This window comes from Siphateles boraxobius, unplaced genomic scaffold, assembly GCF_051911475.1.
Source record: "Siphateles boraxobius isolate OS27281-9 unplaced genomic scaffold, OSU_SipBor_1 9, whole genome shotgun sequence".
NCBI lineage: Eukaryota > Metazoa > Chordata > Actinopteri > Cypriniformes > Leuciscidae > Siphateles > Siphateles boraxobius.
The window spans coordinates 3,709,697-3,853,875 of NW_027509219.1; the positions used below are offsets into that span (position 1 = coordinate 3,709,697).

The 144,179-nt window shown below is 40.9% G+C and overlaps 3 protein-coding genes and 1 long non-coding RNA gene across 6 annotated transcripts; 3 read left to right on the forward strand and 1 right to left on the reverse strand.

Annotated features, from left to right (window-relative positions):
• Positions 1-19,238: 19,238 nt before the first annotated feature.
• Positions 19,239-27,951, reverse strand: kiaa2013 (KIAA2013 ortholog). Its single transcript, XM_077223814.1, has 3 exons — positions 26,443-27,951; positions 23,871-24,724; positions 19,239-21,253 (listed from the first exon to the last, which is right to left on the reverse strand). Exons 1-3 carry the CDS (start codon positions 27,428-27,430, stop codon positions 21,236-21,238), a joined length of 1,860 nt encoding a protein of 619 aa, XP_077079929.1. The 5' UTR covers positions 27,431-27,951; the 3' UTR covers positions 19,239-21,235.
• Positions 27,952-28,102: 151 nt separating this feature from the next.
• plod1a (procollagen-lysine, 2-oxoglutarate 5-dioxygenase 1a) lies at positions 28,103-46,014 on the forward strand. Of its 2 annotated transcripts, XM_077223792.1 has the most exons (20): positions 28,103-28,366; positions 28,856-29,076; positions 29,764-29,855; positions 30,694-30,827; positions 30,940-31,103; positions 32,770-32,882; positions 33,079-33,142; positions 35,607-35,704; positions 35,792-35,893; positions 37,373-37,504; positions 38,791-38,912; positions 39,069-39,173; positions 39,369-39,494; positions 39,727-39,868; positions 39,990-40,103; positions 40,228-40,293; positions 41,164-41,268; positions 41,361-41,507; positions 42,288-42,413; positions 45,357-46,014. In XM_077223792.1, exons 2-20 carry the CDS (start codon positions 28,992-28,994, stop codon positions 45,510-45,512), a joined length of 2,193 nt encoding a protein of 730 aa, XP_077079907.1. In that variant the 5' UTR covers positions 28,103-28,366; positions 28,856-28,991; the 3' UTR covers positions 45,513-46,014. The 2 variants fall into 2 exon arrangements, with proteins under 2 accessions (XP_077079907.1, XP_077079906.1); XM_077223791.1 differs by lacking the exon at positions 28,103-28,366 and having other exon boundaries at positions 28,808-29,076.
• Positions 46,015-46,499: 485 nt separating this feature from the next.
• mfn2 (mitofusin 2) lies at positions 46,500-81,622 on the forward strand. Of its 2 annotated transcripts, none has more exons than XM_077223790.1 (18): positions 46,500-46,920; positions 51,028-51,206; positions 55,894-56,029; positions 59,257-59,419; positions 65,492-65,616; positions 65,945-66,053; positions 68,949-69,056; positions 69,310-69,463; positions 70,165-70,232; positions 70,322-70,443; positions 72,458-72,584; positions 73,095-73,199; positions 74,180-74,282; positions 74,369-74,589; positions 76,754-76,909; positions 77,617-77,813; positions 78,970-79,104; positions 80,320-81,622. In XM_077223790.1, the coding sequence occupies exons 2-18, from the start codon at positions 51,032-51,034 to the stop codon at positions 80,387-80,389; spliced, it is 2,274 nt and encodes a 757-aa protein (XP_077079905.1). In that variant the 5' UTR covers positions 46,500-46,920; positions 51,028-51,031; the 3' UTR covers positions 80,390-81,622. The 2 variants fall into 2 exon arrangements, with proteins under 2 accessions (XP_077079905.1, XP_077079904.1); XM_077223789.1 differs by lacking the exon at positions 46,500-46,920 and adding an exon at positions 47,345-47,988.
• Positions 81,623-86,743: 5,121 nt separating this feature from the next.
• Positions 86,744-117,388, forward strand: LOC143732591 (uncharacterized). Its single transcript, XR_013201139.1, has 3 exons — positions 86,744-86,845; positions 94,110-94,158; positions 117,078-117,388. It is a non-coding gene; the product is annotated as an uncharacterized LOC143732591 (long non-coding RNA).
• Positions 117,389-144,179: the final 26,791 nt, after the last annotated feature.

Sequence of the window (144,179 nt, forward strand, 5' to 3'; positions counted from 1 at the left end):
AGTTTTTGTCATACTTTAGTCATCTGAATTGTTTTAGTGTTAGTCTAGTTTTAGTCGACGAAATACAATAAGATTTTAGTTGACTAAATCTACTGTAGATTTAGTCGACTAAAATCGTATTATATTTCGTCGACTAAAACTAGACTAACACTAAAACAATTCAGATGACTAAAATATAATGGGTTTAGTTCAATTGTAATGCATTAATTTAGAATTTCTCTAAAATTTCCAAACCCGCATACTTCCGGAGAAAACATCTATTAACCTGTTAATATTAATGATTTTAAAGTTTGAACATGCAATACAGATACAGATTTAAGTAACTACTGTGACTTAAAAAATAAAGTAGAACCTAAAATTTTCCTAAATAAGAACAGTCTTCTTTTCAATTAATGATATGCATTCTTTAAAACTACTTACATACAACATTCTTTATTATTTCAAGCACAAGACATATTGAATATGAATTAAATCCAATAAATCCTTATTAAAGCTATTAACGAGCAGTGAATGCTTTTCTCTTTTTCTTTTGTTGTTGTTTTTTAGCAATTATCTTCACACCATTGATACTTAACTGATTAGTATATAGGGAGAAGAGGGCATTATCATCTGCTAATTAAGAGCATTTTAGCTCTTTCTCCAAGAGTCTAATGCCACAAAATGTATCCCTTGTAAAATGTAAGTTTAAGTTTAAAGCCATGTGCACATGTGTTACAGTGCACGTACATTGGAATTCTTGTGTGTTTCTCAAAATCAGCTTTTGTGAAAATTTTAAAGAAAAGTAGGAGCAGCAAACATTTTCAAAAGTGCAAAAAAGAGACACTGCAAATAGACTTACTATAAAATAGATTAACATTATAAAAGGTAGTAAAGTAAATAAATAATATTGCACGTTGTAGACTATAAGTCATATTGCACATGTTGGTCGACAGAAGTGCTTGCTCTCAACAAGGCCTCTGTAGACATGGATGAGGGGCTGATATTGAAGTCTGACCTTCTTCAGCAGTCTGATGAAATGCAGCCTCTGCTAAGCTCTTTTCACTGTTACTACAGTGTTTTTAGCCCAGCTTAGGTGCTCTGAAATGTGAAGGCCAAAGAACTTATAGTTGAGAGTGCACTCTTCCTAAGTGCCACCCTGTCATTCACTGATCTTCTCAAGCCATAGGCAAACTGAAGAGGGTCCACTGTGTCTAGAACCACAGTGTTTATGTGTTGTAGGACCAGCTTCATCAGCTAGTTCCTCAACTGTGATCCAAGATGCTTACTGGACAACCTCAAGTCAAGTCACATTTATATAGTGCATTATACAATACAGATTGTTTCAAAGCAGCTTTACAGAGATAACAGGAAAATAATGCAAAAAAAAAAGTTTGTTTCCAAAAGAAAAATAGCGTCACAGTCCAGCTTAAGTAAGTTCAGTGATGTTTCAATTTTGTTTTAAAAAAGTTATTAATTTAGTTCATTTATATATATATATAATGATTTCCATTACACAAGAGTAGATGTTAAAACTTCATGCTGATTTGTACTCGGCTTTCGCCAAGATAATCACCAACTAAGACGTAGCTTTACAGTAACCTATGCTTCTCCATCCATTTACGCTTCTTTCCATCTGGTGACGTGAATTTTCTGTCTGGTGTTAATACAGTGTATAGCGCGTCAGCACACACAACGGCTGCAACCACAGTGCGGTCCCCCCATAACAACCCTCTGGATTGAGCGGAGTAGGGAACATCTCTAGGGTCTTCAAGTGGGCACCTTCCGTCCTCAGCGTTTCGTCGACTAGCCCACGACACCTCAAGAGGGCTCGACAGTGACTCTGGCGTCCCAGAGTCACCCCCCTCCGTCCCCCACTCAACTCAGCCCAGGTTACTGACCTCTACTTCCCTCTTGCTGCTGAGACCTAACCACAATCTCACAATCTCTCCGCAACCCAACCATACGCGCCAACCCGTTTGACTAAGGCTGTCGAGCCCCACTGGTGCGTTAATATGCAGTTTCAGTGGCAACAGTTCCGTATGGCATACCACCTACCACAAAACACAATATCTGCCCAACCACCCGTCATTCACGCAATATACACAGGAACGTAATGACTGTAAATACTATACAACCTATACAAATAAACCAACAGTTGCTGCTGAGACCTAACCACAATCTTACAATCTCTCCGCAACCCAACCATACGCGCCAACCCGTTTGACTAAGGCTGTCGAGCCCCACTGGTGCGTTAATATGCAGTTTCAGTGGCAACGGTTCCGTATGGCATACCACCTACCGCAAAACACAATATCTGCCCAACCACCCGTCATTCACGCAATATACACAGGAACGTAATGACTGTAAATACTATACAACCTATACAAATAAACCAACAGACCTTTCAAGTTTTCAAGAATTCTACGAAACCGTAGCATGGCGGCCTGTACACAGCCAGCTAGAATCTTTCCGTCTCTACCACAGCCAGTTGCTGCTCCTTTCTGCTGCTTCAGATAAGTTCTTTACTGTACGACGCAACTCTTGGCCACTGAATCCGACGTCTCTGAGGAACCGGGTTGTAGAGTGTGCCACAAAACCACGACAACCCACTTCCACTGGATAAACCTGGACTCTCCATCCTCGCTGTTCTGCTTCAGTGGCCAGATGAGCATACCGCAGTTTCTTCCTCTCATATGCCTCATCTACCGCATCCTCCCATGGCACTGTTAACTCTATCAGTTGAACAATGCGTGCTGATCCAGACCACAAAACAATATCTGGTCGTAGGTTAGTGGTGGCAATCTCAGGTGGAAAAATAGACCAGCATCTTCCAGTCCCTAGCAGCTTCCAGTTGTCCTGGGCGAGAATTGGTGTTAGCACCTTTTCTTGGTGGTTGCTCGCCTGGGCGGAGGAATATTGTCTTCTGCGTGTAATGTTTTGCTAGAACAGGCGGCAATTTATTGGTCATACTACGCTTGCCTTCCAATGCTAAAGCCAAACATCGCAATACTTGGTCATGGCGCCAAGTAAACCGACCCTGGCTAAGAGCCACCTTACATCCTGTCAAAATGTGCCTTAATGTGGCAGGTGATGAACACAAAGGACAAGATGGATCCTCTCCTACCCAGAGGTTTAGGTTCTGCGGTGATGGGAGGACATCATATGTTGACCTAATAAGGAAACTGATCCTACTCTCTTCCATTGACCAAAGGTCTTGCCAGCCCATTTTGCGTTGTTCCACACTCTCCCATCTCATCCACTCTCCCTGCTTGGCCTGGGAAATGGCCTTTATACATCTCATCCTCTCCTCCTGCTTTCGCACCTCGTTGACTACCAGCTTCCTCCTTTGGGCTGGGCCTGCCTTGTACCATTTAGGAGGAGCTAAACTGAGCCCAAAACCCCCTCTTCCATGCTGTACCTGTCCCACGATATCCCCAATTTGAAGGTCAGCCTTTGCCTCTACTACAGATTTCTTTGCTGACCACTTTCTACCAGTTTTTACCACAGGGGCTGTCTCCCTTACACATTTGTCGCGTGACTCTGCTAAAGTCATTTCCAGTCTGACCTTGGCACACTTAAACTCCTCGGTTAAAGCAGAGACTGGCAGCTGCAATACTCCTTTACTATAAAGTCCCACTCTGCTGAGGCAGCGTGGAACTCCCAACCATTTCCTGATGTATGAACTTATTAACGCTTCCAGCTTATCCACTGTTGTCAAAGAAACCTCATACACAGTCAGTGGCCACAGCAACCTTGGCAGTAGACCAAACTGAAAGCACCAGAGTTTCAGTTTGCCTGGTAGAGCACAGCTGTTTATGCTCTTCAACCCTTCCACTGCTTGTCGTCTAACTTCTCCCACTCGAACTGTGTCCTTTAGATCCCCATGGTACCATCTCCCTAGACTCTTCACTGGCTTCTGAGAAACTGTTGGTATTGCCTCACCATTAATGAAGAATGTTTTATCTACTACCTTGCCTTTAATTATGGAGATGCTCCTTGATTTAGAGGGCTTAAATTGCATTCGTGCCCATTCAATATTATCTGTTAACTTCCCCAATAACCGATTAGTGCAGGCTACCGTTGTAGTCATGGTTGTCATGTCATCCATGTATGCTCTGATTGGTGGTAGTCGCATCCCAGAAGCCAAGCGCTCTCCTCCTACTACCCATTTTGATGCCCTAATGATTACTTCCATTGCCATGGTAAAAGCCAGTGGAGAAATGGTGCATCCTGCCATTATTCCAACCTCTAAGCATTGCCATGTAGTGCTGAATTCTGGAGTTGAGAAACTAAATAGCAAATCTCCAAAATAGGCTTTCACTAAATTTGTTATCGACATCGGTACCCTGAAAAAATCAAATGATGCCCAAAGAAGCTCATGTGGCACTGAACCATATACATTAGCCAAATCCAGGAATGTCACGTGGAGCTCCTTCCTCTCCTTTTTAGCTGATTGAATATATATATATATATATATATTAGCTTGACGTCGTCATACTCAGATTCTAGTCAGAATGGGAGTCTGATACTGCTCCATTGGGCTTTGATTATTGGGCGTGTTTCAACCGAACTGGGAAAGAAAATGCCTCTGCACTCAATTGGATCGACAAATGCCTTGATCACGGTTCTCTGTTCCTCTTTTAAAATGAATGTGCTGTCTACATCTTCAATAACAGACGTGATGGCTGAATCTACACATCTAAATTCTCCAACGGAAGCCATTCTTTGTTGTAAAAGAATTCAACCCAAGTGCTCTTTGGTGATGTGGATGGTTACGTTACTGTTGATCATCTGTCCATCATCATATAAAGCCCGCCCTGACAATTTGATTGGTCCGAACATCTCTGGTTCTGGCATACTTGCTTCTCAACGGATCAAGTCCAGACTGAACTTCCTGACCTCAAATGTTGTGGGCGGGGCTAAGTTCGGCTTGCATACAGGCTATATATATATAGCTGCTCTGGAGAAAACCGTGATGTCATCATCTAGCTCAGTTCAGTTCTTTTATAATAGTGTCAATGCAGGCAGATCAATATTAATGTTGAATATTAAATTAAATGTTAATTTTAATGTCCCAAACTAAGCAAGCTTCAACAGCTTCTACGCTACGCCAGATTTGACCAACACAACAGAGACACCCCCTTAAAGGCTAAGCAAAAGAAAAACAGAAAATTACTCACTGCTCTTGATTGAATTAACTTTAGTAGCTTTAATAATAATACATTTCTTACTTGAATGCTGCTGTTAAGTTCTCTGGTGAGGAGATAAAGATGGTCGACTGTGTACAGCTCACTGCTAATGCTAATATGCTAATAGGGCAGAGTCCGTCAGCAGTCGTGGTGGGGCCTAAGCGCATGTGACGTCAAAATTGCTATAATCTGCAATTCTAATACACTGCTTATGATTTTGGGAATTAAAAAAAAAGAGGAGTGGGTGGATTTTTAACATTATAGGGTGGTTGTGTACACACACTGCCAACACACATTTATATTCAAACAAAAGTAAATTTTGCATAATAGGTCCCCTTTAAATTTTTAAGAAAAATCAACTTAGCTATACAAGTCATTTCAACTTAAATTACATTAAACTGACTTTAATAAATTAGCTGAATATTGTATAACTTGAAAATTTAAAAGAACGTTTGTTTTTGTTAGAAATAACATATGTTGAATTTATTGATTATTTAGTGAGGTAGTGTTGAATTTCAGTGGCCGAAAAAGGGACAGCAAGCTTTAAAAGTTGAGAGATGGAACGTCGGTTACGTATGTAACCCTCGGAGTCTGCGATGGTCCAGCAATAGTGGCGACGGGACCACGTCTCTGTTTCCTCCTTCAGGGAACAAGGGTTACATAGATAACGGAGACGTTCCCTTTCAGTCGCTCACGTTCGATGTAGTCGATGTGTCGACTGATCCCCCTGCATTATTGAGGCGGAGATGGAACAAGGCTTAGGCCAGGGAAGTCACTGCTGTTCCACAAGAGCCACTCAGATTTGGATAACACTGGGAGAGCGTACCCTTTCGATGGAAGGAGGGACGCTACGGAAGCCACATCCAGCCCGCAGGGAGGTAACATGTGGAGATACACACATGGACTGGGTAGATTACCGGACAGTACAACATATGGAATGTCACTGGGGTGGCTCCAGCCTATAACAGGGGGGAGACTTAACCAGCCAGCGACAGCAGGACAAGGGAAGACATGGGCTCGCCGCAGGGAGCTGTACCGTGGAAGCGCTTGCAGGCTCACCACCTGGTCCCGTAGGAGAGGTAGGAACCTTGGGCACATATCCAGGTCGGGGTCTCAGATTTCATGAGTTTTGCCGGCCCGAATTCCAGGCACGATTCGTTGACCGAAAATGCGTGCAAGTCCCTACCCTCTAGATAGAGACCAAGCAAGCAGGAGAACTGTTTCTCTAAAATTAGGATTTTTAACACTGCCTGCAGGGCTCAATGGGAGGTCTCTGCAGTGCAGTAGCACCAGAGATAAGTCCCAAGAGGGTAAAGAGGGGAGGTTCCTTGCTCCTCTCAGGAACCTGACAGTCAAGTCGTGCTTCCCACGGATTTGTATCATTGCATGTAACACTGCATCATAATGTGCGTCAATACAGAGGCAACAACATTTTGAGGTGGACCTCACTCCAACCCATAAGCAGGAAAGTAGCACTGAAGTGGTCGAACACCTTCGGGATCTCCTCACAGAGAGAAGACTCAATTCAACGAACAGGTTCTACTAAGGGGGAGCGTGCCTAATTTTAAGAGGGTGCTCTCGCAGAAGTGATGGACTCTACAGCATAAAAATTCTTGCGGTAGTAACAAGAACCTCGGCGTCCCGTTCTTTTTAGAACCAGACCTGGAACTCTCCAAGGTCTAAACGCGGGTGCCATCATGCCCCATCCCTGAGAATATACTCAGAGGAAGGAGTCAGGAAGGGCTGTTGAGAGAAGAGGTCTGGTTGGGCCAATAAGGGGAAACTAGCAAGACCTGCTGCATCTCCTCCCTGACTTTAGCACAATTGTGTGCAAGAAGGCTCACTGGGGAACGCATTTCTGCGGGGGCCCCAGGGCCAGCTGTGGCCAGAGTTTTTTCTGTGTCGAGGGATGTCCACACGGAGAAAAGAACAACTGGCAGAGGGACGAGTCCGGAGGGGCACCCAGACCTTCGTTACTGCATGCCCTTTGTACGTGGCCGGCCCACAGCCGGTATTGATGGACACTCCTTCTAGGGACCGTTGGCCCGGAGAAACAAAAAGTCTGTTACGGACTGAGGGTTTGGCAGCAGGCCAGGGTGTTTTCACAAGGAGCGTGCCACTCTGCCACGGCCACCTCGGGACTCGGCCGTGAAGTCAGTGCTAAAGTGGTATACATATGGAGGAAGCCAAGCAGCTGCGTTTACCATATGCCCCTGGAGCCTCTGAAGAGTTTCAGTGGGACCCTTTCTCACTTCTATTCAGCACTAACTGTAATGGGGCTCTACTGGTTACAAAAATTAGTCACCAATATGGGTGTCTAGTCAGGACACGGAAGGCAGGAATACATGTTGAATGGTTTAATATATACACTTTCGGAATACAGATGCACAGGCACTATTCGGTATATACTTTACAGTGTAGGTGTGGTTCTAAAGAAAAGGAAATAAACATTGACGTTAACTAACATAACACAATTGAGGCTAATACCCTCCCTAGTCATTTAAATAAACAGTGCTAAACATGTCCTGAAATGTGAACTACAATAAGAATGCCATACAAGCTACAGATACAACAGAGATAAAGGCTGTCACTAACTGTAAGCTCGACCATAAATAACTAATATTAACTTGTCTATATAATATAATTGTAACTTACTTGTGGTCACTGACGCACACGAACACAACCAGACGCTTAACTTAGAAACTGAAACTAAACTGAATGCCGTTCTCTGCAAGCCAGGGCATGTCGCAACATGTCAGAAAAGGGGCGTGGTCTGAAAGAAACACTCGCTGTACATGCTCTGTCCAGGTTCACATCACTTGGTCCTTTTGCACAGCCGCCCCATAATTCACGGTGTGAATTATCTCCTGGAAAGGCTCAACTATCCACAGGAGCTGTTGTCGGGAGCATTATCCGGGATGGCCGGCAGCTCAATGAGCTTGGCCACCGGTCTGGTGAAGGTTCTCTCTTCCACCTGCACCTCAGCAGTCCTCACTTTACCATCGACACTCCTAATGGTCTTCGTGACTCTTCCCACGGGCCACAATGCACGAGATAACCTTTTGTCCTTTACCCATTTCTGCCTTGACTGCAAGAAAGGTAAGTAGCTCCGTATGAAATGGGTCCAAAACTGGTCAGCTAACACCTGACTGTGTCGCCATCTTCTCCGATTGAGAATCTCAGACTCAAGGTACACCACTTGAGGAAGCGAAGAGTCAGGACGCCCCATGAGGAGGTAGTTGGGAGTTACGGGATCTGCATCGGCTACATCTGTCGACACGTAGCCCAGTGGCTTGGAGTTGAGGATTCCTTCTACCTCAATCAGAACTGTCTGCAAGACTTCTTCGGTCACTGTCTGTGCTCCCAGAGTGACATAGAGTGCAGCCTTAATGGATCTGACTTCCCGCTCCCAGGTTCCACCAAAGTGAGGTGCATTTGGTGGATTGAACTGGAAACGTATCTGGTGCTTAGCCAACTTGGTTTGCAGCTCTTCGCACATGGCCTCAAAACTTGCTTTGAGCTTGTGCGCCCCTCCGCGGAAGTTGGTCCCACAGTCAGAGAGAAGCTCGAAGGGAGTTCCCCGTCTAGCCACGAACCTTCTGAGTGACATGAGGAACGAGTCGGTATCCATGTTGGGCAGCACATCTAGGTGAATGCACCTGGTGGTCATACACTTAAAAACAATTCCCCATCTCTTTTCCGTACTCCGACCTCGCTTGACCTGGAACGGGCCAAAGCAATCTACTCCTGTTGAATAAAATGGAGGCTTCAGGAGGCGGAGACGACAAGGGGGCAGATCTGCCATTTTAGGAATAGCAGGCTTTGCTCTCCATTTCTGGCACTCCACGCAGGATCTCTGATGACGACGCACAGCTTCGCGGCCTTGGAGGATCCAAAACTTGCGTCGGAGCTCTGCAAAGACCCTCTCCGATCCAGAATGGAGTAACTTGTTGTCATACTGTCGTATGATAAGTTTAGTAATATGGTGCTTAGGTTCTAGCACAATTGGGTGTATGACATCTTCTTCCAGACTAGTAGAACGGCGCAACCTACCACCTACTCGGATAAGGCCCCTAGAGACGTCATACTCTGGAGCAAGTGACAAGAGCCGACTGCTAGATGGAAGTGCTTTCCCTGCTTTTAGGCACTTAACTTCGTCTGGAAAGCTATCATATTGTGCTCTCTGAAGGATTCGGAGTTCTGCTTCTCCGTAGTCATCTGCACTGAGGGCGCTCGTCTGGAAGGCCGCCCCATGCAGTGACCTACTTGTTGCCTCAAGGAGATCTTCAAAGGTAGAGTGGTCTTCAGCGGCTGGGATCTCTGGGGCAGTAATGGCTGACATGAATCCACAGAACGCAGACCTCTTCATCTCTGTTTCATCTGGGACCTCCACGAATGAATTTGTAGCTGGCCAACTCTCACGTGGTAGCCGGAGGAAGGCAGGACCTTGGCTGAACTGGTTTGGCTTGGCTAGGTTGGATAGTGTCATCCCTCTTGTGATAGGATCTGCAGGGTTATTCTGTGTGTCCACATACCTCCATGACCGGTGATCCGTCAGCTCCTGAATCTCAGATACACGAGTCCCTACAAACACCTTGTATCTGCAGGACTCTGACTGTATCCAGGTAAGTACTGTGGTGGAGTCAGACCACAGCACTATGTTCCCCAACTGAAGGGTTAGCTCTCTCTGGATCATCTGGGCAAGCTGAGCTCCGGTAAGTGCGGCACAGAGCTCAAGCCGCGGCATTGACTGTTCTTTCTTCGGTGCCACTCTTGAGCGTGCCAGCACAAAGGCTACATGGACTTGGCCATAAGGATCCTCACCACCTAGGTAAGCAACTGACCCATAGGCGGACTCTGATGCATCACAAAAGACGTGAAGCTCGAGGTTGATGACACTTACATCCACGTCCAGTGGGAAGTAGCTCCGAGAGAGACTGACCGTAGGGAGCTGAGGGAGCTCTTCTTCCCATGTAGTCCAGGCTTGCAGGAGGTCGACAGGTAAGTTTGGGTCGTCCCAATCGCGGTCTTTAGCCCATAGTCTCTGGACTAAAACTTTGGTCCTTGTGGTGAAGGGCAGGATATAACCTAGGGGATCATACTGGCTTGCTAGTATCTTATAGATATTTCGCATGGTTGTCTTGCTTGGGGCAACCGGGCGATGCCTGTAATGGAGTGTGTCCTCCATGAAGTGCCAACTGAGGCCTAGCGTCATCTCTTGAGCTTCACCATGCGTCTGAGAAATCCATCTTTCACTGTTGTCAGACTTGGCCTCCTTAGGCAGGTTGCAAATCACCTCTGGCTGGTTACTGGCCCACTGGCGAATATCGAAGCCACCTGAAGCTAGAAGGGTTCTAAGTCTCGTCACAAGGTTACTGGCTTCTACTACGGTGGGTAGACTCTGCAGGCAGTTATCGACGTAGAAGCACTTTCCTATACTGTGGCGGACATTTTCCCCTGGTTGACTTGACTCAGTGACGTGTTTCTGGAGAGCAAAGATCGCGCAGCAGGGACTGCACGTCGTCCCGAACGGTAGGACCTCCCACTGGTAGACTGATGGTTGTTCGTCCGTCTTTAGATCCCTCCAAAGGAACCTCAGCAAGGGCTTGTCTCTATCCAGCAGGCGGACCTGGTGAAACATCCCTTTAATGTCTCCACTTACTGCAACTCGATGCTCTCTGAAGCGTAAGAGGACTCCAAGAAGTGAGGGTCCTAAGGCTGGACCAGGAAGCAGGTAGTTATTTAGACTTTGTCTGCCAAGCTGGAAGCTGCAGTTGAAAACAATCCGTTCCTTGCCATTGTGCCTGACCATGTGGTGGGGCAGAAACCAAGACTCCTCTGATGAGTCCGCCTCGCAGGAGTCAATCTTGGTGGCGTACCCAGCAATCTCCAGTTTCTTGATCTCCTCCTGGTAGGTAGATGCACGCAGTAGGTCTTGTACTAACCTCTTCTCTGTGTTTCGCAGGTTCTTCATCACAACTTCCTTTGAAACTTGCAGCTTGGGCATGTTTGGAACTCGTAGAAGGGGTGTAGCGTACCGATGCACTCCGTTTACTTCTACACGGATGGTCTCGGCCTCTAATAGGTCCACTGAGTACTTGTCCTGTCTGGATCTGGTCACCAACCTCTCACTTTTGAAAGGCAGTGTATCTAACTGCCACAACCGTTCAACTTGACTGAACAGCTCAACAGAAGGGGAGGAAACTGTAGTGAACAAACACTGTGTGGAGGGAAGCTGTTGTTGCAGGTATTTTGCTGGGCCTTGGAGTGTCCAACCGAGCTTAGTCTTGACTGCTGCAGGACCACCAGGGGGACCCAGATGCACTGGCTCAATCGGAACGATCAGATCAGCATTATCCGATCCAATCAGGAGGGTTGGCTGAGCTCCATCGATGGGTGGGATTGCCAGACCTTGTAGATGCGGATATCTTTTCTGGAGTTGGGTAACTGGGTAGCTGTACTGAGAGAGGCCGAGGTGTTCACCTGTGAATGCGCCTTGAATGGAGAAGCTCTTTGTTGGTTGGGAAGCTGGAGTGATTGTAAAGGACACACGTGAGCCTGACAGTATCTTGATGTCTTGGCGGATAGTACGGAGTGTGAGGTCTTCTGCCTGACCCTGTACTCCCAGGCGACGTGCTGCAGATGAAAGCAGGATGGTTCTCTCAGACCCATCATCCAATACTGCATAAGTGTCGAGCACTTTATCCTGGTATTGCAAATTGACTCTAACAATCTTTAGAAGCACCTGGCTATATCTATTTGGCAGATCCAGGTAATGAGTCTCTGCTGTCGACATGATGGTTGGCTCGTTCTCACTCCTCTGGTTGACCTCATGTAGAACAGAAAGGTGCTTAGACTTACAAAGGCGACACGGTTTCTTGAGGTCACAGGCAGAGGCTAGGTGAGAACGTCCGCATCTCCAGCACCTTCTCTTGACTTTAATCCAGTCCACCATCTCTGCTTTGGTAAGCTTAGCAAAACTCTCACATTGGCTGAGGTAGTGTTCTGCCTCGCAGTAAGGGCAGTATATCTTACCCTTCACTTGGGTTCGGATAGAATGAGCCGCTTGGGAGGGCGTGTCGGCTGGATGGATACTGGAACTGCCTGTCCCATGCATAACAGTAGTGATCTTAACCTTGGACTTCTGCTGCTTGAATTCTCTCCTGTCCCTATCACTGTGAGCTTGAAGTGAGGGCTCAATGTCCAGGCATCTGACTTCTGCCTTCAGCCACTCTGAAAAGTCAGTAAGCGTTAGCTTCAATTTATCAGGGTCCTTCCTATACTGTTGACGACGAAATCGCTCTTGCTGGTGCTTGGGAAGCCTGCTTAGAAGGCGCTTCACATTTGAGCCGCAGTGGAGTTCTTCATGGCCTTCACCTCTGAGAGCTTTCAGCATCCCGACAAGCGACTGCACTCTGATGGAGAACTCATCGAGAGCCCTATCATCTCGGATGATGGGTAGGCGTTCCATATCCTCTATCTCCTTCAGCACAAACTGATATGGACGTCCATAGCGTTCATCCAGTGCTTTCAGAGCTTCAAAGTAGGGCATATTAGACTCTGCATGAGCTAGCACAAGGCGATGTACTTGTGGCACCTTGACATGCTTCAGCAATATGGCATACTTGTAATGCTCGGACTGAGAAGGATGAAGGAGTATGCTAAGGGAAAGGCGTAGCTCCACATATTGAGCTCTATCTTCCTTGGTGAAGTCAGGAAATGTTGGGCCTTCTATATTAGGGGGTGCATGCTGATACCCGGTGGAGGGATAATGGCTCAACATGGCTGGGTTCCCCTGGTAGAAAGGTTGGGGTACATAAGGTGGCTGATGTATTGACCGGTGCACAGGTAGGGGCATCATCTGATCGACAGCTGGATTTACATGTAGCGATCTGGGAGGAGCCACATGTGGGAGATAGAGATGAGGCTCAGGTGGCACCAGATGTGGATTTCCCAACTGAGGCTCTCTACTTTCCTCATGCTGGTTGCCAGTTGCAACTGTGCTGGACTTACAATTACTTGATATAGGGTAGGATGTGATTGAGTTATATAATGAGGCATTTCTTAAAAAGTCTGCTGTAGGCCCTGGGGTGACCCTTTGGGATGGCTGGGCTGAAGGTGAGCTGGTGGATAATGTTCAGTATCCTGCTTGATAGCCTGAACGTCATAGCGTGGATCGAGCGTGTGCTTAGGGGGTTGAATGACTTGGCTAAGAGGCGGAGGAAGTGTCATTTGTTCTAGCTGATGGGTAAGGTCTGCAGTTACGCTTGGCTGATCCTCAGTTCTGTGACGGTGAGGAGCAACGGCTGGGGAAGGCTGTGGTTCACCTCCTCTGTCTGGGTAGAGTTGGCGTACTGGGGTCTGATGCCGTGATGACCTCCTTGACCACTGAGCTGAGGTCTGAGGGGAATGGTGCTGCAGGAAAAACTCCAAAAGCTCTGTTTGTTTCTTGGCCGTTTCACTCTGTTGCCGCGCTGTCTCCAAAGCCTGATGAACAATGGCTTCATTTGCTTTCTGCATTGAAGATATGCTTCTAGCAGGATTGAGTAACTCCCTCTCCTCTTCGTGCCTGTGCATCTGCGCTAAGCTATGTTGGTCTGTATATTCGACTAAGAAATCATCCAGATATCTTGGGCGTTGCACTGAGCGTTTGGGGCGCACAGGTGAAACAGGGAGGCTGATTCCTTCTTTACTGGTTGCCATATCGTTGACTCTATCCGGCTCGAAGGACCATAAATTGTAATGGGGCTCTACTGGTTACAAAAATTAGTCACCAATATGGGTGTCTAGTCAGGACACGGAAGGCAGGAATACATGTTGAATGGTTTAATATATACACTTTCGGAATACAGATGCACAGGCACTATTCAGTATATACTTTACAGTGTAGGTGTGGTTCTAAAGAAAAGGAAATAAACATTGACGTTAACTAACATAACACAATTGAGGCTAATACTCTCCCTAGTCATTTAAATAAACAGTGCTAAACATGTCCTGAAATGTGAACTACAATAAGAATGCCATACAAGCTACAGATACAACAGAGATAAAGGCTGTCACTAACTGTAAGCTCGACCATAAATAACTAATATTAACTTGTCTATATAATATAATTGTAACTTACTTGTGGTCACTGACGCACACGAACACAACCAGACGCTTAACTTAGAAACTGAAACTAAACTGAATGCCGTTCTCTGCAAGCCAGGGCATGTCGCAACATGTCAGAAAAGGGGCGTGGTCTGAAAGAAACACTCGCTGTACATGCTCTGTCCAGGTTCACATCACTTGGTCCTTTTGCACACTAACCATCCACACACTCTTTTTCAGAGATGCGGTGGACTGAATCCATCTCCAAACTAGAAAAGAGATCTTCAGCCCGTGGACGAGTTTACTCTTTCCCAGTTGACCTGAGGAACCAACTGGCTATGAGCACTTGAAGGGTAGGACTTTGTACTGATACTTCATTCCTTTCGAAAGCATGAACACAGGATGGCCTGTGGTGCGGAGGGATAGAGATCTGAAGTACATGTCTCTCAGGTCGAACGCTGCAGACCAATCTTGGGGATGGAGCATTTGGAAATGCATCTCTGTGTAGCAAATTGAACGGAGGCTTTCGATAAAGGGCCCGTCTCAATTAACACAGGACCAAAATGGTCATGACCCACCTCTCTAGGGTACAATGAAGTACGGGCTTATAAAAGCCGGCCTTCATATCGGCTGGAGGGAGAGGCTACATCACGCCCTTCACCAGTCGGATTGCGACGTGTGCACACAAGACAGGAGCATTGGTCAAAACCAAGATGTGATGAATATCACTTTGCTTGGGCTGAAGCCGAGCAAAAATGAATCACAAGCCGAGTCTGATGGTACAAGTTGGGGCCAGCTGGACCGGTTGGGAGGCATTTTAGGCTTCCACGAACCGGGCCAGGAACCTGTAGCGAATTAGCTCTATGAAATATGAATAACCAATCATAACTTGTTATAATTGATTATGAATATTTGTGTCAGTTAATCGGGTTAACTTGATGTAGCTACATTAACATTACAACCAGTTACTCAGTTCATCCTGTGAGTCCTCAATATTGGTTATTAATTAATTAATAGAAATGTACATTTCCGGGGCATGGGAAATGTCTTTCTTACCAAGTAATACTAAGAGCAATATATGATTAGTGACTCCGGATATGAGCTTGAGGCACGGACAACTTTACGTGTGATATGAATAAGACTTTATTAACTAGACTAAACATTTAAACTACTCTAACATGCACATACATACATGCATACAGTTTACCAATGGAAAGAGAGCTGAAGAAGAATACAATAAAGCAAGAAGTTATAGCATTTGTTTGAAATTCAGCAGATCAACAAACCATCAGTTTAGTTCTAACACGTCCTTTAAAAGGTGTAAGGATACTTAATGTATCAAATAATGAGACTAAGTTTGATACTTGCATGTCTTGCCCATTTGAATTAAACTGTCCGAATGCAATTTGTTGAGGATCCAGTTGATCTTTGCTGATGTTGTTTAGATGAGAGAGAACCAGTTGAAGTCAGAGGATCTTTGGTGAATGGAAAGACAAGGCCCCAGCCTGGCACAAGCTTGGGGTCCTTAGAAAACTTCTAGTTTAGCATCATCTTCACATCAAGACTTCTCAGGGAGGACCAAGAGAAAGAGAGAGCTAAGAAAAGCTCAGAGAGTCAAGTGGGTCCAGAGGGTCAAGAGAGTCAAGAGATGCAATATAAACCCTGAGAAAGGTCCCACCTCTCAGGGTTGGCTCGGCCAATAATAAAGGTGGAAGTTCCAGGCGGGAGAATTTGGTTTATGGCTCTTTGTTTCAAGGGTGCACATTTGCATGTGCACGCTGGAGGGGTGGTAGCCGATAAAGAAATTATGAAAGATTCTTGTAATAATAATATGTTGTTGTTATCGACATATCATGTACACAGTTATTTCGATCTTCAAAGTACCAAGTTATAGAGACCAAATATGCCACACATATAATTTTGGTAAACCATAGTATGCAAAGTCTGAAACATTAACACATTAGAGTTTACAAGAGAAAAACAACATAAAAGGAAAATCATGAGATGGGAAAATTAGATACATGTTTATACATTCCTCAAGTGGTTATATATATATAGCATATATAGGATTAGCAGGGTTTATTTCCCCTTCTCAGATGAGTCACAGCCCTCTGCACATTCCTTTTTTGGGGTCGTAAAATCTTATCAGTGTAACAGGACACTGAGTTCTGCCACTGGTGTTAGTTTCATTGTGATGTTAGTTTCGGGGGAAACATAGACCTTTGCTGGGAGAGTGAGTTTGCCAGACTATTCATTAAATATAACAAATAATTTGTGTGTGTGTGATTGGTCCAGACGCTACAAGCCTGGGAACCACAGACGTACCTGGGGTTGGGCAGCGAGGTGGAAGACAGGGACCCGGCTTGGAAGGATCGAAGGCGGCCTGAAGCGGGGTCTTAGTGTGGTGCACAACACTTAACTGTCTCCAATTGACGGCAGGGAGTGCATGAGAAGGCGTGACCGGGTCCACGACCTAGTAAGCTCTCCATACACTTGGAAAGAAAGGCACTAGGGCGGCGGGCTGAGAACCAACGCGTCCCGCCCAAGAGAAACCAATCATCCAACCGAGACTGAGCGGGACACGGCGGAGGATTCCATTCGAGCCTGACAGCCTCGGCGGCCCTTTTCAGCATAGCTGACTGTGGCGAGCAGGACGAGGTCGAGGGGCGTGAGAGAACGGCGCGAGGCCGGTGGCGTGATTGATAATGAGCGAAACCTGCGCGACGCACCGGTCTCGTATCTCTCACTGTCATTTTTTTAACGGCTACAGAAAATGAATCTAAATCCAAAATGGACAGACGTCAATTGAGCGGTTTTGCAAAAAGAAAGTTAAAGGAAGACAAGGACGCTAGACGTTTAGCTACAATTCAAAATGTTCCAGGGATTGAAAGTTTTTTTGTGAGAACATCACTAGTATTTGTGAGAACATCACGGGAATTGCGATCACTAGCAGCGCTGAGTCTGACGAAGCCGGAGCTGACTGTGGAGACAGTAACACTACCATCTCAGATGGTACCGCTGGCGCTAACGCCGAAAGCGGGGGAGATGCTGCAGCCCTTACTGCTAACGTTAGCCGGGGCGTCGGCGATGACCGGCAGGCGAATGAGGATATTCTTCTTCGGGGAGACAGGAGCGAGGAAGACGCGGGTGAGGAAGAGGACATTAATGAAGGTAAATATTAGGGGTGGAACGGTACATTTATTCGTAATGAACCGAAACGGTACGGGGTTCAGGGTTCGGTGCACGAATTTACACGGAGAATGCACGGTATAAAAATAAAAATAAATAAAATTGTTACTAGTAACAATTCAATTAGAGAGCTCTGTAATTAAAAATGAAGTGAAAATGATAATTAAAACTAGTAACTAGGGCCTTTTGAGGTATAGTGCCCAGGGGCACCACACTGTCTTAATACAGCGAGGCCCTCGCACCGTTCTCTCACTTCCCTTGGCCTCGTCCTGCTCGCCACACTGACATTTCTGGATCTGGCTCTGGCAACAATACACTCCCTGAGGGAGATAACGCAGCCGAGTCATCATCTCCAGAGACCAGCTCACCCTTCCGATGCTGCAATAGGCATCCTGTCCTCTGGAGGGGCCCCGAATGAAACGGCTGGTCGGTCTATTACAGAGGGACCAGCACGCTCAACGGGGGACTCCATGCTGTGGTGTGATGGAGTTGTTAGGAGCCCACAGGGAATGGACAACGGGCGGGTATTCTATCACTATCCTCCGATCACCAATCCCACCCGGCACCCTAGGGTGGGGCATGGTAATGGGGATTCCACCTTTGCGGACAAAGTCTCGATCTCAACACTGAGACAGTCATATTTCTGCAATGGAAACATGATCCAGGCACAAAAGCTGCTTCAGCGTGCTGTAAGCCCAAACACGTGATGAAACAATTTTGACCATCAGAGGGGGACAGGGAACGACCGCATCCAGAAATGCACAGGTGGATTGACACCTTGAAAAAGACGCAAACGCACCCATGTTGCTCTTTCAGGAAATGAAAAACTCTCACCCATGCCGGAGAACACAGGGGAATGATCGCGGCAACACTGACAGTGATGGCGCAGCCTGTACCAGTGAAGCACTCACTTTCTTCGCCCTCAACCGGCCGTCAGATAACACAGACACAGAATTGTGATGCTGTTAAAACAGCAGTTGAGAGCTCAGAAATCTCGCAACTACCGCTGCACTCGCGCTGTAGAACCAGCAGCACCGGGAGAGACTTCCAGAAGAAGTTGCCGACACACTCGCTGGTTGTAATATAACACTCTTCAGACATCGATATGAAGACCGATCGGCTTAGAAGCGAAAGACAACTGATGCTTGCATCCATTTCCGTATTTATATCTGTGCTGCGGGGCAGAGTGCGAGATGCAGATCTCGCACGCCAATGTGCATTGGCTCATTTTAACATTACTCAAAGATGACAAGCTCCCTAAGCGTGATCCCAATCAGTTGACACGACTGAAAGGGAACACACATAAAGCATACTTAGCTACTTCATTATAAAATGTATGCTTATTTGCAATAATTATATTAACAGCAATATTAAGAAACTTCTCTTGTAAGAACAGCTAATGGGCTGAAGGACATCATGCTCCATTGTTAAGTAACATTACAGACGATAATGAAGAAATTACATTGTCTTTCATTCCTCCATTCACCAAGTGCGTTCAAAACGGCTAAATTATGACACACAAGTCCTCACTTCAAAGGCTCTGCCCTTTGGAATGAGTAGGCATAGGGATGCTCACTTCCGATTGGAATTTGCCCTGACATAAAATGTTGAACTGTATAGGCTACTACTATACAATAAATACACTTTTTTTAAATGGATCCTCCTTTTTTTCAGTGCAGTTACAACACTGATGCAGCAAATATTATTTACTTAGTACCAACACAAGGATTAAGTAAATGTATTAAGGGAGTGAACACAATAAAAATGAATTTAAGACAAAATGCAAAAGAATTGTTGCATTAGCACATTTTAATGAAGTAAATTGAAGAGCAATAAAAATCACGTTGAGTGAATGCCATTTGTTTGACATCTGAATCAATATAAACAGTTTATTGCAACATGATCATATCATTTTTTTTATGAATGCATTTAATTTAGCTTAGACTTACGCAATATAATCATTGTCTCAAACATAAATACAGCAGTCAACATTTGAAGTGGATCATTGTATATTAAGTCCATTGTATTGTTTTCGTTTTTTCAGGCACATCAACGTAGCACAAATAAAATAATGAAATTTTTCATACCTGCAGTTAAAAAAAAAAAAACCCTGTTATCCACTAAATGAAGATGCAGCCTATTGTCTCGGTTTGTTGTGCAATTAAACTCTATGCAGCCTGCGACTTGGTGGGCAAGCCCATGGTTTATTTTTTCATAAACATTATTAGCAGAATGATGGTGAATTCAAACATCACCAATAAGCACCATTGTGTCTCTAGAGACTGTCTAAAAGGTGTTACTTAAGTTACAATAAAGTTACTTAAGATAAAAGCATCCGCTGAATGACAAACTAAGAAAATTCCACATTTATTTTCTTTTTAACATATCCACAGGCTTAAGTCATGTTGATTGCACACAACAATCAGAGATATACTAATATTATCTGCATGTAATTTGAGCACAATGGTGGTTGCCTGAAACTGTCATTACCTGTTTACATACAAAGTTGCAAATTTATCTTGTGCACAAAATTGGAATATCGCATAAAACATTTGTGAATAATGCACCATTTCCATCTGTTCAAGAGAACAAAGTCATTATTACCTTCTGGAAAATTAGAGCAAAATATTTGTAATAAAAATGTAAGTTGCTGCAATAAACGTCCCCGCCCCCCATCCCATCCCTCTGTAAATGTGCTTCCATCATAGTTTATGTGCATGTCTTCTTATGTAAAGAAAATGTCAAATGTATCTGCCTCAATGAAGCGCATTCATTTTTAAGGCAAATTTTTCTTTGCATTTCCATCCAGTGGTTTTTTTATGTGATTTCCCAAAATGCACATATAACATAGCTATTGTTCAAAGACTTGCTTTTTCCCTTCCATATTCATTGTCATTAAATCAGTGATGCTCAGAGAAAATCTTTTAAATAAACAAGCAACATTCCCTCTTCCCGGCTATTTTAGCAAGGATCAGTATTTCTACTATAACCAGACAGATTAATTTGCCAAATTTAGCATTTTTTAAATGCTTAATGTGAATGATTCATCCATGTATATCAGACTTCTCCAATAATTTTGTCCACTTAAATCTCACCCCTCCACAATCAACAGCAATCTCACATTATTTTTAAAGGGTTAGTTCACCCAAAAATTGTAATTCTGTCATCATTTACTCACCCTCAATTCGTTCCAAACCTCTTTCTTCTGCTGAACACAAAAGAAATTTTGGGGTAATATGGGTAACCAAACAGTTGATTCAGACATTCTTCGAAATATCTTCTTTTGTGTTCAAATACCTATAAGTGCAACGTCCACATCTTAAAATCCAATCAACAATCATTTTATTTTTCGATAACCTGTTTCACGTCACATAGGGATGGTCGTAAATAATGGATGAATGGATCTGTTGCTGCTTCCATTTCATCACGATTAAAGAATATATTTTAGCTGAATTCACAAAAAAAATCAAAGCAGGTTTGAACACGCTTAGGAGTTGCATATTTGATTTTGTTTTCCATTAAGATTTTATTATTGTGCTTGTAAGCTAAAAGAATGAATACAAGGCTTGTTGGGATCCTTCATAATTCATGATATTTTATCATTATGACTAAGCACCTCTAAATAGTCTTCATTATTTAACCATAACAACTTATATAATTCTCAATAAAAAATCAGCTAATGATCATTATTAAATTCACACAGCAAAATGGAAAAACATATCTTATATACACTGCTACATCCTGAGAGGACATCCAGAGTTTAATGTTTCTGCACACTGGATTAGGCTTCAGACAGTAACATCATCCTGTTGAAATAAATAAAGTGTAAATATGCATGTTTAAGGTTGGGAAATACATTTGATGTGATGTGAACACAATTTGAGTTTCTAAACATTTGTAGATTTCAAAAACCATAAACTGTACCAATGTTATGTGATGTGTTATGTTAGGTTTTATTATTATTGATTTTTTTCATGGCACTTAACACTCGTATTTTACACCTGTTGAAGTTTCTCCATCCAATGGATCTATTGTCTCATTGGCCCCTGATAGCTGATAGAGTCTATGCTAATTATAAAATGCAGACAAATAAACAGAATGCAGGCATTATTATTGACAGCATCAGTGTCAGATGTGTAACAAATTTTTTTCTCTGTGAAAAATGATTTGATTCATCCAAGTTGACTTTTCAAACCCCAATCAAGTAATTTTGTCCCCATGTATTGTCAGGAACTAATACACAACTGAACAAAACTACACTGTATCTTCAGTATGTTACACATACTAGAAGACACATTTTAAGGCAACTCAGACGAGGCACTCATTTTACATTAGTGATGAGTAACTACTAAACAAGTTTCACTGTATGGCCCCAGATTATGTAAAACTTTAAAATAAATGTGAATGAATGTCACAACGAAAGAGGGTTGTCTAACTCTTGATTGTTCATTTAATCAAAACAACAGAATTCAAACAAATGCAACACTGCAAAAAAACAAAACAAAAAAAAAAAGGGAAAAAAAAGATCACTTTTGTTGAAAAATGCTTTGAGACCCACACGGCAAACAATGCAGAACATTAACAATAACAATCAAATAATAAATGGACAAAACAAAAGAGATTTTTCTGTGAGCTATTGTAACGTACGTATTAATAACTGTTGGCAGAGATCTAACGGAGTATGCGGCTCAATATCAGTGCATATGAACTTCAGACCATGTGAAACTGAATTTGCCTACTTAAACATTTACAAGAATAATACATGTTTAATATTAAGCAAGTAGTGCTTTTTAAATTTTCCCATCTCACTGTGTTCTAAACAGTGAACCAACATATATTCAGTGACATATATGTCAGTCAGTCACACACACTTACCATATGTCCTTATATAGATTCCTGCCAATAATTTTCATTTATCACAAAAAATTAAGTCTTTTTTTTAGTAATTCCCATTACTGTAAATTGATTATTTTTAGATTCTCCAAAAACAAACAAACAAACAAACACTTAGTAGAGTGCAACAATCAGGTTCTGGAAGTAAAAACTCCATTCTTTTCTCCATAAGAAAAAAATATTTGTAACAATAACTGACACCTACTGTGAGTTACAAGGATGTTAATTGACAGTATATGCTTTTGTTGAAGACATTTGTGCACATTTCTTCTTTTTTTTTTAATAATAATTGTGATTAACAGCTGAATTTGTGTGAAAAAAATAATTTTTCACTTGGTCATATATATAAATAAATAACATTTTTTTTTTTCTATTTCTCCAGTTTTTCATTTGATTATGTAATTCACAATGCGTCATGGGATTGTCCTTGGTTCATGGCTTTAAAAATATTTTGCATGGGAAAAATGAATGGAAAAATTTCCGAAACACCACTGAAAAAATGGGCGGGCTTAATGCAGTCTATGATTTTCATATAAGGCGTCATTTTTAGACAAATTTCTTCTTTTTTTTTTTTTACTTTGGTGTGAAATGACCTGGTGTTCTTGACAGGTTTTTGAGATTTAGCCAACTTTATGTTAACAGCTATCAAGTAGTTGGCCCTAAATATTGACAATTTTCTGGGATAATGGATGGATGTGATCAATGAAAAAAATTGATGCATTTGGTTAAGTTTTCTAAAGTAGCAACAGCTTCACATACCAACAACTAGATATTGAAATGTTTAAAATGCACTTTCATTTAGATGAAACATGAGACCCATACTTAAGATGGTAAACAGACAAAAAAAGAAATTTGATTTTAAAGAAAACCCCTTAAACCAGCTTGGAAGAAGAAAGACTTGAAGGCACCAGTGAAAAGTTTACTCACAAATTTAAGATGAAATAAAATTCAAAACCTCACCTGCTATCCAATAAAAAAAATAATTAAATACTCTAAACTGATTTTTTTTTAGCTGTAAAACTACATATAAAAGATGGGAAAGTCTGCTGAAAATCAAGAGATAAATTACATTCAAAAATTGTTCTTCAAATGGTTATTCTGCAAAGCGGAATAGCATTCCATATGTATATTAGAAAAAATAAATATCTTCATTTTTTTCTTTCTTTGACACAAATCAGTTCCAATTGTGTCAGACCGAATGAGGAAAAAACAAAGCTCATCAAATAGTGTCTTTAGAGCACTGGTGCTTTCAGCTCATCAAAAAGTTCATAGAGAGAGAGAGAACACCCAAGCTGAAGATTGCAGGCAACTATTTCCAGCACACCCGACCCTCCAATTACAGCAGATTGAAAGTTTGATGGGTTACCCAAACCAATTATTGTCACTTAGTTTCCAGAGGTAAAAATATCTTGCAAGGCAGAATTTGAGAGTTGCACAAAATGAGAGCAAGAGGAAAAAGGGAGAAGAGATTCACACACACCACAGTTACAAACCCCCAAAAATGGCTTGTCTTCATGTCGCAGTCTATACCTTACTCCTGAAGAGTGGCTTGGCTCCAGGCCCACAGTACTCATTGTAGATGAGTTTGAAGAGGAAGAGGTGGAAAAGCGTGATGAGAGATGCCACACTGAACCAGAAGAGGAAGGGCAGGCCAGGGTACTGTTTGGCCATGTGGTCCTCGTGAGCCAAGATGGCCTTGACGTGCATCGTGTGCCTCAGGTCTTGCAGGTGAGTGAGATCGGTGGAGATGTACAGTAGAGGCGTGATGGGCTGGGTGACCATCACAGGAAACATGTGACCTCGCAGCTCTGAGGTCAGTTCCACAGGCTCGTTCATGCAGCCGGCCTCGCAGGCGTACAGCTTCACAGGTTTCTCCTGAGGCTTGACGGACACATGCAGGAAGGGTTTGCCTTCGACGTCCTGCAATACGGCCAGGTTGATGAGGTCTTTATTGTAATGGATACCCCTCAAAGAGTAGCTGTTGTGAAGAACATCAGGGTCTGCCTGGAACTGAAGGTGGTTTTCGGTGAACTGCAGACCTCCAAAACTAAGGACCATGCCTTGCATCATACCATGAGTGCCTGCTGCAACAAGTACCTTACATCCTCTTTTCTGGAAAGTCAAGTTCCAGAGATTCACAAGCTGCAGGATCTGAGCTACGTTTGTCAGACGCTCTGGCCACAGGTTCTCAGCATGCATGGTGGCGTGGCCGCTGAAGCAGTGGTCAGCGTAATTCAGACTGGACTCCAGTCGTTCATGCTCTTCTGCTGTGAGACTCTGATCTAGTAGGGGCGCTGTGGAGGTGGACAGAATGTAGTATAGGGTGTTGTTGACTGTACGACTGGATGGAGTATGGGCATCTGTGATCTTTCTGATTTCCACACCTGTAAAGAAGAAAAAGACTATGAAAGATTTCATTTTAGCTTCTTAAAGCAAGTGAACACATGAATAGAAACCCTAAATGGGTCATCATTTACTTATGTATTTAGGCATATATTTTTTTCTATTTTGCAACATTTTTAGAATTAAACCGTAAAATTTTTGCTGCTCTGCCTTTATAATGTCTATGCTCAGGTCTTCTTCACATGTTAAAAATGGGTAACAGCATTTGGACTGCAGGTTTGCTTTTGGGCCTTATATTTGCATTGTCCCAAGCAACTTGTATATATGTAACTGAATAAATTAACAAAAATATGAAATCAAGAAACTGTTCTCTCTGGGTTTTTTGTAATGAAAAAATAGTGAACCAAATGAAAAAAAGAACGCACTTCTCTTTGCTTTTACACTGTCGCTGGCCTTGTAAATTGACTTAAAGGCACCAATGAAACATTTACACACACATTTCAGATTAAATCCAAATCCTCACTGACTATCCCTTCACAAAAACTGAATAAATTAAATACTTTTTGAGCTGCAAAAGAATGTACATAATATACAAGATATGAATGTCTGGTTTATTAACAAATGGTCTTCAAATGGTTACTAACGGAACAGCATTTTCCCCAATTTATCTTTTATAATTTGTGCTGTCTCTCGAATGCGCACGCACTCTGTCTGTAGATTGTCACGTGGAACAAAACGATACCAAACCAGAAAGCAAGCTGACGGAAGACAGCAGCATAACGCAACTTCATCCAGACGGTTTTCTTTTTTTTGGCAAATTTTCTGTAAAAAGCAGTCCAAACACTATTATCGCCATTTCATCTTGTCCGTCATCCACCATGTTTGTTTACACTAAAGTCACGTTTGACTGCGAGAGAGAGAAACCAGACAGTTGATTACCACATTGACTTCCATAGTAGGAAAAACAAATACAATGGAAGTCAATGGAGTATGTTATTCTTCAAAATATCTTCTTTTGTGTTCAGCAGAAGAAAGACATTCATACAGGTTTGAAACAACTTGAGGGTGAGTAAATGATGAGAGAATTTTCATTTTTAAGTGAACTATTCCAGAAATTATTCAGGGAAAACGGCTTCTCAAACAAGAAAAAAATAGGGCGGGACATGATTTGGTCAATCTGGAATTGATTGGATGATTGTGGTTTGCCAATTGCTGTGATCTCATCTATTGTCATATATATAATTATGTGCATGGATAAATCATTTATACTAAATATGAATTGTCAATTTTGATGTCATGGTAACTTTAAGCTCAACAAATCACACATGCATCTCATTCCTCAAAATATAATCTAAACAGCAGCATTTACTGTCAAAGGCAGATCTAAAACCAGGTCGCTTGCCACAGCGGCTGGTAGATAAGGCCAATTTACACGACACTCAATGCTCGTATTTGGCTAGTGGTGGTTTCCAGTTTTCAAAATGAACTTGAGTTTACTTTTTTTATTTAGAAGGTTTTGAGTTTTTTTCATAGCATGTTAAACACTTTGGAAAAAGATCAAGTAAATATTGATTTGTCATAAAATGACTCCATAAGGATTTATTAATTGAGAACTGTTTGTAAATGAGAAGTGGTTCTCAAACCATTTACCTGGATAAGTAAAGGTTAAATAGAAATAAAAGCGAACCTGAAATGTATATACTCATATTATTTACAATTAATAATAATTATGTCAGTAGACTGTGCTCGGTCAACTTGCCAGATATGAAGAGATCGGCCCATGCTTGCTGATGATCCTGCATTAATTCTTCCACATTAGCTCGGAGGACATCCGCCATCTCTCTTTTGACTCCTTCTCTGAGCATGCTGAGAGTCTCGTCCAGTTTCCCACTCTCGGTGGGCTCTGAAGTGTGAATCACACTCACCAGGTTTTCTGAGTATTCAGATTTGGGAGGAACCTGGATCTTGGTGCTCAGTCTCTTTGTGGCCACCACCACTAACACAGTGTCCTTCTTTTCCGTGAGCACCCTACCAGAGGACAGCATGAATTCTTTCTCCTCCATCTTCTCAACGGTGCTCCTGAATGAAAGAGACTCCATGACCACATCAATCGAAACCACATGGTCTGTTGGGTTTGACACGTGAATCCTCTGAAGATAAACATTGTGTCGGCTGCGATGCGCAACAAATTCCTCGCGTAACACTACACAGTCTTGAGAAGACTGAGAATTAGCTGTCAGGAAGCACCGGGAGGACAGCACAGAGCCTTTTCTGTACCACAGCATCATTCCCCGAGCTTCAGAGCGCGTTCCCGGCACCTGCAACCGCACTATCGGGCTGTAGTCTGTTTGGTGAACCGGTGCAGACCCAGGCTGTGAAGATGAAGCTACCCAGAGTTTGTTAGAGTCCACATCCACCAGAAAATGTCCATTACCGACCACAACTGGAACTGATTCTTTGTTTTGTGGGGTAAGAACCACTCCCTCCCCTCTGTCAACAAGTGACACCCACCTGTGAAGATCAGTCTGCAAACACACCCCCGCAGCTCCCCCAGGCTCCCTAGACATGTTTAGGAACTTCAGGAGCCCATCTGAGCTCAAGTACCAGTAGAAGATGAGGAAGAGCAGTAATCCAACCAAAACACGGCGGGCCCAGCTGCTCGAAAGCAAACCAGGCAGCCCCTTTAATCTCTGCTGAAGCCACATGATCTGCCTTTTGCTCCAAATGCTTTTTGACGGTTTAAACATAAACTACTGCTGTTGTCTTCAGTTGAGGGTGATATATATGCTATATAGGGCATCAGTGACTTCCTGACAGCAGTAAAAGCTGGGAGTGGCGAACAGCTTTAACAGGCATAGTAGCTATCAAGCTTAACTTGAAGAACAAAACGCGCGAAAAAAAAGTAGGCTATTAGGTTAATTTCTTCGGCCACAGAGTGCTGAAAATCCCCAGTTCCTCGTAAAATAAATGCAAAACCAACTCCAGACAATTGTCAAACGAGCCACTTCTGTCTGCAGAGTTTATATTAATTTCAGTTGCTGTTATTGGGCTAGTCAGTTTACCAATCAACGCAATTCTGCTCACCCATTTCGCGTACACTCTTCAAGATTTATTTTGTCGCGTCGAAGCAATGTTTGCCGCACGTACTTATGTGTGCCTGCCAGAGTTTATGTCGTCGTTGTTTGTTTGCCTTATCATGTTGTTGAGTGTACATGTCATCTGACATCTCTGTTTGTGGAAGGAGACCAGGCTGCCGTAAAAATACCGGAAGTGTCGCAGTCCAAGACCTGTCGTAGTTCAAGCTGGAGTGGTGCTTCAAATCGCTGTTCTACAATCAGCCGTTGTGAGCCTGTGTTACGTCATTGCAACTTAGCAGTGGAAGACGGAACTGATCCTGGACCAGTACATAATACTGACCTGGAAACTTCTAAACGGCTTTTGGGCACTAGTGATGACTGCTGCCTTTCCTGTTTTTTGAGTTAATGGATGTGAATGTTAAAAGATGACATTTTGCAATAAATATCGAGAAGCTTAGTGTTTTTTTTTTAATGTGAACAAAACCTAATAAACATGCTGCAAGATTTTAGATACCTTTATAGGGGTGTATTCAATAATATCTAAAAATAATTTCTGAATTTTAATAATAGGATTTGTATATTTAGATCTTTCCTGAACCACTAAAGGTATGGATTTATTGCATTTGTTTAATTATTTTTTTTGTAATGTATTTTATCTCTCGAGCTAGGTCTATTATAATATTTTGAAATACTGTACATTTTGTGACAAATTAACATCAAGTTTACTATAGAGAAAGGAGTTCAGTATATAACACTTAATATATTCAAATAATTTCTCAATTGTAATAATATGATTCTTATAATAAGATCTTTCCTGAACCACTAAAGGTTTATGGATTTATTGCTGTTTATATTTTATTTTATATTTGTAATGCATTTTTATCTCTGTGGCTTCATCTATTTTTATATTTTGAATTACTCTACATTTTAGTGATTCGAGTAGAAGAGAAATTTCAACTGGAAGGTAATACGTATAGCTATCCTTAAATGTCAGGTCAGGGAAAGTTGTCACATTTTGGGGGGGCAAGTTGTCAAGTGTTTAAATTTACGAATTGTTGTAACTGTCTGAGCTTTTTCTTCCTCTGCTCTGTTCAGGGATCGAGGGGTGGAGAAAGACAGAAGTGGGCAGACTGTGTGTTTGTACGGGAATATAACTAACTTTCTCTCGAGGAAAGGCCTTATTCCATCATTCGCCGTTACTGTAGACGTTTGAAGAATAACGGATCTGAACATGAGAGAAGTTCTGCTGTTTCTCGTGTGTTTGTTTGCGTCCCTTTCTCCGCTTCACTGCAGTCAGCAGGGCTTGATCCCCGGGGGTAAGGCTATATGATTTCAGCTTATCGCCGTCTTAGATAAACCACACCGCTTCTGTAGCTACATGATAATGTAAATCACTACTAACAATTTCACCATGATTCATTGTAAGGGTTCGTTGCAAACCTGACTTGCTAGGTAAAGTTAGCCAGGCGTTACGGACTCACGCCGCTGACGTGGACCCTTCGTGCAGATATCAGTGAAGAGATCAGTGAGTTTATAAGGATAAATTACAACAAAATTACACTAAAACGCTGCATACAGTTTACTTCATGTCTCAAACTGTAACGTTAGTTGTTCGCAATATGAGCAACAACAATGCGCAATGTGAGTGCAAAGGACATTTATTACATTGTACCTACGCGTAGTTTTCTTGTAACAGATTTATTGTCTAGGTAAACAGGCATGCTTTTAGATTGCATTGCAACAGGAAAAAAAACCACACACACATTAGCCTACATATGATTAATAAAAAACGTATTCGTATAAAGAAATGTTACTTTTGCGGCAGAACTGGCTTTCTTGCGGCTGGTTTAAATACTGGATACCTATGTTAATATTCCAGCTGTGCATGGAGTTCCTCACAGGAGACGTGGGAACCCCATTAGGATGTGCTCTTCCAGCACGTAGGCAGCTGTGGAGAAGTTTGACGGAGTTATCCACTCTGATTTGTGTTTCCTCTGTCTCAGGAGATCTTCTAGTGCTGACTGTAGCCACGCAGGAGACTGACGGCTTCAGACGCTTTTTGAGATCCGCAAAACAATTCAATTACTCCATCAAGGTAAGGAACCTTTTTTCCCAAAAGTTTCCCTTTGAAAAAGTAATGAACATATTGCAATGTTCAGCTAAACATTGAGCATGCTATTAAAGTGGAAAGTGGAAAGTTGTTTTTTAAGCGAATAAGTCTCTGCTTAACTTTATTGTACATCCAAGTTGTAATCCAAGGAAACGTATTTATAGGATTACATATTGCAATATATATTGCATTATGGCATTATTTTCAGGACAATCACATTTTCTTTCAAAGTGCTAATGATCATAAATAATTAAATAAATAATTATTTAATACAATGGCATATGCCTATAGTTCAAAAGTTTAGGTTTAGTTTTCTTAATACAAAATGTTATTTTTCATGATTCCGGGGTGAAATATGAGCCTGACATTTTTGTTAGATGGACCCTGTATAACACAGTTTAGTCAAAAGAAGCTTGTTTCCACCACTGAATAAATAATTATTGTGACTTTTTATCTCACAATTCTGACTTTTTCTCTAGGAATTGCGTGATATAAACTCTCAATTGCAAGTTACAAAGTCAAAATTGCGAGATAGTGCAAGTTTTTCTCTCGCAACTCTGACTTTTTTTTTTGCTCAGAATTGTGAAAGTGACGCGAAGGCCCAGTATGGCAACTAGGTTTAGATACTGTTTTCACTTCATATACTCTCTAACCATTTGGCCAGAACTGACCTGTGATATAAACTTGCAATTCTGACATTTTTTCTCTCAGAATTGTTAGATATAAACTCCCAATTATATTTTATTTTTATTCAGTGGCGGAAAACAAGTTTCCATAATAGTCTCCAGACAGATGCCTGACATTCTTTTGCCCTTTTTTGTAGGTTCTCGGAAGGGGTGAAACATGGAAAGGTGGAGATTACATGTCACCTCCAGGTGGAGGGCAGAAAGTGCGCCTGCTGAAGTCTGCTCTGGAGGAGATACACGAGGAGAACAAAGTCATTCTTTTTGTGGACAGGTAGTTATGTCCATTATATTTGGAGCATGTTGATATGCATTGTAGCCTACTCTTTCAAAGATCATTGTTGATCATTGACAGTAACAATTATTTACTCTCTGGCTTTCCACAGCTATGATGTAATCTTTTCTTCTGGTCCAAAAGAGCTGCTGAAAAAGTTTCAGCAGGCCAAACACAAAGTTGTGTTTTCTGCCGAGACTCTCATCTGGCCAGATCGTCACCTGGAAGACAAACATCCTCATGTCAGGGAAGGGAAGAGGTTCCTTGGAGCAGGAGGCATGTTTTTCTCTTTTTTCGATTATCGTTGTAGAGCCTTAGACATAATGAATGCCCTGTTAGCTTAATTTTGTATAGTTTTAGATCCAAAATGAATTTGGATGCAAAAAAAGTTATTGTTCAAGTCCTCCTGGGAAGTTTGTATTAACGAGTTGGAAATGCGTAATTACAACATCAGATGTGTTCAAATCACTTTAGTTGAAATAAGATGTCAACTTCTTTTTCTATAAAAGAGCAATATTATTTTACTCTACTAATCAAGAATGCACATTAGGTGTGTTTTTGCTTTTTTAATGTTTTTATGTAGGTACTGCAACCTTAATTGTTATATATATTCTATTGAATTTGTAAATTAAACTTAACTAGTTTTATTATGTATATATATACACAGCCTGGCCAAAAAAAGTTGTGGTTTGGCATAAGAGTCTATGATTGGAGCATTATTGCAGTGATTATTATGTTTCTAGCATGTTATATGTTTGGCAACAGTTCTTCTAACCCTAATTGATTGAGTGTGTAGCTTTTCATTTCTTAAACAACCATGTAGGAAGAAACATAATGGTCATATTCCAGGATAACAATGTCAAGATTCATCAGGCTCAGATTGTGAAAGAATGGTTGTGAGGATCATGAAGAATCATTTTCACACATGAATCTTCTCCTCTGAGTCCAGATCTTAAATTCATTGAAAGTGTTTGGGATGTGCTGGAGGAGACTTTACAGAGAGCTGGACTCTTGCATTGTCAATACAAGATCTGGACCAAAACTTGATGCACCTCTTGATGGAAATAACATCATAACACTCATAATTTTTGGGGTCAAGATTTTGTGTATATATATATATATGTATAAATTTACAATCAATACAGACACTACATTCATTGCATCCACCATGTTTTCTAACTGACAAACAAGACAGAAAGAGTATGATCTTTCCAACATATTTCAACACACCATATATTTGTCCACAAAGTGAAAGGAGTAAATTAAGAAATGAAATTTATTTAAATACAAAGAGGCTCTTTTTAGGACCATTATGATTGTATTTTTGTGTCCATTAACCACCCATCATTCTCATTACTGTAAAGCTGCAAAAAAATCAATTCCCTGTCAAGATACTATTAAAATTGTTAAATTAAATTACAACTATAATGTATGTACAATTGTACTTTACAGTTCTGATTACAGTAAGAAGAATGACTTTTGGTCAGAATACTGTACGGTGCATCTAACAATGTTTACCAATTCATCACGCATTAGCTAATACCAAACACACCACTAACAAAAATGTATTTAAATCTTATAATTCAGTGGTTGAATATAATTGCCATTAGCTCATTTGTAGAGAGTTTCATTTAGTAAGAATTGCTTATTAAGAAGTTTGAGGCTTCTTCCTTTTTTTAATGTCCTTTTTCAGTCTCTGAGGAATGTTTCACAAACATTCGAATTTATATGGTGATGTCAGAGATTAACAGCTGTGGAATTTAATCAGGACATCTGTATCGTCATCTGTGGCCTCTCTGAAAATTCACTCACTTCTATATTTGCATAATAGTTAAAAGATCAGTTTAAATCATCCAGTTTCACATCTAAACCAGATAATAACAAGTTTCGTGTCTATTTATAGGCATTTCTCATTCTAATGCTGGGTGTTTTCTTTCTCTAGGCTTCATTGGCTATGCACCCAACCTTAAAGAGATGCTTTCTGACTGGTCAGGAGCTGATAGTGACAGTGACCAGCTCTTTTTCACCAAGATATATATCAACCCAGAGAAAAGAGTGAGTGTTTTGGTATAGTTTATATTTTAAGTGGTGGCAACCATGGTGTGGTTTCATACAACTTTATTGCTCTGTTTCAGGATGTTTTGCCTCGTTTACAGAAAGCACATTCAAGTTCACAGTTTTCAGTAATGGCACATATTAAATGTGTGTACGCTGCGTTTTGAGATTTTCTTCTCTGTCATTTCCTCTTTAGAAGTCCATAAATATAACTGTGGACAACAAGTGCAGATTGTTCCAGAATCTTCATGGAGCTCTTGGTAAGTGTATCATTTTGTGTTCTTACAGCCTGCTTTGGAAACATCACCGTTATAAGATTTTAATTGGAGAGGAGTTCCAACATGAACTCTGTTGAGACTTTAAAGATGCTTCTGCAAAATTCTCACTAGCATCAGCTCTCTGAAGGAGAACATCCTGTTTTATACTCTCCAAAAGTGCTGCGTCAGTAGAGTTCTTGCTCTCTGATACCTGCTGGGAAGTTTCCTCTTTCTGTAACCTCTCATTTTAATGAGGAATCGCTAATGAAATGCTTTGCTGAGGGTCTCAAATGCTGATTGGTTTCATGTGAACTAAAGCTCTTGTGTTTGAGTTTTAAGCTGTTTTCTGCTCGGCTGGCAGCTGTAGTTTTGACTCACTGCCAGATTTTGGGAGGAGAGCGAGTTTCCCAGTTGCCTGTAATGGCATTTGTGGCTGGAATGCTAGAGCTAACGGTTAGATGTGCTTGTGGACACGTACACCATCTCAGCAGGATGTTACAACCCAGGTGTGCGACACTGTAGCTACTGTATATTTGGGCTTAAAGAATACACAGTACATTTTGTCTGGGAAAAGGCTGTTATAGCACCATAAATATTTAGGTATGCTTTCATTTGTGTGAGATTAATAACCATAAAGTAACCATAATTTAATTACCATAATTAAATTTTCATTTTGAAATTCATAACAAATTTATATATGTTTGATTCAGGTCTGGGAAAATTAACTTTTTTTCTGGTTCCAAAGTGTATTTTGATAGAATTGTGCATTGTAGTGCTACCTTCAGTTTATTTAAACCACCTTGAAGGGATAGTTCACCCAAAAATAAAAATTCTGTCATTAACTACTCACCCTCATTTCGTTCCAAACTCGTAAGAATTTCATTCATCTTCGGAACACAAATGAAGATCTTTTTGATTAAATCTGAGAGCTTTCTGTCCCTTCATTGAAAGAACTACCACTTTGATGCTTCAAAACGTTCATAAAGAGATCGTAAAACTAATCCGTATGAATCGAGCGGTTTAGTAAAAATTTTCTGAAGAGACACGATGATGAGCAGATTTAATTTAGACTTTTAGTTACAGACATTGATCAGCGAACATAAACAGATGCTCAATCAAACCTGCTTAACGCACGAGAACAAACCTCTTGCTGAAGCTCAAACGTGCTGCGTAACACGAGAATGAACCTCATTGGTTCTTGCAGAAGCTCAAACGTGCTGCATAGTCAAGTCAAGTCACCTTTATTTATATAGCGCTTTTTACAATACAGATTGTTTCAAAGCAGGTTTACTTTATTTTAACAGTAAAATAATGTTGTAATAATATTGTTAAATATAAAATTAAATGTCCCCAACTAAGCAAGCCAAAAGCCAATGGCATCAAAGGCGAAGAAAGGCGAAAAAGGCGACACGAGGGGCATAAGAGGCGTAACACGAGATTGAACTTCATTGGCGCCTGCACGTCAAGCAAAAATGCTTGAGCTTTTGTTTATTATAACTGATGAATTGATGAATGTTTCTATGGGAATAAAAGCCTAAATTCTTGAGGAAATCTGTTCATCATATTAAGCGATCGAATCTCTTTAGAAAATTTGGACTAAACGGCTCAATTCATATGGATTCGTTTTACAATCTCTTCATGAACTTTTTGAATCTCAAAGTGGTAGTTGCTTTCAATGGAGGGACAGAAATCACTGAGATTTCATCAAAAAGATCTTCATTTGTGTTCCAAAAATGAACAAAAGTCTTACGGGTTGGGGTGAACTAACCCTTTAATGCCTGTCCCCGAATACCAGTATCATTTTTTAATCAATCTAAGAGTATGTTATGATCTATAGTGTTGAACACAACACTAAGATCAAGTAAAACTAGTATTGAGATTCAGCCTTTGTCAGAAGCTAGAAGTAAGTCATTTGTAAGTCATTTTACCGAGTGCAGTTTCTGTATTATGATAGGGAATCCTGATTGAAATTTTTTATAGATAACATTTTTGGAAAGAAAGAACACAATTGAGTGGACAGACACGTTTTCTAGAATTTATATAAATATTGATGTAGTGAATTTTAGTAATAAAACTTTTGGAATTAAAAAAGAAGAACATTAAGAAACTATAAAGAAAGGAAACATTAAATTGTGAATTTTGCTATGAATCGCTCATTCATCCTAATGGTGATATCAGGTCCATTGGAATTCATGTGAACAGTGAAAAGTTCAATGTTTAAGCTTCAAAAGGCTGTTTCAAAAGCCTTTTTACTCTTTCAACATCAGAGTATCCATTACAGATACCCAAGAGAGATTCATCCAAACATTTGTGGAGGAAATCCATTATAAATAGGCCAGTGGATAATTATGACTATTTAACTACAGTGATTCAAACAGAATTCATACTTTAATAGATAACTGTAGAACTACATGATTATATAAAATATTAATATCTTTGAATAATTCTTTTTTTATTGCATGAACAGATGAAGTTGTGCTGAAGTTTGAAGATGGACGTGTGCGAGCCAGAAATGTACTATATGACACGCTACCCGTTATTATCCATGGCAATGGACCCACCAAAGTAAATCAGTTTTCTGTCATGATCCAAATAACTAAGCTATCTGTCTTCTTTGGTTTAATCATTTTTATTACATGCGGTTTCTTTCAGCTTCAGATAAACTACCTAGGGAACTATATCCCAAATCTGTGGACATTTGAAACTGGCTGCACAAATTGTAATGAGGATCTGCGTCCGCTTTCTGGACTCCAGGTGGGTCTTAAATTTACTACTATTACCACAGTTTCCCATTTGTGTTTTTTTTAAAATTATTATTATAAAAATAATCCTGAATCTTAATCTTAAGGCTAATTAGAGTGGTGCAGGTATGACGTTAGAACCCCGAAGACTAATTTGCCGCTGGTTCCTTCGAGATTTTCCTATACGGTTTTAAAATGGGGTTTTCCGATTTATGTGTAAAGCCTGTAGTAAACATAACTCGACTATACTTTGACGTTTTGTTCTTGTTGCATTCATTAAGGTATTGCTGTTTTTAGACTGTTTTATTAAATGATTTTAAGTCCACTTTTACAGATCCCCACTTGACATGAAGGTAAAGAAAAAGATATTGTGGTGAGCCGCAAATTAAAGGGATAGTTCACCCAAAAAATGAAAATTACCCCATGATTTACTCACCCTCAAGCCATCCTAGCTGTATGACATTCTTCTTTCAGACGAATACAATCGGAGTTCTATTAAAAAATGTCCTGGCTCTTCAAAGCTTTATAATGGCAGTGAATGGCCGGTTTCTGTTTTTCGAAGTCCATAAAGTGCATCCATCCATGATGAAAGTGCTCCACACGGCTCTGGGGCTTTCTGAAGTGAAGCGATCCGTTCGTGTAAGAAAAAGATTTACATTTAAAACTTTATTCACAAAAATAACTAGCTTCCGGCAGACGGCCTATGCAAGTCGGACTAGGCAAGGCAAGTTTATTTATATAGCACATTTCATACACATGGTAATTCAAAGTGCTTTACATAGAAGAAATTAAAATAGTCATTTTTACATTTACATTTAGCTGACGCTTTTATCCAAAGCGACTTACAATTGCTATGTATGTCAGAGGTCGCACGCCTCTGGAGCAATTAGGGGTTAAGTGTCTTGCTCAGGGACACATTGGTGTCTCACAGTGGATTCAAACCCGGGTCTCTCACACCAAAGGCATGTGTCTTATCCACTGCGCCATCACCACCCCTAAAAGAAATAAGTCAAAAGAAATAAGAATAATTAAAAATAAAAAATAAAATACAGTACAAATAGTGGGATGAACAGTGGCACAGTGCTCATTCATTAAATTTTTCTTACACGATCATGTCGCTTTGCTTCAAACGGCCTTTTTTATGGAGAACTTTTATCATGGATAGATGCATTTTTACGGATTTAACAGAATTATGCCATTAACTGGCATTATAAAGCTTGGAAAAGCCAGGACATTTTTTTTTGTATAACTCCGATTGTATTCGTCTGAAAGAAGAATGTCATATACACCTAGGATGAGTTGAGGTTGAGAACTGGTGTTACCATCTTTAGTCACATTAAGTGTTATTGTTGATATTGATATTTACACTATAAGCATTCATAGACTCTTCTGTAGAGTTAAAACATATGCAATTCAGTTTAAAAGAAGCTTTAGCTGAATAATTGTTTGGTGTATTAATTATTTGCCTGTTTGTTTTATTTTTCGTCTGCAGGAGAGTGAATATCCTGTAGTGGTCATTGGGGTCTTCATCCAGCAGCCCACCCCCTTCCTCACTGTGTTCTTTGAGCGCTTACTTACTCTCAAATACCCTAAAAAACGGCTCAGATTATTCATTTATAATCAGGTAAAATATTATGTGCAGATTTATAACACCTGTATGCACTTTTTTAACAGTTAACATGAAACAATAATGAACTAATAACTAACAACTTTTATTAATACATTTTTAAAATGAAATGTTGTAATTGTTAACATTAGTTAGTGAACTAATATTAATAAATGTTTTATTAATGCTTTAAAAATTGTATTGCTCATTGATAGTTCATGTTATCTAATGTTTACAAATATTACCAGCTGAGCTTTTGAAATCTGACAGTCTTTATTGGAATCTATCTTACGAGACATAATGTGCTAATTCTATATAAAATATACAATTTAAATACCAGCTTGCTAGCAATAACATCATTTTCTACAGTGCACAGCGGATTAGTTCCTGCTGTATCAGTAGCCAATGAGCTTGCATGCTCAAACATTTGCTGTAGCAGTGTATAAACCCACTTTTAGAAACACTCCATCTTCCCCAGCTCCACCTGTATAGATCTGCTGTGAGTAAAGGCCCCGATATACTCACGGGGAAGATCCTTTTTGTTCTTCGCTTAGGGGTAAAATGAAGTTTGAAATACGTGAGCAGCGATATACTGTTATCAAACATCTGACGCCGGCCACAGAGCTGAGAGCATCGTTTAGATGAATATGTAAATATGTGCTGCACGCTTTCCTCTCAATAACAAAATAAACACACAACAACATTGAGAAAACAGCAAGCATTTTCTTATAAAGCATAAGAAAAGCATCTGATCATAGGAAACGTGGATATGTTTGCACGAGCTCTGCACGTTTATATAGCACTTATACAATAGATATCTTAAAATCAAGCAGCTTTACCGTATTTAACATGAAATACAGTGTCAGTGTCTCGTTTCATCTGAAGCACAACTTAATTTTATACTATACAGCAGCTCTCTAGTGTATTCATGTTTTCACTCGTGGACGTTTGACCTCGACGGACAGGAGAAATGAAGAGGGGAAAAAAGATTTCCACGTGAAAGACCAAACATATAACATTGTTATATCTATTATGATGCCAAACACTTTGAGAGTAGTCTTGACAGAACTAAGAGTTACGTGAAACAGAACATGTGAATAAGATCAGTGTCGGGAAACTGATATTCCTGTCCTGTCCTGTTTAATACAGTGTGCCTGTTGAGTATCATAATCACGGCAGGTTTTTTTACTTTATTTGTTAATTAATCGGATTGCCTACGTTGACGTTCATTTTTGTAATTGCTCTTTTTTTAAATTCAGTACATAATAATGAGGGACAATACTTCTGAATAATTTCTTTTGCAGGAATCACACCACGAACAACAGGTGCGTACATTTCTAGAGCATCACGAGTCTGAATACCAGGGTGTGAAGCTGATTGGACCAGAGGAGGATATAGATCCTGTGACCTCACGTAATATTGGCTTGTAAGTGTGCTTTTTAAATTCAGTATTTATCTTTTACAGAGTACATTTAAATATGGTGCGCCTAAACACCACATGGGAACCTGGGAAACAGTTGTACAAATAGCTCCTCTATGCTTTAACTATCCCATTCATTCCTTTTTTATGTTTTTGTTGCAGCGATATGTGTCGAGACGACATTGACTGTGAATACTTCTTCAGCATAGAAGTGGATGTGGTTTTAAAGAATGAAGACACACTTAGAATCCTAATTGAGCTCAACAAGTAAGGGAATAATAAGACGTCTAGAATTGAATGTACTTGACAAATGAAAATGATCAATTTAAAAGTAATGTGTTTCTTTACTCGTTACCTGAAAAAAGTAATCTGATTATGTAACTCACGTTACTTGTAATGCATTACTCTCACTGTCTAATGTATTACTCATTAAAATGCTTAGTATTTTTATGAACCTCACAGGCCTTTCATTGCACCAATGTTGACCAAACCTGGGCGACTGTGGACAAACTTCTGGGGTGCGCTCAGTGCGGACGGGTACTACGCCAGGTCAGAGGATTACGTGGACATCGTTCAAGGAAACCGCGTGTAAGTTGATTTTTAGTTTGTTCTGTTATTTTAAACAGTCATGTGATATCATAGAAAATCCACAGGAATGTATGTATATGTGCATGTTTTTTATCTCAGCTATTTAATTTGAGTTATCATTTTCTTTAGTATTCTTTAGCATGATGATGCTCTAAAAATATGAAGAAGTCTTTGAAATTCATCAAACCAGGATAAATGGCAAATATGTGATCATTCTCTGGTGCCTCCACAGGGGTTTGTGGAATGTGCCGTATATCTCTAACATATTCCTGGTAAAAGCGGATGCATTGAGGACTGACCTCAAAGCTCCTGACCTGTTTGAATCCGCAACGCTTGATCCAGATATGGCCTTCTGCGCCAATGTTCGGAACAAGGTCAGACATGAAACTCAAAAATATATTGCACAAATCACCATAAGAAATCACTTAGTGACAAATGTAACAAACTACTAATTACTTTGCTGCCACTTTGCTGATATTTTTTTTTCATTCCTAGGGCATCTTCATGTTTATAACAAATATGCAGACTTACGGTCGAGTTTTATCAACTGAAAATTACCAGACAAATCATTTGCACAATGATCTCTGGCAGATCTTTGAAAATCCTGTGGTAAGATAAAATATAATTTCAGACAATATTTGATCAAGTATTATACAAGATATTCTTGCTCTATTGTTAATTTATTTACTCTTTGTTTTTCATTAATGTTCCTAATTCTTTTTCCGTGGAATAGGAATGGGAGGAAAGATACATTCATGAGAATTATTCAAAAATTTTGAGAGATGGGCTTATTGAAACGGTGAGTACTTACACAAAGCATACAATAATAGCAGCATTTTCTGAAGATTTTAACATTAAATACTGTATAGGATTATTATCCTGTCCATGAGAAGGTATAAAATGACTGTTCAAAAGTTTGGGATAAGTAAGATTTTCAACATTGATAATAATAAGAAATGTTTTTTGAGCAGCAAATTGGCATATTATACTGATTTCTGAAGGATCATGTGACACTGAAGACTGGAGTAATGATGCTGAAATTTCAGCTTTGATCACAGGAATAAATTAATATATTTGAAAATATATTAAAACAGAAAACAGGTATCTTAAATAGTAAAAAAATTTCACAATATTACTGTATTTCTGATCAAATAAATGGCGAACATCAGAGACTAAAAAAAAAAACATTTAAAAATCTTTCTGACCCCAAACTTTTGAACGGTAGTGTCTATTTTGGTAACTTTTATTTCGATGGTCCACTTTATACATTCTACTAACTATAAGTAACTTTGCAACTACATGTCAACTAACTCTCATTATAGTATTAGTAGACTGTCTGCTTAATCTCTGCTAACACTTTATTTTGATCCTCAACAACAGACATTCTAGTAACTTCGCAACTACATGTCAACTTATTCAAAGCCTGACCCTACCAGTCTACTAATACAATGACTGGTAGTTGACATGTAGTTGCGAAGTTACTTATAGTTAATAGTATGTCTAAAGTGGACCATCAAAATAAAATGTAACCTATATTATTAGGAGTTAGGGGTTTGTTAAAATCACCAAGGAGCAATAGTAATTGTGATGGCAAGCACCGCAAATGATTTTCAGTCTTTTGTAAAGTCATTATAATTTAAACTTTGCATATTTGTAATTCTCTGTGTAGCCGTGCCCTGATGTGTACTGGTTCCCTGTTTTCTCCGACGTGGCCTGCAATCATTTTGTTGAAGAGATGGAACATTTTGGCCAATGGTCAGGAGGTGCAAATGTGGTATGTTGTTGTTTTTCTCTGTTTCATCCACATGCTATTTTGCCTTACCATAGTATTTCTTTGAGCAAACAGGTTTTTTTTTTTACTTTTAGGACACTAGAATCCAAGGTGGATATGAAAATGTCCCCACTATTGATATCCACATGAATCAAGTGGGCTACGATAAAGATTGGCAGAAGTTCCTTTTGGATTATATTGCACCGGTCACCGAGAAAATGTTTCCAGGGTACTACACAAGGGTAAGCCTTTCTTTGTTGTCCTGACATTGAAAAACGAATTATTATATTTGTATTCAAGTAGTAGACTAGTGGGCAAAAGTTTTAAATAATTAAGATTTTTTTTTCATGTATTTAAGCAAGGACACAATAAATTGACTGTTAAGACATTTATAGTGTTAAAAAAAATATATATTTAAAAATTTGTCCTTTTTAACTTTCTATCCATCAAATCATCCAAGATTCAACAAACATATTAAGTAGCAAAATCTGTTTTTAACATTGATAATAAAAAGAATTTTGTTAATAATTGAGCACCAATAATAATTGATGATAACTGAACATCAAATCAGTATAGTAGAATGATTTCTGAAGGATCGTGTGAGACTGAAGATGGAGCTTTGCCATCAGAGGGAATTAATTATATTTTAAAATATAATAAAATAAAAAACAGTTATTTTAAATTGTAACAATATTTAATTTTTACAATATATTACAAATAAATACAGCCTTGGTGAGCATAAGAGATCTTTATTATTAACTTTGAACAGTTGTGTAAATATTAGACATTCCTCAGTATTCAGTTGGGTGATGTACCTTAAAGTCAGTATGAAGCGGTGTTCACAATCTATTTTATTGCCATACATGCGACATATTTCTGGCGAAACAAAGATCTTTGAGAACTCAGGATATAATGAGTTCCAGAATGGAGGTCTTTCTATGTTTTGCTTTGGTCCAGCTGATCCTCTACACGTGAAAGCTGCATGATGACTCTGCATCTGTCTGTGTGATTGTCTCCTGCAGGCTCAGTTTGATCTGGCATTTGTAGTTAGATATAAGCCTGATGAACAACCTTCATTAAGACCACATCATGACGCTTCCACTTTCACCATCAATATAGCTCTCAATCAAGTGGGGATTGATTATCAGGTGAGTAAACTATGAGCTATAATGTTTGGCGGTGCTGTACACAGTTTTCTTTTTGTTAACCCTCTGGTGTTGCACGTGTGGCGGTCAAAAATGACGATTTTTTATTTTATTTCATTAATATCAATGTTACATATTTTAGTTAAATAATAGTTTTTGTTTAATATTTTAGTGGATTTGATGGTACTAAATTATATTTATCGAATAGTTATGATCTATTTATTACCTGTTAATTACTTTTTGAGCATAGACCGTCATAGATGTCATAAATCATGAACGATTTGGAGCACAGACTAAATTGTGGTCTCACTTGGCAGGTTATTGCTGTTTAAAATATAACTTTAATTATATAACTTAATTAATTATTTAGTTACAACTAAATGGTCAAAAAGTGAAACTATTACTATTTTAATATTTTATACAAAATATATATCTTCCAAAAAATTTTTTACTCTAAAACTGACATAAACAAGTTGTGTTCCAAATTTGAGGTTGATATCATAAACAATTTGCTTTCAGTAAGATTTTGTTTGCGCGTAGTACCAAAAGTTTCACCTAGATGAAATTTGCTTCCCATTTGTTTCCAATGCAGTAATTTTAACCGCAAGCAGTAAGTATGACTATATTGTCAGGACCATTGAACCTATTCAAATCATGTCCATGATTTTTTTGTGTGTTAACATAGCAGGTCCCAAAACCTTGAAAAAAAACAAAAACGTAAATTTACCGAACAGCACTAGAGGGTTAAATACTTGGTTTTTTACACAATTGTGTCGTTTATATTGACCAAGTGCTTTTTTTTATATTGGTCTTATTGAAAATCATGGTTTCCGATCTACATCTACATCAATTATTTGTATTCTACACAACCAATTTCAATTTCTCTCCTAAACTTGATTTCCTTGCTTTCAATGAATTAATTCTCTAAAATTTTGACATAACTGAAACTGTAGTTCCCAGCATACTTTGCATGGGACTTAAGACAACTCTTAAATATGATCTTTCTGACATGACATGAACGTAATATGAATTTAACTGTTTGGCTGATGATGTTTAATGTCCTCGACAACCTCCCATTTAGCCACTTGTTAGCAACCACCTTTTACAAGACAAGTAAAAGCTTAAAAAAATCACAAGAGGGTATTACTGATGTTTTATATTGTACAATAGAACGTGTGAATATATTGAGCTTGTGTTCACCACAGATCTTATTTCAAGCATTTAACTAAATAACAAAAAATCTTTATTAACAGTAAAAACAGATTTTTTTTTACTTCAGGACGATGGAACTGGAAAAGCTAAAATGCTAACTTGTTTCCGCGTTTTTTGGACTACAAAAATACATCATCCCTGCACCGCTCTGTATAGTAGCTGGCTAATATGATCTTATAATTCAGTGATGTGGAAAACACACACACACACACACACACACACACACACACACACACACACACACACACACACACACACACACACACACACACACACACACACACACACACACACACACACACACACACACACACACCATAGACGTAATGGTTTTTATACCGTACAAACTGTATATTCTATCCCCCTACACTAACCCTACACCTAACCCTACCCATCACAAACTTTCTGCATTAAAAAAAAGGGGAAAAAAGCCACAACATTAGCCCTATTCGCACGGGATAAGTATTACCTGGTGACCTCTAGTCATTTGTAATAATTGCAGAGTTTGTCTGAGATCTTAATCCGGTGCGAATCGGCCATGTCTGTAATTTGTAAAGTAAAAATTCCCCCGCAAATTACCTACTATATTTCTCCGAACACCGAGTTCCTGTGATAATATTAGTCCCGTACCAATCGCCATCTCTGTGATTTGGCCGGATCGTATATAATTTTCTTTCAAGGTTTTTGTTTCATGTGCGCCTTTTTATCCATCTTTCGCGAAAAATGGAGGCTCTGTTGGAGTGTTTTGATAGTATTTTGGGTGCTGGGTCATATCGCTATACACAACTACACAATTTGCAGAAAGAGAAAGCTGAAAATCATCAGAAGAGCAAAAACAAAATGAATGATTAGATGGAGATGAATGACATGTATAGCAGCATGCGCTAAGGAACTTTATTCTGTTTATGTCATAATATATCATACAGCTAGACCTATAACGAAAAGACATTTCCAAGCAACAGCCTATTGACATCATATCCGGGAGATAAGTCCGTAGATTTGAGTAAAATCACAGGCTTCGGTTATCCCGTGCGAATTCGCCACATGAAATTCAGATGTGGGTGGGGTAATTTCTAAATCACACGAGGTCCCCAGATAATACTAATCCTGTGCGAATAGGGCTTTAGTATGAGTTATAAGCTGGGGGCATAGGGACCAAAAAATATGCCCCACAAGCACAAGGATTAAGGAATATTTATTCCCTATAACTAAAATTTCTGACATTTTGTCCCAATAATTTAAACATAATTCGAGAAAAACTAATAAAGCTGGCTGTAACAAATGAAACAAATGAAATTTAAAACATTTCTTTTTAAATTTGGTCCAATGTTTAATTTTTTCAGTGTAGTTTTGTATACAGAATATAAACGTACAGTACTATAAACGTAGGGTTTCATATCTTAAATTTAAGGTATGCCAACTGTTGGTTTGTAACATGTTCATGTTGTAACACAGCAGCATGTCTTGACCTGCAGCTCTCCCGAAAGCTTGAGATGTGGAGACAGGCAGAAACTTGCTCAGATATCTAAGTGTTGGAACACAGATGAGTCTCTGGCATGGGATAGGCTTTCATTCTATTTTTTTGGGATGTAAATTATTATAGGATTATCCGTCTTGTTTCTATCCTTTTTTCGTGTTTGTAAAGTGAAATTGTTAACTTTTGTTTCTGCTATTTTGAAGCAGTTTGATAGAGCAAGAGCACATTGTATTAACAATCGATGACTTCCTGTTCAGGGTGGCGGCTGTCGGTTCTTGAGGTACAACTGCTCTGTTACAGCTCCCAGGAAAGGCTGGGCACTCATGCACCCTGGACGCCTCACTCACTACCACGAGGGTCTGCCCACCTTAGAGGGGGTCAGATACATCTCTGTCTCATTTGTGGATCCTTGAAGTTCTTTTTATTGGAAACTTGAATTTGCTTTGATTTCAGAAGACTCTTGAGTACATAGTGCTACTCGAGTCTAGAAGAATGATCAACAAGAACATTTTGACACAGTGCCTTACATTGTGAATATGTCAATGTATATATATTTTCCACATTTTTTGTTACATAAAGGCATCTTTTGATAATGATCGATGAATGTTGAGAGCAGTTTCACATCACTATGCAATATGTCATGTATATGCAATGGCATTTTACTGATTTATTTATTGTCATTTATCGAAGGGTTTATTCCATATAGATGATATGGATTTCAATAATGTATCTGTCCTTGCTTTGACATTCACAAAGTTGTTTTCATTATTGATGCCCTTCAAGCAATTGGTGAGCTGTTTGAAAATAATCCGACATATGGTTTGTTTTCTGCTTAATGTTGCTTGTTCTTGTCTTGTTTATGAATCAGTCATGCCATGAATTTTGGAAGAAAACAATAAAAAAGAGAAAATTCCATAATGGTTAATGGTACAAATATGCCCACCCCCTATGAAAATTATGTCATCATTTATTTCATGCTCTGTCATGCTCTTCTCTCACTGCTCAAGGAACACTCATCTGAAAATAAGAAACTATTATTTTTTATTATTAGCTTTAGTATCAAAAATTGAATCCTTCCCACATAACCTACATTTTCCAAAATTTTTTTTAAGTAAACACTGAGTTCACTGTCTTGGGCACTTCTAGAAAATGCGTTTACCCTAGTCACGTGAGACCGGTGAATTTACACTTCGCTGGTGAGGATGGACCAATCACAGATTTGATGACTGGATTAAAAAAACAATGAATACATTAATATTAAAGTATTTTAAGTGGATTTGTGTCTGTATGTCATGTACAAAACATTTCAGTGAATAAAATCGGAATGTGCCTCCATGAAGGATTGGCTTTTATGTACCGCTGAGCGCCCCCGTGCGGAAGGAAAATAATTTTGTCAAATGAAAACCGTCGCACGTACATGACGTAAGAAAACCAACGTTAGAAGCTAATTGCTAAGATAATGGCGACCAAGTCATAGCAGAGCTGTTGGTTAGATGAGGAATACATTATTAAAACACATATTTACCTTTAACGTCAAGCTAAAACACATCATGTTGATGTCAAATAAGTTATATACATCAGCTTTTTTGTCAAGATAGTTATTAAGCAGCGTTGATTTGGTGGTCAATAGTCTGATGAGCCGTGAACATTTATTTCGTTTATTACGGATCTTGTTTCAGTTTCGTTCAGTCTGTAGTGTATCAACAGCAGTCTTTAGGAAAACACTTCCAGTAGAGGGTTTTTTAGATTATCAAGAGGACATCGCTGGATCAACATGCTAGAGGACTGTTGACTAAAGATATAATCACTTCGCCCTTGCTGGTAAGCATATTTGATTAGAAAATAATACATTTGATTATAATATATACAATAGTTAATATGCAACGTTTGGTATTGCATGTCAGGTTTATAATTTCACCATGTCTCCTTCAGTTTCTCAGGAATATTATAACGTTTTAGACACACACACACACACATATATATATATATATATATATATATATATATATATATTAGAAGTAGAATTAATATAGACAAATATCACAGAAAAATTCACATGTCTGTAATATGACAGCCACACAGTCTGCATAGTATGGCATTAAACAGCAAAGAAAAGTCAAAGAGGAGGCGGACCGACCCGCCCTTTCTCAACCAATAGGAATCGTTCCCCCTGTCAATCATTTTGCACTTTCCGAATTGCTCACATAGGATTGGCTGACTTATCTGTGGGGGCGGGGTTTTGTACTGAGGGGTTTGCGTTTGATGCAATGAGTCAGTGGTTAAAGTTGAAATCGCTATATTTTATTATACTATACTAATACTAATATATATTAAAGTATAATATAGTTTATTATATATTTCCGCTATATTTTACACATGCAGGCTTGTTGAATCCATGCAAAATTAAATCACGTGATTATTGCGGCTCTTGTTTGGTCTGGTGGAGGAGTGGATTGGAGTCGGGAGCTAACGTTACCGCTGCTGTATTTTCACATTGAGCTCGTGAAAGTACTCTTCATTGGAACTATGACTAGAATATCAGTCTGTCTGAACCTGTTAAAGCTGAACTGAAGACACAGAAGCTGCTGCGGGTATTTGTTTCGGGATATTTCACGTGCTTTAGACTCACTTAACCCGTGCTGATTCAGTCTCGTGGGGCAGTGGATTGGAGTCGCGCGCTGCTGTCAGTGACATTGGTCTCGTGAAAGTCGTGACTCTGATATCATTTTATGTTATGGTTTCTAAAAGGATCATTACATTTATCAAGACTCCTATTTGGGTTTAAACGAACAGCGCAGGTGATCGGTCACTGCAAGAGCAAATGCTGGGGAGCTGATACAGCTTATTTGATCGCCACTGTTTTATATAAACTCTTACACGCACAGTCAGGTAAGACTGTGTTGTTATATTAGCATTAACTTGTGTTTTTATTCTTGTTTTAGCAATTGTGGCCTGGTGAAATGTGTACGTTTTCTAAATATGTTTACAACGTTCAGCTGAACAAATCTCTCAATCAGTTCATCATTACCAACAGTATATCCAAATTATGTTAGAAATTTGGACATTGTGTAAATGAATAGATAGTGTTTGAACGTTTGAGAATTTCAATGTGAGTGTGCACTTGTAAGAACGATTGCACAATATAAAGGGAGTGTATATGGGAGTTTCCTCTGCTAATCAAGATCTTGATAAAGGACATATTTGTGTGAGTTATAGTGTTTTGGCAGATACTGTTGTTGCCATAGTTCAATTATTTATAAGGAATAACCCTTGTTTAATAAGGTGTGCTGGCCTAGTTTTAATTCAAGAAAATCCTCATTTGCATATTGCACAGTTTTAATTTTTAGGTAGTTGGCATGATATTACAAACAATGTATTTTAGAATGACATGCCATACTTATTTTAAAACAACTTATTTTTATACATCCATTGCAGATCCCATATTACTTGAGAGACATGAAATATGTCACTGTTAAAAAATGTCTTTCACACTGCTGTACTGTTTATATTTATATGTAAACAGTCTTAATAGAATATAGTGATTTTGTTTTTAATATTCCGAAGCAACATAACCAACCTTGTATTTTTTTGGACTGCACAAATAAGATGCTGGTAGTTAGATCAGGTAAAGTCAACTTCTGATGTCTGGTTACCTTATTGTAAGTGCAGACAGCTGCTTTTACTGACGTTGCATTGGACTTCTTCGTCTGTTCATTGAAGGTGACTTTCCAGAGCACACGAATGCTCCATGTTGCACGTATTTGCCAACTGCAGGTCCAGACTCTTTAATACGACACGCTCAGTTGTTCAGAAGGACCCTGGCATTATCAGCACTGCATGTTCATAGTGTACAGCTGAGGCTATGCTCAGGAACTGATGGCCAAATGTGGCTTGTTTTGAGGAAGTAATGTGGTCTCAATGGCTTAAGATTTTGCTGAATACAAGAAGACCTAACTCATTTTTTTGTATGTTTTTAAAAAATATTTATATAAGTATTACAGTAATTTTGCCTCTGGCCTATCTCTTAAATAAATAAAAAACTGCAATTTGTTGCATTTGATGATTAATGACCCTGAATGAAGTTTTACTGTGATGCTGTATGAGCTCCTTCTGCATCCTTGAATAAAGAGAGAATAACATTTGTAGACTTATATATTGCGGCGGATTGGGCGATATGACAATATTATTGTATATCGACGATGTCTCACAAGTATCACAATGTTGATTTTAACACAGTCAGTGGTCCAGATGATCTTTTGCAATATCAGGGAAAAAAGACAAACAACTTTCACATAGCCCTGTAGTTACTATACACATTTTTATTCACGAGCAATAGCATGAATTAAATCTTTTTTTTTATAGTTGGTAGGGTTGAGAATAGAAAATAGATTCCAATTCTGGAATTGGATACTTAACGTCAGGAATACTTGTAATAAAATAAAAATTTTGATTTTGATTATCGATTCCTGTGTGCGCATTTTAATGTGATTTTAAACCATTCTTCAAGCGCAAGAAGACTCTAAAGAGAACTCAATTCTGTACTTCAGCACTGTTTTCTGTGCTGCAAGTACAGAGAGCCACAGAGTACAGAGAAATCCCATAAACACAGTTGGTGTTGTATTAAGTGAACGTAAACAGTTGAGAAAGAAAATGCATGTAACAGTAACCTATATTGGGTCCGAGCATTAATAGCAGCTAATATTCCCGTTGCCACCTGTCATTAATGTTAATCTAAGAACAAAAGAAAAAAACCTCATTGATCTTGACTGAATTTCTTTTGTAATTAATAGCCTAATCTATATTATATTTGCCTGTTGTTCAGAGTTTATCCTTATTTTCTTAATTGTCAAATATTGTTTTTTGATTACACACATCTTGATTTGATGTTTTTTTTATTCCTAATTTAACAGTGCTATTCATTTTAATGCCATTTATTTTGTTCTGCAGATGTAGACAAAATAAATGGAACTGTATCCTATAGAAATTTGGAATAGGCAGTGATTTCTCCAATTTTAAAAATAATATGATCAAGTAGGCCTATTCTTTTATTTTGATCTGCAGTCTAATAAAAGTTAAACAGAATAAAATGTTAGCTGCCTATTTAACAGCCTATTTTGTAGCAAACAGATGACGAAATGATGGTGCTTTCAATATCTCATTCACGCACGTTCCCAGTTTCCAATGTTGGTTGCTTCATTATAGCGTGTTGGGAGCGTTATACTTTTGTTGTAGTCTAAAAAAATAAAGATAAATTGTTGCCAAATTGAACAGGTTTACGGTGAATGTCTGCAGTTTTGTCTCCGGCAGGGTGGGGCTCAGGTAGAAGATGTAATTTGATATCCGATATTTTTTAAGGTGATTATCGATAGGATATTTTTTTACATCACTGATCAAAGTACAAACAAACTCATCTAGAAACTGTAAAGCACATTTAGAACAGCTTGTGCATAATGTGGTGTTGACACTCTGCTCTAAATTGGGCGACACAGCATTTCCCATCAACACATAGGTCTTCAACAATAGCTCTGAGCAATGTGGTTAGACAAAAACATAGCTAAATGTTTTTTTCTCTGTGTTGTTCTCAGGGAGTGTTGTGTTTGCATGTGACAGAGTGTATCCAAGTGTTTGTATTGCGTATTTTATGTGTTCATTTGCAAAACGTGTCTTGTGGGTGTATAATCCCTTTGTTTCACCTCTTTACAAGATTAAATGGTCAGAATGTGTGAACATTAAATCCTTCATCCCTTAATAAGGAATAGGAACAACATTATATATGTTCAATGTTTCATTATTAAAGAGTTTAATGTCTTAATGCCACCAGAAAGTATCTAGATAGTTTTAAAGCAAAGACCCAGAACCCCTCATCATTGTGACTGCTTTTTCATTTGTTTTTCTAAAAAAAATGTAATTTATCTCTGTCTTTTCTAGTGAGATGTCTTTGGTTTTCCCACGACCCAATACCAGTGTGATCGGCAAGAAGGACAAGCGACTCATGGCTGAGGTGAACGCCTCCCCGCTCAAACACTTCGTCACCGCCAAGAAGAAGATCAACGGCATCTTTGAACAGCTGGGGGCTTACATCAAAGAAAGCTCAGCCTTTCTGGAAGGTGTCTGCTTTCATTTCCCTTGGCACACTGTTGCATGCTGTACATCTGTCTGATAAGAGAAACAGGTTTCATTCTGACTTGCATGCCTTAGATAAAAAAACAATGACAGGTTACGTAACAAAATGGGAGACGCCTGAAGGCTCAGGGAAAAAAATAGCTTAGTCACAACGTGTCATGTCTGTAAGACTTTCTTCTATGAACACCTCAGGTTATCTTCTTACAAAGAATGACCTTAAAGTAACTTCTTACAAATCTACCCTGGCAGTTGTTTCAGTAGTCTGCCAAGCTTTTTACTGGAAGGATTTTAGAGGATTTTATATTAGGTTTATTTAAGGTCAGTCATATTTTAGCCAAAATTGGCAAAGCTTAAATGGATTGCATACATTGTTAAATAGATTTGGACATGCAAGTAAAAAGGTATCTGTCCTACAGAGTTTTTGTACTTCACTACTATAAAGTAATTAAATTCAAATGAAAGGAAGAAACGTTTGTAATTCCCTGCTTAATGGAATAACTCATGGAATATTGTTAAATTCGCAGAATATTGTGTGACCAGATCAGCTGACAAATGGCTTAAATCTATGGGATCATGTACCTCTCTCATTCATCACAAATCCAAATGTTTCCATGGTTGCAATGTAACATTAAATTGCTTACCTATTATTTATTTTGTTTACAAAGTTTTGAGCCGAAATATTTATGTAAATTAGCATTCACATACAAAAAAAAATTTTTGCCGGTGGGGCTGAAAACCAGATCTACCCGCTAACTACAACATTTGTGTGCTGCTTGTTGAGGAGAAGTTTCTATTGTTTTTCTTACAAAAAAAATTAAACTGGATTTTTTTTTATTGGTTTACATTGAAGGAGGGACCCGGGCTGGATTCACGATAATCTCCTTAACCTCTTATTCTTTAAAAGTAAAGGTCTTTCTTGGAACTGATAGGAAAACGTAAGATTTAACCTGAACGTTTAGATAACTAAAGTTATAATCATTTTAGCTTTTAACATCATCAGTGATAAAAGGAAAAAAAAGCCTTAAAGCCTTTAAAGCAGGCAAAGTTATATATTAAGTTACATGTTTAAATATACAGACAGTAGAATGGAACAACATACTGTATAGAAAACTTAGCTGAAACAAATAATGCACTGCTGTGCAGAAGAGGCCGTAAAAGCCTTTCTCGTAGTAAGAATGGCAGGGTTAAAGCCTTTCTCTCAGATCAACCTTTCCTTCTTATACCCTGAGCAAAGCATTGTTAAACATGAGTGTAATGCCAACACCGAAACCAACTGACAGGAAACTAAAAGATTAGGCAAATGGGTGGTGATCAAGAGGGGGAGAAGTACATTAACATATTCTCCTCAATGCTTGTTTAAGCAATAGTACCTTATTGTACATTAGGATACTTTAATATCTCTAAGTTCACCACTATTCAGTTCAGTTTGTAAGCTGTCAGATGAGACTAAACATAACATACAGAAGTTACATGTTAGAACACACTAGTAGATAAATAGTCTGTAGTGGAAAGTAGGCTTGGGCGGTATCCAAATTTTGATACCGTCAAACCTCCTCCCTGTTTTACCGGGGTATACGGTATTACCGTGACTAATTAAAAATTATGACATAAGGCTCAGACAGCGTCACCAAACTGTTGGCTTGTGTCTACACCGTTCAGAAACTGAATACCAGATCGGGCATAAAAAAAAAAAAAAAATCAAGGCCAACCCGTGCACGTTGTGTCTGATCCCGGCTGACGGCATTAAATGTAATATGAGCCGTAGCCCTATTTAGACTCGACTATTTTTAATACGTGGGCCGTTATAATATGGTGGCGCCAAATAATTGTTTAACCCAGGTGCTGAGGGGGTGGTAGATATAAATACTATTTATAAATGAGCAAAAATGGGACAATTAATAATATTTAATTATTTTAATTATGACAATTGTATTCATTTTATTAATTCATTTAAATTAAATTAACAAGCAACAGGCAAGAAGTGCATTTGTAAATCCGGTGACACGCGTCCATTGATTTTTATTAATACAACTTTTCTGTCAGTGCTGCAAAGATTAAGTTGACGATCGCCATCTCCTAGTGGACGCGCATATATAGAGAGAAATGCAAATCATGGATTACACAATCAGAAGGTATAGGCTAGCCTTTTTCTTTTCGTTTTGAATTGTTTCGTTTATAGAAATTGACGATTGATATCTCCGTAGTGAACGCGCGTATAGAGAGAAATGCACATCCTGGATTAATCAGAGAATATGCTGCCTATATTTCTTTTCCTTTTGAATTGTTTCGTTTAAAGAAATTGACGAATCGCCATCTCCATAGTGAAAGATAGAGAGAAGTGCACATCATGGATTACATAATCAGAGAGTAGGCTAGCCGATTTCTTTTCGTTTGGAATAGTTTCGTTTAATTTGATGATTGCCATTTCCGTATAGAACGCGCATAGAGAGAAATGCACATCATGGATTAAATAATCAGCGAGTGGCCTATTTCTTTTCGTTTTGAATTGTTTCGTTTAATGAAATTTCAAGCTTTATTTAGATATCTGTCATGTCTGTGAGACATACACTGAGTTTCGGTTAATTTATGATGAGATTTTAATGCAAGTGTCCGCGGCGCGCCAGCGCACGATCATGTCATGATTATGTTGTCTGCTATTCTTATTTATTATTGGTTGATAAAAAAAATATATTAAAATTAGGATACAATTTATACAAAACGAAATTCACTTTAAAGAAAGGCCTTTTACAAAATGAAACTTAATTAAGTGGTCAATGTCTGACTACCGATGCATCCCATCTTACTCGTGCTGTTCAGTTTTCACTATCAACGTAAAAAAAACAACATTATAATATTTTAACAAATATAAACGAATGCGCTTATTTAATGAACTCGGGGCAAAATGCATCCTCGCAGCAGTGAGTGGGTGGTTGTTTCAGAGATGCGACATTGGGTTAGAGGTGTTTCCATCTCTCGCGGTCACCTTTTTTATTGCAACATTTACAAATTGCCTAGTCAGTATTTACCGCCTCTCCCTTCTCTCTCTCTCTCTCTCTCTCTCCTTCACACTGTCACTTGATGACAACTACATAAGCATTTTTAGGCATTGAATAAATTATATTTATTTATTATATATAAGTGCCGGTAATGACGGTATTGAAACTGATACCGTTGCTATTTTAAGACCCCGCGGTATACGATATTACCGAAATACCGCCCAACCCTAGTGGAAAGCACATGTGTGTTGTGAAGCAAATGGTACAGATGTGTCATTGAGGTGCAAACGACTCCATCCAGTGCCTGGAGTGTCTCAACAGTCCTCCATCAGCATATTGATGAATCCCTTACACTAGATAAGCATTAGCATACTGTGATGATGAAGGCTATTGTGCCACGTTTAATTCACATGTATACCTTTAAAAGGGATTTCTGAAGTACTAGGGCCGTAAAAAGTTCTACCCATATTTGCTCAGCTGTATAGTTCAATTCGTAAGAAACTGCAATTCTGTAAAAACAAAGGACATTTTTTTTCCTCAAGAAGACAATAACGGGTTTTGCCGTTACCTGATTTTCGAGCAGTAATGTCGTAATTGTAAAATTAAAAACGAGGTCCCTATTTTTGTAGAGTTCTTTATGAATTCAAATTCAGCTAGCATAACCATTATCTATCAATGGTGTAACTTCAGAATACTTGTCCACAAATAATATAATACATATATTACTATTACTAGGGATGTGCAATCATGTACGTGATGTTATGCTGTAATGCTTAATATTGAAAGAACCCAGTAAATTAAATTACCTTTGGGGATTTAAGACAAGTTGGAGGCTATCCTAACTTTAAGAAGTTTTTTGCAAAGATTTTAAGGACATTCTTTTCAGGAAATTTCATTAAAATTTTGTCTTGGGAATGTTCTAAACGGTTTTCTTGTTAAAGGGTAACTAAACCCCTGGTCGGAGCCTGACTCCACCCACTGGCAATATATGAAAAATGCAGGAATAGTGGGCGGAGCCCAGCGAGGTGGGTGGGGGGGGGTGTTTGGGCGTGCACCTGAGACGCATCTCTCTGTAGGCAAGGGCGTGGTTAGCTGGTACCCTCTGACGTCAGAGGGTACCACAACTTCCAATAGGAAAATTCAACTGCAGTAGCCACCGTTCAACCTGAAGAGGGCAGCACTCAGACGTTTTTACACCATATATCGTAGAATTAAAACACTTTAAACCAAAATGCCAAAAAATTTACTTTAAACACTAAAACAACGTTTTTAAGTTAATGATCTGTAAGAATGGAGCTTCATAAATGCTGTTCATTGATTCCAGTAATTTTTTTGACATTTTGGTTTAAAGTGTTTTAATTCTACAATATATGGTGTAAAAACGTCTGAGTGCTGCCCTCTTCAGGTTGAACGGTGGCTACTGCAGTTGAATTTTCCTATTGGATGTTTGCGGTGGTTCGTGACGCAGCAGTTGTTGGTGACGTAGGCAGGTTCCATACAAAGAGATGCATCTCGGGTGCACGCCCCCCTCCACTGGGCTCTGCCCACTTTTACAGCATTTTTTCAAATATTACCAGTGGGTGGAGTCAGGTTCTGACCAGGGGTTTAGTTACCCTTTAATGTTGAAGTATTTAAAATATCAAGTGTAATTGAACTGGTCTCTTTTCTATGTCAGAAACTTACAGCAATGAAGAACTGGATCCTATTACCACAGAGGAGCAGGTGGCGGAGGTGCGGGGATACCTGTCCAAAGTGGCAGGGATTGGGGAAGTCTTGTCCCGGAGACACATGAAGGTGGTCTTCTTTGGCAGGTACAGTGTATATATATTGCCCTTTAAAGCATGAACTCAAAGTTTGTGTCGTGTTCTGAGTAGCACTAAAGCCCAAAGTATATTTGAATTTTTACGCAAACACTAGGGTGTGCTTACAGGGCGCAGCCATTGGTTAGTACATTTTGTGCAGCCAGATTTTCTTACAGTGCGTACTCTGTATGCTCAGCTTGCATATATATGTCTTGACATTTTTTGTGCTAATTAGTTTGTGGAGAAGGTGGCAACACTGGCCCGGTCCATGGTTTCACAGCCGAAAAAGAAACAACAAAAAAAACTACTGGAAACTACAATATCAACAACAATTTTTATTGGTGACAACTTTTGGAGAGATATAGCGCAGACACTGGACATAGTCTACACTTCTAGTGTGCTTTTGTTGACCACCCACATTCGGCACTCTATCAAATGGAGAATACTTTGAAATGCTGTGCACAAAAGTAGCAGGTATACGTAATTTTCCATGTTCCGCTCAATCCACCGCACAGTTGAGCGTAGGGCTGGACGATATGGCCAAATTTTATATCACGATATATTTCTTCATTTCGGTCGATACGATAGAATTCCGATATCGATATGAATACTATAAAAGCCTCAGAAAAACTGCCAAGAACGCCCACAACAGATGTCTGTACAATCTTTTGAAAAATGAATTGGCCAAGTCTATGAAACCTGCTGGAGTCTTTCGATAGTGCACCATAACAAACTACATGAACCAATGAAATAAACCATCATAACAATAATATTCTCTTCTCAGCAGGGGACTGTAGGGCTCTAGACCGCAACCAAATGGTTGCATTTTGCGACCTTGTTTCTTGCCGGTGCAACTACATTTTGTTAGATGTCGCATTGGTGTCACCACCCCAATTTGTCCTACTAATAAGAGCTGCCATTTCTGTTGCACATGAAAAACATCAAACGGCAAACAAAATGAAACCGCGCTTCTCGTTTGAGCTGCGCAGACAGTTTATAAGCTCAGATCAATATTTGACAGCGCAGCACGAGCTCAGAACATCACAGTCTGTGGCTCGGAACAGGTTTACTCGATCCATTGTCGATCACAAGACACGTTACTACACAGCGGTGGGAGATCAATTGAAAAAGCGTTTGAATTTGGCGCAGTATTAATAACATCACTGGTAGATCTTGTGAGAAGCATTCAAGTTCAGCGCAGAATTCTTTTATAAACCATGGATATCAGATCAAGCATCGCAGACATGGAAACCAGGAGAAACATTGTGCCATGAACGAACGAGTTTTTGAAGGCTTTTCGTTCCACAAATCACCAACATTCACCATGGATTTAATATAGTAATGCTAACTGTAACCTTAGTATTGTGGGAGAAATAGTCTAAGGTTTTTACACTATTCTTTTCAGGGTTTGTACAACCTTTTGAGAGTGAAATTTAAGCTCTTTTCAAGGACATGCAAAAGTGTTTCACACTTTTTCCAGCACTTCAACGCTCTAAATATGATCTAATTTAAATGTTATTTTTAATGTGATGACCAAAAGTAAAAATATCTTAAAATTGTTACCTATAAAAGTTAGGGTTTTACATGTTGCTGTTGTTAAAGGTCCCCTGACATGAAATTTTCACTTTCTGAGGTTTTTTAACATTAATATTAGTTCCCCTAGCCTGTATTTGGTCCCCTCGTTTCTAGAAATTTCAGTCGGTGTAAACCGAGTTTTGGCTATCTTTCTCTGCCTGTGAGAAAATGAGATCTCAGACGGGCTGATCTTGAATCTCCCCTATATGACGTCATATAGGGGAAAGGTTACCTCCCCCCTCTCTGCTTTGCCCGCCCAGAGAATTTGACCCGCCCATGAGAAAACGAGCTAGGCTAGGAAGTACGAACACGCGCGCGATCTTAGTTTATCCTCGAGTGATCATGGCGTGTGACCGATCGAAGCACACAAGTTGAATAGAGAGATATAATGGCTTGCAAAACGAGCGAAGCATGGCAGTTGATCTGTGTTCGGATGTACAAATGAACACAAAAGTATTTTTTAGTTCCTTCATTCGAGCCTCTGAAGAAACAATGGGTTCATTTTATTTTCTCTGGAAATGCGCCTCATCAAGCTGGCCTCGATGAACGTCTGAAAATAAATTGAGCGAGCTACCAAGCAACAATTCAAGTTCAAGTTCAGAAAGGTAATCTTTCTCTCAAAATTGTTCAATACTGTTAATGCATCAGTAAGTCAAGCCAGTGACTAAAATATCACCTTCACATCGTTTCTTTTAGTAGGATAAAAATAATCTTATTTAAATTGTGAACAAATTATTTACAGAAATCGATCAAAGAACAATTTTTCACACAGCGCGAGTTTATCTGGACAACTCGTTATGAAATCAATGACGCACGTGACTGCACAACGAAGCTCTTACTGTATGTACATCATCGTGTTTGCATTGGTGAAAGCATTAGAGAGAGGGCAGAAACTGCGTTGCAGTGATAAGATCTTCAGTCTCGCGATCTACAGACTGTCATCTGCTTGCTCAATGCTCATCACAGCAACATTTTATGTGATGGGAATAGATCTAAATACTTTAAAAAGTTCTCATGATTCGTTAATCTCGATAGCTTATTAGTAAAAACGTATAATAGCAGTAGTAAAGGTATTCAAGAGAATTTCACATGTAGCTATTTCATATGCACGCATGTCAGCCAATCACAGCAGTGGCCGCGTTTACACTGAATCCCACTGCAGACACGCCCCTTCAAACAGAGTGGTCAAATCAGAGGCTAAAATCAGGCTAGGAAAAATGCCTTTTATTTCTAAATTATGACTATTTTTGATCTAAAAAACATACTAACATTATAAACCCAGGAAACATTATAAAATAATAAAATAACCCCATGTCAAGGGACCTTTAATACAAATTGATTTGATTTGCATCTCAACTCAAGCACACTGCTTGACTGTCAAATGTGCATTTCCAAAAAAATAAATAAATCCCATGTAATATTATTGGTTACTGCACTTATTAATGCAAAACAATAGTAATTTTATGATTAAAAATCCCCCCACTCCCAAGCTACTGCTCTCAAATGTTAGTCTGGATCCCTGGGACTGTGCTGATCACTAAAATGACTACACACGGACTGGACGCAAGCCAGAGCGGAACGCGTAGAAGAATGCTGCCAGCTTAAGTGTTCATGTCAAGACTGACTTACTTTGGGTTAAGTCACATCTTTTGCATTTACAGAACCAGTAACGGGAAGAGCTCCGTCATTAACGCCATGCTATGGGACAAAGTGCTGCCATCTGGAATCGGACACACCACCAACTGCTTCTTACGGGTGGAAGGCACCGACGGCAATGAGGCTTTCCTGCTCACCGAAGGATCGGATGAAAGAAAGAGTGTTAAAGTAAAAACTTTTCCTTCTTTTTTTCATTAAGTCTTAAGTGATTTTGGATCTCTTTTGTTTGAGTCTTTGGGCGTGTCTAACATGTTCAGTCAGATAAGACCCATGCAATGAGATTGGGAATGGAAATTGGCCTCTTGCATAACATAGTGCATCTCTCCATAGCAACCATAAATAATAATAATAATCTCAAAGCGCTTTAGATGGAAGGGGGAATCTCCTCAACCACCACCAATGTGCAGCATCCAACTGGATGATGCGACGGCAGCCATACTGCGCCAGAACACCCACCGCATAAAAAATAGCTCCTAAATAAATGAGCTTTGCTCACTGGAGGTGTTAATGATGGTGTGTAATCTCTTCAGTCTGACAAGTGAGAAGACACCCTGTAGAGCTAAACTTGTGTTCTCAGATTTCATGAACATTGAGACTAAAATTGTGGCCATGTAGTTGCAATATTGACAAAGCCAAAACCGTATACTTATTGTTAACCTACAGTGTACACTACACACACGTTCTGTTAATCAGTAAGCATCAAGTGTCCTTCGTGAAGGAGACAATGCCAGATTGCTGTACAAGTTCATTATGTATTTGATGCACTCATTTTTGTCAATCTGAATGATCCAATTTCAGATTCTGAAAGTTCTGTGTACAAATGAACCCTAAACTTTATACTCCCGTGAATATAATTGACGTTTTCAATCCGACTGATTTGGAGTGTTGTTGTTAGCTTACCAATATGGCTCGATGATAAATCAAATATTAGTGAATAGTGTGATAATTTTGCTTACATTATAAAATCAGGGAATGTTGTGATAGATAAGTCTCACTAGCATGACTGTGTCAGAGGCATAGTTCAACTGCTTTCAGACACTCCAGGGTGTATGTGTGAGTGCTCTGTGAAGCAATGGTTTCTATTTACAACGTGTTCTTGAAACGTTTTCAATGCAATGGCACATCAGAGGCGTTCAGGTCAGAAAGTACTCAACGTTGCACTAAACGCTGGTGTTTTTGTTAAAATTTTGGAAAAATAGAGATCTCTCAGCATTATTTAACAACATTTTAACATCAAACTCTATAAATCAGTTTATAAAACAGTTGATTCTCCTGTTTAGATCTTTTAATCACAGACAGTGATTCAGTTGATGAGAAAACACTTTGACTATTATCAAAAGTAAGTTAACTGTTCGAATTCTGTGCCTTTTAATGTTGTGGCAATTTTTTACTGTTAATGAAAATGGTAAATAATATTGATATTTTTCAAGGTATTATATTGAATTTAGAAATTCCAGTATCGTGACAACAAATCCTATACGCACAGTATACAAAATAAAGTACACAAAAGAAAAAGTACACATTTCAAACAAAAATAAACATACCTACGAAATAAAGATAGATGCTTAGTTTCACAAATAAGATAACAGTGTAATTAAAATTACTGTGTGCTAAAACTACTGTGTCTAAGGCTGCATTTACATGGTTCAAGTGACTTAACTCCAATGTTTTCCTCCCATGTGGCACAGATCGGATATGACCCACGAACGTGTAACCAGGAAAAAAAAGCACATGGATTCCGTTATTTTCAGATCGGTTTCAGGCCTCATTCAAATATGTGGAAATAAATCTATGAATCGGATACGTGCATTTGCATCTGCCATGTAAGTGGACAGATCGGATATTCCCGTCAATGCGTCGCACGTCATTGTAAAAGGGACGGTGGCGAATGACGTCAACTCAGGTGGACGCAAACCTCGATCACATGACTCTTTTCAATGGAGGATGAGGGCTCAACCCAATGTTTTGCTGACCTTTAAAGATGGTGCGGAAAGCAAAATTTGTATTCTAATTTCATCCGCGTCCATTGCAACTGATACCATTTTTACTTTCTTTTTGGCCTAAGTATTCTGCGTCAGTGCGTCTACCTTGGGTTGTTTTCGTGTGTATAGGGTAAATGCAGATATCAGATATGGGTCACTTTTAAAAGATGATGTGAGCTGGTCGTCAAAACAATTGGTTATAGTCAACAAATCGGAATTGAACATCAAGACCTGTTGTGTAAATGCGGCCTAAAAGTGTGATATGTTTTGGAGAGAACTGATTGTAAACTGATTGTTTCTGAAAATCAGTAAAAATTAAAATAAAAAAGAAGAATATTGGAATAAATAAAACAGTACTTAAATTTTTTCATGTTTTGAATTATTTAAATTAATATGAAATAATTAAAAGAAATATTAGTTATGGTTGTGCAAGCTTTTTTTTTGTAAATGACTCCCTTTTATGCATGTACGTACCTCATTTAGACATGTAAATGGCAATACTGATACTGTCATTATTATATTGTGCTTCAATTTTTGTGTCATACAATTGGAAAACAATGAGCAGATGTGGTTTGTGATGGGCAATAAGGAAAAAACTTGTGTTGTGCTAAATGAATGTCTCTAGATCTTGGCTGACTGTACGTGAGCTCCAGTCTATAATTAAACCCACATGAGTCAAGGGCCTTTTCCTGCCAACTGTCACAAGGTCGCACGTTTTTGTCATTTAGTACTCGTCTCATGACCTTTCGTCTGGATTGATATATTACAGGGCTGAGGAAACGTGCATGCTGTACCTAAAAGCACATTGTTTACTGTAGAAGACGGCTGGGAATGAGCATGTCACTGTACTTACCAGTTTATCAGAGGTGCATGAAAATGAGAAAGACAATTAGACGAATATTTATGGCAAAGATTTATTTATTTTAATTCTTGCATTTAAACATGTAGAGATGTTGACTTGTACATTTGCACAACAATAGATGAAGCATAATATCAGCAGCTAACAATAGCTATGTTTCCATTCACATATTTTTGTGGGAATTTTATGTCACCACATAAAAAACACTGAATGGAAGTGTGAAGATGTATATACAATATAAAACTGCACATAAAAAAACAAGCTGTTTAAAAAAAAATCAAATCATGCACATAAGCTATGATAGAAACGCATTTACCAAATCAATTCCTGGATTGGCAACAAAATCCATGTGACTTTTCCTCAACAGATCATCTGGCTGGATAACTGGATTAACCAGCTGTACTCCCAGAACTGTCTTGCACGATTGCGTTCCCTAAGATCAGGCACTCTCTTCTGAATGTAGGATAACATGGCAGCTTTTATTATATTGTGTTTCATCTGTGCGTTGTTTTCTTCATCTGCGCATGGGATGAAAATGGTGTTCCTTTTGCACCACAAGGGTGTTGAATGCTTTATTTTGATTGGTTGACAACATTCTAAGGAGTGCAGTTATTTTCCAGTAAACACAGAGTTTTTCAGGTCTGTTGACCGCATGACAGTTCCAGATCACTTCGCCACTTTATTTGACTTATTGCAAAGGTCCTTACAGCCTAGAACAATAAATGAACCAGAACCATAGTATAAAGGCCAATTCGCACCGCACACCGATCAGTGTGTTAGCTGTCGCCTCTTGGCGTTGGTCGGGGTTTGCTTTCACCCGACTGAACATGCGTGTTCATACAGAACAATGGTTACTAGCTAATTTGAGTCTAATTAGCCTACAGACAATGTGACCTGAGCATCTGGATGATAGATGCTTTTGTGTGTGTGTGTGTGTGTGTGTGTGTGTGTGTGTGTACACTTCAGGATGTGGGACACAGTCGTTCTCTTAATGCTTTTCGCAGTGTCTGAAAGAGGCCATTTCTGTCCTGCCTGAATGCATGTACACACAATGATGACATAAACAAATGCGCTCCATCCCAAGAGTGGGCCGAAGGTCATACAGTTCCCCAAGTCTTGTAGCTTTATTACTTGTGATCCTTTACTCTCTGGTGTATGCTTGCAGCTAGTGTTGTGTGCAATGCTCCATAGTCATATCATTCTATCGTCAGCCTGTGAGATTGGCGATGCACAATATTATCAGGTGGGGGGATTCAAGAGTGTACTTATTGAATCATTAATTTACTTATTTACTCGTATATTTAATGAATTATTTACTTAGTTCGCGAGAAACGAGAATCGTTGTCTAATATTTTGCAAGCAAAGATGGAGTTGGTAATAAAGAAAAATGTCACGTCGCATAGGAAGTATTTCACCCAAAAGGCGAGCCCATGGATATCACACTGGCAGTTTGCAAACTTTGCACGAGAGTTGTGCTGGTGAAGGAGTCTGTTATTAAGGTCAGTTATTCACTACAGAAAGTAAAAGCAAAAACTGAGCTTTTGGCATCTGTTGCTTCATTTACGGTGCAACAGTTATCTCAGAAATTACGAGAGCTGAATCTACCTCAACATATGCTGATAACAGTGATTTATTGGTCGGTTATGCAGTGATGTCGTTATAAAATGATGCAGAGGCAAATTCACTGTAGGCCCTAATATTAATTTGATCATAATACTATCCTGATAATATTAATAATAATAATAAATGTATACATCAATGGGGAAACCACCCAGTTATTTTCTACATATGTCAAAGGCATCAGCTATCGGCGATATCTCTGACTATCGTCTATACACAATATCATCATCTATTGACTCATTCCTACTTGCAACCACAGATGTTTGGTTGTCCATCTTTTTAGGTTGATAATTTCACACCTATCGATTTGTAAAATTTGTCAGCAACCCAAAGCTTTAATAGGCCCAGTTTTGTGTAGCTAGAAGTTTGAAGTTCCATGCACATGGCATCAAACCATGTGTCCCCCAAAGCTGAGACTATGACAAGCTTTTTATTTAGCTTTTACTGCTGTATGAAGCTTTGCCGGTTTTGTTTGTTTTATTACCTATATTTCTCTTGCAAACCGGAATCAGCTGGCTTGCAATAAGGTTTGCAACACGGACAAACACTGACAGGAGGTGAGGTAACTTCCACTGATTGTTACAGAACCAACCAGCCATTTGATCTCATTATTATCATTGCATTAAATAATAAGAAATAAAATCTAAATGTAATGCTGTAAAATATAAAACAAAACAAAAAATGTATCACCTTAATAAAGAATCGGCAACATACTCCAGAAAATACTCTCCACAACACCTTAGAAGTAAACCTATGCAGTGACATGAATGGCTACAACAGGCTAAAGTAGCGTGGATGCATATGCAATAAGGTCAGCCATAAAAATAACTGTCCACACCTTTTCAGTGCTTTTTTTTACTGTCTTTAGTAAATCCTGACGCCTAAAGAGGGTTTGCACTGGCACAAGCTGTTAGTAAATGCTGAATGCTGAAATGCTGAAATATAGTGCTGACTGTCAGTACACTAAAACACAGCTCTGAGACGGTGTGGCTCTCTCTCTAAGTTATTTGAGAATTGTGCCTCCCTTTAAAGGTGCAGTAAGCGAAAAAAACACACACCTCTCCCTTCATTGCTCCACCCCCAAAATGCATGAACACACAATGCAAGATTGGATGTCTCTTTGAAGCGAAGCAAAATATTGCTTCACGAAAAGTAAAGCGAAGAGGATGAAAAAACCACAAGGAAGAACAAAAATGAACATGCAGTACACAAGAGTATGCAAGCAAGAGTTTGTTGTTAGTCACTAGCAGCACACCAGCTCCAGACAAACAATGACACTCAGAACTGTCCTGTTACTAAAGCTAACATTACAACAACAGCATATATTGGTTCTGTGAAACACCAAAAGCATGTTACTCACATGGAGCAGACACAACAAAACCTCAGTATCTGTTTTTAGGTCTTCCTGCTTCGGTCTCTCTAATGCTGGAAAGCTTTTCTAATAATAACGCGGCTCCTAAAGCTCTTGCTTGATCATAACCCTTTTTTTCACTAATATTCCTCTAACCTTTTCTCTTTTGTAATGTCTCTCAGCCATCTCTCTTTCTAGTCTTTCTTCAAATCTCCCTCTTGATCACTCGCTTTGTATCTAGGGACCTCTGTTTTGATTGGCTAATCTCTGTGCTTGTGACTTCTGCACAGTATGTCATGTGTATTTGAAAAGAGTGAGTAAAATAATGTTTTCCATGACAGGACTCCTTAAATTTCAGTTGATTTTAAAAAAGTCTGATTAAAACTGTGGTAATGCTAATGTATTTGTGTGCGTGTGTGTTTTGGCAGACGGTGAACCAGTTGGCTCATGCATTACATCAGGATGAGGATTTGGATGCAGGCAGTCTTGTCTGTGTCATGTGGCCTAAAGCAAAGTGTGCATTGCTACGGGATGACCTGGTACTTGTGGACAGGTAAAACAAGCAGTTTGGCTGTGAGGCCTGAGATATACTGACATATTTTTAGGAAATAATGTATTATTGGAAATGTCGTCATTTAACATAATACATTGCCTGTTTTAGTTTTAAGATCGTTAATTTTTGCACATATTAAACTTTGTTTGCATGTATTTATTTATTATATTTGCTTTGCTGGATAATTTTTTTATATAAATATTATGTTTAAGGATACCAATGCAATGGCATTATAAGCCTACCGCATTATATAACTAATTTAGTGCATATGATGTCACATTAGTAATATCTGTCTGTCTGAAACTTATATGAAATCTTCCTTTTCAAGCCCTGGCATCGATGTCACAACAGAGTTGGACAGCTGGATTGACAAATTCTGCCTTGATGCTGACGTTTTTGTGCTGGTGGCCAATTCAGAGTCAACTTTAATGCAAACGGTGATTTTAATACGAACTTCAGTTTGTGAAAAAGGCTAATTAAATGTGGGAGCAGAATCTTTACACAATATTTTCTTTATACACTGTACAAAATTATAAATGCAACACATTTGTTTTTGCGCCCATTTTTCATGAGTTGAACTCAAAGATCTAAGTCTTTTTCTATGTACACAAAAGGCCTACAGTATTTTCCTCACTATAAGGCGCACTTAAAGGCCTTTAATTTTCTCAAAAAACGACAGTGCGCCTTATAATCGGGAGCGCCTTATATATGGATCAATTGGTTAATTGGATCAATCGGTTAATAACACTCCACGTTATTAAATTCGCCCGCGAACTCGCGCTCGTGTCCATCTTATGCCCGCTCTGTCACACGGCCAGTTCAACCTCGTATAAATCAGGTTATGTGTGTAAGTCACGTGCCCGCTCATGAGCGCTCACTCTTACTAACAGACAAACGTTCCCCGTTCACAGTAACCGGGTCGTCTCATTCAAAACAGCCAGCTGTTGCTGTCAGCGAGCTGCCGCACATGAATACTCGTATGAGTCAGGCTGTGAATGTAAGTTACGTGCCCGCCCCAGCGCGCTCAAGCTTACTAATAAACGCCTCGCCTCCGGCGCCGCGCACTCGCTACAAAGCTCTCAGAAAACGTTCCCCGTTCAAGCCAAGGTAACCGGGCCGTCATATATGAAACATTGTGCCATCGCTGTCAGCGAGCTGCCGCACATGAATACTCATATGAGTCAGGCTGCGAATGTAAGTGACGTGCCCGCCCTAGCGCGCTCACGCTTACTATTAAACGCATCTATATTAATACTACTTACTAATAGCACTAATAGCACATTAAATAGCACATCTAGTGGAGGCATAACGCAAACCCAGTCAAACGTTTGACTGCAGTATCTTATGCGCCTTATAATCCGGTGCGCCCTATATACAGTTAATGTTCTAAAATAGGTCATTCATTGAAGGTGCACCTTATAATCCGGTGCGACTTATAGTGCGGAAAATACGGTATTTCTCTCAAATATTGTTCCCAATTCTGAAAATCTGTGTTAGTGAGCACTTCTCCTTTGCCGAGATAATCCATCCACCTCACAGGTGTGGCATATCAAGATGCTGATTAGACAGCATGATTTTTGCACAGGTGTGCCTTAGACTGGCCGCTATAAAAGGTTGGTCCACTCTCTTCAATGGCTGTGCGAAGTTACTGGATATTTCTGGAATTGTGTACAGATCCTTGCAACATGGGGCCGTGCATTATCATGCTGCAACATGAGGTGATGGTCGTGAATGAATAGCACAACAATGGGCCTCAAGATCTCGTCATGGTATCTCTGTGCATTCAAAATATCATCAATAAAATGCACCTGTGTTCGTTGTCCATAACATACGCCTGCCCATACCATAACCCCACCGCCACCAAGGGCCACTCGATCCACAAAGTTGACATCAGCAAACCGCTCACCCACACGACGCCATACACACTATCTGCCATCTGCCCTGTACAGTGAAAACCGGATTCATCCATGAAGAGAACACCTCTCCAAAGTGCCAGGCCCCATCAAATGTGAGCATTTGCCCACTCAAGTCGGTTACGACGACGAACTGCAGTCAGGTCGAGACCCGATGAGGACGACGAGCATGCAGATGAGCTTCCCTGAGACGGTTTCTGAGAGTTTGTGCAGAAATTCTTTAGTTATGTAAACCGATTGATGCAACAGCTGTCCGGGTGACTGGTCTCAGACGATCTTGGAGGTGAAGATGCTGGATGTGGAGGTCCTGGGCTGGTGTGGTTACACATGGTCTGCGGTTATGAGGCTGCTTGGATGTACTGCCAAACTCTCTGAAACACCTATGGAGACGGCTTATGGTAGAGAAATGAACATTCAATTCATGGGCAACAGCTCTGGTGGACATTCCTGCAGTCAGCATACCAATTGCACGCTGCCTCAAAACTTGCAACATCTGTGGCATTGTGCTGTGTGATAAATGAACACAGGTACATTTTATTGATGTCATTTTGAATGCACAGAGATACCATGATGAGATCCTGTGGCCCATTGTTGTGCCATTCATCCATGACCATCACCTCATGTTGCAGCATGATAATGCACGGCCCCATGTTGCAAGGACCTGTACACAATTCCTGGAAGTGAAAACATTCCAGTTCTTGCATGGCCAGCATACTCAGCGGACATGTCACCCATTGAGCATGTTTGGGATGCTCTGGGTTGGCGTATACGACAGCGTGTTCCAGGTCCTGCCAATATCCAGTAACTTCGCACAGCCATTGAAGAGAGTGGACCAACATTCCAGATGCCACAATCAACAACCTGATCAACTCTATGCGAAGGAGATGTGTTGCACTGCGTGAGGCAAATGATGATCACACCAGATACTGACTGGTTTTTGGACCGCCCCAATACAGTAAAACTGCACATTTTAAAGTGGCCAGCCTAAGGCTCACTTGAGCAAAAATCATGCTGTCTAATCAGCATCCTAATATGCCACACCTGTGAGGTGGATGGATTATCTCGGCAAAGGAGAAGTGATCACTAACACAGATTTAGACAGATTTGTGAACAATATTTGAGAGAAATGGTCCTTTTGTGAGCTCAGCTCATGAAAAATGGGGGCAAAACAAAAGTGTTGCGTTTATAATTTTATTCAGTGTATTACAGCATTATGAACACAGATAAAGTGCAGTAGTATTCACACTGATTTCATGTCTGGTTAAGATTTTGTTTACATCTTTATTGCAATAAAAAATATGACTTGTCAAGCATGATTAACTTCTATTTTTCTCCAGTCTTTGTGAGGTTGTCAAGTAATTTTAAAGTGGACTCATGGTGTCAGCTTATTAAATATGTCACCCCTCTGCCCTCTTAAAGGAAAAATCATTCTTTCACAAAGTGAACGAGCGTCTCTCAAGTCCCAATATCTTCATCCTGAACAACCGCTGGGACGCCTCAGCCAGCGAGCCCGAGTACATGGAAGAGGTGTGACTTACATGACACATTCTCTTAGTCTGTTTACCCTGAGATGTTTTAAACCGTTAGCATCCCTGATTTTTAAACCTAATACTGTAAGCATTCTTTTATTTTGCTAAATAAAGGACAAGGTGAAGCTTTAAGTTTTTTGTGTCTGTTTTACACATTAAATCAAGCAAACAAATTCTAGTAGACTTTTTTGAAACCAAGGGTGAATGATGGTGTTTTTGCACTCTTATAAGGAAACTTGTGTGTTTGTCAGGTGAGACGGCAGCACATGGACCGCTGTTCTAGTTTTTTAGTGGATGAGCTGCGGGTGGTGGATCGCGCTCAGGCCAGTGATCGGATCTTCTTCGTCTCTGCTAAAGAAGTTCTTCAGGCACGTGTCCAGAAAGCCCAGGGAATGCCTGAAGCAGGTAGATTTGTTACAAACTTTTTAATCAGATAAACCCTTTAGACGTTAAGTATTTACAACATAAAGTATTTTTTGTGTAAATATTTTAATTTGAATGTTTTAAAATGTTTTATTTTAAAATTCTTTATATAAACGGGTGCACAACAAAACACTATACAGTATTGCTATTTGAACTACGATGTGATGTAGATGGACATTAAAGAGGACTCGAACCTCTTTAGTTATGATAGTCTCAGTACATTTACACTGGTGTTTAAGGAATCCAATAAAATGAAATAATAGTTTTTATTATTAGTTTTAACTCTTTATTTGGCACTTTGATAGTCATTATACTAATTATGTCTTCAAAACCTAAAGTCTTAATAAATCTCACCATTTGATTTGATAATTTTTAAAAGCTATATTGCGATTTCAGTTTTATTTCAATTAATTGTGCAGCCCTATTTATTTGAATGTTTCATTTGATGTAATTAATAATTATTAGTTTTGTCATCATTTAACGGCCAGGCTTTTCCGAACCCCCATTTTGGGAAATCCTGCATCACAATTGTACAGTCAAATATTCTTTAGTGTCGTCATGTGAACGTGGTAAACTTTAATGTATATGTACATTTAAGCATCAAATTCTTATTTTGAAAGAGCAAGAAAAGTCCTCTTTTCAATGACATGACCCTTGTAAAGCCATTCTTGTTGGATTTTCAGGTGGTGCTCTAGCTGAAGGTTTTCAAGCGAGAATGTTTGAGTTTCAGAACTTTGAAAGACGTTTTGAGGTGAGTGTTGTTGGGTTTCGGGAGTGTGATAAGTTTCAATGTGTCTGTGTGTGTTTGTCTGACTGTCATATATACGTGTATGCTTACAGGAGTGCATCTCCCAGTCAGCAGTGAAGACTAAGTTCGAGCAGCACACAATGAGAGCCAAGCAGATTTCTGAAGCTCTGCGTCTGATCATGGACTCTGTGCACATTGCAGCTCAAGAGCAGAGGTGAGTGCAAAGGCCCCTGCTTTTCTTAGCAGTAATCCATCACACTAAACACTGATCCACTGGTGACATTGGCATTAGCTTAGTGCCTGGTTGTGCTGTTACAATCTGAGGAAGTGATATAAATAGAGTCAGATTTTGAAATAAGTGATGATATCCAGTAGGGATGGGTATTTTTGTACTGATAGATTTTTAAAAAATAGGGACTTGGCATGACCGTCATGGCGATAATAAAAATATTTTAATTAAAACCGTTACGTTAATGTAAATAAAAATATGACTAGAGAAATAACAATGCTAGATTATCAATAATGCATCAATGTTTTCGAAAAAGAAAGCTGCATGAGGTGAAGCTGAAGAGTGAATAAACAACAGTGAGCTGAAGCTATGACGCATGGCCTAAATGGAATTAATAAGATATCGTTGATACACAACATAAACGTAACATTACAACTTGTATCTGCACAAAAGGACGCAAATGCATGTGAACTTTTAGTTATGTGCTAGCCAGAAAGTGTAAGTGGATGTGCTCTTCCTGTAACAACACGCTGAAACACAGGCAACTAAAGCACAAAGAATTTACAACATTCTTTTACATTCATATTCTCATTATAATCTTATGTATATGGATAGGCGTAATTTCGGGTGGGACATGTCCCCACCACTTTTTGCCAGGGTTGATATTGTCCCCACCACTTTTTAAAACATCTCGCGGTACCTGAGGTCTGATTGGTTGGCGTTAGGACAGCATGCCGTCCACACTAGCGAAATAAATTGAAACTATGATGCAATAACCAATCAGAAAAAAAAGAAATATATGTTTTAGAGGCACGGCGATCATCGTTTTCTTGATCAATTGTCGCTGTCACGTCCCAGTACTCGAGTACTCGTGCACATCCCTAATATCAACAACTTATTTGCTTTTTATATGGCGATATAAATTGTAATTTTGCAGTGGTTTTTATGAGCTTTTTACTTGGTCTTTAAATTTCATAAAGAAATCACGTTTAGACTGATGTTGTGGTCCTTCCTCGTCTCGCAATTGAACTATAAGATTCTTTATTCTTAATAATCAATAATAATAAAAAAAAGTCTTTATAAACTATATAGAATGTGTAGTCCATTAGTCCATATATTTTAATCCATTGAGTTTTCAGTCTGTACAGGGCTATTCAACGTGAAAAAAAAAAAACAGATTAGGGCTGGGACTCGATTAAAAAAAAGAATCTAATTAATTAGAGGCTTTGTAATTAATTAATCGAAATTAATTGCATTTTAATTGCATAAATATTTGACCTGAGAACAGTGAGAAGTAATTTTTTTCACATGGATTTTTAGGATAATGACTGAATACATAAGCTTAAGCAACAAAATATTGTTTATTTTTGTTCAACCAAGTCCAGCAGACCAGTGTAATTTTTGCCATTAAGTGTAGCAATAGCATATTTAGAAATATAGTACATTTCAGAAATTCAGGTAGTCTATAGGTCCACGCTAGCTGCTCTATGTTTTGCGTTGAGGTGATACTTGAGGCCCGATGTGCTGCGGTGATATGCGAATTCCTTGTTGCATAACTTGCACACAACCATGCTCTTATCGACGCTTCCAACCACGGGGCCAACCAAAGCGGTCTCGTCAGCTTCTTCGTTCATGTTCACTGTGGTTTGTTGTTGTCTGAAGTCATGAACGCTAGTTGGTGCTCCAGTATAATCGGTCCGTCGAAACTCATCCAGTGAGAAACTGTTGAAAAAATGTTGAAAAATGTTTCTGTAATTAATTAATCTTAATTAACGCGTTAAAGTCCCGGCCCTAAAACAAATATATATATTTTTTTAGAGTTGGGTGTTTACTTGCACCATCACACTTGGTAAGGACAGAGTGATCAGGAATCATATTAAGCTAACAGTCTTAGATCAGTATTATTAAAAAGAATTTGGTTTGTTATATTTGAATGATAGTTGACTATGCATAGGCTGAAATTAATGTTTAGTATAATGCTTTTTTGTGTTTTGTTCAGGATTCATTGTTTAGAGATGAGGGAGGAGAGGGAGGACAGGCTGGAGTTCATTGATAAACAGCTGGATCTGCTCACACTGGACTGCAAGAGCAAAATCAAAAAGATCACAGAGGAGGTCGAGAAACAGGTGATTCTCCATTTCTGGCTCGCTTGTTTTTTCTGTCTTTTTCAGAAATGTTTGATATTGCTTATTGGGTCTCTGTTTTGCCTTTCAGGCCTGAGCAAACAGAGTATACAAAGTTAGAAAGATTGGGCTGTGTGTCTGTATAGTATGCACTTACTCGGCATAAGTGCACTGTACACGGTGTACGCATAAAAAACGGAATCTGCCATTTCAGTTGGACTAAATCAGCTCCATGATATTTTTAAAAGACACATTTTTGTTTTAGTTTGGCTGAAATCAAACATTTAAACTTCATGTAAACATGTGTAATGTCAGACTTTTTTTGGCACATCATACCCATTTTGCCACTGAGGCTAATATACTATAATGATGGGGTAATGTGATGAATGTACTATATTAAAGTATAGTTGTTCATAGAAATTTACTTTTGTTTACAATTTAAGCTTCAAGCATAGTAAAACTGGCATTTGCAAGGTTGTTTGCACCTTTTAACCTGCTCATCTGGATGTGTAGGTATCTAATGCTATGGCAGAGGAGATCCGGAGACTGGCCGTACTAGTGGATGACTACCACATGGACTTTCATCCTTCACAAGTGGTGCTCAAAGTATACAAGAATGTGAGTTGGACTTGATGTCCGCCCATGTCTTCTCTTTATTTGTACGCTGCTTTATTCGCTCTTGGTTAATGTTTAGTGTCAACATGTAACTCCTCATGGAAATCCCCCAGCTACCCAAAAAATGTAATTTGAGCTTATCTATGGGACAAGGACACGTCCTTGTTAATTTTCAGTTTTACATAGGGCTGTATACAGATAAAAGCAGTTAAAGGGACACTTCATCCATTAGCATTAAGCTTTGTATCGTTAGAAAACAAGTCATATTTTTGAATGGTCGCGCATTATTCGCTCATTTTCCCCTAAGATGGGAGAAATAAGGATTTTAATGTTGCCCTTTCTGCTTATAATGATGTAAAAATCGCCATTTTTGCGTCATTCTAAGCAGGAAGTCCCGTATCTTTGTAGAGGGGTTGAGACTACAAACACTAGTTCCTCATTTTTCCAGACGCTCTACATCTCTCGATAGGGAATGAAAACTTACTTTTTATCTTTTCCTTGTTCTGACTGAACATCCCGGTACCATGCAATAATTAACCATTTCGAAAAGATAAACGCAGAGTAATTCATTAACGAGTTCGCCAACTAACTAGAAATTTTGTGTGAAACGAATTTCAGACTCTGGTGGTTCCTAGCCTTGTAGACGGAAGAGTGATACCTCATAGGCGCTGTTATACCTCATAGGCACTGTTCTGGATTAGTGGGAGTGGCTTGCGGAGCTGTGCAATGTGGTGCATTGTGGGAGTTGTTGTCTTGCATATAAATGCGCCCTACAGTTATTTTCTGTCTTTTCTCGGTCAAGAACGCACCAAAAATTTCTTTTACATTTCGACTACATTTATGACCCACTTTCAATAAAGATTAATGTTGAAATGGGTGAAGTGTCCCTTTAATAGTGATTAATCTAAGGATTTATTTTCTAGTTAATGTCTGTGGTAGCTCTCTTTTTTTTTCTCATGTTTTTCTGGAATGATTGATTTTAGGAGCTCCACAGGCACATAGAGGATGGTCTTGGCAGGAATATGTCAGAGAGATGCTCCAGTGCGATAACTGCAGCGCTGCAAACCACACAGACTGAAATGATAGGTCAGTATCTCTATCATTCGGTGAGCTTTCAAACAGCTCATACCAGTAACAGCAGCATGTAAACGAGACGCTTGTGATCGTTCCAGAGGGTCTGAAGCCTCTGCTGCCCATCGGCATTCGAGAGCAGGTGGATAAGATTGTGCCCAGACAGTGCTTCGCCCTCAGCTACGACCTCAACTGTGACAAACTCTGCAGTGACTTCCAGGAAGACATCAGCTTTCACTTCTCCCTGGGATGGACCATGCTGGTCAACCGCTTCCTGGGTCCCAAAAACACACGCCGCGCCCTCATGGGCTACAATGACCAGGTAGCACATGTTCATTTTGGATGGTCCTTGCTTTTGTCAAGTCAGTTCACCTTTATTTATATAGCGCTTTTTACAATACAGATTGTTTCAAAGCAATCTTTTGTAATAATTGTAAAAATTTTTCCATAGAAAGCATCCTTGGGGCGCTATGAATATAAAAAAAAATCTCAAATTTTTTTTTTTCTGGATTAGTCAATTAATAGTCGAATTAATTGAAATGTTGAAATGCAATTAACTAATTAAAGTTTAACAAAAATTACAATTTAGTTTTTAAAATGACTTTTTAAAAGTTATTTTCATATTTTTCAGATTTTTTTTTTTCATTTTCCCCAAATTTCTTGTTTTCCTTTTAAATTTTCTTCGGCTTTGTTTTAATGGTTTAATTAAATTAAAATTTTGAAAATACACGTCTAATCAATTGAATTCATAAAATTTTTACAATTTAATATTTTATTTAAAGCATTACAATAAAAGGGCCCTTTGAAATGTTTTATTTTTTCAGAAATTCTGTGTTGTCTTAATTTTTCTGAATGTTATGCACATATGCAGGTTTATTATCAGAAACTGGCTACTAAATTAAGTCATAAAACATTTACAGATGTTTACAGTTAAAATAAAACATGGAGGAAAAAGTGATATGTGTACAATAATAATATATATTTCTGTAACTTCTTCAATTTAAACATGACTTTCAGGACAGAACAGGTTAAATAGGAGTCAGGACTAGGGTTGTAACGGTATACCGGTATGGCGGTTTATCGCGATATTGACTTGTACGATTATCATATCGTGAACATTTGCTTATCCACGGTTTTGGAAAAAAATTTAAAGCAGATCTCAAATGCGCATATGCAACTTATTTCCACTTGACTACTCCACCTATACATGTGCACTGGAGAAAATGTCTGAGACTGAGGCTGCGAATTCTTCGAAAAAAAAAGTTAAAATCTGCAGTGTGGGAATACTTTGGGTATCCGAAAAACGAACGTGGGTTTTTCCTTGAAGATTGATATCCAGTTGTGTCCAGAAATATGGACGAAGAGTGGCTGCAAAATGAGGAAATATGTCAAATATGTTCTCCCATATTCGCGAACACCTTCCCTCCCTGCAGATAAAGTTCCATTTATAACTTAAGGCCGTATTATTTACGTGTTGCTGAGGGAATTTACAATATAACGCAGATGTCACGTAAAATGCGCGATTTGATAGCTGGATGAATAAATCTAAAATATAGCTGTGCAATAAATAAAATCCCTATATGAGTGTGTCTATTAAACAGCGCAAAAAACTGTAAATCTATATTCTACTTGTTCAGCGTGTCTGTGTGAATGAGCAGCACCGTTTCACCTAGTATATACTCAAGTATGTGGGACGCTCATGGTGTTTAAAGCGTCTGCCGTCTCACTCACTATATAAGGACGTGAACACATGAACATATCCAGAGCTGCTCTGAGAGAACTAAATGAGCATTTCATAATTTTGTTGAAAATAATCATTGTCAAATACACTCTGACTGAAACTCATAGGAGTTTAGTACAACCTGTCAAAATAAAAATTATCTTAAATAATAATTAATAAATTAAGAATTTTATTAATTCAATTGATCAAACATGTTTGTTCAAATGGGAGATCTGCAGGTTTATTTTTTCTTTCTTATTTTTTCAAAAGGTAGATTAAAAAAGTTTGTTTTAATAAACCATATGTTCAACCAAAAAACCCTATCAGTTTTCATTAATTTAAGGTTCATTGCAGCTGATAATAATAATCATTGTTTAATACCGTAAACCGTGAAACCGTGATATTTTCTGAGACTATTATCATACCGTGAAAATCTCATACCGTTACAACCCTAGTCAGGACAGGTTGTCATGAAGACCTTTGAGTTTTTGTGTGTATATGTTATGATGATAGTTTTTTTTAAATCAAAAGAAATGGTGAAATACTGTGAACTCTTTGCGCAGCTTTGGATGTTTGATTATGTGTAGTAGATGAAACTGCACTGCTTATTCACTCTGAAACTCACAGAACATGCAGACTTCACATTTTTAAATAGCAGTCTTTTTGTGCTTTAATATTTTCAGACACTAGTCCATATCGCATTGATTAAGTTTTCAGCCCTAGCTTTGATTCTAGAATTGATAAAGGATGTGTGCTGTATTGGCAGGTTCCCAGACCCCTGGCCATCACTCCGGTCAGCACCAGTATGCCTCCTTTCCCACAAGGATCCATGACCCAGGAAGAGCTTATGGTTTCTATGGTAACAGGATTGGCATCACTCACCTCTCGGACATCAATGGGCATTATAGTTGTTGGAGGAGTGGTAAGAAGATACCAAATATCTCGAACACACCAAAATTCATGTGTTCCTACAATATATATACACTGCCAACAAGGCTGCATTATTTGATCAAAATTACAATAAAAACGGTAATATTGTGAAATATAAGTACAATTTAAAATAACGGTTTTCTATTTTAATATATTTAGAAATTGAATTTATTAGTTATGTGCTGATACCACTTTTTCCAGACGAAGTCCTATACCGACTTGTAATAATTAATAATTATTTGGTGGGTTGCGGTTAAACAGTGTTTAACAGCCGTTTACACCGTTAAAACATTTTCCACAAATATATTAAGAAATGTTTCTTGAGCAGCAAATCAGCATATTAGAAGGATCATGTGAAACTTAAGACTGGAGTAATGATGCTGAAAATTCAGCTTTGCATCGCAGGAATAAATTACATTTTAAAATATATTCAAATAGAAAAGATTTGTTTTAGTTTGTAATAATATTTCACAATATTACTGTTTTTATTGTATGTTTAATTCAATAAATGCAGCTGTGGTGAGCATAAGGCATTAAAATCTTAAATCTTTTGAACTGTTTTGTATAGTTAACCTGCAAATGGATATTTTTGTCATTATTTACTCACCTTCATGTCATCTGCTTGTCTAATAACTTCAGTCATTATAATTGTTGTAGTATTTGCTGAAATGGATGTGTGATTGTGTTTCTCTGTCTCAGGTCTGGAAAGCAGTGGGCTGGAGGCTCATCGCTCTGTCTGTGGGTCTCTATGGACTGCTGTACGTGTATGAGAGACTCACATGGACCACTAGGGCCAAAGAGAGAACGTTTAAAAGACAGTTTGTGGACTACGCCAGCGAGAAACTTCAGCTCATCGTCAGCTACACGGGCTCCAACTGCAGCCATCAGGTTCAGCAGTAAGTCTCAATCTACCTCTGCGGTAGCCAATTGTAGGCCAGTCAAGTGATTCCATCTGTTTTATAAATTATGTACCAGAAGTCCTCAAATCAAAGACTTTATTTTTGTTTGGTGCCATCAAACAGTTTTTTAATTCTATTTATTAATAACAATTGGAATATTCTTATTTTATTATGCTTTTTAAAATTTGGGGTCAGTAAGATTTTCTTATGTTTATGAAAGAGGTCTATAATGCTCACTAATGCTACATTTATGGGATCAAAAATACAGTAAACACATTGTCATATTGTGAAATATTACAATTTAAAATAACTGTTCTATTTTAATATTTGTAAAAAAAAATAAAAAATCTGTCACAGCATTATTACTCTAGTCTTCAGTGTCACATGATCCTGCAGAAATCTAAAGCCCGCCGGCACATTGTCGTGATTGGTTACGGGTGGTTTGTGATGTCAGAAAAACCAACGATTTCAAACCGCATTTTTGAGACTGTCTTTGGTTCACTGCAGTTTTAAAGAGAAAATACTCAGCAATGGTGTTAGCTTATGAATTTGCACATGGTTTGTCGTAAAGCACATAAAAAAAGACAGATAGACATATAAACAACATTAAAAACTTGATTTTTACCACAGGGGGACTTCAATATTTTTATGAAAACACATTAATAGAATGATCAAAAGAATAGCATTTAATTAAAGTCTTTACTGTCCGTTTTGATCAGTAATCTTGCTGTAATGTTGAATAAAAGTATTAATTCCTTTATATATATATATATATATATATATCCATCAAACAAAGAAATCACATCATGTAAGATAGTAAAAAAAATGTATTATATTCTGCATACAAAGCCTTTTACTCCAGTATTATTAGAGTGTAGGTTGATTGATAGAACTAGAGTTAATCTGAACCGTGATGTCTGTGCAAATGTTGTTGTGTTATTTAGACAATTCTTCAATCACTGGCTTATAAATACAGATTTCAGTGACCTACTGCCCTCTGGTGGAGAAAATGAATACATAAACAATTTATGAAGTACTTATTATAAGAGATTTGCTTTCTGTATTTATGTTCACAGAAATGCGTTTTTTAAACGTTGTTGAATCCGACCTGATTTATTACTTTATTACAAAGAGCAACCCTTGTTTGCCACAGGGAGCTGGCCAGCACCTTCTCTCAGCTGTGTCAACAGGTGGACGTGACCAGACAGCAGCTGGAGGATGAAATCCGGGACCTGAACAGCAAGATCCAGCAGCTGGACTCCCTGCAGAGTAAAGCTAAACTGCTCAGGTGAGAGTCTGTCGCGTAGCCAGAAAAGCGTCTCTGGGTGTGCATAAGAAAAATTGGGTGTGCCACATTTATTGTCAAATTAATGTGCAAAAAAACTCGGACCCGGCGTAGCACTAACTTTACAGAATAGATTGGGATGATGTGTAAAACTGGCTTGCCACATAAACATAATACTAGGCCTACAGTATATAAAATATAACTCAGGGTTCAACATTAAGGCTTTACATGTGCTTGTCCTTCTAATAAAGTAAATCAGCCATTCTCTTGTCCAAGTAAAAATCCAGAAATCGGTTTAAATGTATGCTTCATCTTTCATTTTAAATTCTTAGATTTGATCAATAAATTCAATTGAAATAATAAGACACTATGCTGTTGCCAATCAAATTAATTAATTTACACTGAAAAATTACAACTGCATTAAATAATGTTACGAGATTGTTTTAAATATTTTTTGAAGATACAAATATGATATTGGAAAGAATTATAGCCTACTTTTAAACATGAAACTAAACCACCAAAATACATTTGCTTAAATGTATCATATCATATGTTATAAATATGAAAACTCCACATTAATTTTTTAACCGCTCTATGTTCATTAAGTTTCTTTGTGTGAACTGCGCTCATTGTTTCTATTTCTCTTCATGAGGCGCGAGCCTCAACAGCACAACCGTATTACCAGTCAGCGGCTGTTTGCGGATTGGTTGGCTGTCCAAATGTCGGCAGATATTTTTTTTAAAGATAATAATTTAAAAATTAAAATACATTTTAAATGTACAAATATTTTAGGTTAACAACAATAGTCCAAGTTTAGGAAACGTTTTTACTTTAAACTTTACTTTTAACTTTAAAAAAGAATTCTGCATCTATTTTAGGCTACGCCAGTGAGTCTGTGTGACATGTTCATTAACTGAAACCTGTTTGATTGAGCATTTGATGTTTAGCAGCAGTGGACTTAGTTTATGTGCAATCTTGTTCAGGAATGGATCTTATTATACTGCGACAACATGTACACTACAGTTCAAAAGTTCGGGGTCGATAACATTTAAAAAAATATATACTTTTTTTAATTAATACACTGATTTTAATTAGATCAAAAGTGATAGTACAGACATATTGATAACAGAATACTGAAATCTGGAGTAATGACTTCTGAAAACCAGCTTTGCCATCATAGGAATAAATTATAAAAATATGTTTCTTTTTCTTCTACAGGAATAAAGCTGGCTGGTTGGACAGTGAACTAAACATGTTTACCCAGCAGTACCTTCAACAAGGTCGATAGAGTGAAGCAGCTGTATGAGTGTGTAGAGCAGCTCCCCAAAATATGAGCATACCAAATATTGGTCATCTCATGTTTGCTTGTTAGTTGTTTGCCTTTGAGAGTAGTGTGGCATGCGCCACTTTGAAGAGATCTCCCTTTTGTTTTTGTACACTCTTTCTTTTGTATTTAATACAGGGTTAATTATTTATTCTTGACATGAGGTCGTGTAAAGTGGTTGATCTCTTTGTAGATTGTGTTATATAGATTCCCATACAGATTTTCTTGGCATGCCACAGCAAGTTGCAAAAAGTGAGACGTCCATTTTAAACGGTCTCTCGCGTGCCTTGTATTTATTCTGACAGTGTGTTGTAAGGCCATGAACTTAACGCGGAAGTCTCCTCTTTGGTCTTTGTCACAACTCTACTAGGTTTGACATGTAACGTTAAGAAAGCGTAACGCGGTGTGTCTGAGTTATTTGCAGACTCTGAGTCTTTGAGAGTGTGTGGCGGATTGACACCGGGATCTCACCTTTACTGGTCTCTGTTGGAATTCAGTGAAGATGAAAGCCGAGTACTGTCAGTGTCATCCTGAATTACACGGAAATTATAAGTTTTATTTTTGTCACCCTGTTCTAAATGTCTTGATCTGGCTGACACTTTTGGTGAAAAATGAATTGTTTTGAGGCATTTTTTTTTAAGTGAAGTATTTTTTTGTGAGAAATGTGATTTAATGAAATCAGCAATATTTTGGTGCCTCTTCGATCTTTTCCCCTCATAACTGCAACATTTTACTACAAATCATTTGTTTGTTCAGATCATTTAGTAGCAATATGGGATTAATGAATGTTAGTATAACATGGTATTTATGAATTGGAAGGAAAAACTAGCTTTATGTAAACCTGGACACCAGTTAAGCTAAGCATATAATTACAAGTTCATCATACATGTATTCCACCTCTGACGTCCACATCTGGAATGTGTGTGATCCATTACTAACATGTTAGTCGCTCACATATGTATGGTAACCTGCTTAGTTTGGATTATGATGTGTGCCAAGTGTTAAAGAATGTGATCTGGAGACCTCCTGTGATGTGCACTTTATATTTTGCTGCTTTTTGTCTTTATTCCCAGCAGGTTTATTAGAAAGAGAACGCTACACTGAACATTAATGTATAGATGAGCATGCAGACCGTTGTAATTTATTGTCATTCACTATTACTGTTAGAGGAAATAATAAAGTGACACTGTTGAAAAATGAACGATAGCCTGATTTGTCTCTGTAAAAGCTGTAGTAAATGTCGATTTTTCTTTCTAAAACGAAGCTTAAAGAAACATGAGTGGCTTTTACATTCTTAAAATGGCCAAAAAAATTATAATAATAAATTGGGGAAATAAGTTTTTTGCAGTTCATATTAATATATAATCTATTTACACATGCACACATCCAACAGTTTCTATTGAATGGCTAATATGCCCATTAAAAGTCAGGGTTTCCACAGTCATGGAAAACTTGTAAATATTAGAGAATAAAAAAAGATATATATATATAAAAACAATATGGAAATTAATACATCTTAAAAGATGATTAAAATGGTCCACATCAATCAACGTACACTGTATATTGTCGTCAGTGTGAGATGTTTATGTTTTGTATCTTTTTGTAAGTGTGAAACCATCTAAAAATCATGACAACTATCCAACATGTTTCTACTTACATTCTGACATGATTCTGATGAAAAAAATCTGTCACAACGTGGTGACAAAGTCCTTTATATATAGCACTTTATTTTACAGTCCTGTTCCACATATACATATTATATACTTATTATTATTTACAATAACTTGGTGATAATAGGTATTAACCCTGATCCTACCACTAAACCAAACCTTAACCCATAGTTACCTTACATTACCCAGTCTTTTCCTAGGTAAGTACATGAACTGTAAAATAAAGTGCAACCATAATTTCTTTTAATTAAAATTGAGCTGTTATGTTTTTTTTTTGTGAAGATTTTGAGATGTTTAGATATGCTACCATGGCTGCAATTGATGCATATAATATTAAAATCCGTGATCATATATTATGGTAATGGTACAATGACTTCACTCTCTGACAGGCACAATACATTTTAATGTGCTAGTTAATTAAAGGAAACTAATTAAAAGTCCTTTAAGTTATACATTAATATGCCAAGGCTGAAAGTTGCAATTTGTTGTTTAATTAATCAAATTTAGAGAGTTCTGCCATTTAAAAACATTTTTGAAAACTGGAATAAAGTTTGAATATCTGGGGTAGGCTACTCAAAAGTCTGATAGGGCAGTGAGCATACGTTTACATTTTACACACTTTATAACTTAGAAACATTTTACACAAAAGCAAAACTCTTTAGTCGTTGTCCGCCCATAAGACTCCAAAACAAGAGTTCTAAGAGCATGTCCTAATTATTATCCGACCCATTGCATGAAAAAACTCAATTTATAACCCTAATGTTTCACTTTTCAAACAGTAATTAAGGCATTAATGAACAAAGCATGGCTACCCCTCCCTCACATCCCTGAGCTCATTTGCATGTTAATTATCATTAGCGTCATGGGGGGAAAGCGCCCATAACAGCTAAATTAGCTGCTCAATCATATTTTTGGCTACCCAGAATGCCACTGAAGCACAACAGGACGTATTATTCCAGTCCCTCTCTGTCTAAGACCATCTTTTCGCTGCCTTTCTTTAGTTTTAGTGCCTTTCAAAAAAAGGACAGGCATTAAATGGTTAACAGACACACACACACGCAAAATTCACACCTGACCAGTAAAAAGTGTGGGATTTTACTGTGGTTTTTAAACTTTTTAAATGCCCATTATTTTGATTGTAATTCTGATTATTTTTTCCCAAATCTTGATCGAATATAGTCTAATTCGCTTATATATTAATATAATTAGCCTACAGTAGGCTATATGATAACATCGCATGTCAACAGTTCAGTGGTGTAGCTGAGAGGTGGATTTCCCTTGTCGCACCAGAAGAGGGCGACAAAGCCTCACATTTCAGAAACACAGCTAAATCAAAGCTTGACATTAGTGTTCCAGAGGAAATCCCGTTTTACTCCTAAAATCAGCATGTGCAATACTAATATGTATGTTAAAATAATTTATTCGTTTGTTTATTTAAACAAGTGGGACACTGAGTAATTCTTGAAAGTTTTGCTTAGACATGCACTACTGTGTAGTACATTTTAATAATCGTGGTTATAATTAAAACCAAAATCCAAGGTGTAATCGATTTAGTCATCAATTTCTTATTATAGGGGATATTTGTGTGTTTAAATTAGGTAAAGACCTCTTTTTATCATCAGACCTTTCCCTAATTTCAGATTAACAAGAAAAGACAGGTTTCTTCTGTTGAGGAATAATAAACGTTTATTTGACGTCTCTGAATGTTTTATTGACGTTAGACTCATGGATCCAACAAAGCCTGTATTCTGCATCTACCATATTTTATTTTTGTAAGTCATATTTTCAGCCTGTGTAAAGAAATTCATTGGAGCTCACTTTAAACGACAATAAAACTCTTATATTGTTTTATAATGCAACTCTGTTGATATTAACCAAACCAATGGAGACCTCCGTCATGCTGCGTTTTCTCAATAGGGGTAGACTGTGTACAGTTGAGACACCTTAAATAACTTGCATAAGTTGTGATTTTTGCTGTGCACATGTGTATTAGTGTCCTCTTTGATCATGGGACATTTTAACACCGTAAACATATCCGATCCGAAGATATCAGCAACAGTTTTTTTTTTCTAAGATAAGACTCTCCATCCACAACGAATAGCTTATTATCCTTATGTGACTGTTAAACGTAACTGGTATCATCACAAACGTTTTTCTGTGCCCTAAAAACTGCCATTTTTCATGGTATTGTGTCATGCAAGATCATTGCAAAATCTAGAGAAATGTGCGAGGTGGCCAGCGGGGTAAGTTGAGACACTCGTGTATCTATTAGGAAACACGCTGTTTAGATGTTCAGTGTTATGATAACAGGTTAAACGTCGTAATTAGCCAGAATAGGACGCAAATGAAAATAAAATTTGATATTTGTGATATTTAAACTGTGTATTATTAATAAATATATTAAATATATTGTTCCTGTTTTATAATATCTTAACCAGTGCTAACTTCAAAAAAATGAATGAATTTAAATGGATGAATAAGTAAACATGTTGCCCAATTGTTTTTTTTTTTAAATTTGTCTTTATTTATTATATTTGGAATGAACATTTAGTTACCTTTACATCATTAAAAATGGGTGTCTCAACTGTACCATGGTACTGTCTCAAAAAGACAAAAAGCACCTTATTTTTATGAGCTAATTGTGGAAAATATAAACTACTTATGGGTATTTATGATTGATAATATCTTAGTCTACAAGCTAATGAAATGTCATGTGGCATGTCATGTAGAAATTCAATTCTTTTCAGTATCTATTTGTGTGTGAAAAATCAAAACGCAAAAAGTGTCTCAACTGTACTCAGTCTACCCTACAGATTGTGCCATATGCTAGCCTATATGGGAGTTTATTTTAAAACTGGCCATATGACCGAGACGATGAGATCCCTTGGCTTTGACCTTACATATGAGATTTTTGAAAATGGATGTCTGATATTTTAGAAATGTGATTTAATTGTATTTGATTTCACAAATTTTGCAGCAGCATGCAACCCTTTCCACGTCCTGAGAGATCTGGAAAGAGTCCGAGCTGAGCGGCAGAGCTCTGTGTTCAGTGTCAGGTGTCTTAATCGAAGAAACAAAGAGGATATAAAGACAAGCAACGAACATGTAGACCTGAGGACAGTTACATATAGGCTAGGCTACTTTACCCTTCTGCTAATATCTACCTTTTGTGTAACTGACTTTAAAAAGTTAGGACCAGTCTTGAGGAAAACTATTTGATGACTAACTTCTAATCAGTTTATGCAACATGCCAATGGCTTTTTAATATACTTTGTATACTATCTTGTGACTTTAGATTTGAGATTACACCTAAATTACTAGCCAGTCTCTGGACATTTCATACATGCTATTCATCTTGTGGTTGAAGACACTCTTGCACCTATAGAAGCTATAAACTGCACTTCCACAGCATGCATTGACTATGACCATAATACTTAATCTACAGATATCTGGCCTTGTGAAAAAGATGCACTTGTTTATTTATTTATTAATAAAAACTGTAGATAATATAATATTACTGAAATGCCACTAAGTGTAGCTACTTTAAGAGAGAGACACTTTAAAATTATGCTATTTTGATGTTTGACACCAACAAATGGATTGTTCATGGTAAGTTCATGTTAGTTAATATCTAATGTTAACTAATGAACCTTATTGTAAAGTGTTACCAATTAAATATAAAGATACTTGAGTCCTACATAAATGCGTCAAAAATCTCTTAATTTCTATTTATTGCATTTAAAATTATATGTGTCTAAAAACATTACATTCAGTATATTCTTCAAACATAGCATATTTCCATAATAAGTGCTGTTTTTAAAAGTGCGCTTCTTTATCACAAGGGTGATTTCATCATAGATAAATGAAAATGCTATAGTGCTGGAATACCTGGATTGAGGAAGATCAGGCAACCAGCAAACCAATGTAAGAGCATTGACTTTATTCTAATACATTTACAAGCTAACTGAACAGATCAATTCATTAAATGAACAAATGCCAAAATGCACTGAAATGTAACGATTCTCCTGAGTTTGTAGCAGCTGTTGTTTTTCCTTTTTTTTACAATAGAAATTTTGTTTCATAATTTCATATTTTATGCTCTTCAAAGTTGCCACTCTAGACTAACTCTAGATATTCTCTCAACCAAGTTCATAAGGTGCATCATCATCATCATTATTATTAAAATGCTTGCAACTTTTGTCTTAGCCTATATTTTTTCAGCATAAGCCTTTAGATCAAAATGTTTTTAAGATCATGATAAAGGTAAATTTGAATGTATCATACAGTTTTGACTAACAGTAGCCTATATTCATGTTTTTTTTTTCAATACAGTTTATAAACACCATTTTACATACACATTTTTTAACATGAAGTCCAAAAATGAAATCCTAGATCTTAAAAATATACATAGTCCTGTGTCATAAAAGGTAGGCTACACTATGTAACTTTTTTTGTTAAAAATTAATAAAATTAGAAATTCAATTAATAATTAATAAGTAATCCTTTTTCCAAAACGTGTTTTTGTCTCACACTGGTTCACTATGGTAAGCCTAAATGTTTATATTTCAGACCTGATAGTTTTTGCGTAAAAATTGCGTACATACGTCGCTCGTGTAAACATCTCGTCATATCCGTAAATAGAAAAAAAGTTTCTCCGGCTACTTTGACGCTTGTATGATGTGGGATTAATGACAGAGGATTTGAAATGTTGTAAAAGCGACTCGGAGGTTGTGTTTTCATTACTCAACAGGTGAGTAAGGTATTTTACTGAACAGATAAATTGCCATTGTAGCTCTCATAACACAGAGTTCATTGTAAAGCACTATATATTGTGAAGGTTCATATTCATCCTCACAGAGATGTAGCACAACCAAAAAAAACAATGTTCTTCTTTTGTGGTGTATTTGCTATTCATACTGGAATGGAAAACCCTGGGCGATGAACAACCTGCTGTATGAAACCCATTTTCACCCCTAATTAAGTGGGATTCACATGAAATAAGTGTAATTTAGTCCAGGGCTTTGTTAAATCTATGACCCCTGTGGAACATGAGTGTGGATGTTGATGCGGCTCTCCAAACCCACGCTTGACACTCCTGCTCCGTTCTGGATTCCACTGGATGGATGAATAGATGGAAGACAGAGAAATTTGATTTGGAATAAGAGCATGTCTTCCTGGAGCGAGATGTGCGTATACACAGCTGTGTAAATAACCGAGTTTATCCTCGGTCACCTGCAAGCAATGAAAGCAGCACTTCAGCATTCTGCTTAGAGAAGGTCTGATGCCAACCTGAGTGAGCCAGAGCGCTCGCATTAAATCACACACTGAAGAATGTCATGTAACTGCACGCTCCTATAGTTATTCATAATAATAATCATCAATAAAATCGAAACAGGTTCTTCTTTAGCAATTGAACGTCTACGGTTACGTATGTAACCCTCGTTCCCTGAGTAGGGAACGGAGACGTTACGTCGGATGACGACGAATGGGGTTTCGCTTAGAAAGCCTATCAACTTCGAGTATTACAAAACGAGCCAATGGCAAAGAAATGCCATGGGTCTGCGGAATTTGCATGGCGTAACTCCGCCCCACCTCGTGGGTATAAAAGGAGGAAGCCGGCAGCAAGCAGATATGTTTCTTCGCTGAGGAGCCAAGACTGAGCTCAGGCGATCCCCGCGGTACAGCGGAAAGTGGCAGGCAGACGTAACGTCTCCGTTCCCTACTCAGGGAACGAGGGTTACATACGTAACCGTAGACGTTCCCTTTCGTTGTCACTCCGAGTTACGTCGGATGACGACGAATGGGGTTACCAGTCTAATCACGCCACCTTCTCAGCTGTCTTCCAGTGCCCTGCGTAAATCGAGATCCCTGTCAGCCTGGACAAAGGACTCCATATAACACAGGAATACCAAGGTACACTGGGAAGCATATCCCAAGCTTAGGGGAAGTATGCAATTAATGCCAGCCCGGAGGGGGGGGACTTAGAGAATACACATATGACCCGAAGGAAGCATATGGAAAACACTGGGGTGTCCAGCCGCAGGTGGAATATTTCAACCCCAGGGGTGGCAAGGTGGCTTGCCAAGGGAAAGACACACGCTCAGAGAGGCTTACAGTGGAAATACACATGTGGGGGTCGCTCAGAGGAGGGACCATGCACACGGGAGGCACCTAGCCGACGCACAGGCAATAGACACTGGCGCCGACGTCAAGAGTGCTGGAGGAGCTCAGGGCTTTCGGAGAAGCTCACCTGAGGAAAGTATCGCACGTATCCAGTCCGTGGAGTGGAATGGCGAGCAAGCGAAGACACCTGAGCGGGTCCGGTACTAGCTGGTTGAAGCGAGTACACGAGAGGACACAGGCTCCACTCGGAGATTATAGAATCTGGCGAATGTGTTAGGTGTCGCCCAGCCTGCAGCTCTGCAGATGTCTGTTAGCGAGGCGCCATGCGCTAGAGCCCAAGAGGACGCCACACTCCGGGTGGAGTGGGCAGTCACACCAAGGGGGCACGGTCGACCTTGCTGCTGGTAAGCCAAAGCAATGGTGTCCACTATCCAGTGAGACAACCTTTGCTTGGAGAGAGCCTTTCCCTTCAGCTTCCCACCATAACAGACAAAGAGCTGGTCTGAGGTCCTGAAACACTGCGTTCTGTCTACATAGGCGCGGAGAGCGCGTACTGGACAGAGCAGTGCCAAGGCTGGGTCTGCCTCCTCCGAGGGCAGCGCTTGCAGGTTCACCACCTGGTCCCGAAAGGGAGTGGTAGGAACCTTGGGCACATATCCAGGCCGGGGTCTCAGGATCACGTGAGAGGAAGCCGGCCCAAATTCCAGGCACGCTTCGTCAACGGAGAATGCGTGCAGGTCCCCAACCCTCTTGATGGAGGCCAGTGCAACCAGGAGCGCTGTCTTCATAGACAGGAACTTAAGCTCGACTGATTGCAGGGGCTCAAAGGGAGCACTCTTCAGGGCAGTTAGAACCACTGAGAGGTCCCAAGAGGGAACGAGAGGAGGACGAGGAGGATTTAGTCTCCTCGCTCCTCTCAGGAACCTGATGATCAGGTCGTGCTTCCCTACCGACTTACCTTCGATGAGGTCATGATGTGCGGCAATGGCGGCAACATAGACCTTCAGGGTGGAGGGAGACAGCCTTCGCTCCAGCCCCTGTTGAAGGAAGGAAAGCAAAACACTGATCGAGCATCTCCGGGGGTCTTCTCGGTGAGAAGAGCACCAGTTGACGAAGAGGTTCCACTTCAACGCATAGACGTGTCTCGTGGACGACGCTCTAGCGGAAGTGATGGTAGCCACCACCGCTGGTGGTAGGGTACTCAAACCTGCCTCGTCCCATCCAGGAGCCACACGTGGAGGTTCCAAAGATCGGGACGAGGGTGCCATAGGGTGCCCCGTCCCTGAGAAAGAAGGTTCTTCCTCAGAGGGATCGGCCAGGGAGGTGCTGTCGCGAGGAGTACTAGTTCGGGGAACCAGGTCCGGTTGGGCCAGTAAGGGGCAACCAGAATGACCTGCTCCTCGTCCTCCCTGACCTTGCGCAAAGTGTGCGCAAGAAGGCTCACTGGGGGAAACGCATACTTGCGGCCCTGCGGCCAGCTGTGCGCCAGAGCATCCGTGCCGAGCGTGCCCTCGGTCAGGGAATAGAACTGGGCGCAATGGGTCGAGTCGTGAGAGGCAAACAGATCTATCTGCGCGTCCCCGAACTGGTCCCAAATCAGCTGAACCGACTGGGGATGGAGTCGCCATTCTCCAGGGAGGGGCTGAAGCCGTGAGAGCTCGTCGGCTGCACAGTTCAGCGCTCCGGGAATGAAGATGGCTCGAAGCGACCTCAGATGCTTCTGACTCCATAGGGGTAGGTGGCGAGCGAGTTGTGACATACGGCGGGAGCGTAGACCACCTTGATGGTTGATGTACGCTACAGTGGCGGTATTGTCTGAGCGGACTAGTACGTGTTGACCCCTGAGCAACGCCCGGAAGCGGTGCAGGGCAAGGCGTACTGCCAACAACTCGAGGCAATTGACATGCCACAGCCGCTGGGGTCCTGTCCAGGAGCCCGCAGCAGCATGTCCATTGCACATGGCGCCCCAGCCCGTGGTGGAGGCATCTGTTGAGACAACAACATGCCGGGAAGCTCGTGCCAGGGGGACACCGGCCCTGAGAAAATCGAGGTTCGACCACGGGGTGAAGAACTGACGGCAGGTCGGAGTAACTGGTACTCGGAACGTGCCGTGTTGCCATGCCCACCTCGGGACTCGGTCGCGAAGCCAAAGCTGAAGCGGTCTCATATGAAGCAATCCGAGCGGCGTGACCGCGGCTGCAGATGCCATATGCCCCAGGAGCCTCTGAAAAAGTTTCAGTGGAACCGCACTCTTGCCCTCGAATTGTCTTAGGCAAGTCAGCAGTGACTGCGCGCGCTCGCTCGTAAGCTGCGCGGACATGGTGACCGAGTCGATGTCCATACCGAGAAAAGAGATCCTCTGCACGGGGCAAAGTTTGCTCTTCTCCCAGTTGACCCGAAGGCCCAGACGGGCTAGGTGCCGGAGCACTAGGTCCCTGTGTTCGCAAACCTGATCTCGAGAGTGAGCTAGGATCAGCCAGTCGTCGATATAACTCAGGATGCGAACCCCTTGCTCTCGAAGGGGAACAAGGGCCGCCTCGACGACCTTCGTGAAGATGCGAGGAGACAGGGCTAGCCCGAAAGGGAGAACCGCGTACTGGTATGCCTGCCCCTCGAAAGCAAACCGGAGGAACGGTCTGTGTCGAGGAAGAATGGAGACATGAAAGTAGGCGTCCTTCAGGTCGATCGCTGCAAACCAATCCTGGGGCCGTATGCATTCGAAAACGCGTTTGGCGGTGAGCATCTTGAACGGCATCCGGTGAAGGGAGCGGTTCAGCACGCGCAAGTCCAGGATTGGCCGTAACCCACCGGTTTTCTTGGGGACAATGAAGTAGGGGCTGTAGAAGCCGGACCTCATCTCGGCTGGAGGGACAGTCTCGATTGCACCCTTCGCCAGCAGGGTGGCAATCTCTGCTCTCATGATAGGGGCATTGCCACCGACCAAAGTGGAGCGGACTCCCCTGAAGCGGGGAGGAGACCGTGCGAACTGAATCGCATAGCCGAGCCTGACGGTACGCGCGATCCAGTGGGACAGACGGGGAAGCTCTAGCCAGGCTCCCAGGAACTGAACCAACGGGATCATGCGAGCCACAGGCGTCCCCCCGGAGGGGCAGCGAAGCGGAGTAACTGGCCCAGATGTGGACGGCATAGCGGCCCGGAGAGGGGGCACAGTTAGCAACCGCACCCTGGCAGAGGGGGCCAGGGGAGGACCAGGCTGGTCGTCCCGCGGGGGCCTGCTCTGCCAGGGGTCTGGCGACAGAGGGGGACAGGGGCGAAGCGGTCCGTGGACGGCACGCCGTGTCAACCGCCTCTGGGACAGAGGGGGGCGAGGAGAGCACGGCTTGTGGGCGGCGCTCTGTGTCGCCCGAGAACTCTGTGAGCTCAGGGAAGAGGGGATTGTTTCTGTCTTTAACCACATTAGGGTGCTGCCCACCCGTGGGTGAGCAGCGGGGAGTGGAGAACAAAAGATTCTCCCCCGGCCCTCCACCGGGGGAAGGAGTGGTCCTGCTACCACCTCCTGAGAAACAATCATCATCCCTGAGCAGCCCGTCTCAGGAGCGCCGCTTGGCCCGGCGTTTAGCGGGGGGCGGGGCAGGAGAGGGCTGTGGCGCCTTCTTACGGCTTCCTCCGCGACCGGTCCTGGGTGGAGGCTGCTGCGTGGTCCGGGCGGGAGGGGCGGGAGCCGCAGGAGGGCGCCCTCGGCGGGAAACAGGTCGAGGCGTCTGCCCGGCCGGCAAGGTGGAGGCAGCAGCGGGCCGGCGGGGCAGAATGTGTTTGATGGCCTCGGTCTGTTTCTGGGCAGTTGAAAACTGTTGGGCAAAGTCTTCAACTGCACCGCCGAAGAGGCCGGCCTGGGACAAGGGGGCGTTAAGCAGACGGGTCCGCTCAGCGTCCCGCATGTCAGCCAGGTTCAGCCACAGATGTCGCTCCTGGACCACAGCTGTGGACATCACCAAACCCAGGGAGCGCGCGGTAACCTTCGTCGCCCGGAGAGCAAGGTCGGTCGCGGCGCGCAGCTCATCAAAGAGCCCTGGGTTTGTCCTACCCTCGTGCATGTCTCTGAGCATCTGGGCCTGGTAGACCTGCAGAGTGGCCATAGCATGCAGTGAAGCAGCCGCCTGTCCCGCCGCTCTGTAAGACTTCGCCACCAGGGTCGACGAAAATCTACAGGCTTTGGATGGGTGCTTAGGCTCGCCCCGAGAAGAAGCACTCTGAGGACATAGTTGCATGGCAACAGAGCGTTCAACCGGGGGAAGCCCAGTGTACCCACGGGCAGCTGCCTCATCGAGGGGAGGAAAGGCGGATGAGACCAGCGAGCGGTCCCGAGAAGACAGGGGGGTCTTCCAGGACTTCGAGATCTCATCATGCACATCCGGGAAGAAAGGTATTGGGGTTTGCCGAGGACGAGGGTCGGCGGCCTTACCCAAAAACCAATCGTCCAGCCGCGAGCGCTCAGGACAGGGTGGAGGCCTCCACTCAAGTCCGATGCTCGCGGCTGCCCGGGAAAGCATGGCCGTCATCTCCGGATCAGACTCGAGCACAGCCGTATGCACACCGGAAGGTGGCAGCTGTGACGAGCCCTCACTTCCAGAAGAGTCAAACCCGCCAAGTGATGCTGCAACAGACATGGCATCTTCCTCTGTAGCTTCAACTGAAGCACGCGGGCCACCAGAGGGTAGACCCGCGGGAATCAGCAGTTCACTAGCGGGCACCGTCATTGAAGAGGGGGGCTGGGGTCGCGGACACATAGTCGGCGCCTTGTTCCAGACCGTAACCCTCAGATCACCCTGGCCACCAGCCGCAGGACGGGGGGTGGATGAGGGGACTCTCACTCTTGCGAGTTCACCGAGTCTCGACCGTAATGACGCGATGGTCATGTTCCCACAGAGAGAACATGAGTCATCCACGAGCGGTGCTCTAGCATGATCAATGCCTAAACATACTATGCAACGCTCGTGCCCATCAGAGTCCGATACCAATCTGCCGCAACCAGAAGTACACGGGCGAGACATCTTTAAAAAGACGTGCCACGTGTAAGCTCTTTTAGTGAGAGAAAACTCAAGTGTTGAAGCACCCGGGGAGAAACGCACCGACTGGCAGACCACTGCAACAGATCAGCAGGAAGCACGCTCTCGCCGTAGATCGCCGTCACACCAACACTCGAGGTACTCGTTTGTAAAGCTGACAATTCAGAGATGGCTTGTGGAGAGAAGAATACACTTGGCTCCGAAGCGAAAACATATCTGCTTGCTGCCGGCTTCCTCCTTTTATACCCACAAGGTGGGGCGGAGTTACGCCATGCAAATTCCGCAGACCCATGGCATTTCTTTGCCATTGGCTCGTTTTGTAATACTCGAAGTTGATAGGCTTTCTAAGCGAAACCCCATTCGTCGTCATCCGACGTAACTCGGAGTGACAACGAAAGGGAACTTCTCAAATTATATTTCTGTCATGACAACTCTCTGAGTGTTTGGCATGGTATTGGATATGACAATGATTTTATCTTAGGTCTTGGAAGAATAGATCTGCTACACTGCTGCTGCTGTTATTGCTGTAATATAGCGTACATGAATTACCTGTAGCAGATCTATACAGGTGGAGCTGGGGAAGGTGGAGGGTTTCTGAAAGTGCGCTGCATTGCTACAGCAGACGCTGACCAAGTATTTGAAAGTTAAGCAGCGAGCTCATTGGCTACTGATACAGCAGGAACCAATCAGCTCTACCATATAGAGAATGATGTGATTGGAAGCAGATTGAACAGACCTATCAGCCTGCACCATGTAGAGTTTCATGACAGAACTTTTTATTATCAATAAGTATACTTATTAACAATGTTTGCTAAGGTTACCATCAGTATTTTAACGATTTTTATCTTTTGGATCATAAACCAGGTGGAGAAATCCCATAGACTTACACTGGAGGGACCAGAGCCATATAAAGGTAGGCTCTTTTGACTTGGTACAATAAACACCTGACAATACAGCACCTTAGCAACTACATAACAATGATCTGACCACCACCCACATCCTAACATCACACTGTACAAACGTTTGGGGTCAGTAAGATATGATTTTATAGTAATTAATACTATATTTTTTCAGCATTACTTTGTTAAATTTTTTTTATTTTAAATACATGTTTTTTTTTTTTACTTTCTATTTTTTTTTTTTTAAAGCATCACGGTTTCCACAAAGTTTCCATAGTAGGGGGTGTCCCACTCAGTCGAAAACACGTTTTGAAAGGACACTTTACTAATTTTAAGCGATTAAAGGGGCAGGGGCTCTTTTATTTTCTATAGCAGGATGTAAAACAGACTAAAAATAAAAAAAGTATTTCCTCAGTTTATTTACGGTATTTCTAAATCATCAATGACAATGAACAAAGTAAGACTGCATACAGTATAATCAAATTATTCCAACTCCATTATTTAGCCTATAGCCAAAATTGTGGTTGTGATTATATCTGTCTGTGGTGTCAAGACAGTTTTGGAGGGTTTTATCCAATAATATCAGTTCCCACAGAAATATTTCCCGTTACCCAAGCGGTTCGCTTTTACAATGAGGCCGGGTGGATCGTTGCTGTCTGAGGTTTTATATTTCCATTAACCCAATGTGTGTGTAATAGCCCAAGTTTTCTTGTTTCTTTCTGTTTTATATGATAGCCGTGTTCTTTAAGAGCTTTAGCTAACAGTGCTTGGCTTCACATGCTGAAATGTCCCTCTTTGATCTCACATCTTGGCTATCGTTTAAGCCCGGCCTGGTCATTGTGGTTTGATTTTACAGCCACTACCCGGTGCAGACAGACTAATGTCTATTAAAATCCTGCCACTGAAGATAAGCATGTGGACAGATAGGCAGTAGTTGAAGAGTGCGGGGAAATAGATGCGACTGTAGTGCAGTGATCGGTCAATGACAGAACTTACTATTAAAACTAAATATGCCAGCCAGAGCCGCACTGATGTCATATGTGCTGAGGGTGGGCATCGAGGGACAATATGCTCTTTATACATGCTTCTGCGCTCCAAGGCAGAAACATTGTTCAGCAATAAAACATTCCGAAATCAAAACCACATGCTCTGAAGTGCAGGACACAGTTTACATCGCATTGCAAAGCCGTTGCTCAACTGGGGACCGCGGGCTCCCGAGTCATGCCACACTGGTGTTGGACATTGCACATTTTCATTTGTATCAGGAAGCTCAAATGAAGAACAGACTCGGTTTGAGACGTTGCAGGAAAGGGGGGGGGGGGGGGGGGGGAGTTATGGAGATTTCAAGCACTGTGGAACAGATCACTTTGAGCTGACTGTTTTGACAGGTTCACAATTTGCTGCGTTTTGTTAACTACTGTTAACACAAAACAGAATTTTTTTTCTAATGCTGACTATTTCACAGAAAAGTAGCCCTTGTGAAAAAGAAGTAGTCTTTAGCATACTTTTAAAAATAACATACTTAATGAACTGTGTGTAATGTTTTCGGACACTTAATTAGCATGTTATTTACAAGTAAATGAAAATGCATTTTAGTTTACATACCTTAGGGCTAAATGCAATTAGTTGAACTTAAGAGTGCCGTTCGACTCACTTATTTGGGACTTTATCTTTCATAGTTAGTTCTATTGTCTTTGAAATGTGGTTAAAGTGTATTGTGCTGACAGGCACTTATGGTAAACTAAAATATACTTTAACTTGTTATTACTTTAATCATCTCATTGTTTCTTCCTTAAATTAATACATGATGTTAGCTAACCGCATGACTTGTATTATCTAGAAATGTAAATTTCTGAAATATGGGCATTACTTGGACATCTGTGAGACCAGAACACTCTAAATTGTAATGTAGACATCTGCATTTTCTGTATAGCTGCTTTGAAACTATGTATTGTGAAAAGTGCTATACAAATAAATGTGAATTGAATTGAATTTAGCAATGTAATGCATTTATATATATGCAATTTAGTACATTTCAAAAAATTGTTTAACTTTAAATATCAAATAACACCCTAGATAAAATTATTAAAATTGCATGTGCTTTAGTGTGTTAGTCAACATATCTAAATAAGTGTACTTTAAAACATGACAAAATATTATTAAAACAATGATTTAAAATGAAAATAATTACTTTTAATTTTGATTAAATTATTACATAGTGCACTTTTTAAAAGTGTACTTAAGCGCATAAAGAACTCCCTTTAAGTACACTTACGTTGCTTTTTATTCCATTAATATTCTTTTATCTGCAAGTACTGTGCTGTTTAAAAAATATATACTTTAAGAATTGAAGTACACAAGTGCGCTTTCCATGCAATTCAGCGCTTCATGCTAAATTATTGTCAATTAAAGCCTGACTGTGCATGAAAAATTCATGTTTAGGTCAGATTTGACATATTCACCTCACTGTATTCAGATACAATATTCAACCTTTGCAGTAGCCTACTTGTTTGCTTAGTGTATTTGATGCATTGGATGCATATTTGCATAACATGCAAAGAAGCATTTGAAATGTTTGTTTTCTTAATGAGATGCAGAAGGCAAAGAGGTGACCAAGTGCATCTGTGTCTCATGCCAGCTGTTGCTCCACAGCCAATGCATTTTATCCCTCTCCGATAGCCTCACCGTTAAACAGCCTGGAAAAAAAAACTTACAGAAGGGTTTCAGAATGAAAATATTTTACTGCTTTCATTTAAAGATGCCTCTAAGTGCAGGCGTAATTCCCCCACTCATACGTTTACACGATGTGGAATTGCAAGCTTTCTTAAAAGTGGCTGGCTTTCAAGAGACACAATTAAAGTGAGCCGCATTGGGAGCCAGGGGCCCCTTGTTAAAAAACAGAGCTAGCGCGCGCCTGTTAGCCATGCGTGGAGATACAGTCAAACAGGTAACAGAGTTCTGCGTCGGTCGCCCCGAGCCATGGCTGAACCTCTGACCTCTGGGCGGCCCAGCAGTGTTTGGGTTTCTAAGCAACCGGCGCACTTTTGTATTAGGTTACGAATAATCAGGTTTTCCTTTCCTGAAGCCACTGCTCTGACATGTTTGAAGTTGGGCTTCACAGTTAGAATTTGTGTGGAGTTGTTGTGTGAATAGCAGTGATGTATGTAATGTTTGGTATTATCTGTGTACATGAACAGAAAGCAGATTTGCATTAGCATTCCAAAAGAAAAAGGAGGAGTTTGTGACGTCTCTCTCTCTCGGTTTTCTGTTGTAGAAAAAAAATATGTATGTGGCATTTTACCCTAATAAGAATTATGGAAAGAAGTCCACCTTTATCCTTAAATGCAAACTGGCATGAAGCTGAAGGTGTTGCCACGTAGAGTACATATTTCCAATGTCAGAAATGAAAAATCTAATCCTTACAAAGAGAATCGCCTAAAAGGAAAGACCTGAAGACGTTTTCAACACAAGAGTTGGAGATAAGAGTCATATCAGTCATATCTGTTAGGTCACAATTAAAAAATAAATACTGTAAGGAACATTTGAACACTTCAACACTAAATAATGGTCAGAATTTTGGAGTTACCATAGCTTATCATCAAGAACACTGTACTTATCTTGGAAATCAGGTCTTTCTGGAAATTCAGGTCTTTCAATTACTCTTGAATCAATTACTAAAACAAAGTAATTGGAAGTTTCATATTTGACATTTGAGAAAAAGACATAATCAGACATATTAATCTTGGCGGTTGTTAGCAATGTACTATTAAGAAAATACTTCAAACTTCACTTTTTTCATGCCAATGGTTTTATGAAGCAGAAGTAAGGAAAGGAGTCAACCATAATGCATACAGATTAGAATTAATAGGGAACATTCCTGAAATCAGGGATCTTTTTTATGTAGCCTATCGAATCAAATGTTCTTCTAGATTCTTTTTTTTTTCTGTATGCTGCTGGTTAATTTTATAAATCTTGTCTCAAGATAATTTATTTGTGAAGAAAAAATGGTAAGTATTATTTCAGCGGTTTTCTTTCCCTAGTTTTCCCCAATTTAGAAGAAAGTTTTATTGCACTTTATTATGTTTTACATACATACTACACCTGATCTTTACCCATGTAGTTACCGTATATTATTCAGTGCTTTCTTGGGTAAGTGCAAATACTGTAAAATGCAGTGTAACTAAAAATTTGTTTCAGTGATCCAATGAATATTTTGTGTTATGAATTGTATTCTGTTTTCTTTATTGCCCCTGTAAGGTATCTTAAAGGTGACATATTATGCTCCTTTTCACAAGATGTAATATAAATTTATGTTGTCCCCAGAATGTGTCTGTGAAATTTCAGCTCAAAATATCCCCCAGATCATTTATTATAACTTGTCAAATTTTCCAACTTTTTGGGTGTGAGCAAAAGTGCGCAATTTGTGTGTGTGTCCCTTTAAATGCAAATAAGCTGCTGCTCCCGGCCCCTGTTCAGAAGACAGCCGATCTTTTACACAAGCTTCAGATACTCCAGGAATAATAAAACACGTGAATGATCTCACTCATCCAAAATCTCAGAAATAACCTGTAGCGGAGTGCAGCCTTACAGAGAAACTCAGGAAGAGGTTGCAACTTTTAGATGTTTCTGAATGGTTAGTGGATACATTTACAGGGCTCTCAAGTGTCACGCATTGAGCATTTGTGCATTGACACAAAACTCTGGCCACGCCGCTCTCACTGTAGAATCGGCAGGAATCAAGCGAAGCGCGTCTCCTCTGGTGTTTTCGTTGAGCTACACAATAGCCAATCAGAAAATAACACTAATGTATCTGGGTAAGATTGAACGCAACAACCACTGAATAAAATGTATCCATCGCAAATTTTTGCCATTGCGTTAGAACTGGTTACACTGTTGTCAGTTGTGAAAACCAAATGGCGGTGCCATGGGTGGAAGATTAAGGTCCCTATTTTAACGATCTGAAATGCAAGTATCAAACGCGAAACGCAAGTAACTTTGTGGGCGGATCTCGGGCGCTTTTGCTATTATACCGGCGGGATAAATGACTCTTCGTGCCGACGCAAATCTAAAATGGGTTGGTCTGAAATAGCTACATCATAAGTGTGGGTTGGGCGTAACATGCAATTAACCAATCAGAGCGTCATCTCACATTCCCTTTAAAAGCAGGCACGCTTGTTCCATTGCGGATTGCTATTATGATGGCGGATTTGACAGGTGCACACCAGGAGCGGTTCACAGACGAGGAGACTGACGTTCTCATCAGGGCCGTAAAAGACAGAAGTTGTGCACACGCTACATTATGGCCAAGCATGCGCCCTTTCACGAGTTCACACGTACATCAATTAAACAGAGTAAAGATTATGCGTATTTGGCGTGCTGTCCGGGGGGAGGGCTCCGAGCTCGGAATTTTTGCCCGAACCCAGAGTGCTCCCCCCGTTGTTGTAAGAGTATTAGGACTAGAAGTGAGGAGATGGGGTGGTGGAGGGATGCTGTTAAACTGTCAACAAAATGAGGTAAGTTTGCTGTATATATACACTGCTTAACTCATTGATTGGGTTGATTAACAGAGTGTGCTCCACTCGTGTCTAATTAGGTTTGATTATCTGAATGTGCTCCACATGTGTTTAATTAGGTTTAATTATCTGAACGTGCTCCTCCCGAACTTTGTTAATAAAACATCATTTCACGAGTTCACACTTACATCAATTAAACAGAGTAAAGTAGTTTTTTTTGCGCATGCGCGTGCGATCTGTGTTTGTGTTTGGAGCTCCGTTGAATTGATTCATTAATCCCTGATTTTCTTCTTTACCACTCATTTATAAACAAGCACTTTCTATTTTTATATCATGTGAACTTATCCTCGACACTATTCCTTATAAAAAACAATCGGATTGCTTTGATATCGCTACTTAGATCCAATTTTCCGAATCTCGGCTACTAGCCTTTAGCCCGCTAGCATTTCACGCGTGGCCTCGCGCCTATCGACCCTCTCATTTTACACCCGTTTGACTGAAAGGATACGGGTTATATCCATCATTTCAGTCCTAAATTAGTAGTGATATTGGTAGTATCACTACTAATTTACTGTTCATCTGTTATAATGGCGAACATATCGGATGTGTGTCTAACGTTACCTCTGAGTGCAGGTGAGGACACATTCGAGCTGGTTTCGGTACGATTGGAGCTGGAGTCGGTGGAGAAACAGATCCGCGTTCTGCTGGTGAAGCAAGCCGAGCTGCGAGATCGGCGATCAACGCTTGAAACATCACGCGCCGATGCTCACAAGTCAGTGGTTAGTAACTTTTTGACTCCGACTTCGTCTACTCCGTGCGTTTCTCTGCCCAGGAGGACGCGATCATCTCTGCCTTCATTCACTCCAGCACCGAGGCAACACCATGGACCCTGGGTGATCCCACAGCGGAAGACATGAGCCAGGACCAGACCAAGAACCTCACCGCCCCTCCCGGTCTTCGAGATCTCCACCCGGAACCGCTTCTCCCCCCTTCGCGAGTCGGAACGCGACGACGCCGTGATCATCGGCACTTCCATGGTCCTTCATGTCCGTGCTACCTCAGGTAAGCGTAAGGTGCGCACTCACTGCTTTCCTGGTGCTCGTGTTCTTGATGTCGCTGCACAGATTCCCGAGATCCTGAACGGTGACGAGCGCGTCGGAGCTGTCGTGCTACACGCGGGAACGAACGACATCAGGCTGCGGCAGACGGAGGTTCTGAAGAAGGACTACAGAAGCCTGATCGAGACGGTTCGCAGCACATCGCCTGAAGCAACGATCATCGTGTCTGGACCGCTTCCCACATACCGACTAGGTTAAGAAAGGTTCAGCAGATTATTTGCTCTAAATGAATGGTTAATGTCATGGTGTAATGAACAGAAACTGCTCTTTGTAAATAATTGGAATCTGTTCTGGGAGCGACCTAGGCTCTACCGTGCTGATGGCCTGCACCCCAGCAGAATCGGAGCGGCTGTTCTGTCGGACAACATCTCCAAGACGTTACACACCATATGACTAGTAAGTCAAAGTCCAAATCACAGTCTTTGCTGTCCCAACTTAATTGATATAAGTAGTGTAGAACATTATATAGAAACTGTGTCTATTCCTCGCTTAGTGAGGCCAAACAATAAATCTAGTGTAGGATCTAGAAAAAATCTTATTGTAATTAAACCAGAAAATCTAAATATCAGTGAACAAAAACAATTTCTAAAGCTAGGTCTTCTAAACATTAGATCGCTCACACCTAAGGCGGTTATTGTAAATGAAATGGTCACAGATAATAGTTTCGATGTACTTTGCCTAACTGAAACCTGGCTTAAACCAAATGATTATTTCGGTCTAAATGAGTCTACTCCACCAGGATACTGTTATAAGCATGAGCCCCGTCTGATCGGTCGTGGCGGCGGTGTTGCAACAATCTATAGAGATATTCTTAATGTTACTCAGAAAACAGGTCACAGGTTTAATTCGTTTGAAGTACTTGTGCTAAATGTTACGCTCTTAGATGCAAGAAACAAATCCATATTATCTCTAGCCTTGGCTACCCTATATAGACCTCCAGGGCCCTCTGCTGACTTCCTAAAAGAGTTTGCATACTTTCTCTCAGATCTATTGGTCAATGTCGATAAAGCAATAATTGTTGGAGACTTTAACATACACGTAGATAATACAAATGATGCGTTAGGGACTGCGTTTACAGATTTATTAAACTCCTTTGGGGTCACGCAAAACGTCAGTGGTCCCACTCATCGTCTAAATCATACACTAGATTTAATTATATCATATGGAACCAATCCAACTGATATAAATATTATACCGCAAAGTGATGATCTCACTGATCATTACATGGTAACTTGTATAATACGTACTGCTGAAATTTGTCATGTTGCGCCACGTTATAGACCAGGCAGAACAATCCTTCCAACCACTATAGATAGATTCTCAAATAGCTTACCTGATCTATCTCAGCTGCGCAGTGCACCCAAACAAACAGATGAACTAGAGGAAATGACTAGCAGTTTGAGCACCATGTTCTCTAGTACACTAGATATTGTTGCACCAATTAGATTAAAAAAGGTTAGAGAGAAAACTAAAGCACCATGGTACAACAGTGCTACGCATGCAATCAAGAGAGAAACTCGTAACTTAGAGCGTAAATGGAAACAAACTAATTTAGAGGTCTTTAGAATTGCGTGGAAAGACAGTATGTCACGTTATAAAAGGCTCTAAAAGCAGCCAGGGCTGAGCATCTCCGCAAACTAATAGAAAATAACCAAAATAATCCAAGGTTTTTATTCAACACCGTGGCTAGACTAACAAATAAACGAAAACATCACCAGAGCAAAATATTCCGTTACAATATAGTAGTAATGATTTTATGAATTACTTCAATGAGAAAATAGAAAGCATCCGAAACACAATTGTAAATATACAATCCTCTATGATGTCTTATGATTCAGCCTCAATTATGCCCCCTCTAGAACAACTACACCGTTTTACAACTATAGGACAGGAAGAGCTAAATAAACTTATCATTGCATCTAAACCAACAACATGTTTATTAGATCCAATACCCACTAAACTACTGAAAGAAGTGTTACCTGTAGTCGAAGAGCCTCTTCTTAATATTATTAACTCGTCTTTATTTTTAGGTCATGTTCCAAAAATATTCAAGCTGGCAGTAATAAAACCTCTCATTAAGAAACCGCAATTAAATACAAATAACTTAGCAAATTACAGACCCATCTCAAATCTTCCATTTATGTCTAAAATACTAGAAAAAATTGTGTCCGCTCAATTGTGCTCTTTCTTACAAGAAAATGATATCTATGAAAAATTCCAGTCGGGATTCAGACCGCATCATAGCACAGAAACTGCGCTAGTTAAAATTACAAATGATTTACTTTTAGCTTCTGACCAAGGCTGTATCTCAATACTAGTTCTACTCGATCTTAGTGCTGCGTTCGATACTATCGATCATAAAATACTCTTGGATCGACTACAAAACTACACTGGTGTTCAGGGACAGGCATTAAGCTGGTTTAGATCGTACTTATCAGACCGTTACCATTTTGTCTGTTTAAATGGGGAAAAATCAAAGATAACGTCAGTAGACTATGGAGTGCCGCAAGGATCGGTGTTAGGCCCTCTGCTATTCTCAATATATATGCTGCCACTTGGTAATATTATAAGAAAACATGGAATTAATTTCCACTGTTATGCTGATGACACTCAATTATATATCTCATCACGACCAGATGAAAACACTAACTTATCTAAATTGACAGAGTGTCTAAATGATATAAAATGCTGGATGACGTGTAATTTCCTGCTATTAAATTCAGATAAAACGGAGGTACTACTTATTGGTCCAAAAAACTACCCACAAAATCCCTTACAATACAACTTTAATTTAGAAGGATGTCCTGTTACTTTATCCACTACAGTAAAAGACCTGGGTGTTATACTAGACCGCAACTTGACTTTCGAAAATCATATTTCATATATTACAAGAACAGCCTTTTTCCACCTTAGAAACATTGCTAAGCTACGCAACATGCTATCTGTTTCTGATGCAGAAAAGTTAGTTCATGCATTCATGACCTCGAGACTAGATTACTGTAATGCTTTATTAGGTGGCTGTCCTGCATCCTCAATCAACAAGCTACAGTTAGTGCAAAATGCAGCTGCTAGAGTTCTTACTAGATCAAGGAAATATGATCATATAACACCTATTTTATCATCTCTACACTGGTTACCTATTAAGTTACGTATCAATTACAAAGTATTCCTACTGACCTATAAAGCCCTAAATGGTTTAGCTCCTGTGTATTTAACAGACCTTCTATCGCCATGCAATCCATCGCGCTCTTTAAGATCACTAAATTCGAGGCTTCTGGTCATTCCTAGGATATCTAAGTCCACTAAAGGAGGGAGGGCGTTCTCGCATTTAGCTCCTAAACTCTGGAATAGCCTTCCTGATATTGTACGAGACTCAGACTCGCTGTCCCAGTTTAAAACTAGATTAAAGACGCATCTCTTTAACCAAGCATTCACTTAATGCTTAACCTTTGATACTACTGCTGAATCAGTTCGAATGCATTAACATTATGAACATCAGCTATGCTAATTATTTTCCATCTGCCTTTCTGCTGTTATCTCGGGACGCTAGTCCCGAGGTAAATAGCGTTCGTCAGCTCCAGTTTGTATCCAGCCTCTCACGGAGACTTCAGATGCCCCAACGCCTGTGAAGAGACGACTCGACGCCTGTGAAGAGACGACTCAAAGCCGGCGATATGTTATGCCATAAATTAATACTTGATTAACTAACTGTATTTTTCTATGTACATTTCCGAAATGCAATTTCTGTAAAGCTGCTTTGAGACAATGTGTATTGTGAAAAGCGCTATACAAATAAATTTGAATTGAATTGAATTGAATTAAAGATTATGTGTATTTGGGGTGCTGTCCGGGGGAGGGCTCCGAGCTCGGAATTTTTACCCGAACCCAGATTACTCCCCCAAAAGGCAAAAAGAGCAAAGGACAGCCACCAGACTAAAGACCCCCCAAAACGCTGAGATTTGGCGGGCTGGCATTTTGAGAATAAGCCTGGTTGCTTGACCAGGAGGGCCTTCTGGCTCACAAACGGGGAGCATATTTGGAACAAACAATCGGGAGGGCTCGCACCGTTTCTTGACGGGAGCAGCTCACAGCGTCAGACAGGCGAGCTCTACCGGCCAATGAACGAAGAACAGCGTGATTTATGCCGCCTGACCAGGAGGGCCCTATTGGCTGACGAATGAGGAGCAGCAAGATTTGGGAATGACGAGTGAGCTCTGCCGACCGATGGGCGGGGAGCAGCAAGATCTAAGATGGCCGACCGAGAGGGCCCATGTAGCTTCCGACGGGAGCAGCTCACAGCGTCGGGCTGGTGGGCCCTACCGGCCGATGGCAGAGTGACATATTTTGGAAGCCCGACTGGGAGATTTCTTGCTGTGCCCGCTGGTAAATCAATACCTGCTGGATGGGAAAGAGGAAACATAGATGAATGCTACGTCCACTGGGAGACCAAAGCTCGCTGGACGGAGAAGGAAAAAACAGATGCATGCTATGTCCGCTGGGAGACCAATGCTCGCTGGACAGAGAAAGAGGAAACATAGATGCATGCAACGTCCGCTGGGAGACCAATGCTCGCTGGACAAAGAAAGAGGCATCAAGTAGGAGTTTTAACGGGAATATTGATTCTGAATAGGGAGGTACTGGACTGCTGCGGCAGTGAAGAAAAATTAGCCAGAGAAACAGAGCTCCTGCGGGAGCAGTGGAGACATCACTGTTGTGGCAGTGGAGAAAATAGTCAGAGAAACAGAGCTTCTGCTGGAGCCTAGGAGACATCATTGCTGCGGCAGTGGAGAAAATAGCCAGAGAAACAGAGCTCCTGCGGGAGCAGAGGTGACATCATTGCTGCGGCAGTGGAGAAAATTACCTGGAGAAAAATGAGCTCCTGCGGGAGCAGAGGAGACATCACTGCTGCGGCAGTGGAGAAAATTACGTGGAGAAAAATGAGCTCCTGTGGGAGCAGAGGAGACATCACTTCTGCGGCAGTGGAGAAAATTACCTGGAGAAAAATGAGCTCCTGTGGGAGCAGAGGGGACATCACTGCTGCGGCAGTGGAGAAACTTACCTGGACACATTGAGTTCCTGTGGTGTGAGGCTGAGCGAAGGGAGGAGTAGATTCGGGGCCTGGCGTGCCGATGCTCGTCTTCTTGGGGGTTAATCAAAGGCGCGAGGAAGAGGAGCTGAGAGATTAAATCCTTGCAGGATTATGCGCATCTGAAGTTTAAGTGGCCGAGCAAAGATAGCAGTTCGCGTTTAGAACAGTTTAGACTGTCTGAGAAGGTAGACGAGATCAGAAATATCCTATCGATTGTTTTCTTGTGCAGTGAGACCTGGAAATCAACTGTATCCAAGTTAATGCCCAGAATTCAAATGGACGAGGCTGAACCCATGGTTTTAACCTGTGCAATTGGAATCCCGAGCTCAACAGAAACTGTGCGGGGCTGAGAGATTGATATTAATCGTTTGAAAATGTTCTTATTTTCTCCATTTATTTAGTTTATTTTCATCATTTCTATGGGTCACATTCCCTGCCGATTTGTTCGTTCTGAATCAGAAAAACCAAAAGTGAAGCTGTGGGTTTAAATTACCTACTTCAAAAATAAAAATACATTTATGCTATAACTTTAAGTTTCGAATCAATTTTTGTAAATAAATTGCAGGACAGTGTTAACAGATGCATGCTATGTCTGTTGGGAGACCAATGCTCGCTGGACAGAGAAAGAGGAAACATAGATGCATGCAACGTCCGCTGGGAGACCAATGCTCGCTGGACAGAGAAAGAGGAAATCAATGCATGCTACTTCCGCTGGGAGACCAATGCTCGCTGGACAGAGAAAAAGGCATCAAGTAGGAGTTTTAACAGGAATATTAATTCTGGATAGGGAGGTACTGGAGAGGAGACATCACTGCTGCGGCAGTGAAGAAAATTAGCCAGAGAAACAGACCTCCTGCGGGAGTAGAAGAGACATCATTGCTGCGGCAGTGGAGAAAATAGTCAGAGAAACAGAGCTCCTGCGGGAGCAGAGGAGACATCACTGGGACGGCAGTGGAGAAAATAGCCAGAGAAACAGAGCTTCTGCGGGAGCAGAGGAGAAATCACTGTTGCGGCAGTGGAGAAAATAGTCAGAGAAACAGAGCTCCTGCGGGAGCAGAGGAGAAATCACTGTTGCGGCAGAGGAGAAATTAGTCAGAGAAACAGAGCTCCTGCGGGAGCAGAGGAGACATCACTGCTGCGGCAGTGGAGAAAATAGTCAGAGAAACAGAGCTCCTGCGGGAGCAGAGGAGAAATCACTGCTGCGGCAGTGGAGAAAATAGTCAGAGAAACAGAGCTCCTGCGGGAGCAGAGGAGACATCACTGCTGCGGCAGTGGAGAAAATAGTCAGAGAAATAGAGCTCCAGCGGGAGCAGAGGAGACTCATTGCTGCGGCAGTGGAGAAAATTACCTGGAGAAAAATGAGCTTCTGCGGGAGCAGAGGAGACATCACTGCTGCGGCAGTGGAGAAAATTACCTGGAGAAAAATGAGCTCCTGTGGGAGCAGAGGAGACGTCACTGCTACTTCAAAAATATAAATACATTTATGCTATAACTTTAAGTTTCGAAGGAATTTTTGTAAATAAATTGCAGGACAGTGTTAATGAAAGGTTCTTAATGATTTTGTTTGCAATTTGCATGTAATCTGCGACCTACGGTTTACATGTGAGTTTACGCCACAAGGAAGCATTGCGTTAATGAACGGCAAATCATTTGTACAGAAACTATTTAAAATGCGTGTTCCCCTGATCAAAAATTTGTATCCAGATAGCATAACTTGCTCGTGATTCAACAACTGAAGCAATGCGAAGTTCAATCAGAGAAAGAAAACGAAAAGGTTTTGAGCTGAGCACTCACGGAGTTGACGTTGAGAGTGTGGACTGGTCGGGACTGAATCTGCAGCGTGGGTTACTTAGGGCCTGCTGTGGCGGCCTGACGCTGGATGAAGGCCCGTTCCTTCGCGTTAAGAGGGCGACGACATTGCCTTATTGTCCATTTCTCTATGGCAGGAATTATTGAATGGTCCGGTTTAAAGAAATACGCGAAAGTACATTGCGGATGTTTCGCTGCGGTGACGAGGACCCGTTTGTTTGACCTGATGCCCACGAGATAATACCAGAGGATTATGGCAAAGATTCCTAATTCTGAAGGACTAAAGATTCTTCATCGAACGGGAAGAGCTCGATTCGGACATGTTAGGAAGGTACTGTGGGGCCAAATGCTGTTAAACTGTTAACGAACGGAGGTAAGTTTGCTGTACAGTATATATACACCGCTTAACTCGTTGATTGGGTTGATTAAAAGAGTGTGCTCCACTCGTGTAATTAGGTTTGATTATCTGAATGTGCTCCACATGAGTTTAATTAGGTTTAATTATCTGAACCTTGTTAATAAAACATCATTAAAATAGCATCTGAATAATGCGCCACTGACTTTAGACTAGGTTTTTCCTGGTCTGTGGCAGAATTGTTTTCTGAAACTGCAAAATAGCACCAGGGAACGCTTGCACCGGAACACGCCTTCTCTTTCCCCTGAACCGCCCCCGGGATCACAAGTTCATTCCCTAATTTACCGACGTGCGTCTGTGGAGGGAAAAGTCCGCAGTGCGTCGGGTGCAAAATAGGAATGATACATGTGTTGGTGTACAAAGTCAATTGCGCTGGGTGCAAGATAGGGCCCTAAAGGTCCTTGCACACTGAGTCCGAAATTCTCATCTGAAATTTTTGCACGTTGGAAAATAAAGAAGACCTCACATGGGGTGTCAATCACAAAAAATTCGGATTAGGTTCGATTTTCTGTGTTTTTCGCATCCGTAGCAAGAATTTGAAGAGGTGTTTTGACAATTCAGAGCCATGAATGCTCGAATGATGAATACGAAAAAAAACGCATATGAAAAATTCGGACTCAGTGTGCAAGGACCTTAAGGGGCGATAATATTATAATAAGATCCCCTTCCTACATCAGAAGGGGAGCGAAATCTGATCATCTTATTTTTTGACATGCTTACCAAAAGAAAGTTACTTGGTTGTCACTTTTCACGTTTTCCCTATGTCCCCTGTAAAGATGCATTATGGAAGTTTTTGCTATTTAAAAATTAACAAAAATCAATTATTGAGCATGTACATTAAAATGTGTTCTAATCTGTCTCTCTGCTTTTTCCAGATTCACAACGATAAGCTGATAATAATAATAATTCAGAATTTTAACTGTCAGGTTCGAATTTGTTGCAAATCTTTACGCCATTTGTCTTTGTGTGGCAATGTCATATCCGAATATGATTTGAGCACGTAGGTAGACCAACTCAATTAGGTCATTCAATGGTTCATGGAAGTGGATGGTCACTGCAGTGCTCTTTGTGATCTCCGTTTCCATGGTAACAACATGACTCGTCTGATTCGTGGATGTTGTTTCAGGATTACTGTTGTAGTTCTTTAACAGGAATTTTGCTTTTCGATAAAAAAAAATCACACTTGTCTTGTCTTATTTTGTTACTCTATTTTCCACTGGTATTGATGGTGAGAAATGAGTTTAAAATGTAAAATGTAACTAAATGATTTAGATGTTTGTGATAACTGCTCATACTTTTTTATATATCATCACATTTAATGGAATAGAAAATATATATGTAGATTCATGCACATCAAATACTATGGAACAAACTTTAAAAATGTTTTTAGTTGCCTAATGATGACCTTTATAAGCAGTTATGCTCTTCCTGGCCAGGAAATAATGATAACTTAATTTTCTAAACTCTAAGACAATCTCTAAGTGTCATAATTTAGAGGAACCAAAATTGTTAACACTGCTGGAGGTGAAAAGTATGACCTTTCAGTAAAAGTAGTTTTTCCTCAGGAAATGTCTGTTACATTAAAAAGCCACATGAGACGATCTTTGAGTTATCACAACTATGGATCAAATGTGACAAAGAGTCTTTTAATTGTTTATTTAATGTATTACTTATTTGCGCCATTAGATTGTTTTTTTAAATTAAGTTTACTGATGTGAAATAATTACATATATTGTGATTTTTTACAATTTTTTTTCTTTTATATATGAATGATAGATATTGATGTGCCTTTTAAATAGACTTTTGTGAGCTGATTAAGAGTATCAGATGGTTTGATATCACTGTTTCAAAATAAAAGACTCACCTTTGCTGAATCAGATGAGAGTGGGAAACTAGCAAATTTAACTTTGGAAAATTGGAATATTGCATAAAATATTTGTGAATAAAGCTGCGTTTCCATCACATGTGTTCTAAAGAACAAAATCGTCACTTCTTGGGAAATTAGTGCAAAGTATCCAAAGTTTCTGCAATCGGGGAATAAACTGTGGTTCTTTTTTCCTCCATCAGAAATGACTTGCGTCTCAGAGTGGGCAGGCGAAACACAATAAATGCTGTCATGTTATCTTGCAATTGTTTGCCTGGTGTTTGGGAATGCAATCGTGTGAGACACTTATATAAAATCTGTTACGTGTTGCGTTTATATTTCATTCAAACCACACCAGAGTTATTTTGGAAGCGTATTGAGACCCATCTTTTCAGAGGTCTTGGTCCGCTTGTTTGGTGTGCACCAGGGTTCAGATGTCAGCGTTCACACTTATTCAAATGAACAGCACTAACAGAGCAATCGCACCAGGGTTCGTTTTAATCAAACCAAACCTGCCAAGTGTTAACACACCCTTGGCTGAAAGGTGTGCATTAAAACCGTTCTCAATTCCCCTCCACTGGGCATTTTATATCACACCTGACTATTTCACACATCTGATTTTGCTCCAAGCTGAAATATGTGAGTCAAATAAGAAAGACATCTAAAATTTGCATTGCTAGGCAATTCAATGATCATAATTGAGGACCACTGGGTGAAATTCTATTGGAATCAATTAAGAGTCCAGCCTCCTATGTGCTTCACTCAAGAAGTGTTATTTATATAGCGTGTTGAGTTGCTGCCTATCTAGAGCATTCCTATTCAGTCACATATGAGTTTCCATAGGATGCTATTCATTTGGGAAGGTCATTGTTTTTTTCCTTTAGGCTCTTTCAACTTGACAATAAAAAATCCCCACACAGACCTATTTGATAATGGGGAATGAACTTCTATCATTGAGCAGAAGTTGAACAAAAAAACTGCTGTCTCTCATCCAGAACTGAACCTTTGGAATTTCTGTAAAAATAGGAACTGTTTGCCTCGTTTTGACTGTTAGAAGAATCTCCAAGAGTCCCTTAAGCATTTCCCAGCTTCTTTTTTTTCTTCCAAGGATCACCTTTCAGCTCGCCAGTGACATACCTCTAATGTCTCTGTCCAAAACAAACACCAGCAGATCTTCTTGTCCTATTCTTTATACTGTAGCCCCCCAACCACCCCCCCCCCCCCCTGCCTTGTCTCCCCTTCCATATTTTGAAAATTGCCAATCCCAATCTAATTTATGGAATATTTTCAAGGTAACCATATACGCAGAGCGTCGGCGATAACATCTCCAGGCCCCCGTGACAGGCAGGAACTGTGCAGTGCGTAGTTAATAACATAAACTCCTGCACAGGCCAGTTTGAGGGAGAAGGGTAGTGAGGAGAAAGAGAGAGGCAGTCAGAGAAACCAGTATACGACGTAATTGGGACCATGTGAGCTTCCCCCAGCGGAGGATTAGGAAAGAAACGGAACTCTGCTAGGCCTCGAGATCGCTTTCAATTAGATGCGCCTAGGGCAAGTGAGAGAGAGGCACTTGGTGAAAGATGCAGCATGAGGAGAGCATGAAGCGTCTCGGTGGAGGAACCCATGCTGGGGTGAGCATGGGGTCACGTCCAAGTGTTACTAAACGAAGATAACATGCTATGTTGATGCACCAGCTAGTGTGGGTGTATTTTGGGGATTAGACTTTCAGCTGTAAGCATGCAACATAAATAGCCTCGATGAAGGGATGGAATGATGGCGGCCGTAAATAGGGATCTCACTGGGTAGAGGTAACTTCAAATGTTATGGCTTAGCTGTAATAAAAGATGGCACTAACATAATTTCAAACTTTCCATGTCAATCTTATCAGCCAAAGCAGTCTTTCAAAAACTAAAATGGATTCAACATGTGTTGGACTTTCAGAACCAATCATCCTATGTCTGAACCAATACTCCTGCCAAGATGCCTCGAGTCATTAATTGAAACCCAATGAAAAGCAAGGTGGCCTGTTTACGTAACATTTACGAGTAGTCTGTAAAAATGCATTTAGTCACACACATGTTGGATAAAGGAGCTTGTCAGAGACTACATGCTAATGTTATTGCTACAGCATTAGCTATGACTTAATCAGAGCTGTGTCATTGACATCCTAATGGAAACAGCAAGACATTGAATAGATATGCTTCCATTCAATCGGTATTGAATGGTGGTACATGAGATTTATCCCTATATTTGGCTCCACTTTCGCACAGATGGCTGAAAGTAGCTCTGTTTTGTTAATGGCTCAATTATTACATGCACAGCCTGGCATTGGCCCAACAGGTGGGCTTAGCGAGTCTCCACCGGCAAGCCATACGACTTCTGCAAATGGAAAAAACCAAGAACCCATTATGATGTTTCATTGATAATCAAAACGTTAGGAGGCACATTAAAAAGGTTCATATGAACACTTCACCTATATGGTCTGACCGATTAAGGACATTTTGAAGCCACAAATGAATATGGAAGACTTTTGACATTTGAAGAATCAAATCTTCATAAAATATCTATTTTCACAAAAAGTGTTGTCAGGAGATACATGACAGTTTACAAACAAACAAACAAACAACAATATCAATACAGAGACGGTTAAGTTTTATGGCAAGAAACATTGCATTGCAGATGCAAGTTTTTGCTCCAATTTTACAAAAAATGTAAAAAATGCATATCTGCTGCAAAGACTGACAAGTTTTATTAAAAGTGATTAATGTTAAAGGGATAGGCACTCAGTCATAAATAATTACTGTCATAATTTTCTCACCCTCATGTTGTTTCAAACCTGTATGAGTTTCTTTCTTCTCTTGAACACAAAAGAAGATTGACTTCCATAGTCCTTTTTTTCTACTATGGAGGTCAATGGATTCCGTCAACTGTATTTCAGTAATTTATATATATATATATATATATATATATATTATATATACAGTTTAAACATATACATAAAATTTGAAGTACACTACAAGTGAGCATTCAATACAGTTAAGTGCACTTCTTTTTCACAGGGGTTACAATATCAGTTGGGACGCGTCCCCTCATTCACGACTCTCTCATAGCCTCATGGGATAGTAAATCACTTCTCGAATGTAGTAGGTCGACCAGGTATTTTCGTCACTGTTTTATGTAAACTGCAAAAACCGACATGCTATAAGCTAAACTATATAGTAGGAAAGCAGGCAAATTTAGAATCTGGGATAAAACTGCTTTCATGTCTATAGAAAGCTACCTCACTATTGATCATTTTGAAAGTAACTACTACCCCTGAAGTTAGTTACCGGCACATCATTAAAAGAGTGCAAGTATGTTTAAATTAGACACCTAACTTGCAATATGTTGGTCAAGCATTCATGTCTGCGTACATGCAAAAAGTACGTTTCACGCCTAAATGTCCAGCGGCTACGATTTATATATCCGGATCCCTCCTGTGACAGTTGTAAATGAAATGCCACAAAAGTTTATTTCATTCAACCTCCCTTCATCTCTCAAGTAGCTTTATGCACACTGTTTCCAGAGTTTTTTTTTTCTTCTTTACTTAGACCAGCAATGCTTTGTTTATTTTCAAAAAATCATTTCAGAAAATCAATAAAAAAAATCTGGGGACCTCCTGTATGCTATATCCTTTCTGCATCATTTAGTTTAAACTGAGTGCTTTATATGGAGATATGCAAGCCATAAACCGTGCGGTGTGTTTAGGGTATTGAAATTTGAGTAGAGACGTGACATGCGGCATATTTTTTTCATAACTCTTAAATCAGCGCATGTTCTTGGATGAAATCTAAATACCGCTGAGATTTATTTAAGATAAATTTGTCAGGAAACAGCTTTTGCTTGGGATAAATATGCTCAAATTTAACTTACTGTAAATGCATACACTATATTTTTTTATGATGAAATGGGAGAAATAGAAGCTGTACGTTTGCGAGGTTAAAAGCCATTGCCTTCAACGATGAGGTAATTATGTCTGTGTGTTTAGAATATGTTGACACTTTCCCTTTGCCTCTCTCTCTCTCTCTCTCTCTCTCTCTCCCTCTCTCCCTCTCTCACTCCCTCCCCCAGTCCTCATGTTAGACGTCTCCCTGTGGGAAGAGGTGCCTGAGATGTTGGCTGGCCCATACATCTCTGTCAAAATCTCTATGAATAAATTAACCTTTTAAAGATTAGTGCACCCTAATACCGCAGGGTTTTTACACAGAACAAATACTGAAAAATGTTTTGGGTCCTCCCTCACCAAGTTGGCGTTAGCGATGCTTTAAAAACTTTAAAGGTACAGACATCATATTTTTTTTCCGTTCTGTGTGGTTGATTATGAGGAGGTCTACACAGGCATGTATGTTATTTTTATTGTAACATTGTTTAACGTAGGACTCTTTAACACAATTTACCGGCTAATTAATTTGTAATTCAGTCTTTCATTTGCAACTGGCGGTATTGTTGGTTTGGGCTTGGAGGACGGCGCAAGCTATAGATTATAATCCAGAGCCTCTGATATGTTTATACACAGCAAGTGATTTCTCAAATGAATCTCTGTGGAATCAAGTGAAAACTGAAACACTGAGCAGCTGTTGCTGCTGGAAATTACCTTGGTGTACTATTAAGTTCCTGTTTGACATTGCATTGCTAGTAATGCTATGATTTTCTAGATTACGCTTTCGCAGATAACATAATTTTGGTTGGTTCCAGAGAAGAAGAAAAAAAAGGGGGGGGGGAATGAGATTTTATAGCCAATTTAAACCTTTCAGATGTACCAGTTTAAAAATGTTTCCTACAATATGGTTCACCACAGCACTGGGACATTACCCAGTTTTAAGAATGGAAGTAATATTTGTGGTTCATTCGTTGAACTGCTCAGAGACGGCTGAGATATTTACCCAAAGCTGGCAGTATTTGGGATTTAACGGCGCTCATCCACTGACTGAGGTTATTTAGGCCAGGAACCACACCTGGAAGACTTCCAAACACCCTCCGGCTCCAAGAAAGAATCTCACTCTCGCTGTGGTCGGGATTATAGGGCTAGCTGCTTTACGGGAATTCTTCATCCACCATCTTGAATGCGTTTTGTACCTACACTTGATTGCACTGGCTGCAGTTAACATATTAGCGGCGTCAGAAACATTAATAGTCTGAGACATTGTTTTATCAATTAAGGAAAATTTCAGTAATTCCGTGTGGGATGTATTTGTTTTCCCCCCCGGCAACAACAGTGGTCTCTTGTTAGTGGTGCGGCGTCTCGGTTTTAAACAAATCAGAGTAATTATGAGGGACAGGTTTTAGGTTGAAAAATAAACTCTTCATGTATACTGAGGGAATATGACATGTATTGGCTATGTCACTGGTTTTGGATTACGCTCTCAGGACAGGCAGGAGGCGTCTCCTACACTTCCTGACTTCTCGCTTGTGCCAGCTAATGTGCTGGAGGTTTTTTGGACCCCCTCCCTCGCTAACTTGGGGTTTTAGGCCAGGCCGGAGTGGCGTGGGGGGTGCGAACCGGTTCGTGCCTTCATCGGTCCACACACTCCTGAATCTCCCCTGTTCGACCTCATTGCTCAATCTTCGTTTAACCCTGACATTTTAGGTAAGCACACTCAGGTTAATTTATGTTTGCAGAGACAAGTTTGGCAACAGAAGCCCTTAAGAATAGTTCACTGCCTTGTGCCAAGGTGGAGTGGTTAATTTCATTTCTAGAAAGGAAGCACTCTTTTTATTGCTAGAAAGTTTGCAGTGTCTCCATTTTTAGGAAAAAGGACTTGCAGTAGATTTTTTAGGTTGTGACTTTTTTTCATTTAATATATGCATGCCTAATTTTTTCCCCCTTATAAGCTTTTAAAAATATACAGAATATATTTTATGACGACATGATGTTACACATTAAGAATGTATAATTATAAATATATATCATTTATATATATAAAATATATATAATTATAAATATATAATTATAATTTAAATTAATGAAATGGTATTATATTAAATGTAAAGAGCATGTGTACGATATAGTCAGCACTGTGGTATTGAAATCAGCCTTGTGTATATAAAGGTTTCTCTTCACTCCTCACAGTAGGTGGCTCCATAACCCTTCATATCACCTCACTGAGCCTCAGAGCTCTCTCTCTCTCTCACACACACACACACACACACACACACACACACACACACACACACACACACACACACACACACACACACACACACACACACACACACACACATACACACACACACACACACACACACACACACACAGGCACGCACACACGCAGGCACACACACACACACACACACACACACACACACACACACACACACACACACACACACACACACACACACACACACACACACACACACACACACACACACACACACACACACACTGTGGCTACAACCAACATATGGAAATGCTTGATTTGATATAGTGTCACTTTACATTGCAGCAATGAGTATATGTCTTTTTTTTAGCTCCCTAACTAAAGTGAGAAATGTGATCCAGCATAACTACTAGTGTTAAAAACAGACATCCATTAAACCATTAACAGTGTACTGGGCAATAAACCATATTATTTACTGTTATTGGTAACACTTAATTTTACATTGCCATTATTACATGTTACATGTATTTACTGTAGTAACAACAGTATATTGTGCATCTATCTGTCTATCTATCTATCTATCTATCTATCTATCTATCTATCTATCTATCTATCTATCTATCTATCTATCTATCTATCTATCTATCTATCTATCTATCTATCTATCTATCTATCTATCTGTCTGGATGCCTGTCTCTCTGTCTATCTATCTATCTATCTATCTATCTATCTATCTATCTATCTATCTATCTATCTATCTATCTATCTATCTATCTATCTATCTATCTATCTATCTATCTTCCTTTTTCTCTCTCTCTCTCTCTCTCTCCCTCTCTCTCTCTCTCTCTCTCTCTCTCTCTCTCTCTCTCTCTCTCTCTCTCTCTCTCTCTATCTCTATCTCTCTCATTCTAATGCAGTCTTATTTTATTACTGTTTCTCTTCCCTTCACCACCCACCTCTAATAGAGCTGTTTCTTTCCTCACAGTGAGGGATCATGGATGGAGAGCAGGCGGATTATGAGCCTTTGACAGACGATGAAAAAGCCAGTGTGTGTTACTGCTCTGAGCCGTAAAGAGCTAGTGAGGGCTGCTGGGAGTCTGTTTGGTCCATTTCCAGGGTCAGGACGAGACCACATCTGAGACGAAACTAAGTTACTGTACTTTTGTGATGTTGCCATGAATTTCACAGAGTTATGAGTCAGCTGACGTTGGATCCTTATGATGGTGTTTGCTGATGTGTGTTGTTTAAAACAGCTGTGCAAATGCCTAAATGTTCTTATGAGGACTGTGTGTGTGTGTGTGTGTGTGTGTGTGTGTGTGAGAGAGAGAGAGAGAGAGAGAGAGAGAGAGAGAGAGAGAGTACCAGTGCTTCTGTGTGGTGTTTGTGGAAAGAGAAGTAAACACAATAATCCAACTGCCACACGAAAACCAGACCAAAAACCCACAAACTACACTTTCGTTACAAGTGTTTATTAAAAAAAGGTATTATTTTATGTATTTTTTTTCTGTTTGTTTTTCTTTATGTAGTAATGGAGTATTTTGGTCAGCTTCTTAGTCCATACATATTTGTTTTTGCATCAACAATATAATAAATATAATTTTATATTTAATAGTATCAATTATCAGAATAAACAGTTCTTCTTATGAAATAATGAATTTCATCATTAGCATAACTGTAGGCTGTTCATCTGTTCATCAGAAATAACATCCCAGTTCTTGCATGGCCAGCATACTCACCGGACATGTCACCCATTGAGCATGTTTGGGATGCTCTGGATCGGCATATACGACAGCGTGTTCCAGGTCCTGCCAATATCAGATGCCAACATTCCAGATGCCACAAACAACAACCTGATCAACTCTATGCGAAGGAGATTTGTTGCATTGCGTGAGGCAAATGGTGGTCACACTAGATACTGACTGGTTTTCGGACACCGCCAATACAGTAAAACTGCACATTTTAGAGTGGCCTTTTATTGTAGCCAGCCTAAGGCACACCTGTGCAGAAATCATGCTGTCTAATCAGCATCTTGATATGCCACACCTGTGTGGTGGATGGATTATCTCGGCAAATTAATCTAATTCGTATGTATTCGTAAGATCTGCTTACTTCCCATTGACGATTAGGTCATGCTTATTGCTCCCCCCCCCCCCCCCCCTCCTTTAAAAAAAAAAAATCTTATATTTTTGGTACAAATCACATAATAAAAATTCATACAAAATCTCCTCCTCTTAATAATTATTGTACGTTTTCTCATAACAGATTGCATTATTCATATAAAATCTTTTAAAAAACCTTGACAATTTTGCTTAACAGATGTGGTCACCATTCCATGGAATCATAGCACTAATTCATATATAAATCTGTTAATATTCTTCTTTTAATCAAATTTTAAAATTGTGATTATTTGACTACAGTAATATGGAAGAGCCAGTAAGTCCCAAAAACCCAGAGATTCGGTTTCAGCTTTTCTATTTCCATTATAGATCTGTGTGTGTCCATTGTAACTGTGACCATGAAAGTGAACACAACACAAATGTTTGCTTCTACAGAAAGAGTCCGCTGTCTTCCTAAGCAGAACCAAATGGAACTGTCTGTAACCTAACGATAAAACGTTGAGCAAACGTTCTCCGTCTCTGAAGCGAGTGCTTGAGCTATTCCAACACGGTTGCCATTTTGCTGGCTGTTTTGTCATTTCCTTCGGGGCTAAGGTTGGCCCTGGCTCTCCTAATCTCGCACCAGTTGAGACTTCAAGCGCCTGTCACCTCACTCGTAACGCTCCGCTGCCTGCCGCTGATTGGCTGGAGGCAGATTTATTTCACCCTGTCACAGCCAATCGCATGACAGCGCGGCTCAGGGTTCTGTTTAGTTACAGTGACAAACATGCTGATTAGAGGCGGGACATGATGGATGGATGCTGGCGGAGGAGTTTTTATCAGCTCATAATGGGTCTGATGTTGCACAGACACACACTCAAATAAAGACTGCCCTCGGGGGTCACAGACACACACATACACACAAGGGGTCAGGAGCTAACAAAGCATCTCCTGCCAGACCACACTCCTTAATGAAACGGCCCTGCTTTAAGTCATATACAGATACTTCATCATCATCATCGTCGTCATCTTTGTCATTACACGTTTCCAGGCTTCGCTGCGCCTCCCTTTTGACACGCAGAGTGATTGAGACCCATTTTGGGCTCAAGAAAATAAAGCCAACCGTAATGATGGGAACTTGCAGAACCCCTTGATTATGTCAAAGCATAAGCAATATGTATTCACTCTGAAGCACAGCATTGATGGTGGTTTCCATCTGCGTTGTATCCAGTGTGTTTGTGCCAATTTAAAGAGAATACCGCCTGCAAAGTGTGACAACCTGGCATGAAGTCATGCCTGAGATTGAAGTTACTCCTGCTTCAATCCGCCAGGACTCCTGTGCACAACTCTCAGCAGAAGTCAAGGTTGCCCGAACATCTGATAAAGGATTTTTTTCGTGTTTCTCATTGTGATGACCTTGTTCTGAGGTACTCAACCTCAGCTACATGCCTACCGTGAATGGATTCAAAATTTATTTCAGAAAATGAACATTTTCAGTCTTATTTACTAAGTTAAATAACACGCTAATTTAAAGACGATGAGCATTCAAACTATTTTTGTTTGTCAGTTTTAGTTATGTTGGCTAAGGCCAGTGTTTAAACTTTAGCATAATTAGTCCCCTACCATATGGACATGAATTTTATTTCAAATCATGTGGTTTGGAGAGGAGAGAAGTGCTACTATTTTTCCAAGCAATCAGAGCAAGGAAGGAAGTCTATTGTACATGGAGAGAGTTATCCGTTAGAATTTCAATTCATCACGATGACACTTACTCAGCTGGCGTAAAATAAGATTTGAAATCTGATTTGTAACGTTTTTGATTACAATAAATAATGAAATGTTAGCAATGCATGGGTGTTTTTTTTAGTTTAAGGCACTGTCCTAGAGGTTAATATTAAATACAGATTAAAATTAGATAAATAATATAATATATTTTAATCACATAAGAAAGTCACAAAAGTGTATATATACAGTATTTATATATGCGTGTGTGTGTTTGTGTGTGTGTGCGCGCATGTGTGTGTGCGCGCATGTGTGTTTGTGTGTGTGTAGAGAAAGAGAGAGAGAGAGACATACCATGCCTTCATCATTTATTTAGCTACATTTTAATTGTATTTTATGCACAGGTATTATTGTTTTAACTTTAAACAAAATAAAAATCCATCACAAAGATATGAACTTACGTTGGTATAAAAATTAGAATTATGATTAACTAAACAAATTGTGAAAAAACTATTTCAGAATTTATTGCGTGAAAAAAATGTATATCCATATTTAGAAGATTATGGCTGTCCACCAGTTGTTATGTCATTTCCACCACACCAAACTATTTAATGTACTTGTTTACCAAGGAGATCACAGCATCGGTGAAGCACAAGCTTGAGATGAAATTCACCACTGTAATTTCCATCAGAGAATGCTATCGAACACAAAACATTATTTGAAATGTGATGAGAATTTTCATTACTTTCATATTTTTAAAAACATCTAATGAAATGTATGTATATTATACACTGTTGCACATTGTTAATAGACAAATCATATGAAATAGTGAGAGTGTGAAAAAGAGTTTTTTAACAGCTTATTTTGCAAAATTTGTTCATATTTGTTTAAGTGCTCCTAGCTGAAGAAAATCCATTTATGTTGCTTGTTATTGTTTGTTGGGATACATAGCTACATTTGAATGTACATAAATGGATAAAAATGTTCTTTGCTACCAGGATACCAGCAGGGGCTAATTGGCACATGTAAACGTAGAGTCAGACCACTTGGATCATACTCACGTTTTTGACTGTATTCACAATTAAACGGGCAAAAAAATACTGTAGACTTGCAATAAAGGAGGGACCAGAGCCATACGGTATCCAGCACTTTTGACAGAAAACATTTGTAACTGCATAGCAACATGCTAAACACATGTTCAGAACACCTACGAAAGTCAATAGTAATGTGCTAAAAACACTTAGAACTGTGAAGTGAGTATAACAGCAATAACCTGGAAACAGCCTACAATGACCTAAACACCATGTTGGCAAGGTTTGCACAGGAAAAAACACTTAGGGCCAGATTTACTAAAAAGGGCAAATTAGTGTGAGAGCTCAATTCCAAAAAAAACCACAGATGGGAGTGGAAAGTTGTGTTCGTTATCTACAGATGACACGCAAATTAAAGAACACAGACACAGCCAAATCATTTCCATAATGACCAACTTTATCTACCAAGAGCAGTGCAAATTAGCATCTGGTTTAAGACATGCTTTTTTGGGTGGTAAATAATGGCGCAAATACCAGTAAATTGAGCACACCTTAGTAAATCATGAAATATAAATACTCTCCTTCCATAAATATTGTGTCTGAAAGGGAAACTCCTTTAAATGCATATCCAATAAGGTCAGCAACAAAACCACGCCTTTTCGGCAAATTCTTTTTCACTGTGTGTCTTTAGTAAATGCTGACAATCGTTTTTTTTACGTCAAAAGAGGGTTTGCGCTGGCCCTTACTCTGGAGAAAATCTTACAGAGGTTTACATTTACAAGGCAAAAAGTGTGTCCATGAAATACATTTTTCGTCTTTATTCATTCAATATGGCATTTATGAGATAACATCAATCATTATGCGATAAGATCTAACATCAAATCAAAGAACCAGATGTACAAGCAAAACCACAACTTAAAGTATTCCATAAGCCAATCAGCTGAAGCGGTCGCTGATTGAGTTGAAAGAGAGGCAGAGCGAGAGCTCGAGGCAGCCTCTCATTTGCATTCTTTGAGAAACAGATGCTAACCAGCATTAATTGCTCCAAACTCCAATGTTCATTTAGAGTTATTAGACTTTAAATACCAAGGTTAAGAAGTGTATGTTCTGGGATGCATTCTAGGGTTCTCTCCCTCTGTGGCCTCTCCTCTGAGGTGGGACTGTTGGGTTACATCACAGGGAGTTGTGGATCTAAATTGGATGCAGAGAGTGAGAAGTTCAGCACTTCCCTGGGGCAAGGAATATTTTTCCATTTATTTCAGAGAAGAATGAAAGAGTGGAGGGAGGGAACAAGGGGAGCAACATGCAGGCAAAGGGGGCGGAACACATTACAGGTTAAGTAATGAGTAATCAACAACAGCTCCCTTTTTGTACACCTACACTCTATCTCACATGCAACTGAAGCATGGCGGAGTGCAAAACAGGGTCTGGCTGGAGTCAGAAGGCTCTTTACCTCGTCATCACAGAGAGAACGCAACAAATAGTAATTAAAGTTGTTATAACAATGTTACAACATGTTTTCACATTTCACATTGCTGGTTTGCATTCAAAGGCCTTTATAGGTGATTTGTGTAGTTTTTTTTTATAATATAGAAGATATAAAATTCTTTCTCCTGAACTTTGGGGCCGTTTACACGATACCATTTTCAGTTAAAAACGGAAACTTTTTTTTCAACAGCAAAACGCTGTTGTTGTGTAAATGAACGGTCAAAGCGCATAAAACAATGTCTGAAAATAGAATCATTTGAAAAAGTGAAAAGGAAATTGGATTTTGATAAAAAGGATTTTGGAAGAAGGATTCAAAGTGTATGTTTTTGAAAACTATACCGTTATTGTTTCGGTGTAAACTAAAAAACACTAATTTGTGGAAACGCTGATGTCATGAACTTGTGTATTATTGCGTAGTATTGTGTGTTCAGTCTATAGGTGCGTAGTGTTTCTTTACAAAGTGACATCGCCAACTATTGGCCTGGCCGCAGTATACAGTTTTTAATTGTTTTCATAAACCTGTGTAAATGGGGATCGTTTACACAGCAAGCCTCTCGCCGGCTGCGTCTCGGCCAAAAAGCTGTACTTAAACACACCAAAAAGACAAAAAGCGATAAAAGGAGGACGCCGGCAACATACAGATATGTTTTTCACTTCGGAGCCAAGTTTATTCTTCATTCCACAGCCAACTCTGAGTTTTCTCTCAACTTCCTCTTCAAGTTGAGCGACTCTGTTGTGACGGTGATTCCAGTGAGTTCACATTGCCTGCTGATCTGTGCTGTGGTCTGCCAGTGAATGTGTTTCTCCCTGCTCGCTTCAGCATCCGCAGAGTTTTTCCTCTCACAAATCAGCTTGTACACGTCTTTTTAAAGATGCCTCGCCCGTGAACTTCTGGTTGCGGTCGGTCTGTGTCTGATTCTGATGGGCACAATCACTGCTTTGCGTGTTTGGGCATTGATCACGCTAAAGCAGCGCTTGTGGATGACTCATGTTCTCTCTGTGGGAACATGACCATCGCGACAATACGGTCAAGACTCACTGACCTCGTAAGAGGGAGAGTCCCCTCATCCACACCCCGATTTACCCCCTCCACAAGAGGTGGTACTTCGGCTGGTGGCCAGGTGACCTGAGGGTGATGGTGTGGAAAAAATCGCTGACGATTTGTCCTTGGCCCACACCCCCCTCTTCAGTGTCGCAACCCGCGAGCATTCAATTGCCACTGACGGGCCCATCTTCGGATGTCCTGCGAGTGTCCTTTGGCGCTCCAGAAGAACATGCTATGTCCATCGCAGCATCACAAGGTGGGCATGAGTCTTCGGGAAGTGAAGATTCGGCTGTGCTGCCACCTTCGGGTGTCCCAGAATTGCCCGAGTCAGATCCCGAGGTGAGCCATGCTTTCCCAGGCCACCCCGAGCATTGGGATAGAGTGGAACCCTCCACCCTGTCCTGAGTGCTCGCGGCTGGATGATTGGTTTTTGTGTGCGGCCGCTGATCTACCCCAATACCATTCTTACCCGGACGTGCATGAGGAGGTCTCGTGGTCCTGGAAGGCACCCTTGTCTTCCCATGTTTGCTCTATGGCCTCCTCCGCCTTTCCTCCCCTCGATCTCCGCTTCGTCTACTCTAATGGCGAAATCCTATAGAGCCACTGTACAGACAGCAGCCTCACTGCATTCCATGGCCATTCTGCAGGTCTACCAGGCCCAGATGCTCAAGGACATGCATGAGGGTAGGACTTACCCAGGGCTCTTTGATGAGCTGCGTGCCGTCACTGACCTCACTCTCCAGACGACAAAAGTGGACAAAATGTCCACTAATGTGGTCCAGGAGCGTCATGTTTCACTGAACCTGGCTGATATGCGGGCACCTGCCCCTCCCGCACGGCTGGATGATGGCCGCGTCGTGGAGGAAGCCGCAGGAAGGTGCCCCAGCCCTCTCCGGCCCCACACCCCGCTAAACGCCAGGCTAAGTGTTGCCCCTGAGATGGGCTGCTCAGAGATGACAATCAGTTCTTGTCAGGAGATGGTAGCAGGACCACTCCTTCCCCCGGTGGAGGGCCGGGGGAGAATCTTTTGTTCTTCACTCCCCGCTGCTCACCCCCGGCATCCTGAACTATCTCGATGATTTGCTAATGCTAGCTCACTCTTGAGACCAGGTTTGCGAACACAGGGACCTAGTGCTTCGGCACCTAGCTCGTCTGGGCCTTCGGGTCAACTGGTAGAAGAGCAAACTTTGCCTCGTGCAGAACGAGTTTCCAGGCATGTTGTTGTCTCAACAGATGCCTCCACCACGGGCTGGGGTGCCATGTGCAATGGACCTGCCGCCGCAGGCTCCTGGACAGGACCCCAGCGCCTTTGGCATGTCAATTGCCTCGAGTTGCTGCCGGTGTGCTTTGCTCTGCACCTCTTTCTGGCATTGCTCAAGAACCAACACATACTAGTTCACTCAGACAATACTGCGACAGTAGCGTGCATCAACCGTCAAGGTGGTCTACGCTCCCGCTGTATGTCACAACTCGCCCGCAACCTCCTCTTATGGAGTCAGAAGCATCTGAGGTCGCTTCGAGCTATTTATATTCCGGGAACCCTGAACTGTGCAGCCGACAAGCTCTCACGGTTTCAGCCCCTTCCAGGATAATGTTGACTCCATCCCCTGTCGGTTCAGCTGATTTGGGATCAGTTCGGGGACGCAAAGGTAGACCTGTTTGCCTCCCACGACTCGTCCCATTGTGACCTATTTTACTCCCTGACCGAGGGCAGGCCTTTTCTCACGTGATCCTGAGACCCCGGCCTGGATATGTGCCCAAGGTTCCCACCACTCCCTTTCGAGATCAGGTGGTGAACCTGCAAGGGCTGCCCCTGGAAGAGGCAGAGCCAGTCTTGGCATAGCCAGAAGACACACGAAGTCTCCGTGCCTATGTAGACCGAACGTGGTGTTTCAGGACCTCTGACCAGCTCTTAGTCTGTTATGGTGGGAAGCTGAAGGGAAAGGCTCTCTCCAAGCAAAGGTTGTCTCATTGGATAGTGGACGCCATTGCTTTGGCATACCAGCAGCAAGTTCGACCATGCTCCCTTGGTGTGAAGGCTCACTCCACCCGGAGTGTGGCTTCCTCTTGGGCTCTGGTGCATGGCGCCTCGCTAACAAACATCTGTAAAGCTGCAGGCTGGGTCGACATCCAACACATTCGCGAGATTCTATAATCTCTGAGTGGAGCCAGTGTCCTCTCATGTACTCGCTTTAACCAGCCAGTACTAGGATCTGCTCAGGTGTCTTCGCTTGCTTGCCTTTCCACTCCACGGACTGGATATGTGCGATATTTTCCTTAGGTGAGCTTCCCCGACAAACCCTGAGTTCCTCCAGCACTGTTGACTTCAAATGCCAGAGTTATGCCACTTGCAGCTTTCGCGTTGGCCAGGTGCCACCATGTGCATGGTTCCCCCCTCTGGGCGACCCCCACATGTGTATCTGCACCGTAAGCCTCTCTGAGCATATGTCTTTCCCTTGGCAAGCCACCTTGCCACCTCTAGGGTTGAAACATTCCACCCTGCAGGCTGAACACCCCAGTGTTTTTTCCGTATGCAGCCCCCTCCCGGGTCATATGTGTATTCTTAAGTCCCCTTGACTCGGGTTGGCACTGACTGCATATTTCCACTGAGATATGCTTCCCAGTGTACCTTGGTATTCCTGTGTTAAGTAGGACTCCTTCGTCCGTGCTAGTCTCACGACAGGGAGCTCAGACTTACGCAGGGCACTGGAAGACAGCCCAGAAGGTGGTGTGATTAGACTGGAACCCCATTCGTCATCACAACGGAACTCGTAGTGACTACGAAAGTGAACGTCTCGGTTACGTATGTAACCCTCGTTCCCTGAGTAGGGAACGGAGACGTTCCGTCTTCCTTCCACTTCCGCTGTATCGCTGGTAACGCCTGAGTTCAGTCTCGGCTCCTCAGCGAAGAAACATATATGCATGTTGCCGGCGTCCTCCTTTTTATAACCACGAGGTGGGGCGTAGTTACGCCATGCAAATTCCGCAGACCCATGGCATTTCTTTGCCATTGGCTCGTTTTGTAATACTCCAAGTTGATAGGCTTTCTAAGCGAAACCCCATTCGTCTTCACTACGGAACGTCTCTGTTCCCTACTCAAGGAACGAGGGTTACATACGCAGGGATGTAGTGGAGGCTAAACGCACTTAAACGCTGTTTGCGCACCTCCCAAAATTCGGAAATAGCGTTTACCCACTCCAAAGTGCGTTTACCCACCTCTAAATTGCGTTTATCCAACTCTAAATGGCCTTAGGTCTACCACTAGTATTCAGAAATACTACAGAGACTGGATAAAGTAATCAAATGTAAAATAACACTGGGTAGTATTTTAGTCCTGACTAAATTAAATACATAGGCTATTAATCCTGATTCCTTAAAATGAAAGCTATGTTTTGTTGTTCTGACAACCAAATTAATGACAGACACATATGGTAACACATATCTCTCTTAAATATTTTTGTTCTCTCTGTTTTGTCATTTAGTAAACTTTATAGATTTCAACCATATTATTCCTTCTTGAGTCTCTTTAGTAAGAACTTAGATTAATTTATGAATTGAATAGTGATTGTGTGACCTATGATGAGGGAACAACCAGTGATACCCTTGGTAGTACCATCAAATGATAGCCTATAGCGATGTCATCAGGATACACATACACCGGTAGGCAAAGCCCACCTTACCAGGTGACCAAGTCATGGTCCACCGGAATTTATAGTTTACCCACCTCTTTTTTTACCACTACACCTCTGTACATACGTAACCAAGACGTTCTCTCTTTCATCGATGGCACTGACGCAGTTTCAACATGCTGAATAGGCCCAAGAAACCTAGAAGGCGTCCGACTAGACCCAACGGTGTGAAATACACCGAAACTAAGCAGACTGATTCTCAAAAACAGCATTGCCCGATGGCCGAATGCCCCAGGCTTTATATACAGTCAACTCAGGAATAAAATGCAACAATTCTACCTTAAGGTACCAATATGCACCCTTTATTCCAGGTATGCAATATGCACACTTTGTTCTATTTGTCAGATATTGAAACATTGTGAGCTTGACTCAAACTCGCATCACCCACATGAACTCCATGACACAATTTGCCACTAGGCCATAGCTGCTACACATGCACATGATCTATGAAAAGCTCTCTCATATATATCTATCATTTAATTATCCAAACATTCCAAGCAGAAAATTGGCATTGACTCTCTGATCCTTTTGTTCTGTAAGAGCACAATGCAGTGAATGTACTGCAATTTTGGAAATTTTACAAAATTCCTTTATACTGGTGTTATAGCAGAGCCACACTATAATGGTGAGATAGCTGGTGAGCCTGTAAGTATGTGTCTGTAAGTACTAGTATTATGTACTGACAAATAAATAAATCTGATAAATAGCAGCAAAAGTGTTTTTCAATACATGAACACAGTAAGTACATTGTGCCTAACAATAACTTACTTTTGGTTACACTTTATTTGAAGGTGTCCGTTACAGTGTAATTGTCACAGTTCTGTCACCTCGGTCTGGATTTTCCCATGGGTTTGTGACGGGACTGTGACACGGCCGGTTTGTCATGTTTTTATGTCTAGTCTGGTCCTGTGTTAGCACATGAGTGCCTTCTTGTTTCTTGTGCTATGTGCTCTCTTGTCTAATTGTCAACCCCGCCCATCTTGTTATCTCGTTATTGGTTTATTTCCCCCACCTGTCTGCCTTGTTACCTCTTTTGTTTGTAAGCCTATTTAATCTCCCTGTGTTTGCTGTCTTGTGCCGATTCGTTGTACATGTTACGTGTTCCAGTTTGTGTCCTCCCGTTTGTTCCTGGGGTTGGAGTTTGTACCTTTCCTATTTGGCATCCGAATAAATCACTCTGCATTTGAATCCTATTGTATAGGACTTTTGTCTACCTATCGTGACAGTAATTGAGTAATATTAACGAACTACATGTACTTACTATAGGGTTAGGGATAGGGGTTGGTTTAGGGTTAGTTGCATGTAATTATGCATAAATTATAGTTGCTACTAAAAACATGTGTAACAAGAACACTATAAAATAAAGTGTCACCTTTTTTTTCCGTAAGTACATAGTTAGAACCAGCCTTTTTATACTGCATTTGACTATGAATTATTTTACTTGAATTTGTTTTGTGGGTAAATATTACGAAACTAATTGAAAACATACTGTCATATTTCACAACAAAATCAAAAGAAACCAAAAAATACTATTAAAGGTTTCACTTTTTTTTAGTGTCCATGTTACAGTGCAATTATTCAGTTAAGTAATGAGTAATATTATTTAACATCTACTCACTAATAGGATCATTGTTAGGATTAGGGTTTGGTTTACTGCACTGTTTCGCTTGTTATAGAGAATTTTAATGACATTACTGGCTGTTAAGAGTTTCCTATATTCTGTGTGTGAACGTGAAGACACACTTATTTCCAAATAACACACTACTCACTTCACACTCTCCCAGTACACACACTAAAATCATGTTTGGTACTAATCACCTGATCATTGGCCATATTAACGCCTCATTCACCATCAATTGTATAACGATTATGGGGCCAGATCCAAATGCTTTGACCGTACCATACGAAAACCACAACAATGATTTTCACAGTTGATCGTTACTTTGCTTCGACTACTGTCATTCTAGCAGATGGGCCTTATGTAAATGATTTGATTTTGGCCTGGTGCTCGAGAAGCGCTGTGACTGTAATCTAGTGAAGGCGAGAGTGCTAAGCCACCATGAAATGGAGGTTGGAGTCTGGGCCCGGGTCCAGTTTGCTTTGTCACTCTGCCAAACCATCTGTATGGACCAGAGGGAAGCCCCGACATTTACAGTGCGCCCCATACTACTTGAATTTAATATTGTGAATGTGAAAGTCAAGCGCTTTTGATTTTGGGTTCAAGACCTCCTAGAACCTACAGATTTAGGGCAGTATTTGCCTGAGTACATGTCACGATCACTGTATGACAATTCAGTATGAAAAATTTCTAGAACCATAAAATATATTTGTACAAACTCACAATCTGCTTTTGAAATTGACGTTTTATAATTGGCTACTGTATTGGCTCACCTGAATCTTATTTATTTATTTATTTTAAACTGCACTAAAAAGCAAAATAATATTTACGTTTAGTGTTCCATACACCAATCTTGTTCATATTTTAAAGTCCCCCTGTGGTAAAAATCAATTATTTATTGTTGTTTATATTTCTATGAGGTGTTTTTAATTTGCGTTAAGACAAACCATGTGCAAATTCATAAATTCAACACTTGTGTATTTTGAGTATTTTCTCCTTAAATCTCCAGTGAACCAAAGACAGTCTCAAAAACGCGGTATGAAATTGCTGGTGTTTCTGACGTCACAAACTACCTTGTAACCAATCATGACAAAGTGCCGGCGGGCTTTAGCATATCATTAATAGCAGGGCTCTAAAGAGATGCCAGGTTATCCTGGTATATTTTTTTGTTGATATGAAAAAGATTTAGCAATATAGCGGGTTGATGATGTAAATTATGATATGATGAACTGTATGCCTCTCTCCGCTGATGTTCTGATTTATTAACTGACATTATTAGCTTTTTGATAACATAGGCAAGTAAAAAACTAATCATATTACAGTAATTACCGCTATGTGTCTGAGGTTGTAATGATCGATACCATTGTGCAGCGTTTACCTCAGTAAGTTGACCGTGTGAATCTGTGAGTTGACCTGAGTGAGTGGAGGTGGAGCTAATTAGCATATTCATATCCTGCATATACTAAATGAAGCAAGGGTGTAAGAGTTACATACAAGCTATTTTAATGCATGAAGATTTTTTTTCACAGTAAAAAAACATTTAAATATGTAATTTTGGTGATCAAAGATGAGTTTTAAGGGCAAAAATTATTGACTACATGGGGACTTTAAGAACTTGACTAAAAAATGATAAATGGAATTGATTGATAAAGAAATTTATGGGTTTAAAATATTCACGAATAGAATTCAGTTTATGTATTTTCTTAATATTTTATGATGTTGCTTGATATCATGTTTAGCTCTGCAGGCTTCCACAGTTTTGAAACATCCTTTATTTACAAAGTTCTACACACCCCACCTCCTTTTTATGTAATATTTTGACAAATTTGAGAAACAAAAATCTGTGGATTCTGTTTCGGCCATAGATTCCATATATATATGAATCATATTTTAACCAACTAAACATCTCTGTTACGTATGTAACCCTCGTTCCCTGAGTAGGGAACGGAGACGTTACGTCGTGATGATGAATGGGGTTTCACTTAGAAAGCCTATCCACTTCGAGAAAAAAAAAACGAGCCAATGGCAAGAAAATGCCATAGGTCTTCAGAATTTGCATAGTGTAACTCCGCCCCACCTCATGGGTATATAAGGAAGGACGCTGGCAACATGCAGTTATGTTTTAACGGTGAGGAGCCGAGACTCAACTCAGGCGTTCCTACGGTACAGCGGAAGTGGCAGGGAGACGTTCCCTTTCGTAGTCACTACGAGTTACGTTGTGACGACGAATGAGGTTCCCAGTCTAATCATGCCACCTCGGCTGTCTTCCAGTGCCCTGCGTAAGTCTGAGCTCCCTGACGTTAGACTGGCACGGACAAAGGACTCCTACTTAAAACAGGAATACCAAGGTACACTGGGAAGCATATCTCAGTGGAAATATGCAACATAAGGCCTATCTGAACGGGGGACTTAAAATACACATATGGCCCGAGAGGGGGTAACATATGGAGAGAAACTGGAGTATCCAGCCCGCAGGGTGGAATCTTTCAACTCTAGGGGTGGCAGGGTGGCTTGTTAAGGGAAAGACACATGCTTAGAGAGGCTTACAGTGGAAATACACACGTGGGGGTCGCCCAAGGGAGGAACCATGCACATGGAGGCACCCAGCCAATGCGAAAGCTGCCGCAGGCATAGACTCTGGCGTTGACGTCAGCAGTGTTGGAGGAACTCAGGGCTTTTCGGGGGAAACTCACCTCAGGAGAATATCGCACGTATCCAGTCCGAGGAGTGGAATGGCGAGCAAGCGATGACACCAAGCGGGTCCTATTACCGGCAACTGGGGGCGAGTACATGAGAAGACACTGGCTCCACTCGGAGATTGTAGAATATCACGAAAATGTTGGGTGTCGCCCAGCCTGCAGCTCTGCAAATGTCTGTTAGCGAGGCGCCATGCCCTAAAGCCCAAGAGTAAGCCACACTCCGAGTGGAGTGGACCTTCACACCAAGGGGGCATGGTCGACCTTGCTGCTGGTATGCCAAAGCAATGGCGTCCAGTATCCTGTGAGACAACCTTTGCTTGGAGAGAGCCTTTCCCTTCAGCTTCCCACCATAACAGACAAAGAGCTGGTCTGAGGTCCTGAAACGGAGGTTGCTTACTGGACAGAGCAGTGCCAAGGCTGGGTATGCCTCCTCCAGGGCCAGCGCTTGCAGGTTCACCACCTGGCCTCGAAAGGGAATGGTGGGAACCTTGGGCACATATCCAGGCCGGGGTCTCAGGACCACGTGAGAGTTAGCCGGCCCGTATTCCAGGCATGCTTCGTCAACCAAAAATGCCTGCAGGTCCTCTACTCTCTTGATGGAGGCCAATGCAACCAGGAGTGCTGTCTTCATAGACTGTTGAGCCACAAATGTCTCTCCTGCACCACGTTAGTCTACATCACCTGGCCCAGGGAGCGTGCGGCCACCTTCGTCGCTCGGAGAGCTGTTGGCAACAGCTCATCAAAGAGCCCTGGGACAGTCCCACCCTTAAGGTCAAGGTCAAAGCTTTTATTGTCATAAGCACAGTGAGGAAAAACAATTTTCCATGTACAATGAAATTCTTTCTTTGCTGTCCACAATGAATGCCAGGACTGGTGCAAAGTACTTAAAAAAAAAGAAACAAACACACACACACACACACACACACACACACACACACACACACACACACACACACACACACACACACACACACACACACACACACACACACACACAAAATAGAAAAATTCTATAGAATAAGAATTAGACTTAAGGAGTAGAATTAAATATAGTAAATCTATATATACAAATGTGCAATACTGACTGTGCAATACAATAATACTTTAAAGTGCAGTTTGAGTCCCTCTCCTTGATAAATAGCAAAAATAATAACAGATGTGCAATTGTTGCAACAATTTGTCCAAATATTTTACTATGACATGAGACTAATCTATGTCCACTGGCTATCTGTTTAAAAGTCTGATAGTTGAGGGGTAGAACGAGTTCTTAAGTCTGGAAGTCCTGCATTTCACACTTCTATACCTCCGTCCCAAGGGTAGAAGTGTGAACAGTCCATGCTGGGGGTGGGTAGGATCCTTAATGATAGAGGCAGCTCTCCTGTGGACTCTGTGATGGTAAATGGCCTGCAGAGAAGGCAGTGGAGTCTTGATGATCTTCTCTGAAGTCTTCACAATTCTCTGCAGACGTCTGCAGTCCCTCACAGTAGTGTTTCCAAACCACACAGTAATACAGCTTGTCAAGACGCTCTCCACAACATAGCTGTAAAAGTTATGGAGGATCTTAGTCGACATGCCAAACTTCCTCAGTCTCCTAAGGAAGTACAGTCGCTGTTGTCCTTTCTTGACCAGCTGGGTGGTATTAAGCGTCCAGGTGAGATCCTTACTGATGTGGACCCCCAGATACTTAAAACTACTCACCCACTCTACTTCAAGCTCTTACATAAACAGTGGCTGATGAGTGCTCTTCTTTTTCCTCATATCCACTATCATCTCCTTTGTTTTGTCCGTGTTGAGGGTAAGGTCATTGTTCTCACTCCATGTTACAAGACTGGCCACCTCCCTCCTGTAGGCTGCTTCATCCCCGCCAGTGATACGTCCCAACACTACGGTGTCGTCAGCGAACTTCAAGATGACGTTGTCCTTATGGGAGGCGACACAGTCATGTGTGAATAGTGTGTAGAGAATGGGACTGAGAACACACCCCTGTGGGGTGCCAATATTTGTTGTGATAGTGGCTGAAGTCCTATTTCCAATCCGGATAGACTGCGATCTGCCAGTCAGGAAATCTAGAAGCCAGTCACAGAGTGTGGAATGTAGTCCAAGTTCAAACAGTTTGTAAGTGAGTTTATGAGCAATGACCATATTGAAAGTGGAGCTATAATCGATAAATAGCATCCTAAGATATGTGTCCTTATCTTTCAAATGAGAGAGGGAAATATGGAGAGCATCAGCAATGGCATCCAAGGTGGACCTGTTGGAACGATACACATACTGCAGGGGGTCCAATCTGTCCAGCATACTGCTCTGAATGTGGGCCAGCACCACTCTCTCAAAACACTTCATAATGATTGAAGTGAGTGCTACCGGTCTATAGTCACTCAGGCAGATCGGCGGGTTCTTCTTGGGAAGGGGAACAATAGTTGTAGTTTTGAAGCAAGTGGGAACGGTGCTCTGACTGACGGAAAGGTTAAAGATAGATGTAAATACATCAGTCAGCTCAGTAGCACAAGCTTTGAGAGCCCACCCAGGAATGTTGTCTGGCCCTGCTGCCTTGCGGGGGGTAATCCTCCTCAGTGCTTTATGTACCGCAGCTGATGAAACGGTTAAAGGGGGGGAGAATGATTGAGTGGTCCAAATGTATGAATGACTCCTCTCTTTATTGGCACTGGGGGTCTCAAAGCGAGCAAAAAAAGTGTTTAAGTAATCCGGTAGGCTGTCTGAGGAGCTGATTGTGCTTGTGATGGTCCTGAAGTCTGTGATGTGCTGCAGGCCCTGCCACATCCGCCCGGCGTCAGCAGCAGAGTAGAAACTGTCCAGCTTCTCTCTATACCAGTGGTCTCAAACTCAATTCCTGGAGGGCCAGAGCTCTGCACAGTTTTGCTCCAACCCTAATCAAACACACCTGATCCAGCTAATCAAGGTCTTCAGGATTGCTAGAAACGTCCTTGCAGGTGTGAGTTTGAGCTGGTTGGAGCTAAACTGTGCAGAGCTGTGGCCCTACAGGAATTGAGTTTGAGACCACTGCTCTATACTGTCCCTTAGCCGCTATTATGGCTCTCCTTAGTCCATACTTTGCAGCTTTATATTCTGTCTCATTGCCAGATGCAAATGCATAAGATCGAACACGCAGCATGTAACGTACCTGACTGTTTATCCAGGGCTTCTGATTGGGGAACTTCCTGACTTTTATGGTGGGTATGATGTTATCAACACAAGTGCTCGTTCATGTCCCTGAACATCCGTGCCTGATAAACTTGCAGAATGGCCAAGGCATGCAAAGAGGCGGCGGCCTGCCCCGTAGCTCTATACGACTTCGCGACGAGAGTCGACAAAAACCTACAGGCTTTGGAGGGGTGCTTTGGGTCACCATGGGAGGAAGCGCTCTGAGGACACAATTGCATCGCAACAGAACATTCCACCGAGGGGAGGAAAAGCGGAGGAGGTCACCGAGCGATCACAGGAAGACGAAGGAGTCTTCCAGGACCTTGTGACCTCCTCATGCACTTCCAGGAAGAATGGTATTGGGGGCGAGTGCTGAAGAGGATCAGCGCTCGCAGCACCCAAAAACCAATCATCCAGCCACGAGGGCTCAGGACAGGGCGGAGGGTTCCACTCTATCCCGATGCTCATGGCTGCCCGGTAAAGCATGGCTGTCATCTCGGGATCTGACTCGGACAATGCTGGCACGCCCGAGGGCTGCAGCACAGCTGAATCATCATCTCCCGAGGACGCGAGCCCACCTTGTGATGAAGCGATGGACATAGTTTCCTCGTCTGGAGCGTCCGAATACGGTCCCGTGCGCTCGATCGGAACGCTCGGGTTTGCGGCATGCAAGAGGGGGGTGAGGGCCGAGGAACTATCGTCGGCGCTTTGTTTCACACCGTCACCCTCATGTCACCCTGGCCACCAGCCGAAGTACCACCTCCTGTGGAGTGGTTAGATCGGGGTGTGGATGAGGGGAGTCTCGCTCTTGTGAGGTCATCGAGTCTCGACCGCAGTGTCACGATGGTCATGTTCCCGCAGTGAGAACATGAATCATCCACAAAAGCTGCCTTAGCATGATCTAAGCCCAAACACGCAAGGCAGCGTTTGTGCCCATCAAACTGAGAAACCGTCCAACCGCAACCAGAAGTGCACGGGCGAGACATCTTTAAAAAGACGTGCCACTCGCAAGCTCTTTTGTGAGAGGGAACTCTATAGATGCTGAAGCGACCAGGGAGAAACACACGACTGGCAAATCATTGCACAGATCAGCAGGCAATGTGAATCTCCCTGGGAATCACCGTCACACCAACACCTGGAGAGTAGCTTGTCTCGAAGAGTGAAGAGAGATGATCTCAGAATGGCTTGTGGAGTGAAGAATGCTCTTGGCTCCGAAGTGAAAACATAACTGCATTTTGCCAACGTCCTTCCTTGTATACCCACGAGGTGGGCTCATCATGAAGAGCTTGGAATTAAAAGGCAAAGCAGATTTAACAGTTCATATCCTTGGGGTTTTGAAATCTTGATTATTTTGATCAGGACTGTTAGTTTCCAATGGACAGTTGCATATACTCTAGTCAAAGTAATTTTTCCCCCTGGTTATCAGAGCAATCCATTTAACCACATCTATCTATTTCACCAACGTGACTACATTACTCCTTCTTTAGTCTCACACTGCGGTTTTGTGAAAAAGTTGCTTTCTTATGTTAAGTTCTGCTGAGGTTTAAGGAGAATGCATTCTGTTTATCCGCCAATAAATCTGGGGTGACAGCCAAAATATTTGAGTAAATTTGTTTGGCTGAAGATCTGACTTTCAAATCTGTGTAGACAAGCCCTCTGGATTATTCAGCTGTGAATGTCATGTTGCCAACAATCAAAAAAAATTAAAGAAAATGCTTCCTTTTTTGCAGAACAACAAAGTAGATAGAGAGCAAAAATAGTATTTAATAAAATAAACAAGGAACACTCAGGAGATCGTAGGAGAATAAATATCATAACCACGTTAACTTAGATGATACTGGACAAAGGAACAGAATGAAACTCTGGGGCTTATGGGCTGTAAAATGCAAACTTTTGAAAATGGGTTTCAGAATGGACGTTTTTGAAAATGGTCTCTATGTAAACAACAAAAATGCAAATCTCTAAAAATAATGACGTCATACACATGCATATTACGTTTTCAGTCTATAGTGTTTCATCGCCACCTAATGGCCTGGCAGCAGAATCTAATTAACATTTAGTGAAACTAACTAGGAACTCAGACAGGCAAAACAGGAACAGAACATAATGAAAACAAAAACAAAACAGACCATACACGTTATAGTTACATTTTCAGTATTCTTTTGTTATAGTAAATTATTTAGATAAATATTGTGTTGTCACACTAGAAATGATGTCTCTGATTAAATTAGAAATTATAACTTTTTAAACATAATGAGATTGCCCCCATTAACCTCAGAATCTAACAACTTTTTTTTCAAAACAGTAGCCTGACTGTAGATAATTCACCTAAAAATTCAATTTCTTACAGAAAAAAAGAAGCTTATAAAGGATTAGAAGGATGGGTGAAATGACGACAGAGCTTTCATTTTGGGTGAATTATACCTTTAAAATTATGAGTAGCTTAGTAGTTACAAGCAGTTAAATTGCAAAGTACTGTAGTTTTTGCAAGGTTGTATGCACTTAATTCCATTCTAGATATTTAAATCAGTGTCCCTTGTGCAGTTTTCCCACCGCAGTGGCATTCATAGGATTTTTCTTGTTTTGTTTTCATGCTTATCAGCAAGACTGATGGGCTCTTGATAAGAGCATTAGATCCTGTCTTGCGCCTCAGGCTTGGTTTTCTTAAGGTGTTGGCGTCCTTTGAATTCCCCGTCCTCTCCCTCTTCCATGTTTTGATTTCTACTTAAAGTCTGATGTCTTTGCCCTCCCTCTGGGGCACCATTAGCTCGTATGCTAATAGGGCTATGCATATTCTATTAGTGCTGTCATTGCAGGATGGGGGACATATGTGGTAAGGGGCACTTTGGGGGCAATAAACCCAGCAAGGGGGCTCTGGCTGCTCTCATACCATCAGTCATCTTCCTGTCTTGAATGGAGGTGACTTATAGACTTCCTTCCAGCCATGACTTGGCACAGTCTCTCAGTTTAATCACTGACTGCACTGTGATTGCTGCACTACCATTTTGGAACATAAGCTCTGTTCCAAATCCTATGAGTTGCCTACCTATATAGCATTTCACAACATCATAGGTGCAATTCCAACATGAAGACTGTTCTAAAATGTCAAGCAACATAATAACACTGCTTTCTAACATACATTTAGCCCCAAATCCAAGGAAGCATCACATCCTTGTCGAAGAATGCAATCCAAGAACGCACTGCAATAAGCTCAGTGTAAAAAGATTAAAAAATACAAAAAATGGCAATAAATATATTTCAGTTTTGAAGAATATCGTTAAAATGTATTATCAAAGTGAAATTAACTCATATTTGTGAATTGCTATGTATTTTTATGCTTATGAGAATATTGATTTGCAAAACAAAAGGTATAATTGTAACACCTTATAAGCCTTGTAACACCTAACAAGTTGATATGGAATGTGAATGTAAAAGGTCTGCAAAGTTTCAAAGATCAATGTGCATCACAAATAAAGTTATTGTCTCCTAAAAGGAGATGTTGAGAAGACACTGTTTCCAGTGCTGCAAATTCACTTTGCATGGACTACAAAAAGATGAACAATCGAGCCGGAATCGATATGAAACGAAAGCACAGGATTGTGGGATATCAAAGGCAGTGAAGGATTCATCTGCCTACAAAAATCTATCAGATAAAGGTATCTCAGGAGACAGGAAGTGAAGCTAACATTTGATTCGGACGTGCCTTGATGCTTTCCTACCTTAGAATGCATCCTCCGAAAGACAGCATTTTTAAGCTTTCTGATGCAGTCAGAAATCAAACACCTATAGTAGGTGAAAAACGGTATGTGACAAAAGAAGTATGTCCGAAATCATGGTATTCATAAAAGAGTTGGCAAAAAGTGTATGGATGACGGACTTTTTCCAGCGAGTTTCTGAAGTTTGCATACGATGGACACTTTACTATCCCATGAGGCCACGGGAGAGGATTTGTGAATGGCAGTGAAGCGACGCAATTGATGCTGGTAGGTCACGTGAAACATGGCGATTGTAGTACGTCCAAATTACATTCATACTACTCACATTCATACTATATAGAACATAATTTTTTAGCGGTCGTAATTACTTATTTAAAACAAGTTTGTACTCAAGAGAGTATGCGATTTAGCATACAGCCAAGTCGCAAAAGACTGTTTCGGTTTTACAAATCTAGGCTTTGACTGTGGGGCCACGTTTGCCGACTGTTGTGGTGGAGAGGGATGGGAAGGCTGATAATCCAAATGGCTCGCTTTTCCTTAGGGTTTGAAATTCGGCTCTCCTGAATGCCTCTCCTTCCTTTTTCAGCAGGTCACATTGCTGTTTCATGCCGAACATTGCCTTTCATTTTCAATTTCAATTTCAAAACACTTTATTTGTCCTCAAGGCAATTAACAAGGCCACGTAGAGTCACGTAAATAATATACATAAAAACATCATACATTAAATAAATAACACAATGTGCAGGAAATAAATATACAAAATAAATAAAAGTCATTGCATTGTAAACAAGGGGGCCAGAGATGGTTGAGAATTTAAAAGCTGCACCGATTTTGGAAAAAATTCCTACAGCATTGACAACGAAGCCGTCACCCTGAAGGAAGCCACTCAAAAACAGAGAACATGACATGTGAACTGTCTCATAAAATCCTTCCAGCCAACCTGCTGTTCACTTATTATAGAGAGAGCCCTAATAGGGAGTCCAATAATTTTTGAGCAGTCCTTAACCGTGCGCTCCAGACTATTTCTATTTTGGAGGCTAATAGAATGAAACCAGCAGACGATGGAGAATGTAATGACACTTTCAAAGTAGGAGTAGTAGCACATAGTGAGAATGTTCTTACTAACTCCAAAGGAATTTAGCTTCCTTTAAAGGTACTGCCGGTGCTGGCATTTCCTCAATATCTCCTCTATATTAGGAGTAAATTTCAGCAGATTGTCAAAAATTGTCCATAGGTACTTGTACTCTTTTACAATCTCTATAGGCTTTCATTGAATAACAGTAGGGACTGCCATAGCCATCTGCCTCTGCTTATTAGAAAAGGTTACTACAATCTCTTAAGTCTAATTCACGTTAAGTTCCAAACAGGAGATGTCATACCACTCAACAATTTCCTGAAGGGCTGGGCCATGATACTGTGAAGGGCCTGAATGCAGAGACAGTAAAACGGAGTCATCGGAAAACGTCTCGGTTACGTATGTAACCCTCGTTCCCTGAGTAGGGAACGGAGACGTTAAGTCGGATGACGACGAATGGGGTTTCGCTTAGAACACCTATCGACTTCGAGTATTACAAAACGAGCAAATGGCAAAGAAATGCCATGGGTCTGCGGAATTTGCATGGCGTAACTCCGCCCCACCTCGTGGGTATAAAAGGAGGAAGCCGGCAACAAGCAGATATGTTTCTTCGCTGAGGAGCCAAGACTGAGCTCACGCGATCCCCGCGGTACAGCGGAAAGTGGCAGGCAGACGTAACGTCTCCGTTCCCTACTCAGGGAACGAGGGTTACATACGTAACCGAGACGTTCCCTTTCGTTGTCACTCCGAGTTACGTCGGATGACGACGAATGGGGTTACCAGTCTAATCACGCCACCTTCTCAGCTGTCTTCCAGTGCCCTGCGTAGATCTGAGATCCCTGTCGTGAGACTGGCACGGACGAAGGACTCCTATTTAGCACAGGAATACCAAGGTACACTGGGGAGCATATCCCATAGCTTAGAGGAAAAATGCAATTATTGCCAACCCAGAGGGGGGGACTTAGGGAATACACATGTGACCCGAAGGAGACATGGAGAACACTGGGGTGTCCAGCCGCAGGTGGAATATTTCAACCCCAGGGGTGGCAAGGTGGCTTGCCAAGGGAAAGACACATGCTCAAGAGGCTTACAGTGGAAATACACATGTGGGGGTCGCTCAGGGGAGGGACCATGCACACGGGAGGCACCTAGCCGACGCACAGGCAATAGACACTGGCGCCAACGTCAGGAGTGCTGGAGGAACTCAGGGCTTTCGGGGAAGCTCACCTGAGGAGAATATCGCACGTATCCAGTCCGTGGAGTGGAATGGCGAGCAAGCGAAGACACCTGAGCGGGTCCAGTACTAGCCGGTTGAAGCGAGTACATGAGAAGACACTGGCTCCACTCGGAGATTGTAGAATCTGGCGAATGTGTTAGGTGTCGCCCAGCCTGCAGCTCTGCAGATGTCTGTTAGCGAGGCGCCATGCGCTAGAGCCCTAGAGGATGCCACACTCCGGGTGGAGTGGGCAGTCACACCAAGGGGGCACGGTCGACCCTGCTGCTGGTATGCCAAAGCAATGGCGTCCACTATCCAGTGAGACAACCTTTGCTTGGAAAGAGCCTTTCCCTTCAGCTTCCCACCATAACAGACAAAGAGCTGGTCAGAGGTCCTGAAACACTGCGTCCTGTCTACATAGCTGCGGAGGGCGCGTACTGGACAGGCAGTGCCAAGGCTGGGTCTGCCTCCTCCGGGGGCAGCGCTTGCAGGTTCACCACCTGGTCCCGGAAGGGAGTGGTAGGAACCTTGGGCACATATCCAGGCCGGGGTCTCGGGATCACGTGAGAGTAAGCCGGCCCAAATTCCAGGCACGCTTCGTCAACGGAGAAAGCGTGCAGGTCCCCCACCCTCTTGATGGAGGCCAACGCAGCCAGGAGCGCTGTCTTCATAGACAGGAACTTAAGCTCCACTGATTGCAACGGTTCAAAGGGAGCACTCCGCAGGGCAGTTAGAACCACTGAGAGGTCCCAAGAGGGAACGAGAGGAGGGCGAGGAGGATTCAGTCTCCTCGCTCCTCTCAGGAACCTGATGATCAGGTCGTGCCTTCCAACAGACTTACCTTCGACCAGGTCATGGTGTGCGGCAATAGCGGCAACATAGACTTTCAGGGTGGAGGGAGACAGCCTTCGCTCCAGCCTATCTTGAAGGAAGGAAAGCACGACACTAATCGAACATCTCCGGGGGTCTTCTCGGTGAGAAGAGCACCAGTTGACGAAGAGGTTCCACTTCAACGCATAGACGTGTCTCGTGGACGACGCTCTAGCGGAAGTGATGGTAGCCGCCACCGCTGGTGGTAGGGTACTCAAACCTGCCTCGTCCCGTCCAGGAGCCACACGTGGAGGTTTCAGAGATCGGGACGAGGGTGCCATAGGGTGCCCCGTCCCTGAGAAAGGAGGTCCTTCCTCAGGGGAATCGGCCAAGGAGGTGCTGTCGCGAGGAGTACTAGTTCGGAGAACCAGGTCCGGGCGGGCCAGTATGGCGCGACCAGAATGACCTGCTCCTCGTCCTCCCTGACCTTGCGCAGGGTCTGCGCAAGAAGGCTCACTGGGGGAAACGCATATTTGCGGCCCCGCGGCCAGCTGTGCGCCAGTGCATCCGTGCCGAGCGTGCCCTCGGTCAGGGAATAATACTGGTCGCAATGGGTCGAGTCGTGAGAGGCAAACAGATCTAACTGCGCGTCCCCGAACTGGTCCCAAATCAGCTGAACCGACTGGGGATGGAGTCGCCAATCTCCCGGGAGGGGCTGAAGCCGTGAGAGCTCGTCGGCTGCACAGTTCAGGGCTCCGGGGATATAAATGGCATGAAGCGACCTCAGATGCTTCTGACTCCATATGAGGAGGTGGCGGGCGAGTTGCGACATACGGCGGGAGCGTAGACCACCTTGATGGTTGATGTACGCTACAGTGGCGGTATTGTCTGAACGGACTAGTACGTGTTGGTTCTTGAGCACGGCCCGGAAGCGGCGCAAAGCAAGACGTACGGCCAGCAACTCGAGGCAATTGACGTGCCAGAGGCGTTGGGGTCCTGTCCAGGAGCCCGCCGCAGCACGTCCATTGCACATGGCACCCCAGCCCGTGGAGGAGGCATCTGTCGTTACAACAACATGCCGCAAAGCTCGTTCCAGGGGCACTCCGGCCCGTAGAAAACTGAGGTTCGACCACGGGGTGAAGGTCTGACGGCAGGTCGGAGTAACTGGTACTCGGAGGGTGCCGTGTTGCCATGCCCACCTCGGGACTCGGTCGCGGAGCCAAAGCTGAAGCGGTCTCATATGAAGCAATCTGCAGCGGCGAACCGCGGCTGCAGATGCCATATGCCACAGGAGCCTCTGAAGAAACTTCAGTGGAACCGCACTCTTGCGCTTGATAGTCTCAGGCAAGTCAGCAATGGCTGAGTGGAGAAGGCGACCAAGTCCAAACCGAGAAAAGAGCTCCTCTGCACGGGGCAAAGTTTACTCCTTCCCCGGTTGACCCGAAGGCCCAGACGAGCTAGGTGCCGGAGCACTGGGTCCCTGTATTCGCAAACCTGGTCTCAGGAGTGAGCTTAAGACAGCCAGTCACCGAGATAGTTCAGGATGCGAACCCCGTGTTCCCATGGAGGAACAAAGGCAGCCTCAACAACCTTGTGAAGGCGCGAAGAGACAGGGCTAGCCCGAATGGGAAAACAGCGTACTGATATGCGCGTGCCCTGACAGCAAACCGTAGGTATGGTCTGAGTCGAAGGAGAACGGAGACATAAAAGTAGGCGTCCTTCAGGTCGATCGCTGCAAACCAATCCTGTGGACGCACACATCCAGAAATGCGTTTGGCCAGGAGCATCTTGAACGGCAGCCTGTGAAGGGAGCGGTTCGGACCAGGATTGGCCGTAACCCACCAGACTTCTCCGGGACAATGAGGTAGGGGCTGTACACCCGGACCTCCTTTCAGCTGGGGGGACAGTCTCAATCGCACCCTTCGCCAGTAGGGTAGCAACCTCCGCTCTCATGATAGGGCATAGCCATCGACCAAAGTGGAGCGGACTCCCCTGAAGTGGGGAGGAGACCGTGCGAACTGAATCGCATAGCCGAGCCGATGGTTCGCGCGACCCGGCGGAACAGATAGGGAAGCTCTAGGCAGGCTCCCAACTGTGCCAGCGGCGTCGAGAACCACAGGCGAAGCGGCGAAGCGGAATGACCGGCCCAGACGTGGACGGCATAGCGGCCCGGTGTGGGGGCAAGGTCAAACCGCACCCTGACAGAGGAGGCCAGGGAAGGACCAACGTTCCACGGGGGCCTGCTCTGTCAAGGGTCTGGCGACAGAGGGGGACAGGGGCGAAGCGGTCGTGGACGGCACGCCGTGTCACCCACCTCCGGGACAGAGGGGGACGAGTAGAGCACGGCATGTGGGCGGCGCTCTGTGACGTCCGAACTCTCTGTGCTCAGAGACGGGAGAGTCAGTTCTTTGGAGAATAAGGATTCTTCCCCGGCCCTCACCCAGGGAAAGGAGTGGTCCTGCTACCAGTTCCTGGAAAGAACTGAGTCCCATCTCTGAGGAGCCCATCCCAAGAGCGCCGCTTAACCCGGCGTGTAGCGGGAGGCGGGGCTGGAGAGGACTGTTTTGGCGTCCGACCGCGGCCTCCAGAGCCGGCCCGGCTGAGCGGGCGGGGTGGGAGCCGCGGGGGGGCGCCCTCGGCGGTGGGCAGACCGAGGGATCTGAGCGGACGGCGGGGCCGTCGGGACAGAGTCAACCTCAGTCTGCTCCATCCCCGAGGAG

Excerpts from the sequence above, each read along its gene's own strand:
- kiaa2013 (XM_077223814.1), bottom strand. The coding sequence starts at position 27,430 with ATGTTTAAACCGTCAAAAAGCATTTGGAGCAAAAGGCAGATCATGTGG. Across the intron at positions 24,725-26,442 it reads GGCCGATCTCTTCATATCTG|GTGTGGAAATCAGAAAGATC; the intron begins GCAAGTTGACCG and ends TCTTCTTTACAG.
- plod1a (XM_077223792.1), top strand. The coding sequence starts at position 28,992 with ATGAGAGAAGTTCTGCTGTTTCTCGTGTGTTTGTTTGCGTCCCTTTCT. Across the intron at positions 31,104-32,769 it reads GAGGTTCCTTGGAGCAGGAG|GCTTCATTGGCTATGCACCC; the intron begins GCATGTTTTTCT and ends TTCTTTCTCTAG. Across the intron at positions 37,505-38,790 it reads GATTATTCATTTATAATCAG|GAATCACACCACGAACAACA; the intron begins GTAAAATATTAT and ends TTTCTTTTGCAG.
- mfn2 (XM_077223790.1), top strand. The coding sequence starts at position 51,032 with ATGTCTTTGGTTTTCCCACGACCCAATACCAGTGTGATCGGCAAGAAG. Across the intron at positions 66,054-68,948 it reads AGTCAACTTTAATGCAAACG|GAAAAATCATTCTTTCACAA; the intron begins GTGATTTTAATA and ends GCCCTCTTAAAG. Across the intron at positions 77,814-78,969 it reads TGCAGCCATCAGGTTCAGCA|GGAGCTGGCCAGCACCTTCT; the intron begins GTAAGTCTCAAT and ends TGTTTGCCACAG.